Genomic DNA, 144,179 nt, shown 5'->3' with positions numbered 1-144,179 from the left:
AAAAAGAAGGAGGGAAATCTGTACTATAGTGAATGGCACAGAAATGACAGATAGACAGCATTATTTACCATTTCTGAAAGTCAAAAACTATAATGTGACAATTAAGGTGGCAAGTTCCAAAAAGATAACAGAACAAGCAGGTGAGCCTTACATCCAGCATGAAGTTGGTAATTTGATTACATGCGCATGCGTGTGTATCTATTCACATTCATGGAGAGAGAAAAGACAAAGGAGATGCATCATCAAATAGAAAATGTAAGCTGTGAGGCTCCTTGCTACAATCTGTTACAGATGTTGAAATTCTGCTTTGGTTCAAAAAGTGATTGAAAAATGCATAATAGATAAATCCCTCATTTTCCGATGAACACAGGCTCAGGAATTTGATGAGCTTCTAATTGCTGTATGCTATAGAAAAGCCTCACTGTAAGCTCGACTTGATTTGTAGTCTGAGGCATTAAATAGTAACTACTATTTTTTGTTGAAAAGGGGAGCCCAAACAGGGCAGAGTTGGGAACTGTCACATTAAAACTGTAAGTATGTAAGCTGAAATTTAACCCGACAGAGGGGAGATTGAGATGAGCTCTTAGGCAGAAGTTCTTCCCTGTGAGGATGCTGAGGCCCTGGCGCAGGTTGCCCAGAGAAGCTGTGGCTGCCCCATCCCTGGCAGTGTTCAAGGCCAGGTTGGATGGGACTTGGAGAAACCTGGTCTAGTGGAAGGTGTCACTGCCCGTGGCAGGGTTTTGGAACTGGATGAGCTTTAAGGTTCCCTTCCAACCCTAACTATGATTCTTAAGGTGTTTATTAATCTTTAATTCACACCTTTACTTTTAAGGCTGTGATGTCTCATTTCCGTCATTCTGGGCAAGCACACATTTACCTCCCAAACTGTGAATGAGCTGGAGCTCTCTGCTTGGGTGTATAGTAATGTGTGTTAATATGTGTAATATACGTTAATTAAAATAAGCTGATACAAATCCAGGCTTTTGGATAATAGCAATAATAATGTTAATAGTAATTATAATAGGAATAGGAATGGAATAGAAATAGAAATAGCAACAAATAGCAATAGTACTAAAAATAGTAATAGTAATATAGTAAAAATAATAATAGCAATAATAACAATAAACAAGAACAATAATAGAAATGCTACTAACTACTACACAACATTAACAATAATATATTGCATGTATCATATATAAAAGATACTTTATATTTATATTATGATTATTTTTATTATTATGTATTGTATAATATTATACATTAGTTGCATTGTTATATATTATGTTCATATTATTAGATAAAACATATATTTTATTATAACTTATGCTATTATGTTGTATTATACAATTTTATATTGTCATTATAATATAATGTGTTTATTCTCTTAATTTTCCCAGTACTTCATTATTTTTTTAATGAACAGTTTAAGCTGGGGACCAAGTTAATTCGTTCTTCTCGGGATAAACAGAGGAGGGGCTGCACCCTTTTTCTGGCCTCTGTGAGACCAGAGATCCCTACACGGAAGCGGTTTGCAGGGTGTCCTGCATCCCGACCTCAGTGCTGATGAGCTCAGGCAGCCGCCCGGTGCCGCTGTGGGAGCAGGAATCGGCGGACTCCAGCGAAGACATGGCCGCAATTTTAAAGGTGGAGTTGTAGTTTCCCTCGTGTAAAAGTTTTTTCCGCTGCTTGAGCAGCTGAATATAGTTTGGGATGCTGAAGAGAAGGATTTTTTTTTTTTTTAATACAACTAGTTATTAGTCTATTCACTAAAAAAAAAAAAAAAAGCAAAAGAAAAATGTGTGTCCATGCAAACACTTCCTCCTCATTAACATCCATTTATCTCTGAGCACAGCAAATGGCAAATTTCCATCCCATAGGAGATGTTTTGTCATGGCAGAGAGTATTTTTCAGGAGGAAAAAAAACAGCAGAAAAGTGTAAAGTTTAGTGCTTAAAATAACATTACAGTCTTTTGACAGTAAATCAGGACTGTGTTTGGTACCAGGAGATACTGCAGGCGTTGGACTGTTCTACAACAATGCGCACGTGTGCACATGATCAGAAAGGCACCTGAAAATTTCACTGTTAGGCACCAAATCAATTTATGTTGTTTACCTGCTCATCCAGGTGCTGGAGATCCTAAGCAAGAGAGGAACATCATGGGGATGACAAGATGCTACAGAAAGAGCATGGTGTAACACAAGAGGGACGTGGAGCTGTTAGAGTGAGTCCAGAGGAGGCCATGGAGATGCTGCGAGGGCTGGAGCAGCTCTGCTCTGGAGACAGGCTGAGAGAGCTGGGCTGGTTCAGCCTGGGGAAGAGAAGGCTCCTTTAGGGGAGACCTTAGAGCAGCTGCCAGTGTCTAAAGGGGGCCTACGAGAAAGCTCGAGAGGGGCTTTGGACAAGGGCCTGTAAGGACAGGACAAGGGGAATGGCTTTAACCTGACAGAGGGGAGATTGAGATGAGCTCTTAGGCAGAAGTTCTTCCCTGTGAGGGTGCTGAGGCGCTGGCACAGGTTGCCCAGAGAAGCTGTGGCTGCCCCATCCCTGGCAGTGTTCAAGGCCAGGTTGGATGGGGCTTGTAGCAGCCTGGTCTAGTGGAAGGTGTCTCTGCCTGTGGCAGGGGGTAGGAACTGAATGAGCTTTAAGGTCCCTTCCAACTCAAACTAGTCTAGGATTCTCTGATTCTATGATTCTTGTTATTCATAGTACCCAAAATTATTTCAGTCTAGTTTCAGTTGCAAGCCAATACAGAATACATACATAAATATGAAGGCTAAGCACATTTCTCAAATAATTATCCACTAGAAGCATTTTAGGGTTTCAGCTCAGTTTCTGAGTGCTGGCAGATTTTTTTAACACCCAAGAACTGCAAGGTTTTCCTGACAAGCACATGCTTAGAGTAATGTATGAGGTGCAGCTCTGAACTCTTAGTCCAGTTAAACTCAAAAATAAACCTGGTTTATATGTGAAACTATTTATTCAATTGTGCATTTTGCTTGACCACTACTATGCCAAATCCTAGTATTAACTGGAGTAGGGAAACACCCCATTGTTTTATGTGGTATAGATGTAGATGAGGCCTACTAAGGTCTGCTGTTACACTAAAAACTATGTGTATATTCTAAAGAAAGAAGGTAATTTCAACAAGAAAGTGCAAGATAGCAAAAATCCGAAAGTCTTGTTATTGCCTGTAGATTATACCAGGATAATGTGAGAAAGGAAGGAAATGTTCTTTTCTTTTCTTCCCCATTTATAGCAACTTTTAGCTTCTCCTTTTCTTGTCCCTGAGAAATCTGCTTACTATTGATAGTCCCTCTCACTTTCTGTCCTTGCTCGATCATGATGCTGCTCTCCTGCTTCTGGGAATCTTACATTGTTACTCTTTTCTGTTCCTACTTTTCTACCTGCAAATTCTCTGGCAAGACTTTTACTTCTGCTGAGGCTGACATTACAGGAAATCTTCCTGTGCCACAGTTTTAGCTCGTGCCCTCACAGTGGGGATGCACAGAATTTCCTGGGAGCACCACGAGGTTTGTAGTCTCTTGTCTTCAGAGTCAAGGTTTCCAGCATTTCTGTCCACACAAAAATCAGGAAGGCTGGCTGTTTTGCGACCAAAGCAAGAATGAGCCTGCTTGGTTCATTCCCAAGCAGGCAGAGTGAGATTTGTCTTTCTGGAAACTCTGGTTATGTTTCCACTTTCATCCTTGCAGTGCCCAGCTCGGTGTCTGTTTTCCAGTCACACTGTTTCCTTTCATTGCTCACTCTTCTCTGCACCACAGTATCTATTTGTTCTCATGTTCACCCCCTGATATGTCCTCCTTCCTTTGTCACTGTTCACCTCCTCTTAAATATCCTTAGAGGCCACCAGGTGCCACTAACCACACATGAAAATTTCCACTTCCAGTGATTTCTAACAGTTTTCCACACTCTGCTCTCAAGTAGCTGGAAGCAGTCAGGGAAGGATTGCTCTGTTACCCCCCAGATAGCAAGCATTAATTTCAACTCTGGTGCATCTGTATGAAAAAAGCATTTGTGTGTTTTAAAATGTGGGCCTCCAGGAGGCTTGGTTTTGTGTTAAAAAAGAGGGCACTGGTATAAAGGAAAAAATTCTGGGATTCTATGATTCCTATCCTGTCCTGTTTTGTCACTGTGTACTGTACATGCTAACATCAGGAGTGTTACAACATCTTACTCTTCTGCTGGTTGAAGCTTGTTAATTTTCAGTGAGATTATTTTCACAGCCAATTTTTCCTCTGTGATTGATGTATGTTCACATGGATAATTTGGCCCAGATTTACACCACCCCAACATTTTATATATCTTGCTTTGGTATTTAAAAGCCTCTAGTAACAGAAAAATTGAGTTTTCTCAGAGAGCTTGGGTTGACAGGAGTATCAGGACAATATGCAGTGCCAGTCACAGTACCCTACTTTGTATTTCATTGACGTGAAAAGTACTAAGTTCTGGGTGGGAACATAGCCCAGTCATGCAGTATTCACGTAATAATCAGTATTGAGAGCAAACCTCGCTGCAACTAACTAGCCTAAGTTTCATCATGTGTATATCTGCCCAGCCCATCCTCATATGTGACTAAATTTTCTGAGGCACTTATTCAAAACAGACCCTTCAGGTATCCACCTCCAAAACTCAGCTTTCTAGGAACAGACCCATAAAGTCAATCACTCTTCAATAGAATGACCCATAAGAGTCAGATAACTGATTGTTGTGGTTTAAACCGAGTCAGCCACACAGTTTCTACTCCCCCCCCCCCTTTTTCTTTCCTTCCCCTTTCCCCCCCCCTACTCCCAGAAGGATGGGGAGGAGAATCAAAAGAATGTAACTCCCATGGGTTGAGATAAGAACAGTCCAGTAACTAAGGTATAACACAAACCCACTGCTGCTACCACCAATAACAATGATAAGAGAAATAACAAGGGAAGAGAATACGATACCACCCACTTCTTTTCTCTTGCAATTGCTTTGTCAGTTCCCCCTTCTCTAACAAGTGATCCCAGGTGCTTGGCTTCTGTACCTTCTAGGCTTCTGTACCTTCTAGCTTGTGACCATCAGCCCCATTGTCCCAGCGTCTGAGCAACCAGGTGATGATGTGCTCCCCTGGTTGACAGGTAAAATCTTTTCATATGTTCTGTAGTTTGGTTGAGGCCCAAAGTCAAGAAGTCACCTCTTCTTCATCGTGTGATGATGACTCCTGATCAAATGCTGGACCAGCTGGTGAATACATTGCTTCTTCATCTTGCTTCACCTTTCTTGCCTCTTTTTTCTTTTTCTCTTGTCTATGGGGGCAACCGATACTGGTAAGAATTTGTCCCCTGGTTTAGCTGCAGTGATTATCACTGTGGTTTGAGTAGAGACTGCACTTGTCACTGGGGGTGGTGTAGCTGCTGTGGTTGGAGCTGGAGTAGCTGTGCTGACTGTTGTTTTGCCGTCAGATCCAGGGACATTTTTTTCCTTTTGAAGGTGCTAGATGGTGTTGAGCAAGTCCCTGTAAGCATAGGCGAAGCCCCAGCACGTTGCCATGATTTGTCCCTCTCTGGTATGACCAGAATGACAACACAACTCATTTAAGTGTCTTATTAATTCTTCTGGATTTTGCAGTTGTTCAGTGGTGAAATTCCAAAGTACTGGAGGGGCCCACTGACCTAGATACTTGCCCATACTATCCCACACACCCTACCACTCATGGCTGTCCGGCCTCAGGGAAAATCTCTTGGTCCTTTTATATCGTCGTTTAACCCCAGAGAAGATCCAAACCTGACTCTGCTTAACTCTTGAAATCAGATGGAATGGTCGTGGGCAAAACACACTCTGTATGTGTGCCAGCATGGTGATCCCCATCACAATCAGCAGGCAGGGCTCAAGGGTACCCAAAGGCCATTCAAAAACTTCAAAACCCTCAAATGATGCTGTAAATGGTCTGGGGCGGGGACTGGGAGTGTAAAAGAATGTCTCCCTCACAGGCGGGCCACCCAAGAAGGAGAAAAAAGATGTGTAATTGCTAAGCACTTCTATTATATATCTCGCAAAGTATAAAGGTGGTGACTACACTGGGAACATAAGCCAGATCAGTTTCATGATCAATGATTCTATTGTATTAGAAGTCATTACCATAAAGTATAATAAGACAAGAACCTTAGCCCAAGCCCCACACTTGAAAAACACTAACACAGTGAATACCAGCTGTAAGTAAGGTGCTATATACTGAAACTGTGAGATCAAGAGAAACAACTTTGAAAGCCAATAAATCAGCATTGAGATGAATGACTATTAATCTAAAACAATAAATGCTTATCACAAAAACGATTAGACACACTCCGGTCAGATCTGCTGTTATCTCAACCCCTTGTGCCCCACGTTGGGCGCCAAAAAGAATTAAACCCAGTCAGCCGCACAGTTTCTACTCCCCCCACCTCTTCCTTTCCTTTCCTTTCCTTTCCTTTCCTTTCCTTTCCTTTCCTTTCCTTTCCTTTCCTTTCCTTTCCTTTCCTTTCCTTTCCTTTCCTTTCCTTTCCTTTCCTTTCCTTTCCTTTCCTTTCCTTTCCTTTCCTTTCCTTTCCTTTCCTTTCCTTTCCTTTCCTTTCCTTTCCTTTCCTTTCCTTTCCTTTCCTTTCCTTTCCTTTCCTTTCCTTTCCTTTCCTTTCCTTTCCTTTCCTTTCCTTTCCTTTCCTTTCCTTTCCTTTCCTTTCCTTTCCTTTCCTTTCCTTTCCTTTCCTTTCCTTTCCTTTCCTTTCCTTTCCTTTCCTTTCCTTTCCTTTCCTTTCCTTTCCTTTCCTTTCCTTCCCTTCCCTTCCCTTCCCTTCCCTTCCCTTCCCTTCCCTTCCCTTCCCTTCCCTTCCCTTCCCTTCCCTGCCCTTCCCTTCCCTTCCCTTCCCTTCCCTTCCCTTCCCTTCCCTTCCCTTCCCTTCCCTTCCCTTCCCTTCCCTTCCCTTCCCTTCCCTTCCCTTCCCTTCCCTTCCCCCCCCCCCCACCCCCCCAGCTCCCAGAAGGATGGGGAGGAGAATCAAAAGGATGTAACTCCCACGGGTTGAGGTAAGAACAGTCCAGTAACTAAGGTATAACACAAATCACTGCTGCTACCACCAATGATAATAATGATAAGTGAAATAACAAGGGAAGAGAATATGATACCACCCACCAAAAGGAGCCTGACTGAGCAGCCAGTCCCTTCCAGGTAACTCCCAGTTACCTCCCTGGGCATGATGTGCTGTGGTAGGGAATACCTCTTTGGCTAGTTTGGGTCAGGTGTCCTGTCTCTGCTTCCTCCCGGCTTCCCCCCTGTCATGGTTTAAACCCAGCCAGACAACTTGTGCACTCACTCCCAGTGAGTGGTGCCAGGCTGGAAGCAATCGAGGCCCACGTTCCCCCCCCTTCCCCAGGGGCTGCCCCCCCCTTCCCCGCTCCCAGAGAGATGGGGAGGAGAATCAAAAGAATGCAACTCCCACGGGCTGAGATAAGAACAGTCCAGCAACCAATGCACAATACAAATCACCACCACTACCACCACTAACAACAATGATAAGAGATAATAGCAAGGGAAAAGAGTATAATACCACCCGCCGAACAACGAGTCTGACCCGGCAGACCCCCTGTCCTTCCGGGTAACTCCCAGTCCCCCCCCTCGGCATGACGTGCTGTGGTATGGAATACCTCTTTGGTCAGTTTGGGTCAGGTGTCCTGTCTCTGCTTCCTCCCGGCTTCCCCTCCTCCCTGGCAGAGCATGAGGCTCACAAAGTCCTTGGCCAAACCAAAACATCATTTTTATCAACTTTGTTCCCAGCCCGAAAGTCAAAACACAGCACTGCACCAGCTACCAAGAAGGAGAAAAAATGACTGCTACTCCTAAACCCAGGACACCCCCTCACTGGCAGAGCATGGGACTCACAAAGTCCTTGGTCAGAGTAAACATTACTGAGCAGCAACTAAAAACATTGCTGTTATCAGCTCTGTTCCCAGGCCGAAAGTCAAAACACAGTGCTGCACCAGCTACTAAGAAGGAGAAAAAATGACTGCTACTGTTAAACCCAGGGCACTGATACACAGCAAGTCACCATAAGCCCAGCTATAGAGTGTCTAAGTAATATATTAGATCAAAAGGCATATGAAAATTTTACTATTAGGCATCAGTAGCTGACTTTGCATTTTGAGTAAAACCTTAATCTCGATGGAGCTGAAACCTGGGATTTTTTTGATGTTCATGGGTGATTTTTTTAACCTGTTGTCAGTATGCCAATGTATGATACTTTGGGAATGGTTATGGGAAGCATTAGTTCATAAAGCAGTTTTATTTAATCACTTATTTTAAAAAAATGTTTACTAATGGAGTTATGATAAAGCTATGCAAGCCTTACTCAGAAGTGGGTAGAGCACCTACTATAGTCTACATCCCTTTCACAAGGCCTGGACAATTTACGTTTACAGTGACTGTTAGCTAGTTATAACCACAGGTTTCATCTCACTGTGGAAGAATCCAGCAGCTCCTATCAGTGCACTTGTCCTCAAAAGTGGCTAGGTACCAGTGTCCAGTCCAAAAGGACTTATAAAGTTCCTCTGCTTCAGCTAAATCCAGATTAGCAATTTCTGTTCATGCTTCTGCTGGAACTGCTTTGTTCTGACCTCACTGCCTGGTTCTGATGTCCCAGCCCTTTGGCTTTATTCACAGATTCATCTAGGAATGGAAAAGCTAACCCCATAAATAGATGTCATGGATGAAAGTCAATCTACTTAAGCACCACTGTGAACTAAGACATTTTAGCCACACCAATGAGATTTGAGAAGGGATAATTGCTGAAATGAAACATCCTTAAGGCAATATTGAAGGCAACTCTGATCAAGGGAATAATTGGCATATAATTGTTATATGTGCTTTGGACCCTGAAACTGTTGAAAACTTAGAATATTGGTTAAAAGTACAACTAATTATTTTGGAACCTAAAGTCTTTTTGCATTCAGCTAGCAAATCTTATCCAGTAGTTATAATAGCCTCATTAAGAGAAACAAATGTCCTGAAACCTCAATAACCCTTGAAAAAAAGAGTTATCAAATGATTTCTTAATTTCAATGGCAAGAAGCATAATAATACCAACAGTATAATTAGCTGAGAAGTTGATATATTGCATATTAGAAGTAATGGTTATGTCTAATCTGAATGAGTTCTTCCTCATATTTTTCCATTCCATTAGAAAGTGAAGTACCCTCAACCTAATTGTGAATGTTGATAACTTACAACAGTAAAATGAAGAATGAGATAAAATTAATTAGTCATGTTAATGAACCTTTAATTTAATTTATACCCCTTTAGTCTTTTGAGAAGAAAAGGAGATACCCTAACACTGCAAGTAATAAAATCTTCATTAGCACTTTCACCTCTTTTTTGCAGACACTAGGTTTTCAGCAGGTTTCTTTCACTCCTCTTACTTATTTACCTGTTAGTGCTATTTCTCTTACCCATTTAACAAACAGAGATGCAAGGCTAATGTCAATGCAAATGCCAACACCATTTTACTATGGTCCTCCAATATGGACCTTTAGATTTTGGAAATACACTTTCTATCCTGGAATTTGGTCACAGCTGTTCAAGTCTTTTCCTTACTGTGAGCCCTCTGTCTTGGCTGTCATGCTCTTTTCAGTGTTTAATCTAGTTGATCACTGCAGAAGAAACAATTTTGTGTTTGCTTCTTCAGACTTGCAGCTTCTTCTCTTTCTAAGCTGTATGCCAGCCTCACAGCCCTAGAGCTGCTATGCTTAAAGGATAATTTCACATGCCCTCCAAGTCCCCTTGAGTGCCTAGACAAATTTATGTCCATGCATGGTTTTGTTAAATCTTGTGCCATTTCTTGAGCTCAAGAAGTGCTGAATCAGCACACAAAGCACTGAAGTGCTGACAACTGAACATTGACATACAGGGGAGAAGAAAGCAACCAGGACTTCCGAGTCCCAGGCAGGAGCATCCCCTGATTATTCTGTTTTCCTGTGAAGGCAGTCAAATACAGAGTCTGCCCTGCTGTTTCTCAGAGGAAGGGGATTCACAGCATGGTTTCAAGGGCTTTGCACATGCTTGAATATACTTGTATTCTGTTTTTAAAAGAACCCAAGTAAGACTTGTCAGAAGCAAGCTGTGAGGATAAAAAAGGGAAGTTTAATTCTCATCCATCATGCACTGCCTGGTTGGGGTTTCTGCATGTTGTGATAAAGGGTTTGGGTCAAAATTTGTAGTGCTTATCTTTGGTCTTGAACTCACATGCAACCATTTGTCCATGACTATTGAGGGAAGGGTGAGATGTTCAAACAGGGCTCCAGGGAAGCACCTAGGTAACAGCCTAGTTGGTGTCTCAGTGGGCAAGTGTCCTGGGAGGAAAATAAGAGAGGACAGAGTTTCAAATAAGGTGTTAGATGCCCATGGAGCATGACACAGTGGTGCAGCTAGCACCTTCTCGGCAAGGCATACAAGGACACTCCTTCAGGCAAAGGAAAGGTGTCCCAGGTTTTTTTTACTCTACCTTCTAAAGAACAACTCTTCTCCATTTTACAATAGTCTGAGTTCTGAAAACTTGTGGCCAGGTAGAATGCAATTAAAAGTTGGTAAGAATTCAAACAATTTAATTCTGTCTGCAAATAAAAAAAGATTGACTGCAATATATGTGACTGTGAATTTCTATATGAGATTCAGGGAGAAAATTATATACGTGACATACAGCAAATATAAGAATATATTCCAAACTTTATTTCATAGTATTCAGCACTTGTTTTCCCTAGCACTCAGCACTGTAAAATCCTAGCTAAGGGAAAGGGGTGAGATGACACAGAGCAAAGCCGCCTTCTAACATGCCGATTTCTTCCGAGTGGGTGTTGTGTTGTGCCATTTGTCACCAAGAAATTTTGTTTCCAAAAAGGAGAGAATAAGGCTTTTCCTCAACTCTGGGACACCTTGATGCCTTATATTCAAGACTCTTTCACTTCCCTTAATCAAAATGAATTAAAAAGACAATGTTTAACTGAAAGATTCAGTCTTTCATGGTGCTCTGAATTTCAGAAGTTTACGAGCGAAAGAGCAATTCAGCACATTTTATGAGAATTTTTGAGCTAAGTAAACAAAGACTGCTTCTACTTCAGTGAGGCAAATAATTACCTTGTGATATGCAGAGGTAGGTCTGCCCCTCCTAGTGTGGGAACATGACACCATCATATTCTTCAGCAGATGTTGGCTATTTTGTGTTGAGAACATAAGCAACCGGAGATTATGAAAAATGGGAACAAAATGTCACTTTTAAGGTACAAGAGTTTATAATTTGAAATGCAATTAATTCCTAGTCCTTCCAAATCTGTTAGTACCAAACATAAAGCAGAAATGACAGAAGAAAATCATAAAACTGCTTCAAGAAATTTAGCTGTAGAGGCTGTATTAACTGTATTGTCTATTCCTTTTGCATCCCAAATTCCTCCAGATGTCAGCGGAGATTTCATTGGACCATGGAATGGTTTGGGTTGGAAGAGACCTTAAAGATTTTTTAGTTCAAACTCCCTGCCATGGGCAGGGATGCCTTCCACTAGACCAGGCTGCTCCAAGCCCCGTCCAACCTGGTCCTGAATGCTGGAGGGATGGGACATGGATTTGCTGTGTTGAAGGACACTGGAACATTGGTTATTACTTGCAAACACACAGACATGCCAATTGTAAAGCTATATGGATGAATGAAAGTTACAATAATGTTTCCATTGCTGTAATTCAAATATTTAAGTGATTTGGTAGGAAGGATAGTGCTATTTTAACATAGTCATTTGAAAGACTAGCTTTCCCTGTGCTACCATGTGCTATCATAATATTCTTGTGTAAATTTGAGTCTATAGTCACACACCAGTCGCGAAAACTGTAATGGATTGTGCCTGATCTAACATTACTCCAGCTGATTTAGGTAACTGCAGCAGCAAAGATAAAATGACATGATCTACAGATGCTCAAGGGAGAATATGAAATCCTGAGAGGTTTCTGAATCTCTTACCTTTTGTGATAGTGATACCTAAGTTGGCTTAGTTAATTAGAGCTAGATCTTCCTTGGGAGCATCATCTGATGGCGTACTACACTACTGAGGGAGAAGAAGACACATCTGAGCCAGGGCACAACGATAACACAGTGTTGTCTTTGGAACTGAGAGGTTATGTACCTGTTCAGAACATCAGCTAGCACCTTTGGACAGTTGGCACTGTTCCTGCAGCCATACCAGGAGTATGTGAGGATCACTGTACTGTTCTCCACTGAATTACAAGGATATTAGTACTTCTTCCATGTGTGCAAACCTCATATGCTACTGTGCCTTTCCTTACAGAGATGTTACAATACTAAACACATAAAAAATAAGCTATGGACAGGGAAAGGAAGGCATTTGGAGGCTGGTCTTCTTAGCAGGCACAATCTAGGAGGAGTTTGTCAAAACATGGTTTTGTTTCCAGCTTACAGCTTTTACATTGAGCCTCAGAAGAAATTTTAAAGGTACTTCTAGAAAGAAAAAGGATCAAAAACCCTTTGGTTTTCTGTTCCAGTACCCAGGAACTTCTCTTAATGTCCTGATGTTTGGGAGTGATTTTCAAATGTCCTTGGCCTGGCATAAGCATTCTGGAGGCTACCTGAGAGCACTTTGGAGTCAGGAAGGACCTTCCACAGAGCTCTGCTGAAGAGACATGAGAAGACCAAGAATGGGAGCTTCCAATGCTGCAGGGCTAATGGAGCTGTGAAGGGGCATGTAGGAGGTGCAGGATTTTTGACCTGAAGCAATGCAGACGTTGGAGCCTGAATCCAGAAAGGATGGGTCAATAACAGCTCTCCAGGGGTTATTGACATAGCAGTGCTGTCTTCTGTCAGAACTCTGTCAGAATGCTCTCCAGGCCTGCAAATGAATGCTTTTTGTTCCCATAATCACTCAAGTTCCTTGCACAAAGGAATACAGAGGCTGGAATTAAAGCAACTGCTCTGGATTGTGAAGAAAATAATGGATTTATGAGCATGCACAGGCAAAAGGTTATTGATTCAAAGACTGACACTCCCATGAAAGGCTGGGACACGAGTCAGCTGAATTACCACTTTGGGCCTTAGGGGGATATTGAAAACTATTTTTGCCTATATTTGAAATGAAATTATAGTGATTTCACACTCGGGTTTTTTGTACTTGAGCACCAGTGCTGGATTCAATGCCTTCACTTTGGGTGTCAGAACCTTTTACTGAAACGTATAGATATGTGTACATGTGTTTTGGGTTTATATGGCAAGATTCTGGTAGCTGGGGGAGGCTGCAGAGGTCACCTTGTGAAAGAGACAAGGGGCTTCCCCCAGGGTAAAATGTATTGCACAGCAGTTTTGAGAGGGTGAAAGGAGCAGAATATGAGGGAAGCAGCCCTGAGGGCTCTGGCAGGGGCTGTGACCACATAGGAGGGATCCACGCTGGAGCAGTTCTTGAAGATGAAACATTATGAAGTGATTGCAACCCCTTTTCTCCATCCCTCCTCAGGAGATAGACAAATCAGGAGACAAGGGGAGCCTAGAAAGAATGGTACTGTGGGAGAAGGTATTTTTAGCTTTGCCTGTTTTATTCACCATCTTACACTATACCTTCCCCAAGTAGAGCTTGTTTTGCCTGTGATGGTAACTGCTGAGTAACCTCCCTATGCTTATCTCAGCCCAGGAGCTTTTCCATCTTATTTGCTTACCCATCATGTTGAGGAGTGTGCTGGTTTTATCTGGGATAGAGTTAATTTTCTTTATAGAAGTTATTATGGGTTCTGGTTTGGATTTGTGCAAAACGGCATTGGTACTTCAAGGATGTTTTCATTACTGCTGATCAGTGTTCACAGACAGCCAAGGCTTTTTCTGCTCTTCACCCCATCCTATCAGCACGCAGGCTGGGGGTACACAAGGAGCTGGGTGGGGGGAAGCCATAGTCAGGACAGCTGACCCAAATGACCCCAGGGATATCCCAGACCTTAGGATAACATGCTCAGCATATAAGAGATGGGGGACGAAGGAGAAAGGGGGAACATTTGGAGTGATGGTGTTTGTCTTCCCAAGTCACTATTAAATGTGATGGAGCCCTGCTGTGCTGGGGTTGGCTGAACTGCCTAACCATGGGAAGTGGTGAATGGATTCATTGAGTGAGCTTTTTCACTTTTACTCTTCAGTTCTCTCCCCCATCCCATGGGAAGGGAGTGAATGGCTGCATGGAACTCAGTGGCTGGCTGGGGTTAAACCATAACAAAGAGGGAGAGTGAGAGAGAGGCCTGATTGGTGTATGTCTGTGTCTATGTATACGTATGCCTGAGATAATTTAGAAACAATCACAAAAGATTTTCTATTCTAAAGAACATTAGGCTTAATTTCACTGATTAATTGACAGGAAAAACAAATATTTCATTTAATAACAACATTATAAACATACTTATGTTTTAGAATTTCTAATTCTTGAGGATGGATAAGTGTACATTTTCATCTCAGTATTTAATAATTCCCACTTTACCATACTGTTTTAGGTAGTAGAAGCTTCATGTTTACAAACAAGCTCTGAAGCTGGTATGATAACATACTTTTTATCCCATCTAGCATGAATGTTTCAAACCATACAAAGCTAAACTTTATTTATTACTTTCTGACCTCTGTCAATCTTCTCTTCCACATGGTAGGAAAACTCAGGAGCCTGGTAGAGATCAGCATGACCTTTACAACAGCTAAATTTTCATAGAATCATAGATTCATAGAATGGTTTGCTTGGAAAGGACCTTGTGGATAATTTAGATCTCCCCAGAGCCACAGCAGAGGGTGAGAATCCCCTCTCCCAACCTGCTACTCACACTGTGGGGATGCAACTCAGCACATGGGGGGTTCTGGGCTGAAGCGCACAATGAAGCCGGGTCATAGGGAGCTTCTCCTCACTCAATAACCCCAAGTCCTTCTCCTAAGGGCTGCTCCATCCAGTTTCTGCATGTCTCCCCCAGCCTGTGTTTGTGCTGGGGATTGCCCTGACCCAGGTTCAGGACCTTGCACTTGGTCTTGTTGGACTTTGTGAGGTTTGCATTGGTCCACCTCTCAAGCATGTTCAGGTCCTTCTAAATCCCATCCTTTCCCTCTCTGTCTTTTGAGGAACAGCTGAGGGAACTTGGGTTGTTTATCTTATGGAAAAAGTAGACTTAGTGGAGACCTTATCATTCTCTATAACTACCTGAAAGGAGGTTGTAGTGAGGTGGGGGTTGGTCTCTTCTCCTAAGTGGCAAGTGATAGGGCAGGAGTAATCAGCTTCAAGCTGTACCAGGAGAGATTTAGATTGGACATTGGGAAAAATTTCTTCACTGAAAGGATCACCTAGCATTGGAACAGGGAACTGGCTAAGTCACTATCCCTGGAGGTATTTAAAAGAACAGTAGGCATAGTCTTAGAGACATGGATTAGAGGCGGACTTGTCAGTGTTATGTTAACAATTGGACTTGATGTTGCCTTTTATAGCCTAACAATTCTATGATTCTATGATGTAGGAAAAGTGGTTTATTCCCAGAACACATAACTTGATTTCCTAGGCAGCAACCTAAAGTGTTAACTTTCTTGAGGGTTGGTGAGCTGAAAGACTTCCTTTGGGGTCTAGTCTGACATTCAAGTTTGGCTCATAGTATTCCAGTTTGCCCTTCATGTATAAAAAAGAAAAATCACTACTTCCTTGTCTATGCCCAGCATACCAGCGAGGACAAAAACCCCCTTTGTTTTTGTGGCCTAGCATAATGAAGGCTGACAGAGTGTTGCTCTCTATAAATATTTTTGAATCATAAACAAAGATATTTAAACCACATGACAATATTGACACACATCAACATTGTGTGTGTAACATGAGTGTATAGCTAAGCTTAAGGGCCTTAAAGTTGGAAATTAAAAGGAAGTTGCCAGTCATCAGGTGGGAAGGAAGTTCTGGCCTGCTGCTATGACATGACTTGCCCGCATTCTTGTTAGTAGGATATTTTCTGACAATATATATTATGTACTACAGTACCATGAAAATGATCTTTCTTTATCATGTTCCTTCTTTAACTCTGTAATACTGCAGGCAACAAAAATTTACTTTTTTTCAGTGTTCATATAGTCATGCTTTTTTTCTATCTATGTTTTTTATTCTCAATCTTTATTTCTATAACATTAACTACAAAATGTATCAGTTGACCTTTAGGACATTCCTTGGGGTCCCACTGCATGTATAATTACGTATCAGAAAACCAGCTTCTTAAAAGTTCTTAAGTAGTTCTCTAGGCATGTCATGCAGCGCTACCTCTTTCATGTTGCTAGTATTGCTTGATTGCCTACAGCAATAAAGACAGTGAAATCTGCTATTCACCTTTTTTTCTGTTTGGCAAAGTCTTTACTGTATGCAAGACTTAAACCAGTTTAACCAACATTTTTTACTTTTATCTTTGCAGGCCTCCCACGTATTTCCTCTGTTCTTTGATTATAATAGCAGTAATATTGTTTTCCTTTCAAATATGCTGCATGGGAGTGCATTAAGGAAAACTGCCTCTCTTTTCTAAAGTATTTTAAATCAGATAATATAATTGTTTTTTCCGCTCCAGAAAAGTTTCATTTGATAAAAATAGCTACCAAAACCCAAAAAGTAATCCTTTTGTTATTGCATACCAAATAGTAGAATACCGGATAAGGCACATTTCTCTCTTGGTACACAAATTGTCCTTCTTTTGCCCAGTTGTTTGAATAAATCCAGGCCTGAGGGAACAAAATCTGGGGGGTAGTTGAACACTGTTGTTCTTGAGGGATGCAGGACAGAAAGCCCTGTGAAGCAGATCAATAATATTCACTGGTGAGTACAGTACGTTTATGCAGGCCCTCAACTCCCTGGCTAAGGTGGTTTTCTATCTAAGGTCACGTTTGCCTTAAGGTCTTAGAGGCATCTATCATTTGTCAGTTTGATGAAGGTTGTGTAATCCTCTCACTTTTGACAATGGAAAATTCTAGTTTAAAGTTAAAATCCATAGTAGCATAGTAGAGTAATTAAGACCCCTTTCTTCAGTTACAATTCCTTTGATTCCATTTCTAGGTTAAGAAAAAGAGACCATTTTCCTATTTTAGTGCTTTTTTGATCATTCTTAACAAAAGGAGACCATTTTACTCTTTTAGTGCTTTTTTGATCATTCTTTTATCTTTTAGCAGGAAAAGAAATTGAGTGGCGAATAGTGGGGTTTTTTTTGCATAAAGGTATCAGTTGTGTTATTTTTTCTTAATTAAATGAAACATAAATCATTTCTTGTTTTGTTTTTTTTTTTCTTTTTTTTTCCCCTGCCACAAAGCTACTTTTTTCAGAGTTATACTTTGTTTGCAAAATAGGACCCCTTTGTACATATAAAACTTAACTCTGTCACCTTTGTTGTATTTTTGGTATAAGTTTAATTATACTGGTTAAAAGGAAAATAGAAATTTCCAATATATGAAGAAGATATTACATTAAATTTATATATGCAATTATATACTGAAATACAAAATTATATTAGAAATACCAAGTTCTATTTAGCACGCAAGCTTTTGTGATTATGAATCTTGCAACAAGACAGTTTAGCAAATCTTCTGTTTTTGTCAGTTTTGTATATTTGTATTAGCTTTCTCATTGTCTGAACAGCCACATAAACCAGAAGTCTAGTCTTGATCCCATTGACATTGTTGAGCCCACCTTCATATTTTGTAAAAGCTATCTGTCCCTTTTGATACATTTCCAAATTAAAGGTATCAGCCAATGTGTCCCACAAAGTAGTGATTCCTGTACTGGCCATGTGAAAATATTTCTCACCTTCAATCATAGCAACAGTCAGTCTAAGACACCTGCTCACTATACCCTGGCTTCACTGTTTTCTTATTTTGAAAGAACACTGACCTTCTAAATATAATATTCAGAGTCACAGCTCCCACAGGTAAAGCATTTTGTAGATGTTAAATGAAGAGAGTGCAGCTGAAGGATGTGTTTGTGGTAGCTGTAGAGAAGGCTCAAAAGGCAGATGACAGAGGATCTGAATAGGCATTATGGGGAAGGTAGTGGTGTGCCATGGTTTAACTCTGGTAGGCAGCTAAGCACCACAGCCACTCATTTACTCTGCCCCAGTGAGGGAATGGATGACAGGGGAGAATCAGAAAGGAAGAAGTGTAAAAACTAGTGTGTTGGAAGAATTAATCATTTAAAAAAGGAGGAGAAGACCCACAAATGTGAGAGAGACAAAACCAAACCCAAGAAAATCAGTGATGCAAAATGAAACAGTTGCCTGCCACTAACCACCTGGTGCCTAGCCAGTCCACAGGCAATGGCAGCCTCCACCAGTCTTCATTGCTCCAAGTTTTATTGTTGAGCATGACGGGGGTTTTTAAGGGTTTTTTTGGTTGAGTATGGAACACCCCTTTAGTCAGCTGGGGAAAGCTGTCCCATTCTCTTGTGCATCCCAACCTACTTGCTGCCAGGGCACCATGAGAAACAGAAAAGGATTTGATGTTATGTAAGTGCTGCTCAGCAATAACGAAAACATCTGTGTGTTATCACTCTTTGCAGCACAGGTCCAAAATACATCTCCATACAAGATACTATGAAGAAATTTAACTTTACCCCAGGTAAAACCATTATGTGGTGTTCTGCAGAACTTTGGAAGTGGTCCAGTGACCCCTATGGGTAGATTAAGTCAGTCTTCGGGGCCCAGTGGAGCTGTCTCTTTCCCTCTCCCCTCTGCAAGCTCATCCAGATTCTCCAAATAACACTCATCCATATCTCCAGTTTCATTCAAAGCAAGTGCATTTTTCAAAGCAGAAGGGATTGTTCCTGTATTCCTAAAAATTAATTCAATGCATCTCTTCAGCTTATGGTGCAAGACTGGATAGATCACTGAGACCTGGATATCTTCTTTCAATTGTAAAACTGGATTCAATTGTAAAAATGGTCCCTATTGTAAAAAAAAATAATCCAAATAGAAGAAATGTGATAGGGGTTTTAGCATGTGGTACTGGTGCCTGTCTGTCAAACAAGATAATGTAAAACAAGAGAACAGCAACAGAAATGATTATTATACATCTTTTTCACATTTTAGAAGAATGAGGAGTGGGAAAACTAAAGCATAGTGAAGTGTAGGTTTGCACAATTCTATTTTTCTGTGGTTTGCATGATTCTTGGTTTTCTTATTTGTCTTTATTTACTTCAAAATTTTGACAAAATCTCCTTCTGCACATCATTTGCTTTTCTGGGGCATTCAAATAGAATTAAAAAAATAATTTACTTATATAACAGTGGAAATTCTATTCCAGAACATTTTGTTTTTCTTATATTTTATCTTAAAAACTGCTTTAATAAAGATTAATGGAAATCTCAGGTTCTTCTATTATAGGCAGAATTACAACGCAAAATGGCTCATTCATTCAAACATTTCTTGATACAAATCTGTAAAGAGATAACAGTATATTAAAATCAGAGACAATATCTATTGTGCTAGGAAGTTAGATGAGACATTAAACAGAAATGGGCTGTGTCAGCATCTTTTTTTTTTATTAGTTTCCAAAAAAAAAAAAGTAGTAGATTGTGTTACCGTAGCACAGACTGGTTGATCTCAGGGAGACTCTGCACCTTTCATTCAAAAGAGATTTTTTTATGTAGAGAGCACTACAAGGATAGGAACATCACAGAATAAAGTCTTTGCTAGTAAATTAATTGATTTTTTGTCCACTGAGAGCCAGGCCCATGGATTCTCTAAAGTACCAAACACTAAACATCTGAAAGGACAAAGGAAACTATCACTACTTTAATAATAGTCCTCCAGCTATTCTGGTTCAGAAAATCTACATTGATGCACACAGAATATGCCCTTCCATCCTTGAAAGAGGTTGTCATAGCCGGAGGAGTCAAGATTTGAAAGTCTTGAACCCAAAAGTCACTATTTGCCATCATAGTGGGTATGGTCTGGTTTCTCCACTTGAGAAAAAAACCCTTTAACCATGGTACAGAAGGTAACACGATGAAATTGCTGATTTATCACTTATTTTTTTCCTATTTCATCTTTGTCTGAAATAGATTTTATTTTAAGAATAAAAACATTTTTCATTATTGTTCACTTTTTTCCCTTAAACTGCCTATATGGTTTTCTGTATTATACTCCATTGAAATTTTACATTCAGTTAGCCACAATATTACCTTAATTTCTGCTGATTTTATAACAGCCTTTTACCCATTTGAATGTGTCACAATTTATGCATGGCAATGAATGCAGTTCATAGTCCCTGTTACTGTTCTCACCATCCAGGTTCAACTTAGTCCAGTAATGCCCATAACCTTAAAGGAAATCTTCATCACAGTAATGCCTCAGTCAATTGCAGTTCTGTAAACTGTCTGATCTAATCAAACTGAAAACGTTACACTTCATGTCCATCACTACTGGATGAGGATGAAAAGCTGCTGAAAAACACCACTTGAAGTTGCAGGGAGGTTGATTAATTTCCTTCTTCAAAACAATGAAACAGCTTAAAAATGTCACTCTCTTCTGCTCCATAATTCAGTCATCGCACCTATTTGCTGTAGGCTTCTAATCAATCTTAATTGTTCACTGTGGTTTTGACCTATTTTGGGTCACCTTTAGAAAATCTGAGAGCAGTAGCACATATTTTGAGACATTTTGCACAGCAGGTCGCTGTGGCAGCTCTGTGAATAGCAGAGACTGAACACACAGACCTCTTACAGTTTCTGAGAACGACTATGTTTTTGTGCCTTAACGAGACCCAAGCCCCTCTGAAAAACTGCTTTTCTTGTGACAGGTTGAGACCAACAAGGTTTAAAGAATCTTTTATCATCATTTCTCTATCCATTTCTGAAAACCCCGTTAGCCTCCCTTGCTTTATGCTGTAACACAGCCAGGCAAGGCTAAGTTGAGATGCTGTGCTGGCTGTCAGCCCTAGGAAGGCATCTGAGAAAGCTGCCCATCGACCTTGACTTTCTTCTTCTCTAAACCAGTGATCTGCGGGAGGGCAAGGATTACCAGGCAAAATCTGAAAAAATACAGAGTTAAACACAAAAAAAAACCCAGAGAGGCTGTGTCCAAACAGTAAATAGATCAGTTTTACTACCTTTTGTTTCAAAGTTCCAGGACCTGAAGACTTCTCATATCATAAATTGATGGCTGTGTGAGGCATCTGTGATGCAGTGATCCTTATTTACAAAGAATATACTGAATCCCCTTTGTCTGAAGAAAGAAAAATCAAATGACAGCAGCTAATCCCCTTGCTTACAGTCCCAAGATGTTCTCATCCCTTAGTGGGCTAGAAATGTCTGTCTCCAGGCTGATGCTCTCCTGTCTTTTGTCTCTGATCCAGCTTTGCTCCTGTCTCTATGTGTTACGTCTGTATAATTCTGTAGTGTTTTTTCTTTTGAAGATGTTTTATCTCCACATTCATACACAGCTTGTGTACAAATGTGCTAGCATATCAGTGTGGCAATGCCAGAAAATGGTATTTGAGGCCATTTGTGGTAATGCTGAAATACTCAGGCTGAATCTGAAGGCTCTTATCCTATTGTATGTTTTTTTTAAGATTAAGTAAAAGTCTTAATTAAAGAGAGTCTAGTTTATTTTTTCAGACCTTGTGTTGCTATATGGCCTCATGTGCTCCCTTATGCCTCAACAGAAGTGTTTTCACACATCTGAAACCATCTGTGTGCTCTAGGGCTCAGTGTTATCAGCAGTGGTGCACTGCTGCATGAAGTCTGTGAATGCTAGTACTAGGCAAGACATAATTTTCCTTTTCTACTTACAGTAGTCCTTAAAAACTTCTGTGCATCTTATTACATGAGGAATGTGGTGCTAGACTACACTTTATCCAAATCTGGTACTCTTTGTGAAAGGAAACAAAAAATGAAAATATACACATAATCTAACTGGACTTGTTCAAGGTGACACTGTCCCACATGACATTCTTGTCTGTAAACTGGAGAGGCATTGATTTGACAGAGTGGACAAGGAATTGGCTGAATGGTTCCACACATAGAGTTCTGGTCAATGGCTCAATGTACAAGTGGAGATTAGTGATGAGTGGTGGTGTCAGTGGTTGGTGTTGGAACTGATCCTTTTTAACATCTTTGTTGCAACACGGGCAGTGGGATCAAGCACCTTCAGCAAGTTTGTTGATGACACCAATCAGTGTGACATAGTTGACATGCAGGAGGAAAGGGATGGGTTTCAGAGGGACCTGGACAGGCTGGAGAGGTGGGACCATGTGAACCTCATGGATTTCAAGGAAGGCGTCCTTGTCCATGGCAGGGGAGCTGGAACCAGATGACATTTAAGGTCCCTTCCAACACAAACATTTAAATTATCTTATTATTCTTATTATGTATAAAGTGAGAAGAAAGAGAAGTCTAAGAAAGATGGGCTTCTCCCTCTAGTCTAGGAAAATTTATTTAAGAAACTGAAGAGAGCTCAGACTGCATTTTTTAAGGTGTCATTCTTACAGGCTCCCTATTCATAAAGCATTGTTGGAGTAATACTGCCAACGGTCCAGGGAGAGTGGGACACAGAATAGCATCCAAGGTTTTTGTTAAGGCAAGCCACAATGCTGAATGACTTTCCCACTCTGCTCTGGTACCTTTGTGGTCAGAACCACTGATCCATGAAGTTATTATCACTATTACTGCTGAAACTTAGAAAGAACTATTGCAGAACTAGATAATATCCTTTCCAACCCTAACTATTCTATGATTCTATGATTCTATGATTCTATGATTTATGCACAAACTACCTTGCTTCTTTTTCCATATACATCTTTGTGAAAGTCAGATGAAAATCTGTCTTTAAACATCATTGTTTGAGATTTCTCAGTGTCACTATAATAAAAACTTCTTGTTTCTCCATTCTGTCTTTGTCTACCCCCATTTTTCCAGTCAATACATGTAAATCAGGGAAGTACAATAAAACCGAAAAAGACAGCATACACTATGCAATTATTAAACAATCCTCTCCACACAGCAAGAACCTCTCTTTAATGGGGTGCATTTAGTAAGCTTTTTTAGATTCTTCCCAAATACTCCTCATCACTGTTATATAGCTCAGCAGGGAGATAAAATAAAAAGCTAAGGGGGAGGAGGGTAGCTATAGTGGGAAAAATTCACATAATCATAACAGCTTGAAAAAAGTTTTTCGAAAGCTAATATGCACTTTTTTTTTTTTAAATTAGAAAATTTAAAGTAATATACTTTAGGAACAGGGCAAAGCTGAGTCTTGCTGCCAGCCACGTATAGCTATGTTAATTACAATTAATTACAAGTACTTTTCATGCAAGTTTCCTAAACTCTTTTTTTCCCCATTGTAGATCATAAATGTAAATATTCCTTTATTTGCTTTTTCAAAATATATTACCAAGATATTTACTTAAATCTAAGTGCAAGGATGTAAACAGTAGTGCTGAGAATGCAAAGTTTCTACTGGTAGACTGTTTACATTAACTTTGCATGGGACTGTTTTGGATTAAGTCACGTTACTGATTTGACTAGAAATAGAAGTAGTTACCTCTGGGTATGAAAATTTGGGAAGTTTGATCCCTTTCTGTTATAAATTGCACTTGGTATTACACTTGTATGTGAACATCTAATTCCAAAAATGCCCAGAACATCGCACAGGACAAAAGAAGAGAGACCTAAACCTGCTGAAATCAGTGATGTCTATTTATTGCAGTTACTGGCATTACGGTGTCCCTTTGGTAGTTGTTTATTTAACATTAGACCAAAAATGAGACATAATCAACCAGCAACTTTATCTCTTCTAATTAATTCAAACTTCTGTGACTGAACTGCTGCTGGAATACACTAAGTGAGTTCATTTGCTTACTGTTACCCATTTATCTAGTCTTACACATCATAGCAGAGCTCAAACTCATTACAAGCTCTGGATTATTGTTATGTCCTCTGTGCACTAAAGAACTATGTGAGAACTTCATTGCCATGACCGCTTGCAGGGGATGGGTAAATAGCTAGGAAATAACTGGGCAGAGGAAATATTTCTTAATTAATTTATTTATTTATTTTTAATGTTATCTGCTAAGAATCACAGAATCACAGGCTGCTTTGGGTTGGAAGGGATCTTAACGCTCATCCAGTTCCAGCCACTGCCATGGGCTGAGGCACCTTCCACTAGACCATGTTGCCCCAGGCCCCATCCACCCTGGCCTTGAGCACTGCCAGGGATGGGGTGACCGCAGCTTCTCTGGGCAACCTGTGCCAGGGCCTCACCACCCTCACAGGGAAGAATTTCTGCCTCAGATCTCATCTCATCACCCTTTTGTCAGGTTAATGCCATTCCCCTCTTGTCCTGTCACTACATGCCCATGCAAAAAGTCCCTTTAAGTGTCGAAAAGACATGATAAAACATTGAAAAACGACATTGATTTCTTTACCTCTTGATTTGATCTCTATTTCCCAGTGTCCTGGGTTTAGCAGCGGCAGTCATTTTTTTCTCCTTCTTGGTAGCTGGTGAAGTGCTGTGTTTTGACTTTCGGGCTGGGAACAAAGCTGATGAAAATGATGTTTTGGTTTGGCCAGGGACTTTGTGAGCCTCATGCTCTGCCAGGGAGGAGGGGAAGCCGGGAGAAGGCAGAGACAGGACACCTGACCCAAACTGACCAAAGAGGTATTCCATACCACAGCACGTCATGCCCCGGGGGCAACTGGGAGTGGCTGGAAGGAGGGGGGGGTCTGCCAGGTCGGTGGTTCGGCGCGTGGTATTGTACTCCTTTCCCTTGCTATTTTCTCTTATCACTGTTGTCGTTGGTGGTAGTGGTGGTGATTCGTATTGTACATTAGTTGCTAGACTGTTCTTATCTCAGCCCATGGGAGTTGCATTCTTTCGATTCTCCTCCCCATCCCTCTGGGAGCGAAGAAGGGGGGGCAGCCCCTGGGGAAGGGGGGGGACTAATGTGGGCCTTGATTGCTTCCAGCCTGGCACCACTCACTGGGAGTAAGTGCACAAGTTGTCTGGCTGGGGTTAAACCACGACAGCCAGCCTGATGGAAAGTTAGCTACAGATAGTCTGTAGCTAATTTTTTGATTACACATGGTTCACTGAAAAGTGTTACATTTTTAGGTAACCATATTTGGACTGCTTTTTTCAGGCAGCTTCCAAACAAATAGGATTGATGAGAACTGTAGTTTCCAAGTTGTTTGTCTTTATAACAAGGCAAGGTTTATTCCCTGGGCATTTTACTGCTTAGATCTCAGCCTCTCTGTGCTTATGTGGAGCCATGGGAAGGTAAATAGCAAGGTGGAGATTTCTGGCTTCTTGTATCAATCCCACTCCTTTCCTCAAGGTCAGGAATCTATTAATTGAGCATCTTTGCTGCAAATCAGAACATCAGTAAAGCATGGCTTTGAACTGTTGAAGAGAATTCCTTATTCATTTTCCTGCAAAGATTTCATCAGCTCTGTTACCTCCAAGGACAGTTTTGAAACAAAAGTTCTCTTTTAAAGTATCAACATAGAGATGTTAACAAATTCACTATCAGTGGGTTTTTTTTTCTTATTCCTCTCCCTTCTTTTGTTTTGTTCTGTTATAGCTAAAAAGGGATGTAACACTTGTAATGCTGTGTAATGGAAGTCATTGGGTGCTTGTCTGAGGGTTACCCTGAGAGGCATATACGGTTTCGAAACACAGTTACTTTTAAAAATTTTCCAAGGTTAAATATTACCATTTTCACTGCAGCTGATGCAATTCTTCCAAAATTAATACCTTATTATCAAAAGCTCTGCAGCAGACTGTGCATATGAAAGAATGCAATGTACTGCATGATCAAGATGTGACCCACAGCCTGAGGAAGTTTTCATGTGTGCCCAGAAGCGTGTTTATTTGCTTTTCAGAACCAGAAAATTAGGCTAGACACTTTTCAGCTCTATCCTCAGAGAACTTCTGCAATATTTCTGTATTTAGAGCAGGCCTAGGAAGACAGTAGCCCATACTTTCAATGGAATTACTCATCCCAGTGTGAGTAGAGAAACACAACCAAATTTTATAGCAGCTTCAAAAGCTTGTCAGTGCTTAGTGATATTCTTTCCATATGTATTTGCATTCTCTAGAAATGAAGTACAGCACAAAAGTGGAAAAAATCATGTGAGCAAACTGTTAAGACTTTATAGCATAGTTTAAAATTTTATGTACTGATTTATTTTATGATGCTCAAGTGTAACATGCTAGCATTGTTGAGTTAAAAAAAACCATTTATTGTTATGGCTATCTGAGATGCCCTACTTCAAGACAAGGCATATGAGTTCACTTCAAGTGTATCCTGTCTGTACTCAGACAGGATAAACATAATGTTTTAATAAACAAATAAACCACTTCAAGGGGTAACCTAAATAAATCAGTAATAAATAAACCACTTCAGAAAGCAACATCTGGTGCTTTGAGAGAAGGATATTTTTGTTAATGTAAATGCAATTCTAACCGTGGGTAATGGTGTGTACATTCATAAATGACCTCTTTGTGACACTGAACAAAGCAGAATAGTTTTAGCAATTAAGGCTAAGCAGTATTTGAGAGTTATCTCTGGCTATACTGCTAAGAGATCTTAGGAATGATTATACTAAACACCTGGCTCATGAGTTACACATTATTAGTTTTCAATGCTGTTTATCCAGTGAAGCTGGATAGCATCTGGGATTCAGTTATGTTCTGCTTTTCCTCCAGATTTCCCTCTGAGTTAATGAAGACATGGGGCTTGATGTGAATAGGGGAAGAGGAAGACCCAGAATAGCCAAGTAAGCCTGCAGGCTGATACCTCTAAGTTTTGAGTTATTAATTAATCTGTTTTAACTGTGACATGTAACTGTGACCTCTGACAAAGTTTCTTTCTTGTGAACCTCTTCAAGTACTCCACACCTGTATCTCCCACTCTGTGATAAACCATCTACACAAAGACTTATTTTGTGCCTTGCAGACATTTTGCAACAGATTTTACATGCTATGGATGCTTTTTACTTATTAAAAATGGTTTCAGGCATTAAAAAGCAGGTTTACAAACAAGCTGAGTGCATTGTAATTGTAGATCTTAATGCATATTTTTCCTGAAGATTTTTGCCTATTTCGTATTTTAAAAGGATGACCTTAATTAGAGATAAAAGGTACACTGGAGTCCTGACTCAGTGCACATTGCAGTGAAAGAAGGGTCTCACGATGATTTTAGTGTGCCTTGGATTATTATAATAAAATTTCTTTTCTTTCAAAGAAACACTAGTATTTCCAGAATGAGGAAATGGTACCAGTCTGACGCAAAACATAGATTTTATTTAGATTGCAAGAGTCATCTCAGCCCAGGTTTTCTCCCCTACTCCCCTTGTAAATATTGAACATCTCTTAAAAACAGTGCTATCAGCAACACCTGACAAAAACCTTCATTTATTAAAAAAAATTAATAAATAAATAACCCAAACGAGCAAGCCAACAAAATGTTCTTTTTGCTCATTTGATAATTATCCCCTGATGCTTTTTGTCTCTGAGTGACTCCACTTCTGAGACTCCTTGCTGACCAAACGAAGTCATTTACATATTCCATACTTTCAAATAAATAAAGAAAATAATAAGAGAAGTGTTTGCAGGGAATAATAATAGGGACAATCTATATAGAAACTGCTACGAGGAATAAAACTATCTATTTTAGAGATGTCCAGGAAAGTGTTATGGGGATACTTGGTTTCTGAATATATTTCACTTTATTCTTAAAGGCAGGAACATTGTAAACAGTGATACATTAAAGTAAACCACAGGAGCTGGGAAACACTGGGATTAGAATGACAATGACTACCTGCATTAAAAATTTGCATACATTAATGAACAGAAATAAAAAGCATCGTCAGAAATTGATGAAAATACAGAAATCTTTTCTTTTCAGGGTTGTTTAATCACTAGAGGAACCCTTATCTTCCCCTCTGTATGTTTGTACCAGAGATGTTTACCAGATGTGAGAAATGAGATTAAGAATTCTGTATTTAAACCGTAAGCCTTAACTTCTTGAACAAAATACCTGATTTAGTTGAGCCTTTAGGACAACCTTTGTTGACTGAAGGGTATGTACTGTCAGGCAGGGGCATAAGCTAGTCCTGGATCAACTTTCAGGGTAGTAAGCCTTCTCCATTTAACCATACATATCTTCCTAGATCCTTGCTCTGTTTGAAAGTAATGCTGAGACGTAATGACATATCTAGGATATGTACACTACAACCTCATAAAAAAAATTAAAAAATTGCATATTTATCCCAGGTAATTATAGAATCACAGAATCCCAGACTGGTTTGGGTTGGAAGACACCTTAAATCTCATTCAGTTCCAATAACCTGCCACAGGCAGGGACATCTTCCACTAGACCAGGTTGCTCCAAGCCCCGTTCAACCTGGCCTTCAATAAATACAAATATTAATTTCCTTTCTTGAGGGTGTTTCAGTTCTGTTCTTCCATGCTAGCACTCCTTTTTCTATTTTGTTTAATTTAATTTGCTCATTATGGTTTGTGTCCTGGTTTCTCTTATGAGTTTCTTTTGAAGTCTGTTTCTTTTGAATTTGTGATTCTGTGAGGTGAATTTAAGGTTACTGGCACAGGTGGTTCTCTACTGGTGTTTTTGCGAATGGTGACTTTTGGAACTACTAGAAAGCTCTTCAAAATAAAACAAAAATATGTTGGAAAACTTCTTCCAGCCCACATAGTGTGCTGAAAAGTTATTTTATTATTCAGGATGCTCAAAATCATAGAATTATAGAATAATATGGGTTGGAAGAGACCTTAAAGCTCATTCAGTTCCAGTCCCCTTCCACAGGCAGGGACACCTTCCAGTAGACCAGGTTGCTCCAACCCCCATCCAGCCTGGCCTTGAACACTTCCAGGGGTGTGCACCCACAGCTTCTTTGGGAAAATATGTGTCTTTCTCACTAAACTCATATTTTAAATTACATTCTTGTTATTTGAATGACACAAATATGAAATTTGCCTTTTTAAAAAAAAAAACAAAACAACCCAACCAATAACCACAAACCCTACACCCAAACATCCTTATTCACAGTAGACGAATCCTAAAATACATTTTTGTGTTATTACATTATTTCATTGTATATTACTATTGGACTGACATTTTGCTTGAAGGTGGCAGTAACAAGGGATTATCTCAGTGACAAAAATGTTTTAGACTTTGCCCTTATTTTCATGTTTTGTGATTTGCAAGGAATTGCAAATTAATTGAGTCCATGCATCCTCCAAGACCACTCCTGTCACTGTTGAACAACTCTTTTTCTGTTTTATATGTGCAAATACTTTGAATTTGGTGCAAAGGATTTGTAGGAGCTGCAGATGAATGAATTCCTGATGGATGTCTGAACAGTCTGAAATGGTGTGGATGAGTGAAAAGTTCTCTAGATCCTCATCTGAAAAAATCAGACAAACTTTAGCAAAGATAACAGGTAGGTGGGTTTTTTTTTTTGTGAATTCATCATGAGCTTATAGAAAAGTTCTCAGGTACTAAATCTTGTTTTTAAAGTAACCAATCTAATTTAAATACCAAACCCAACAAAACATCTAGGCATGTGCTAAAGTTAGATGTAGAAGCAACCATGATTCACTGGATTTCGGGTTTTCATACAAACATTCATATTTCTGACACGTGCCAATTTCATTGTGCAGCTTGTACCTGCTACCTTCTGAGAATGGACAGGTACTTTGACAACCATTAGCATTACCTTTTTCTGACAGGGTGCATGGTTTTCTTCTGTCCTGGGAGCTATTTCTAGGATTCTATGACAAAGTAGCAGTGCAAAAATGTTAAAGCACATGCCTTTAATGGCAAAGGCTGCATCTGCCTCAGATAAACATGTTTGTAAAAGGCTTTGGCGTGCAGCTGTAGCTGGAATAGCAGATGTTTACTTCACTGTCTGTGGTATCTACCTGCTGCAGTGCATTTGATATTTAGGATTCTTTTGCTGTAGTGCCAGAATATCTCAAATGAAATATTGAAAGCTTTAATTGTCTTTTGCCTATAGCTAGCAGTTAGAGAATAATTGTGCTGCATCTGAAGACTCATAATCAAAATACAATAGGCAGAGAAGTATTTACTACAGATAGCTGTCCAATTCTTCTTGTGTTGTGGAATTTTTGGCTGGGTTAACTTTTTTGATAGACTGCAAAAGATTATCAAAATACTTTGTTGACCAAATTCATGTGCTTTAGCTCTGCTCTGATAAGAGCATTGTTGTGGTATATAAAGATACTGAATGTAGTTCCACTTGAGTCAACAGAGCACAGGTACATATGTTGGGTAAATTCCTAGACTGGAGGCAAACAAGAGCAGACCAGAATGTCACACTACAGTTTTGAAATCTTCAGATATGTGTCATGTCTATGGGAGCCTTCCCTGAAAACCTGGGAGGGAAAAATTTTCAAAGTATTTATGTATGAAATTGCACAGCCTCTCCAATAGGGATACAAGTTAGTAAATTAGATTAGTGTCAACCCTTTCTGACCTAAGGCTGCCCTTTTCGCATTTGAGTTGGGCAAGTACTTGCAAGCTTTCATGGCATTTACATTTTTTGGTGGTGACAGAAAGATGCTGACTGGAGTAAAAGCCTAGGTCAGTTTCCAGAGAAGCAATTAATGCATGCACTTGTGGTAGGTGTAGGGGAATCCTTCCAAATGCAGTCAGTAGCACTGTGTGAATGGTTCTTAGCTGGAAAAATCGTTATGGCAGGGGGGTTGGAACTAGATGATCTTCAGGTTCTTTCCATCTCTAACTGCTCTATGAGTCTATGATTATGTGTTGCCGATAGAAAGAGGGTTTTCAAGCCAAAGGTGACAACAGAGTATTTCTTGTAGCCCAGCCTGTCCTTTCTGAAATAAACACAGGATCTAAACCTGCAAAAACTGTTATCTGAACATATTTCACTGAACTCCAGACCAAGAACACTTGTTTGCAAAAGAATCACGTTTCACAACTGTTTGCAAATAAATCTTAGAATGACTTTTATATTCACAGGCATCTGCAAAAACCGTTGAAAGATTAATTTTCATTCAGTTAATTATTTGTTGCTACAGCTTAATTATTTTTTTAGTTTTGTGGCTCAGAATATGGTCAGGTTGTTCTCTGATTGGATTATTGAATTAATTTAATGTGAATGAAAGTAAGTTAGTATTCCTAAAAAAAACATAGCAAAAAATCTAGTTTATTCCAAAACTCACTAATCCTTCCATATTAATGAACAGTTTTATAATTGTTGGTAACTGTCTGAATAATGATTTTATGTTTATTAATGAAATAAAGTAACTTTAAGAAGATATGCTTCATTACTCAGGAAGACATAAAAAATCCATTTGATATGAGCTGCAGGATCTTATACTATGGTGGAATCAAGAAAAAGCTTAAGAAGAATTTCTTTTTTACTTTGTATATGACTTCTAAGTTCTCTAAGTCTAGAGACACTAGGCTTTAGGGAAATGCAAGAGATGGTTTTGGGGCATTTGAGAAAAAAATGATTTTAGAAATACTAATTTTGTAAGGTACTGGTGTGGCTAGTTATTGTATAGAAAAGTATTTTGAAAAGAATCACAGAATCCTGGACTGGTTTGAGTTGGAATGGACCTTAAAGCTCATCCTGTTCCAACCCCTGCCACAGGCAGGGACACCTTCCACTAGACCAGGTTCCTCCAAGCCCCATCCAACCTAGCCTTGAACACTGCCAGGGATGGGGCAGCCACAGCTTCGCTGGGCATCCTGTGCCAGCGCCTCACCACCCTCACAGGGGAGAACTTTTGCTTCAGATCTTATCTCAATCTCCCCTCTGTCAGGTTAAAACCATTCCCCCTTGTGCTGTCCCTACAGACCCTTGTCCAAAGTCCCTCTCCAGCTTTCTTGTATGCCCCCTTTAGACACTGGCAGCTGCTCTAAGGTCTCCCCTTAAGGAGCCTTCTCTTCTCCAGGCTGAACCAGTCCAGCTCTCTCAGCCTGTCTCCAGAGCAGAGCTGCTCCAGCCCTCACAGCATCTCCATGGCCTCCTTTGGACTCACTCCAACAGCTCCACATCCCTCTTGTGTTGTTGCCTCAGAGCTGGACACAGCACTGCAGGTGGAGTCTCCCCAGAGCACAGCAGAAGGGCTGAAACCCCTCCCTTGACATGCTGTTTATGCTCTGGGGATGCAGCCCAGCACATGCGGTGGTTCTGGCCTCCACCACACTCTGAAGCTGGGTCATGGGGATTTTATTCTCACCCCCAAGTCCTTCTCCTCAGGGCTGCTCCATCCATTCTCCCCATTTCTGTGTTTGTGCTGGGGACTGCTCCATCCCAGGTGCAGGACCTTGCACTTGGTCTTGTTGAACTGCATGCGGTTCACATTGTCCTACCTCTCCAGCCTGTTCCGGTCCCTTTGGATCCCACCCTTGTCCCCCAGCATCTGGACTGCAACACGTAGCTTGGTGTCATTAGCAGTCCTGTTGAGGGTGCTTGATCCCATTTTCCATGTCACCAACAAAGATGCTGGACAGGACCAGTCCCAACATGGGCCCTTGAAGAACACCACTTGTCACCAGTCTCCACATGGACATTGAGCCATTGACCACAACTCTCTGAGTGCAACCATCATGCCTGTTGTCTAGTTCATGAAGCTGGAGCAGAGGTTACCACTGGAGGCAACTCTTCCTGCTAAGCGTTATTACATTGTAAGTCAGAAAGAGGAGAGAGAACCTGCTGGGAAATTTTGACAGCTATCTGGACCCTGAAGAGACAAATTTTGGCTCTGTAAAAGCAACAACTTGTTCCTCCTATCCATCTTTGTGAATCTGAAGATTTAGTATTAGGTCTGTACTTTGCATGAAGTAGATGACAGAATTCCTCTCCAGCAGTTTTCAGCGCATAGTACCTCATCTGAATCAGATTTTTCACAGTGCTCTTGTGGAAAAAGGGTCACATAGAAATGCTAATGCAAAATTACATTTTCTTTTTGTTTTATTAATTTTGTATGTGCTTACATACAGCACTTTTTGAAATACACTCCTGTGTACCTAGGGAGCACTTAATCCACAGAGAAGTGGTTTACACAATTTCGCTGTCTTGCTTATCAAACCATCTTGAAGAGGAAGTTATGTTCTGTTATGACTAATTATGCTGCAGAGGCTTGGTGTAGTTTTACATACAGAATTATCTATTCTGCATTTCTTTGCGCTAGGCTTTATCTAGAATATTAAAAAGCTTGCACCTTCAGTAACTAACATATTAAATGTCAGAAATGTACATTGTGATATTTCAGGTATCAAGCCAGAATGGAGAATTAAATTAGAGTTTTTAGGTGTTACAGTAATAGATATGATGGGAACATGATCACATTGTTAATTTCTGATACAGTGGCAATTCAGTTTCTTCACTTGTTCTTTAATTGATAAATCATTTCAGTCATGAGATATCTAGGATGAACAGGATACTGACTGGCTCACTCTTTATTTGAATTGGTTTTTAATAATAGTTAAAAATAAAATTTCTTAATGTTTCTATGTCAGTGGAAGAATATATCCATAGCATATCATCTTGGTTTCACTAATATATAAGCATAAAGAATTTAAATCATTGCCTTTTATTTCAGACCTTATTATTTCAGTTGGTGTGTTGCTGGTAAGATATGTAATACTGGACTTCAATCTAACCCAGCTTCCAGTAAGTCTTTCTGACTTAAGATGCCAACATAAAGAATATGGTGTTAATTCACAGTGCTAGTCTATTTTTGCACGTGATGCTGTTTCAGTGACCAGCAGTTTTGCTGGGCATAAATACAAAGTAGAAATAAAAAGTTTTGTACAACATTTACTGCTTTAGTTGGCTGTAGCAATCAGAGCTGTCATGCTAATAACAAAATTGAGGACAGCAGCCATATCTAGCACAACATTTTGTGTAGTTTTTACTGTCCAATATAGAGAAAAGATAGCAATGCAGACTTGGTATATTTACCAGAAGACTTCATCTATGGGATATGCTGATTTTGAACCTCATAATCTTTTCAGAAATTTTTAAATTTGGGGGTTTTTTTAATCAGTGTAGAGCATGCAACCTTTGTTTACCTGTTAGATTTATGCGGGTGAACATAGGTTTGCTTTTTTTTTTTTTTTTTTTACAGTATAGAACACTGTGCTTGCTACTTTATGGCGATCATTATTTGAGTGTTCATTTGTGATAAAAGAGTTTAAAGGGAACTTCAACAAACAGTTGCTATTTCTTTCTTTCGTCTCATGCCTGGTTGTACCTCAACCAAACTATTTTGTTCTTGCTCTCAGTGCATAATCAACCTACATTCTGATTGAGAAGAGCAAGTTTAATCCTCAGTGTAAATCAAGGTCTCAGGAGCTCATGTTAAACCAGATTGAGGCTTTCAGTATGGCTATGGAGGGCTGTAATTGAAAGTGGCAATGTGTTCTTCTGGGATTTCTGCCATTCTAAGTATGACTTTGATCTCCCTAGGAAGTTTCTCCAGAAAGCCTCTTAGGGCACAATTTTTGCAAGAGCTGCTAGGTTGACATGACTTTACTATCTTCAGTTCAGAAAGCAGGAAATCATTCTGACTTTGCGTCCTTCCTTCAGGCAAAATGCAAGAAATTTAGATACACGTCACTCTCCTTTTTCCTCTAGAGAGATTTACAGATACCACTTCCAGCTTCATGGGCTGATTATCCTTTATTTCATCTTTCATATCTGTCACTACCATAACAACTACCTTATAATGGCACCTAGAAAAACCTTAAATTGGGATCTCACTAAACTGTTCACACACAGAGAAATGTGCAGATCCACTGCAGATGTGTCAGTCTTTTACCTGAAAAATGTTGGAAGGATGATTCAGTTTCAGGACTGAGCTAAATAGCCCATTACCATCTTATTATGAACTATAGGGGGACTGGTAGTTTGGAAACCATTTTAACCTCTTCTAATTGTTTTTCTCACTGACCCACATATTTTCTTCTGGCCCCTTGGTCTGTGTGTAATTGAAGCTTAGTCTTAATGGTTGAGATAGTTGCGTTTCAGAGTGCTACAAGATTTTTAACCAACACAGACTAGAGCAAATATCACACAAGTAAGGCACTTATCTGAAACAGAGAATAGCAACTAATGAGCTAGAATAATACTTCTGTGTTCCAGTATTTCCTGAGCCAAATTCTATTTTGGGGAGCCCAGCTGAGGCAGGCAGTGATTACGATTAATCATCTTTTCAGAGTGGACTAATTCACTGCCATTCATTTTCTTCCCACCATGTTACGCACCTATTTTCAAACTGTGCAAAACAATGGTTCTTAATCATTATCACTGATTTCCATGGAAATGGAGAGAGGCTTGGCCAAGATAGCCTAAACCACACTTTCCTTTCCACAGTTCAGAAGCTCTTTGTTCCCAGTACTGATTTCTTTCTGCACACAATCTAAAGGGTATTTGTGTGAACTAATGAAAAAAAGCTTGTTGTTTGAAGGAAAGTGGGGGTGGCATTGAATAAGAGCATCAGTGTTAGGAAATGTATCACAACATCTTTCACCACTTCTGCATGGGCATAACACTGAAGCATTATCCATGTTCATTCTTACCTTGACTGTGGGTTTCAAGAAAACAAAAGGCAAATAGGCACTGGATAATAATAATGATTTTAGCAGTGAAATTTACCAATAATATATTTTTTATTTCACATTTTTAGTTTTTTTTCCATATTCTAGAGCCATGTATTTGTGACAAATGAATTCTTATACAGCAATGAATTGTTACACTAGTCACATCATCAGCTTTGTCCCTGCATTGTGGTTTCAATATACTTTTGTTTGTGTACTGCCAATAGAAAAATCGGTATTTGTAGTATATGGTATTCTGTAGCTGGCGAGTCATATCCGTTATCAATATCATCATTGTAAAACCTTCATGCACAATATAAAGCACTTTTCAGCCGTAAAGCAATTTGAAATTAAAGTGGAAATCAATAAAGAGTTCATCAGAAGATAAGGTTTAGTGCATTTGCACACACATGCACACACAGAAAGCCAAGTATATCGGCGTATTAGCCAATTAAGTATGTAATAGGATAGAAGCTCAGCAGGAAATATGATGTACACTTTTGAAAACAGGCTATAATGAAAGTGCTGCAAAAGGCATAAAAGTAAAGCTGAATGGTTATGTTTAGGATATATCAGGTTAGAATGAGCCCGGTCTTGCAGGCTGACTTCAGTGCCCTCTGTTCTCATGTCAGTGAGAGTCATTGGCACGCATTTTAAATTTTAATATTGGGTAATCTTTGAAACAATTGAATATTCTGCTCATCTTCAAAAAATAAACACATTTTTTATTCTCCTAATGATTCTTTGGATATTTTAAAACAGTGAAGGAAATAATAATGAAGAAATGCAAACAAAAACTTTATGCTTCCAAATTCTTCTTTAGCATAGTGAACTTCTGTATTTTTTAAGGTATGTGTATATGTATGCATATATATATACATATATATATGTGGCTATGTACAGAAAAAAAACCCACATATTTAAGTTGATGTGACTACCTCGTCATAAAAACTGGAACCTTGAAATATCTGTTTCCAACTTAATGGGTAACTTTCATATTAAAGTATCGTAATTCTTACCCAAAGAATGACTGAAGGAAAGTGAGATTTCAATGGTTCTTCCACTCCTTTTTGTGTTTCTCTTTTGCACTGTCTCCTACCTTACCATCAGTAACAGCCACCTACGTTCCTCATGTCCCTGTTTTCCAATTCAAAGGAACAGTTTTATTTCTTATGTTTTCTAATATACAATCCTTTCATTTCCCCTGTTAGAAGGGAGGCTGTACATTTATTAGAGGTCAGCTAAATACCACGGTGAGCACTTCTTACATTCTACAGTTTTCCAAATGAGATTATACTTTTGTTACCTGTTCATTCAGATTATCCTGTCACATAAGAAATGAAATCTTCCTTTTTTTTGTTGAATGTTTTATGTTTTTCAATATGTCAGCAGCAGCTTATTATTCTAAATACCAACAATAGCTCATACCGTGGACCTTCTTGAGCAAAGGTGTTTTTATGGGTGTTTTATGGTGTTTTATGCATTGTTTAACAATGCCATAGACGAAAAATATTTGTTGCCTTCAAGGAAGATCTATTCATTTATCAGAATTTGTATTCTGCTTACTGACTGAAAATACAGTCATCTTTAAAATGCAGTATGGATATAAACATATTTTTGTTTGTATTATTCCATGATTCAACAGAAACTCAAACAGCAAGGTTATTAAAAAGTGTAGGTTTTGATCCAATCCACTTGTGAGCTACATATGTCACCTTCTCTGAATATAGCCTCTTAAATTAATATTCTATCATTGCTCAACCCAAAGGTACTTGAGTTCTCAATAGGTGAGTCAGTAAGGGAGTGGCAGCAACAGAGATAAGCAAAACCAACACTTTCATAGGTTCTCAGACCTAAAATGCTGATCTTCTTTGGCCTTTGATCCGTGAAAAAAAAAAAAAGTTTATGTCAGGCTAACCTGCTGTAGTTTAGTGCAAAGGACATACTAAATCACAGAGGGAAAAAGCCCTCCCAGATGACCTCTGAACTCGTTTCAGAATTCCTTTTAGTTGAAGCCCTATGGGTTTGATGAATTTATTTTTCATCAGTGCCCAAAATAGGATAGGCCCATTTCAAATACTAAAGATGCAAAGCTCATAACTGGTAGAGAAAACATGACTGATTGACATGAACCAGCTCCTGTCCAACAAATTCATGAAAAAAGTCATTCTGCAGCTAGCCCAGATTGCGAAAATGAATCCAAGGTTAACAATAGTAATATGGATCACTTGCCTATTAATCAGCTCAGTCTTATGGACCACCAACCATGTAAGTGTATTTTTAATAGTCTTAATATAAGTTTATATAATTATAACTTCTGGGATTTTGACTACATAGCCAGGACATGTAACTAATATTTAAAGGACCTTTTGAAAACCTCTGTATAGAGTATTTCAGAACTTCAGCTGAAACTTTGAAACTGAAAGTCTGAAAAACAGCACAAGTACTTCTCAATTTCAAAGCAACATAATATTTTATTTTAAATTCCCACACATTAATTATTTAACCAACCTTATACCTTTTAAAATGCCAAATTTGTACTTTATAAGGAAACAAAATGTAATTGTTCAGTTAGTCTAACTGGTGAAGTTCCTTTTTCTTCCAAGAAAATACTGGGGAAAAAAAAAAAGGATAAGCGAGTCTAGGAAAGAGAAGGTTGTAGGAAGAACAGCGCTTGAGTGTTGACTAGATATAGAAGACGTTAGGACAGAGGAAGATAATACTTTTTTGTGAATTTCCCACCTGGAAATGACTAGAAAGTTTAAGTTCAACAAGGAAAACATAAGCTATATGTATGAAAAATAGCAAGTGTAGATTAATTAATGGCATGAGAGTTTAGCAGAGAAATATGTTATACTCCATAACTTAGGAATCTTGAGGTTTCAAGAGTTTAGCCATTTGTCAACACAGCAGATGAATGGACACTTGTACTTTTCCATGGTTTAGCAAGGAAGTGGTGACAGGAACGCTACATCCTCAAGTGAAAGGTAAGTTTTATGTGGAACTGGCTATCTCAGTGTCAACCTCATGCAGATTTTATTTCCTCATAACTGAAATAATTTAGTTCAACCATGACTGGCTTCTTCAAAATCAGACTCAGTGCCTTGTCTCCCTAAGTACTGAGCTGACTTCACATAACACCTGTACCTTTCCAGTAGTAAAAAGTGTGGCTGAGGTCTTTAGGAAAAGACATATAGAGAACATAGGCAGAGCCATAGAATGACATGGGCAGAAAATTCAAATGCTGTTTCTGCTTAAAGTGGGCTTTCAAGATGTTTGGCACAACTTTCTAGTCCTACTTGTAACAGAGATCTCCTTGTGTCCTAATCAGTGCTTCTGGGTTGGAAATCAGTTAAGGGTCTTACCAGGAGATACATTACCCAAACAAGTTCCAGTCTACTTAACTACTTTAACACACCTATATTAAATGTTTCATTTTAAATTTGTGAGGTTTATTTTGAAGCCAAGGACTTCAAAAGGTGTCAGCTTTATCTAGTGTTGAGGTTGAGATATGTAAAGGCATGAATGGCTGTTGGTATACCTGTTTATCTTAAAAGGCATGGGACAATATAGGAAGGTGATGGGTCTGCTTCAGCATTTATCACTTTAAGAACTCCTCCTCCTCAGATACTGGAAATCAAAAAGATTTAGTTTGCCAGGACAAAATGGAGATGACTGCGTGTGTGTAGTCAATATTGTTTGCAAATTAATGACCTCAGCTGTGTACTGTATTTTTAGCTATTCATGAAAACTGCCAAATGGTGACACACTCATCTGATTAGTCCTGGCTCACTCTGCATGAGACTGGGTATGGCTTTGCAAGCCTGGACAGCTGTCTCAAGAATGACATATTATTTAATGTGATACCCAGAGATTAATAATTAATCTCATTAATAAAATATCCTGAAAGATAATGGAGTTTATGGAACAGATCTTCAGATCTCGTCTCAAGAAAACTGTACTCATTAATTTCTTCTGTTTTTTTTTTTTATTTTACTCAGTAATATTGACAATTTTTAAAAATACAGTTGTTTACTGTTGATGAAAAATATGACGTTGTAATTCAGTTAAGAGCTTGGCCTTACCAGTAGGTAGGTTATCAGCCACAGACATGTTTGTCTTCAACTCTTCTGTCTTCTTAAATAGCTGGTATGTTACTGTTGCATAGAGGGCTGATGATCATGTAACATGGTTGTTGCTCTGTGCTGTTACTCTTCTTCTTCCTGTGCTGGATGCCTGAGAACTTCAGCGCTGGTGAGGAAAGGAGTAAGTGGGCTGGCACTCAGGAACCTTGAGGGATGGGAAGAAGAAATCTGGCTTGTTTGTGTGGTGCACAGAACCCTCGCTCTAACCAGAATATTAGTTGTTGGAGATTTTGTGTCCCACTCCCTCTAGTTTTTCTATTAGTTACTGTTAGCTCAGCATTTGATCCCAGGAAAGATAAATACATAGGAAGGATTAGTATACTACAGTCTAAGGGTTCATATCTATTTTTTGTATGCATATTTGTATGCATGTATTAATGTATATACAAGCCAAATGAAAGGAATGAGGAAGCTTACTTACAAAACTCCCAATTAGATATTAGAATTAGATGTCTTCTCTTCAGCTATGACACAGACTGCTTGGTCCTATCACATTTTTGCATACTGTAAGGTACTGATCTGAAATCCAATAGTTCATGAAGATTGATTTGATGACTGCAGTCACCAAGTTGCCATCAGTTAGCACAGACACGAATAGAGCAGAAAAGGTAATGAGCAATGCCCTTCCTGAGCTGGAACTCAGCTGGGAGTTTTATTGGACATAGAGAGGTTCAATTCAGGAGTGGGAGATGGGGTTTCCAGCATACGGCCCTGCAGGGATCCGAAAATCTCTTTGCCCTAGCTCTCATGTCGTCATGCTTCTCAATGTTACCTCTTTTTTATTCATTTCAGCTGGACATGATGATGAAGTTGGAGAGCATCATTTATTTTAATTAGGTCTTTGCATGGCACCTCCACATCAGTAGATTGCAAAATGAGGTGTATACTTTTCTGTGAGCTAGGAGCAATCTGATTAAAGCTTGGAAAACTGAAAAATGCTCAGAGCCATAGGACAAGAGTTGGTTTCTTTTGTTGATTTACCATGTAATTTATCGAAAGTTATTACCAGATGTGTTTTCTCAGCTGTGTACTTTATTTTTAGCTATTCATGAAAATTACCAAATGGTGACACACTCATCTGTTTAGTCCTGGCTCAATTGGGCATGGCTTTGCAAGCCTGGGCAGCTGTCTCAAGAATGAAGACTGGCACTCAGCTGAATAACCATTTTCATGGAAGCTTTGTCAGTGGATTTAAATGTTGATTTCTTGAGTTTTTCACTCACACGTGTACCCTAATAGGAATAGTGTATAATATTTTATTTTAGTGTAGAAATATTTTATGCATTTTATTTTCTAAAGAATCACAGTTTCTTGCTCAAATATAGGTTGTCAGAGTAGAATTTTATGTGTAACCTTCAATAATCTTAGTTAACATCTTTCTATTCTTCTCCAAAATCTCTCTGCTGAAGTGAGTCTTATTGATTTTATTTACTTTATAGCCAATTTACTTTAAAACTAAGCTTGGACACTAAAAGTGTCCAGACCTACATAACCTCCTTTTGCTTTTTTTTTTTTTTCCAGGAAACTTTAAAAAGGGAAAAATCCAGTTGAAGATAAATGTGGTTTATTTTAGCAAATACCTACAGAAGATCTGTTACAGGTCACCTGAGCAAGAAGAACCGGTGGATGAAACACTCTATAGACAGATAGGAAAAGCCTCACGCTCACAGGCCCTTGTTCTCATGGGAGACTTCAACAACCCTGACATCTGCTGGAATGACAGTACGGTCCAGCACAAGCAATCCAGGAGGTTACTCAATTGTGTGGAAGACAACTTCCTTCTGCAAGTAATAGAGGAGCCGACAAGGAGAGGTGCCATGCTTGACCTCGTGCTTACCAACAGGGAAGGGCTCGTTGGAAATGTGACGCTCTAGGGCAGCCTTGGATGCAGTGATCACGAGATGGTCGAACTCAAGATCCTCAGGACAGTGAGAAGAGCGTGCAGCAAGCTCACTGCCTTAGACTTCAAGAGAGCAGACTTTGGCCTCTTCAGCAACCTGCTTAGGAAGGTTCCATGGGCTATACCCCTAGAGGGCAGGGGGGCCCAAGACTGTTGGTTGATATTCAAGGATCACCTGCTACAAGCTCAGGAGTGTTGCGTCCCGACTAGAAGGCAGTGCAGCAGGAGGGCCAGGAGACCTCCTTGGATGGATAAGGAGCTGCTGAGGAAAATTCAAATGAAAAAAAAAAGGCTTATAAAAGGTGGAAGCAAGGACAGGCTGCCTGGGAAGAGTACAGGGATGTTGTCCGGGAAGCTAGGGACCAGGTTACGAAAGCTAAGGCCCAGTTAGAGTTAAACTTGGCTAGGGATGTTAAGGATAACAGGAAGGGACTCTATAGGTATGTAGCGAATAAAAAACAGGCTAGGGAGAATGTAGGCCCCCTCAGGAAGGTCTCGGGTAGCTAGCTACACAGGATTTGGAGAAGGCTGAGGTTCTGAATGACTTCTTTGCCTCAGTCTTCACTGGCAAAGGCTCTGACCGCACCACCCAAGTCTTGAAAGACAGATGCAGGGACTGTGAGAATGAAGACCTTGGGCCCACTGTAGAAGAGGATCTGGTTCGAGACCATTTTAAGAACCTGAACATACACAAATCCATGGGACCTGATGAAATCCATCCATGGGTCCTGAAGGAGCTGGTGAATGAAATTGCTAAGCCACTTTCCCTCATATTAGAAAGCCTTGGGTGATATGGTTTAGTGTGAGGTGTCCCTGTCCATGGCAGGGGGGGTGGAACTAGATGATCTTCAGGTCCTTTCCAACCCTAACTATTCTATGATTCTATGATTCTGAAGACAGTGATTGGTCTGATTGCTAGTTAACATCCTTTAATAATACTAACGTTATTACAGAAGACATTCTAGGTAATGTTCATGAACATCCATGGGCAGGGACACCTCGCTCTAAACCATATCACCCAAAGCCTCATCCAACCTGGCCTTGGACACTGCCAGGGATGGAGCATTCACAACCTCCCTGGGCAACCCATTCCAGTGTCTCGCCACCCTCACAGGAAAGAATTTCCTCCTTATATCCAATCTAAATTTCCCCTGTTTAAGTTTTAACCCATTACCCCTTGTCCTATCACTACAGTCCCTAATGAAGAGTCCATCCCCAGCATCCCTATAGGCCCCCTTCAGATACTGGAAGGCTGCTATGTGGTCTCCATGCAGCCTTCTCTTCTCCAGGCTGAACAGTCCCAACTTTCTCAGCCAGTCTTCATTTGGGAGGTGCTCCAGTGCCCTGATCATCCTTGTGGCTCTCCTCTGGACTTGTTCCAACAGTTCCATGTCCTTTTTATGTTGAGGACACCAGAACTGCACACAATAGTCCAAGTGAGGTCTCATGAGAGCAGAATAAAGGGGCAGGATCACCTCCTTCAACCTGCTGGTCATGCTCCTTTTGATGCAGCCCAGGATACAGTTGGCTTTCTGGGCTGCAAGCACACACTGCTGGCTCATGTTCATCAAACTGAAGTATTTTGATTTTCAGCTGGATTGGACTCTAATGTGAGCTTCATAAAAACATCTATGTAAAGATATATAGCATTACCTCATTAAGACAGAATGGATAACTTTGGAGTAAATTCCTTCTCAGAGGGTTAGATAAATATAGCCACAGTCGATTTCTCTGGCTAAAAATCTGTGCAGTGATAATCTCAAAACGCTTCCTTGGTCCACTTCTTTTCTCAACATCAATAGCAGAAATGCTCTCTATCACTCACCATCATGACAAATGCTGGCAAAAATGACTGAAAGAGAATGGGAAGATTTTTGGTGTGTGAAATTTTATCCACCCTATGTATACATAGATGTCATTCAAGTGCCAAATTCTTCATATGTATGTCTACTTTAAACTTCCCATCATTCAAATTGCCAGCATTAGCCAAACCCCAACTCACTTATCTGTGTAGCTGTAGTAGTCCCGTGCCAGTCAACTTAAAAATGCATGATTTTAAAGGAATTGAAAGGAAGTCACTGAACAGTATGTGTGCAAATTCCTCTCCTTTCCTAAAACACTTACACAGATCTTCAGTGAAGAAAGTGTTTGAACACACCAGAAATGTATTCACAAAACAATGAAAAAACTGCGTTAGGGAAAAAAAAAAAACAAAGGGAAAAAAAAAAAAAAAAGGAAGAAAAAGAGTTTTCACACCGCAAGAAATATAACACAGACTGCCCAGTGTATCTCAGGGTCTGTTTTCACTTACTTGTACAAGTCCCCCAGGCCAGGTCCAAAAAAGCATTTATGTATTTAATCCCCACTGAAAACTCTTCATTGAGAGCAAGTCTTGAGAGTTTTAAAAACTTCAACCTTAAAGTATGCATAACTGCATAAAAATCATTTTATATGAAGCTACGGTCAAAGTCTTATTTTCAAGATACATTTTACCTTCCCCATCCACTCAGTTTACGACCAGTAGATGCCGCTGTGCCCTAAGGAAGAAAATGAAGGACAGCCTCACAGCTGCCTTTAAATCCTCGCATAAACAATTTTAGAAAGCCTGTGTTGACTGAAACACTGTAATTTCTTTAAGTGTTTTTTTTTTTTTTTGTAACCAGACACAGCTAGACTATTAATAAGAACAATTCCCTGAAGCATGGAGTTTAGCTCAAGAGGGTTAAAACACTTTGAGGTGTCACAGCTGTTTGCAGAACTGGTGCTAAAAGCTGATTGAGTTTTCAGCCAGGCAGAATCTCCCCTGCACAGCAGGAGCATCCCTTGGCAGCATCCCTGCTCCATGTAAGATGGCAGCTTCTGCTTTCGCACTCTTTCTTTCTTGCAAAAGATCAGGCAATGTGTTCATTGTAATGCTGCCTATTGCTTTCTTAACTAGCCTGTTAACATGATTGGTTAAGGCACTGTGTTACTTTTCCATATAAATGACGTAGGAGGCACAAAGACATCATAAAGTTAAGATGCCTTCTTGCAGCTGGCAGGTTCAGGCTTCTGCAGAGCTGAGTTTGTTGGGAATGCCTGCTTTTCTGGAGGAAGTAAGACTTGAGTTGAAAATACCAGGAAAAAAATGTATTTCTTACAACCTAGGCTGAATAGTAAAAACACACTTTCAGCAATGAACTGCTTTAAGTGCTGAAATTCTAATTTCCTAGCACCATTCATAATGATGGGTAACTGAATGCTCATGAGGAGAAAAACAATCTTCTGGTATTCCCAGGAGGAAGAAGAGGAGGGGCTGGATAACCTAATGGTGCTTTTGTGGCTGCAGCTGGTAATATTCAGCAAAGAATAACAAAACCTAGTTAAAATAGCTCAGAGCATTGAACACGATTTCATTATCACAAAATGACAGTCATTAACAGGAAAAGGGACATATTTTTGGGGTTTGTTTTTTTTTCCTTCTTAAAATCACTCATTTTGCATTTTCTTGGTCACCTGGGCCTACAGGAGAAAATACTTTGTCCAACAGCACAGAACAGCCAGAATTTTATCTCAAATGTCATCAGATGATTTACCTTGAAAAGGAGATGTCCCTCAAATTCACTGGCATTTTAATGAAACCTATAGGCACAGTATTACCTCCCCACCAATACCTGTATCACCAAACCACTAGCCAGCTTCTATTAAAAACAAACAAAAAAATAAAAAAAAAATCCAACCACTCCATTATTTGAATAACTGCAATTTTCTAAGAGTAAAAATAGAAGATATGGTATATGAACAGGGAGGTCTACATAAAGAGCAAAATATTCTCTACAGTGAAGTAAAACCACCTATTCCCATGCTGAATATTTTGTTTACAGCAAAGATTTTCTTCTTCCACAACCACATAACATCATATAACTATTTCTGTCAAAATGCTCCAAAGAACATTAATAATAAATGACTAATTTATTGATGCTGTTCAGAAGCTGTCAAATGAAAAGGAAAAGTTCTCAAATGAAATAAGGAAAGAAAAATGCTGTACCAACTATTGCATTATTGTAAGGACTATTGGTATTTTTCAGTGATGGATAGGACAGAAGAAATGGTGTAACAGCCAGATAAGATGAATCCGCAGGGGAAACACTGAAGGTCTAGGATGGGTTAAACTGAAAGGGATTCTGCTAAATGCCTGTGCCTGAAGGTTTTTTTATCCTGTGAGACACAGCTCTGGCAGAAATGGCAGCAGAAGAATTCAGAGAAGGAGGTGGGTTCTATGACCCCTTACTTCCCCTGTAGTGATGCTAAGATTCTGTGTATATGAACAAGAAGAAAACCTAGAAACACAGAATCACAGGCTGGTTTGCGTTGGACAGGACCTTAAAGCTCAAAGAGTTCCAACCCCCTGCCATGGGCAAGGACACCTTCCTCTAGACCAGGCTGCTCCAAGTCCCGTCCAACGTAGACTTGAGCACTGCCAGGGATGGGGCAGCCACAGCTTCTCTGGGCAACCTGTGCCAGGGCCTCAGCACCATCACAGGGAAGAACTTCTGCCTAAGAGCTCATCTCAGTCTCCCCTTTGTCAGATTAAAGCCATTCCCCCTTGTCCTGTCCCACGGGCCTTTGTTCAAAGCCCCTCTCCATGTTTCTTGTAGCCCCTTTAAGCACTGCAGCTGCTCTAAGGTCTCCCTGGAGCTTCATTTCTGCAGGCTGAACATACCCAAACACTTGCCATTTTAAAAGAAGGGAGAGTAAGCTCAAAGGATTTGTACCTTTAGGCTATCTTATGGAGTATGTAGTATTTAACTTTCCTGCAGAAGGTTCATGTGGCTGCACGCTGATGCATTAAATGCAAATCACAGGTAAGTTTTTTCAAATAGAGTTTGTAGCAGCATGGCAGAGTGAATATTTATTTTCTGTTTGCATTACTAGGTACTACTGGAATGAAATTCGGCTAGAGAGATAAACCAAAGCAGAGGTACACAAATAGCAGCATTCTGACCTGAAACTCAGAATGCCAGACTTTAATTATTTCCTACTTTTTTTTGATGCAGGGGTGAGTGGCATACGGTACTGAGCGTACGCTGGTCATATGCAGGCTGAGGAGGACTACACTCCCTCTTCTCTTCATTATTACTACTGTTTGTAAGTGCATGGCCCCACATCCCCCGTTTCTTCCTGTGTGTATATCAGTTCTACAGCTGCCCCTGAGCTTGTTTGCATCTTTTCATTTTTGGCTAGAACACCTTGACACAGCTGTATGAATATGTAACACATTTCAAAATTGCACTTACTTTACACACTGCAGAATGCCAGAAAAAAATAAAAAATCATTGTTACTGAAGCATCTTTTCACTTCAAATTTCCTCAAAGGTGAGTATATTTTTTCCCTGTCAGGCTGCTGGAATATTTTGATGCAAAATTCTGTGATCTGTTTATCACATCAGGTTCCCACTGAACTGAATTTAAATAGTGCATAATATGATTCTTTTTTTTTTCACCAAGATTACAAGGAATTCAGTAAAGAATATACTGAGACTCCTCTACTGTATACCAGAGGTACGTGAAGTCTGAATTTCACCACTGTCGGTATGCAATTGACATGCTGTCTCTCCCTGCCCATCACCAAGGGAGGAAGGGAGGGAGGGAGGGAGGGAGGGAGGGAGGGAGGGAGGGAGGAAGGAAGGAAGGAGGGAAGGAAGGAAGGAAGGAAGGAAGGAAGGAAGGAAGGAAGGAAGGAAGGAAGGAAGGAAGGAAGGAAGGAAGGAAGGAAGGAAGGAAGGAAGGAAGGAAGGAAGGAAGGAAGGAAGGAAGGAAGGAAGGAAGGAAGGAAGGAAGGAAGGAAGGAAGGAAGGAAGGAAGGAAGGAAGGAAGGAAGGAAGGAAGGAAGGAAGGAAGGAAGGAAGGAAGGAAGGAAGGAAGGAAGGAAGGAAGGAAGGAAGGAAGGAAGGAAGGAAGGAAGGAAGGAAGGAAGGAAGGAAGGAAGGAAGGAAGGAAGGAAGGAAGGAAGGAAGGAAGGAAGGAAGGAAGGAAGGAAGGAAGGAAGGAAGGAAGGAAGGAAGGAAGGAAGGAAGGAAGGAAGGAAGGGTTCTAATATTTATCTGTACCAGTGATAAATATCCACTCTTGTATGTCCTTATCCAAACCAGGCTATGAGCATTCTCCATGTCTCATCACTATTCTGCAATGAATTTGCTAGTATAGTGAAGCTGTCTTACTGTGTGCCTTTAGTTGTTGATCTGATTTAGTAGGGCTCTGCCTTTATTCACCTTGCTGATATTTTTTAATGACAGACTCTTTACTGGAACCCCTGTGGAGCTGTTTGGGAGGGAGGCTTCATGGATATCATTACAGAACATACCAACACACATAAAGCTAAATCTCAGAATGTGAGTGCCCTAGAAGTATCTAATGCTTGTTGTATGCTGAGATTCCAGAGAAAAAGTCCTCCTTAAAATGGCAACATCTGCCATAAGATGAAATCTGTACCTAGGTACTTGAACATTCAAGCACGCACTTTTCTTCTGTTCTTTGATTGTTTCTCTATCAATTTGCAGTTAAGAGGTTTTGCTGTCAAACACCATAATGAAAGTAAAACCTATGACACTGGTGTTATTCAGCCACAGAACACTCACCCTGCTCCTAGACACTATGGATATTTTAAGTTAAAAATACTTATTTGGGCTTTTTTCCTTTTTGTTCAGCTAAAGATATGAACAACATTCCTCCTGTAGATACATAATGAGAAAAAAATGAAATACCTTTCCAAGCTCTGGATGCTCAGTTTACTACAGGCACATAAAGTATTAAATAAATAGACTCAGATGTCTTCTGTTTCTCATTGTCTTTTTTATAAGTAATGTCTAACACAATTATAAAGTCTGGTGGGCTTCTGAAAATATTGTAGAATATCTTAAGTAGTCCTTGGAAAGAACTGCACTTGGAAAGCACACTGAAGAGTGCTGCACTGCAACATTATAGAACTTAGTTGTAACTATGATATCCAATCACCCCAAAGTCTCAGCCTCACTACATACTAAGAAAAAAAGCTTCACAAATCTTGACTTTGTTTATAAGGACCATTGACCTGGCACCTGGTAAGGTAGCTAACTAAAGAAACAGAAGTATTTATTGTAGTAATTAAATTCTAAACACTGGTAAAAAACAACCAACCAACCAAAAGACCCCACGAAAACCAACGACAACAACAAAAAAAATCAATTTATTTTTTTTAGACATTTAAATTGGTTCCATGTGCTGAGGGCTTTTTTGTGTTTGATGGCATTTTGTCCATTTGCTGATCAATTTTTCTCTGAAGATCCAACTAGGTTATTAACATAATATATTGACCAATTAAATAGTACTTTCTTTTCAGACACTGGAAACTGTGATGAAATATCTTAGGACAAAATAAGGATGTGGAGCTGTTGGAGATGCTGTGTGGACTGGAGCAGCTCTGCTCTGGAGACAGGCTGAGAGAGCTGGGCTTGGTTCAGCCTGGGGAAGACAAGGGTCCAGGAGACCTTGGTGCAGCTTCAGTGCCTGAAGGGGCTACAGGAAACCTGGAGAGGGGCTTTGAACAAAGGCCCATGGGACAGGAAAAGGGGGAATGGCTTTAACCTGACAGAGGGGAGATTGAGATGAGCTCTTAGGCAGAAGTTCTTCCCTGTGAGGGGGGTGAGGCCCTGGCACAGATTGCCCAGAGAAGCTGTGGCTGACCCATCCCTGGCAGTGGTCAAGACCAGGTTGGATGGGGCTTGGAGCAGCCTGGTCTAGTGAAATGTGTCCCTGCCCATTGAAGGCGGCTGGAAGAGGATGAGCTTTAAGGTCCATTCCCACTCAAACCATTCTATAAGTCTATGATTCTTAAGATACTTTTACATTTTTATTTCACACCTTTACTTTCGAGACTATGGGGTCTCATTTGCATCATTCCAGTCAAGAAGACCTATGCCTCTCAAACTGTGGATGAACTGAAACTTTCTGCTTGCATGTGAGGTTTTCGTTTTAGCACAGAGGTGTGTTTGTCAAGATATATGCCTGTAAGAGGAGCTAGTAAGTGCCTTTGAGGCCCTCGATTTAAGCATACACATCAAAACCCATGAATACTATCACTGCTTCCAGGTGCAATATTTGAAAAATATTTATTTAAGGTATGATAATTTAGCTTTTGAAAAGAAATTAAATTTATCTTGAATTTTATTATTTTTTTTAAGTACAGCTACTAATTACATAGGATTGAAATTACTATGATTAGCCATTTGGGTGTGCATTTATTTACTCCAGGTAATGCAGTTGCAATTACTAACCCTAGAAACTCACAAAGTTGTTGTTGTAAGTATATATACTGGTACAGTTATAGATATAGGTATAGATATAAATAATAAGGGTAACCATAATAATATGTGGATTGAAGGTGGTAAATCAGGAACTTCTGCTCTCGTAAACCACAAAAATGATAGGAGGAATGTGATGAGGAAAGGATCACACAGGATGCTGTGCCAAAACATCACAGGTCCACAAAGTTACTTCATAGAGAGCAGAATATATACTAAAGTTTTCATTCTTTTAACATGTATTTAGTGGAAGGCATATTATGCATTTTGTCCGAGTTAAAGCCAGTGTCTTTTAGAGAGAAGAAGGAATTATTTATGGTTAGCAGATTGTTCCTCTTTTCATGAAAAATGTCACTTTTAGAGACAGAATACCAGATTAGATTGTCTTGCATCTGGTCCAACTGGGAAATCCCAATATTTCCCATTAGACATGCAGCTTAAATACTGAACAAATGTCTTGTCACATTATTGAAAAAGGGAAAAGGCATGTGAGGTTTACAGAGTGGAGACTATGCACAGATAGATAGAAATTAAAATGTCCTACAGGTTGTCTGCCACAGCAGCTTAATTTTAAAAGTGCAGTTTTTAATCAAACAGGATAGCAGCTAGATTTATCAACGGTGTGAACTGTTCTCAGTCTTAAGATTTGAAAGACATTTAAAGTTCATGGGGACAATCCCCTACAGGTTTTTCTCACCCAAAATTACAATTGACTTGAAATGAACGTTTTGGCAGAGAAAATAATTCTTGTTCAGATTTTATGTTTAGCAGTAAAGGAGAAACAGCTTTAGGCAGATCATTTGGCAATGACAAACAAATATATTACAATGCTAAAAAAATTGTTTTAGAAATATCTGAGAGATGAGATAAGATATTTTGATTGATATCCAAAACTTATGTGAAAACTTCATCAAAAAATTACATAAAAGCAAGCAGTGGTAGGAATCCCAAAGCAAGAATTAGATTTCTGATATTGCCCATATCTGATTCTCCAATAGCTGACTGACCCAGGTGGAGATACTAAACTTGGTAAATGAGGTGGGCATCTGGTGGCAACCACTGCTGTGTCAATGCCACTGCTCATCACAAACTCTACAGGATTTTTCATTTTGAATTAAAGCCAGTGGAAAACTTTGTCAAAAAGCATGGAGAATCCAAGGAAATGTGATGGAGAGAGATGTTGTCATTAAAATCATTACAAGCTTTGGGTTTTGTTAGCAGTTTGGTTTCAAACTTGATGAAAGAAACCAAATTCTTGTCTCCTAATCCATGCCCCTAAATAAAAATTGCACTTTCTTAGCTGTTTTACAAAGGGATGAGAGACATTTCATTCTCAGGTGGATTAACAAATGTTTTGAGGTGTTTGAAAGTCACAATTAGATTTGAAAGGGTCATTACAATTCCTGACTTTTGGTACTTATAAGTGAAGTTTTAGAGACAGATGCATCTAAGTTAATCACACAGTAACAGAAGGGATGAAAAAGAAATAAAAAGAAAGGTTTTCCCAGATAGGCATAGGAAAATAGTTACTTCTTATTTTGCAGCATCCCCCTTCCCAAATTTCTAACAAAGACATGAAATGTAGAACTCACTTTAGAAACATTTGCAACAAACTTTAATAAGTTCATGATACGTTTGGAAAAAATTCTGCTCAATATTTCTGTCTCAGTTTATACCATTGTTTATATAGTTCTATTATTAGACAAGGGAATATATTTGAATTCAGCAACACATAATACATAGAATCTTTCATTCTGAATCAAACTGTGTGCTACAATGAATTAACAGAGGTTGTTTTTTCTTTTTTTATTGAAAAGCCTTTTATGAAAGCTTTTTTGAAAGGAAGCTTTTTGCTTCCTTTCACTTCATTTTCTTCCTTCATAAATATATTCTAAGTTTCCTTGTGTTCTTCCAAACTATTATTCTGGTATCAACTTAAGAGTGTCTTCAAGACCTTCCCAGGACACTGTCAAAGCAAAACTAAACTATGCAGATGATGCTTCCTGACATTGAGTTGAAAGGATTGCCATTTATCCTTCCTCGCTTTAATAGTCACTTCCCCATTTTCTTTGCTACCGCATTAAAACCAAAGAAAGCCAACTGTATCCTGGGCTGCATCAAAAGCAGTGTGACCAGCAGGTTGAAGGAGGTGATCCTGCCCCTTTATTCTGCCCTCATGAGACCTCACTTGGACTATTGTGTGCAGTTCTGGTGTCCTCAACATAAAAAGGACATGGAACTGTTGGAACAAGTCCAGAGGAGGGCCACGAGAATGATCAGGGCACTGGAGCACCTCCCAAATGAAGATTGGCTGAGAAAGTTGGGACTGTTCAGCCTGGAGAAGAGAAGGCTGCATGGAGACGTCATAGCAGCCTTCCATTATCTGAAGGGGGCCTATAGGGATGCTGGGGATGGACTCTTCATTAGGGACTGTAGTGATAGGGCAAGGGGTAATGGGTTAAAACTTAAACAAGGGAAGTTTAGATTAGATATAAGGAGGAAATTCTTTCCTGTTAGGGTGGTGAGGCACTGGAATAGGTTGCCCAGGGAGGTTGTGAATGCTCCATCCCTGGCAGTGTTCAAGGCCAGGTTGGATGAGGCCTTGGTTGATATGGTTTAGAGTGAGATGTCCGGGCCCATGGCAGGGGGGCTGGAACTTGATGATGTTAAGGTCCTTTCCAACCCTAGCTATTCTATGATTCTATGACTCTACAAGGAACTGTGCAGGAAAAAGCTGTTTGATAATTTATTTTTACATAAATACACACACAAACCCACATATACACTGTCTCCTTTGTTTTCAGTGCCACATTGATCCTATGAGCAAAAAGTGTATCTGAAGTGCTTTCCAAACTCTAAAAGCTGCATTATCCTTAAACAACACATTTCATATAATTAAGAGAAAGACTATTTTGCACCAAAGGTGTTATAGTTACAGAATACATTGCAACTAAATAGAAGCCACAAGAGCAAGGATTGCAAAGTCACTTTCCCAGGCATAGACCTGTAGACAGTCAATTCATAGAGCTATCAGTCTGCAGAGCATACACGGAAGCCTGCCTCCCTTGAGAAAGTTTTCTGCACAAACTTTCCTGCTCCTTCTTCCTCCCAGGTTGTAGTACATGGGATAAAATAACACACAGAGCTTTGAGAACGTGCTTACATCTGATTAAATTTTGCAAAGCCATTAATTACTAGACAATGTGTATTACCAAATAGATCTGATCCATTTTATTGTATGGGTTTTGTTTTTCAGATTTTGTGTGTTCTGCTAGGCAGACTAGTATGGTATATGACATAAATTGTCTAGTGTTTGGAACTGGCTAGAAAATGCCAGGGAGTGGAGAGAGACACAAACACAAAATCGTGTTGAAGTTGAGAGAACAAATAAATCAGTATGAGGAAGTGTCTTTGGACTAGACACCAAGTGTGGTGTTGCAGCAGCCTGGTGTGTTACCATCTGGAAGAGTTCAAACAATCTATAAATCCCAGGCCCTCCAGGCTGTGGGAAGCTGGCCTGGAGAATTTCTTGGTTTTTTTCTTGGGTGGTAAAGCAGAAGCTGGCTAGCCAATGCTATAAGCATTCCCTGCTGGCTGATCAACATCAGACAGAACAATTTTCTTAACCTCTAACCAAAGATAAGGCCAAAATAACAAGACTGTTTCAAAGGGAGACAAAGAGCTTTCTGAAATAAAGGAGAGAGGTGATAGAAAAAAATTAATGTTATTTAGAGAGTACAGTGCCAATGGGCAGAAGGAGTAAGATTTTTAATCTTAATTGGTTGTGTTATGCTGAAAACTGGAAGTCCTAAGGACCAGATTTTTAGAGGGACCTAGGTATTTAAGGCACACCAGACACCTTCATGGAAAGAAATCTAGCACCTAGCCCAGGAGGGCAACTCCATGAAAAAGCTGGGCATAAAAAATTACCTCAGTGGGGAACCATAGGCAGTCTGAAGGGTAACTCATAGTGAATGCTTCTAATGACTGAACATTCAATGTAGACCCATGGCAATGTATTTATGTGAGAACTACGTAGGGCAGCCAGCAGAAAGTACTAAGTATGGGAATGTATCTGAACTCACCAGAATCTCAGGCTCTGTGGTCATTGTCTGCCCAAAATACAGGACAGACCACTAGTTTTGATAGTAGATACCTATATACACTGGGTACCTCTCGTTATAGTGTATCTACAGGTCATGGACATAGTGATGGTGAAGTGCTCTCATACAACTGCTATTGTTTAGAACATTTGGAATTGGGAGATGTAGGATAGAAGCTTTTGTTTCTAGAGGAATTGAAAGGCTTCTTAACAAGAGATAGCCTTAACTACCAAGCTCCAAGAAGCCTTGTGCCTGGCTTACCTTGCTTTTGAAGTCTGACCACTGACAATTCAGGAATGGAAGAGCCACCAGGCTCGGAAAAGAGTAAGCAAAAGATGATGAGTTAGGCATGATATGAGCATCTTCATCAGGCTGGGTCTTTGACGAACTGATCTACGTTTGAGTGTCTTTCTAACTCATAAATGGATAACCTTTGACAGTAGGTACTTAGTTCCTCAAATGAGAAAATGCCAAAGAACATGCAGAAGCCTTAACTTTGGCTGTATGAAATAGTGCTGTTCAAAGTCAAAACACTGTATTTTTGCAGGCAGATAGCAGGCTTTGCAGCTACAAACAAAGGGAATCTCTGGACTGCATTTAAATTTGGGAGGTGCCAATTGGGAGGGTGCCAGTTTGGAGGTGCCAATTGGGAGGGTGCCAATATGCATTGTAAGGTCTTCTTTTAGCTCTAGATCTCACTGAGTGTGTATTTCCTAAATTAATTTAATTTCTCATCTCTGTCTTTTAACTCATGCTAATTTCTTCCTGCTTCCACCAACAATCAAAACGTATATTCTGAAGCAGTTCTAATCCTGATACTGTGACCCACAGCTCATTTTCTTTCCACTGACAGCTTCAACTTTTCACTGGGGTAGGAAAATTAACCTCATATGTAGATAAAAGTATGCGGAAAGCAAGCATCAAGTTTCTCCCTTGGTTCTCAAATCTAACAGGAATGTAGTGATCATCTCAAGATGAATCATTTTTCTCCACAGGAGAGAAACTCAAGCAGTGCTGTGTGAAGCAGAGTCCTTCTCAATTCACTGAAAGTCCTCACTCAGGTATAACTTCCTTTTGAGTGCTTTTTTCTATCAACTCATTTCCCACTGTGTGAACTGCTTATCAGAGGGAGTTGAGGCAAAGCAGAAGTATCAGAAGACATTCAGACAGGCAGAGATGAAGCTGGCTCTGTGTGACAGTGAGCATCCTGCATTAGGGTGGTGGGCATTAGTTGCTGCGAGACCAGAAAAGCCATACAGCACTAGTAGACAACTGACTTTGGTCTAAAGAACCAATAAAGGGCAGAATGTGAGCATATAAACTGCCTTCTGGAAATCTGCTTCCAGACTCACAGCAACTCTGCTTGTCTTGCACCTATAGCACCCCACTGGAACAAATGACTTAATGAGAAGAACTGCACAAATGGCACCAAATGAAGTAAAAACACTGCAAAGCAGAACTGATGTGGTGACCCACAGTGGCACACCTGTGTGTTTCAGGATTGGAATTTTTCTGCAAGGCTTAGGTTGCTTACTGGGAAGTGTTGAAATGAAATTAGATGTCAAGTAAACACCCCAGCCTCCCTTACTCTGATTTGGATTTTCAGATAAAAACAGCTTATGAAAATGAATCAAAAATACTATGAGAGATTCTGGCATACGCAGCTTGAAAGTGAGGGTGCTTTTTGTGAGCAGTATAGTTTGGTGCTAATACAGTAATGTCAACTACAGAAACATACCAGATCTGTGATCTCAGGAAAAATGTGGAGTGCACAAACAGTCTTTAGTACTGACCACTTTACAGATTAGATCAAATTAGCAGTACCATGTCCAACACCATCATACCTAATCTGCAGCATAGGTGGGGTTTTTTATCTCAGCCTGTAAAACGGAGATCTTTGGAATTATTGTTTATTTTATGAGCAGACCTAAAACCAGCAAAGATCTCTGTCTGCCTGATGCTGACAGATCTTCTGACAGATAATAATCTATTTCTAGAGGTATCTTGGAGTATTTCTCCTATGACAGCACTGAGCAATTCCCTTCCTAAATGTCTCCAGGATCAACACATTCAACATTGCTACACCTAAGGGGCAACATGTGGAAGGCAGTTTGCAGGGCATCTGCACAAGACACAACAGCCGTGGTAGCTTTTATTCATCGTGAATAAAGCTGGCTATTCTGCTCCAGATTGATCGCTCAGTATCACCAACACATCCCAAGCACACTGAATTTCTTCTCTCTTTGAGGCAGAAGGAGGATGCTCACATGCATTTTATCAGACAGAGCTTTTGGAGGTCAGATATTACAGACTTGCACCCCACCAAAATAGTGTGACAGTATCCATTGGTAGGCAGACAGTGGAAATCTGTTAAAAGCAACAGCATGTGTTGATAAGGTACAGATTCTATTCATGCTCTGCTCTCCAGCTGCAGATGATCCTGGGAGCAGGAGCTGGTGCTTGGACCTCCCCCTCCAGCAGTGCATGTCTGGCTTTGCACAGAGAGCAAGCAAGCATCATTTTTTGCAATGACTTTGGGGTATCAGGTGAGGAGAAGTTCCCCATGACCGAGGTGCAGTGTGCTCTTGAGTCCAGAACTCCCTGTGTGCTGGGCTGCATCCCCAGAGCATGAGCAGCTGGTTGAGGAGTGGATTCTCTCCCTCCGCTGTGCTCTGGGGAGACCCCTCTGCAGTCCTGCATCCAGCTCTGAGGCAGCAACACAAGAGGGACGTGGAGCTGTTGGAGAAGGTCCAGAGGAGGCCATGGAGATGCTAAGAGGGCTGGAGCAGCTCTGCTCTGGAGACAGGCTGAGAGCTGGGCTGGTTCAGCCTGGGGATGAGAAGGCCCTTCAGGGAAGACCTTGGAGCAGCTTCCAGAGTCTAAAGGGAGCCTAAAGGGATGCTGGAGAAGGACTCTTCATCAGGGACTGTAGTGATAGGGCTACAAACTGAAACAAGGGAGATTTAGGTTAGATACAAGGAAGAAATTCTTTACTGTGTGAGTGGTGAGGCACTGGAATCATATGCTCAAGGACATTGTGAATGCCCCATCCCTGGCAGTGGTCAAGGCCAGTTTGGACGGTAGCAACCTGTTTTAGTGGAAGGTGTCCTTGTCCATGGCAGGGGGCTGGAACTGAATGATCGTTAAGGTCCCTTCTGATCCAAATCATTTTATTATTCTATGACTTGAAGTAGTGGATTATTTTGCTTACATGTGCTGCCTGAAATGCACTGCAGTATCTGCTTCAATACATCAGCTCTAAATTTAAAAATGTCTGTTTTCTCACATAAAGCAAATGCATTCTTTGTGTTGGGAAGAAAAAGGTTAGGGCTGAGGAAATTAAATTAGGAAAGCAGGTAGCAGAGCAGAAAGAGTTCACTGATTGAATCAGCAAACCTACAACTAATTCACCATTACAGGCAAACTACCCATTGCTTGAATGCCCAAACTTCCTGCCACCTCCTAGGATTTGAAGGATGTTTAAAGCAGGGTGGGTTTTCTAAATAAATGTGGAAAGAGAAACATGCTGAAATTCTTGGCAAATTCCAGGACTCAGCGGTTTGACACTGGATCTAGGAGCAGCAGAGCCCTGGTCTCATTCTCATCTCACTAGACAAGCTTTCCCCTGGTGTATTCTGGCACAGTGACAGTGAAAGCTGATGTGCCCCAGCTGGGAGCCTCTTTTCCTGAGTAAGTTCCCCCTGTGCATTTTATAACACTGCTCAGACTGATCCCCAGCACCATTGCCTCTAGTGTCTAACTGATTTTCAAGTCTAAGTCCTGGTATGACAAGTACTGAAAAGTAAATGTCTTTTTTTACTCTGTCTTTTTTATCAGGGTTCATGTTACAGGCTAAAAGGGAACACAACACAGACGTAAAGTCAATAATGCTAGCACAAATACTAATTATCATTATTTTATCATTAATTATTGCTATTAAAACTTTATTGTCTTAATATTAAACCTAAAAGATCATGATTAGCCTAGAATAAAACATCCTAGAAATATAAAGAACAATAAAATAAAGATGATTATTATGCATTTCTTTAACTAATTGTAAGCATACTGTTCATAGCCATGAGGTCTCCAATGCCAGTCTTTGCCTTGTCTCATTCCACCCCAATATAGCTCCTCTATGTTGCGTCCTCTGTCCACTGCTTTCTTACCATGCCTGTATTCCTCTGCACCAAACCACACAGTCATAAATTTGCACATTACACTAGATAAACTCCTCATTTTTCACAAAATAACTACCTCTCACTCCCATCTCACATAGAAACTGTGGTTATACTATACAAAGATAAGCAGAAGTAAGACAGATTGGCCATAGCTACCTGGTCATTAGAAAAACCACTGTTGTAGCTAAACCAAGAAAAAACAAAGCTCCAGGCAGGTCAAGACAAAATGAAGCAAAGAAAACTTAATGTGTCTCAGTTCTGTGGCCTCACATGTGAAGTATAAAGCCCATGGACTCTTATGATAGCTGTGCTATAGATATTTGCTGTGCTACAGGGCTACAATAAATATAATTTCAGAAATCGAGAGCACTGTCAATAGTAATGGCTACATTTGCAGACGGAAACATGAATCTCAATCTAATAATAAATCTTTAATATTAGGCCTTTTCCTCATTGCAAGCTTCAAGGTTTGTCTGTTAAAAGATATGGCAAACAATTCCCTGTTTCATTATTAACTTGAAAGTGTTTATAGCCTGTGATCAGGGATCTGACATGGATGTGCTGTTTCTTCAATAAGCAAATTTAAGCTCTTAATCTCTGCTCAGACATTCTATTTGTGTCATTTTCGTTTTCCCTGTTCTGAATAATTTGGGTACTCATTGTGAAGAGAACATAACTGCATCATTTTGATTTTGTTTTTTTCAACAGCTTTACAACCCCAGAAATATTTGTAATTTAGCTGCTTGCTAGTAGAAATCCATTTATACGAACCAATTGACAATAGCCTCTTCATCGCCCTTGCTCTTGGGGAATAACCTTACAATATGTTCCTTTCTGCCAGCAGGCATCTAGATATGCCAAGATTTCATGTTGTGCCTGTATATTTCAATTATTTTTTCTCTTATAATGTCCTTTTCTTTTTCAGCATCATTTCCACTATATCTTCCTGACAGTCCTTATTACACTTACTGTTTTACAAGGTAGGATCCAAGCACACTGCTGCTCTGATGAGAAAGTGGTCCATGAGGAGTGAAGTTGGGCATTAGTTCCTAAACACTTCACTACTCCCAGTTTTTGTCATGTCTGATAACCAATGTGAAAATCTTCCACCTCTCAGAATGGCCTGTTGCTTTCTGCCAAAAGAAATGGGCAATGAGCTCTCCAAGGCATTGGTGAGAAACCCATCATTTCTGACCTGTTTTGGGTTAAAATCCATTGGAAAAGCATTTCCATAAATGTTTACTTCAAATGTCATGTTTATAGTCAGTTCATAAATTTCTAATTAAAAATGGCACCTGAATAAATTTTAAATTACACAACCCCATCAAATTATTGAGCTAATTAAAGTGTGGCATTGAGGTTTAAAAGTTTTGTTGTTGTTGTTGTTTTTAAGGAGAGTACATTAACTGGTTCCTGAGTTGACATGAGATAATTTTCTATGTTTATCTTCTGTCACTTTACTACCTTATGAAGTGCTCCTCTGGTAATAAGCTCAGGATGAGTATTTTGTGCAGTTATCATAACAACATTTGCACAGATGATGATAACTCTGTCAAAATACTGAATTAATATCTGATTACCTTGCATTAAATAACTTCTGTGTATTGAAAACATGCATGGATGCTAAATTTGGCACTGATTTGAACAGAATTTGAACAGAAGATGACACCGTGTAGGTTAAAAGATTGGCATATGCCTTAATATAACAAAGATGTCCTATGTGACTAGCTGAATTCCCCTCTCCCTAAATTTATGTTGACATATTTGACATAGATACTTAATGGCTGAACAGATGAATTAAAGTATTGCAATGAATTTATAACCCCCCCCCTTTCCTGCCTGATAAGCCCAGATCCTTCAGTTACTTTTATGCAGATGGGTCCCTAAACTTAACATACCCATTGGGAAAGTCAAATAGCATAAAACAGAGAAACTAAATACTCTGTTGGAAAGACTGCATATTTTAGCATAGCACAAGAGATTTAGAATTTTAATTGCTCTGAAATAACAGAATTTATATTTCCCTGAATAAAAAAAAAAAAAAAGGATGACATTGGATATTTTTGCTCATTCTTTTAAGGCTACATTCATTACACACTAGGCTCACATTCTAGGGAAGCCAGCAGAGTTCATAGTAAAGCCTGCACAGTGTTTATGTGGCATCAAATTTACAGACTTAAAAGGGGTAATGGAGTGGCATGATTTTTGTTGAGTTCAGTAGAAGTTTGATGGAGTGCAGGCACAAAGATAAGGCCAGAAAGAAGTGATAATTTACTAACTCTACCCTGCCAACCACTCCTGTCAGTAAACAAGATCTCACTTCCCTTTAAACTTGAAGATGAGGATAGTCTTGAGTTTGTTCCTGTCTGCACATTGCATATGACACGGTTGTGTTGATTTTCAGTTGTCCTTGGCGAAGAGAAAAAAAGCCCTTCAGGGATCTTTTCTGGCCTTGAAGAGATGACTACAACTCAGTGGAGAGGGAAAGTTATTTTTTACTTTTTTGGCTGCAAAAAGCATCAAACGCCACTAACAGTTTTAGCCATAAAGGCTTATAGAAGAAAATAAAACAATCTTCAGCATAGCTTGCAAGAACTTCTCCTGCCCCTGTTTTGCTGTAGTGAATCCAAAGTGAAGAGTAACATGAAGTACATGTCTTATGTTTTTCCATTAGAAAAATTCACGTGTCAGGAAATGTTTGCACATTAGACCTGTCAATAATCTCAGACAAACAAAGAACAATACTATAAAAGCAGAGATCTATTGCTTTTTGTTCCTCCCTACACACTTTCCCATAAGCATACTTTTTCACCAACTTACTTTGCCTTGCTTGCCCCTGAAAACACATCAACACTTTAGCCTGTAGTGTAATTCTTGGAAAACATCAGATTTTGTGCAAACCGTAAGCCCTCCACAGCTTGAGCCTCAAAAATCATCCCATTACTTAGGAAGCAGCAAGTATTTCAAATCACAGATCAAACTCCCACTTAAAAAGTAAGCACATAAGCAAAACTACTGCAAACATGAGAACAGAAAACACATTTCATTCAGAAATGATAAACCAGCAGCAGCACTTAGTGGGAGTAATGGGTTAATTAATCAGCTGGGTAAAGCAGTTGGTGTGTGGGACAGGCAGCTGAAAACTGTTTACAAGAATATAATGAACCCAACAATCAGCTGCTCATCAGTAAAGGGCACCAACCACATGTTAAAGCAGTCAGTCACAAATTTCTTGTCCAATGTTGAATAGTGAAACGAAAATTTGTCTTTAAAACTATTTTCCTTTATTTAGAGGGAAGAATTAATGATATAAAGACCTCTCAGCCATCAGGATGTCACCTGTTTAAAAGTCAAAAAATGGGAAAACAAAGTTTCTGATATGAAAAAAAGTTCTCTAAAATCCAGTAAAATATAAGAATAAAAATCTACTTAAATTGAGCTCTCTGATCTATATAAAAGATATCTTATTCTTCAATTAATGTGAATTCCGTGCATATATTGGGCTTTTCTGGAACCCACTCAAGCATATGTCTTTGCTACTCAGAATAGAGTTTGTCCCAAAATTATGCTTTAAAGGTGATTCCTGCAACAATTTGTAAATCTGAAGAGGTTTTGACTGCAGGAGGCCTACGATTTAACTCAAGTCATTATTTCTTGGGTGTTCTCATCTTGATTCTTCTTTCTCTTTTTTTTTTTTTTTTTCCACTCTGGTCTGCTTGGCAATCTCCTATCTGTCCTGCTCCGTCCCATTTCTTCATCTTTTATCTATTTAGTAAAGGTTTCTTACCAATGTGTCCAAGTAAAATCCATGTAAAGCAGGTTAGCAGTGGTGAAGTCCTTAGAGGACCTGACAGAAAATACTACATTCTCTTTCTGTCGAGTTAAAGAAAGTTGCATCAGTAGGAATTCTTTCCTATTATGAACACTGTTCTTTTTTATGGTGCATAAGTTTATTATGGAAAAAAAAAAAAGTTTCCCACCATTGTCCAAAGGTCATTCAGGCTGAGTTAATTTAATAATCACCTTTGGGAAATTAATTTTCTAACCAGATTCTTTAAATGAAAAAAATTTGTCCTTGTCTATCCTGGGCTGAATTCTAAGTCTTACGGGGATAATCCTGAAAAAAAAAAAAAAAAATCTACAATAAAACCCACACAGTATATGCTGACAGGTCATACATGGAGAAAAAATACCATTGAATTCTAATATCCTTCCTGAACTGAAGAAGTCTTATTTTATCATGAGGCAAAAGACTCTTCAATTCCAATGTAAGAGAACCTGTTTAGAGCAAATATGTGTTCCATCTACAGTGGTTCTTTATCAACCTGTCCGAAGCCAAGCTATATAACCCAGTATGGACATGCAAATTCAGTTTGAATTATTAACTGCAGCAGATGACCCTGTGCTACAATGAATAAGCCACTAAGTGCAAAATTTCATAATAATAATTGAGGCAATTTAGAGAAATTTGATTCCCTGCCAGGGCTGCACACAAGGAGGAGAGGATGCTCTCTCAAGTCTCTGAGTCAGAAGCAGATCTGCAGAAATTGGGTTAATAAAGTACTTAGAACAACGCTCTGATGCAGGACCTGCTGTTCTTGAAATCGCAGCTTTCACAGACCTTACAAGTAAACATCACTAATTTCACTATAAAAGTAGACTTTTGAAGGAGCCAGTGAGGGCAGGTTTTATAGTTCTCTCTAAGCAAACTCTGTTCTTTCTCTGATCTGACTTCTATCCTAAGGGATAAACACAAATCTGTAAGGTTCAAACAGGAATCAGTAGTAAGATTAAGCTTCCTCCATTCCACTCAAGTAATTTAATCACTAGAGAACCTGGCATTCTCAGACAATTAGGATAAGGAATGACACACTGATGAAATCAAGGGGAAAAAAAATACAATTGCCATAAGTAATTTTATATCAGTAAAGTCCAAACCAGCTACTAAAACCTCTATGATCATAATGATAAAACCCAGGTGTTTAGCGAGTATTAATACATGGGAGTCATGATCAAAGCTATGCAAAGCTGTACCCTATGTAATACATTTAATGCTACGAGCTTATTTACAAATAATTTTTTTTAACAGTAACAATAATTACTCTGTACAATAGGTTTTGCTGTATGGGCTTTTATAACTTAGTATGCCCCAGAACTGAAAAGTTCTGGGATGAGAATGTGAAAACTGAAATGGTAAAGAGTTGTTGAAATAGTAAAGAGTTGTGCCATATGCATTGAGAGCAGCAGCTTAGTGCCAGCAAGAAAAGAGGTAGGTCTCATCTCTGTTATTACTACCAGCTAATGACTACGGTGCTCAAAAGGTTAAGCCATGTGTCTATCAGTCTTTGGTGTTATAATGTTAATACTATGTACATAAAATCAGGTAAGATATAGTTAACACTGTTATTGTTGTACCATCAGTGAAATTAAGCATACCATCGTGGAAATTAAGAATGACTTTCCAATGATAGATAAATCCAATAATTTATGCAGGGGGAAAGAAACAATTAAAAATGAAATAATTTTCTTGCTTTTCAAGTCTTTTAAATTATTTCTGCACACATAAATACACAAACTGGGCTAAGTATAATTTATTGACTTTTTTCAGTTTCTACATAACAGACCTACTATATACTATCATTGAAGACATCACCAATGCACAGGTTATAGCCTTGTGCGAGAAGTTATTTAGACCTAGATAAACTAAGTCCCTAGTATTGGACAAAAAGACAATTTTTTCCAAAATTCAATTGCATACACAAATGTAATATTTGTTATGAGAATGTATTACTATTCTTACTGAACTTTCAATTGCTAAAATATTTTTAAAATAATGCTATAAACACAGATATGCAATGAGAAAAATTGTGTGAATGTATTTTGATCCATAAGTTTTGCTAATTATTGGCTATTATTGCATCTTGGATGATTTTCTATTCATTTGTTGTTTGGTTTGTATGACTGGTCACCAAAATTAGCTGTTGCCATAGCTACTTGTCAATCTCTAACTATTCGTCTTTCATGTACAGAACTTGAAGATGTGAGCATTGATCCGCACTTTTAAAGGGGTTGACTTCCTGACAACCCAATTCACTTTTTACAGTTATGGATGGAATTCCATTGATTTTTGATGACATTGCCAACACATGGATGTATGGAAATTGACTCCAGTGCTGAACTTTCTGCTTTAGAGTGAGGAAGCACCAGTAGGGTATTGCTACTTGTACTAAATTTCTTTCTAAAGTGACTTTTAGAGTGTATCACACTAAGCTATGAAATACTCCCTGCCATAATTCTTTATTTATGAGCTGAGGAAGGGTTTCATTGACTAACCCCTAACTTGAACACTTTTTACACTGACTGCTATAATTTGACCTCATACATGATATTCCTTTATTAACTCAGAGATTCTGCTGTGACAGAAATTGGCAAAGGTAATGGCTAGGAAATGAGGATAAATAGAGAAAATACTGTGTAAATTATTAAAGAGACCTGAAGTAGATAAAAGAAGAGGATGGAAATTTTACTTATTTACATAGCTCTTTTTTTAAATGCAACTTTCAGTCATCAGATTTATTTTAGTTTTCATAATTAAGAAAGGAATAATTAAAAGATGTAAAATGTTTCTGATAAACAGCTGCCAGATGGGCTAAAAATTGTTGCAGAGGATAATTTTTCAAAAATCTGTCTCAGTCTTGACCCTTACAAGAGGAGAGAACACACTGATGGTTAGGAGTGAAAGTGTTATGCTGCATCAGTAGATTAAGCAGAATAATTGGACACATTTGCAAATCATAGAGAAGAGTGAAGTCTTGTGATGAGTATGTGTTATTGTCAGGGTTATTTTCCTAGAATCCCAGACTGGTTTGGATTGGAAGGGACCTCAAAGCTCATCCACTTCCAAACCTCTGCCACAGGCAGGGACACCTTACACTAGATCAGGTTGCTCCAAGCCCCATCCAAGGCCCAGTCTGGCCTTGACAACTGCCAGGGATGGGGCAGCCACAACTTCTCTAGGCAGCTTGTACCAGGGCCTTACCACCTTCATTTATTTTCAAAAGAACTTAATTAAAAAGTTGTTTTATGAATTAGAAGCCTGATAATTATTAATAAAGCTTTACAACTCCAGTTCAAACCATGAAGGTTCAAAATGCTGGTAACAATGCTCATTTCAGCTTTTTATGGCTGAACGTTTCAGTTTTTTTAATATGCAGCAAAAAGAAATTGGTGTTCTGTCCTACCTCATGCTTTTTATGTTTCTTCACAAGAGCTGAAAAGGAGAAAATTAAGTGTCCCTGTAGGCCCTGCACTTCACCACATACAGCTGTGTGTTAAATAAAAATTTATTAAATCCCTATATGAGTGGCCTCAATAAAGATACATGTGGGGTTAGATCTGTGTAGCGCAATCTCTTTTGTGTCTCTGTTGGATTTTCTCTAACTTTCCCGCTATATTATCTATTAAAATGACCTAATTTTCCTTTCCTTTCTCATCACGTAACATCTTTGCAATGATCCAGCTGTTCACCAGAAGTAAAGGAGCTAATGATCTCCTGCTAATAGGTTATGTATATCCCCTGTATATTGTAGACATACTTCCTACAAAGGCACCATCTGTGGTGGGGCAGAGGCTTGGAGATGACCAGCTGATCTTTGACTATTCAAGTATTGTGTTTGCTGGTTTCTCTCTCTCGTCTTCATATTTCAGATAAACTACGAAGGCCTGAGATGCGTTCAAAAGAATAATTCCATATGAAAAGTTAAGAAAGGTATGTCAGGTGTGACAGTTTCTTTGCCTTTATCTCTAAATGTTTTACTGAAATATATGACACCAGGTGCAAGAGTACCATCTCAAATTCTGAGGAAGTTTCTGATTTGGATATACATATTCCTTTGTTCTTCTCCAGCAAGTGTCACATCTTTCTGATAAGGCTAGTGGAGTGAGAAATTAGTCTGCATAGTTTACATTCAACTATTTTAAAAGACATTTCTTCTTTGGAAGAAATTCACAGCAGCCTGAAAACCTGCTTTCATAAAGGTGCATAAAAGTTCATAGAATCTCTACAAGCCTTTGTTTGATAAGTTACTACAAGGCTTAATTCAAAGCTCACTGATCCTAATCACAGCTCTTCTGTGGACTTTAATGCATGCTGGATTGACTTAATGGTCTTAATTACACCGCACGAAAAAATTTTAAGTTGTTCACATGAATGATTATTTTTAACGATTCAAATCATGGTATGCAGTAATGCAAAGCATAAATTGCTTAACACATTCCTCTTTTCTATGGTCAGTCCTAAGGTATTTTATAGGAGAATGGACACCATTCATAGACTTGGAGATATATGGAAACATGTCATATCTCCCTCTTCAGACTGGTGATAAAAACGAGACTGTAACAATCACATGCATATTGAAATTACTTGCTACGTATTCAGAATATTGTCACTGGAAGAACTTACAGGAATTAGGTTTGTGTGTTTTCTTTCTCATTCAATAGCTTCTCCTAGGATCTATTACAAGCTGATGTATAGGAATATTGATCCAAACATATTTTATTGTTAGGAATTTTTGATGTACTTAACCACCTAATTCTCAGCACACTTTTATCCCAGTTATTTTTTCCACTACTTCAGATCTGCCTGCAAATTCTTTTATTTTTAAGTATTTGGGGCTTCGATCTACATTATTTTTTGGTTAGATGACATTAGATGGTCAGGTCCAGATAGATAGTCTTAAAGGCAGTACAACATTCCTCTGGACTTCACCACATACTGTATTTGGCTTGAGTATCAGTGTCCTCTTTCTTGGTTTATTTTAATTCTAAATCTGACTGTGAGCAGGAGGTAACTTGCAAATTTGGTATGAAATTAGATTGTACCTTTGGAACAGTGTGAAGATATTTTTCAGTTTAAGGCAACATTTTTCCTGGTACCTCGTAAAATAAAATGACGTTATGTAAAAGTAAGTATAAGCAGAAATAAACAACCATAGCTGAAAATATCCCTAAAATTTCTCATAGCTATTATTAAAGCCTCCAATTACAGTACTGTGTGTACTGTTTAATGCATAGCACCATAACAAAAAACAAGTCTAATTTAGACATAGCTAGTGAAGTTACTGAACAATTTGGTTTTTTGCTTTGTCTATTCTCACCTTAAATGGCCTCTAACTGGCTTCTCTAAACTTGTTGCTCTTTTTGAAATAAAGCAGCAGTCTGCCCATTAATCCCTTTTTCTTTTGGCTATGTTTCTAACATATGTTATCCTTGACATTTTGACATTGTTCTGTCTCTATCCAGCTTACTGATGTGTAATCGGTACATTTCTTAGCAACTGTCTGAAAACACTCTTAATTTTATTAACATTAGTGTATGGGGCTGTAGACATCCTCATATATGGGACTTCAGTGGTCTAATTTTGAAACATTCAGTATCAGTGAGTTGGATTTTCCTCTTGTAAGTGACTAGAGAAGCAGCAGAACTATGGGTGCCAGTTTACGGTCCTGTGACTAGAATAAGTATCTTCGCATTGTGACCCATTTAAATCTCAGAAGTGAAGTTTTATTCCTCCAAAACAATTCAGAGAGACACAAGTGTTGGAAAAAAGTGCATACTTTAGCTAATAATGTTCTAGACCTTCTACTATTTTTGTGAGTGAAACTGCTGGTGGAAATCTGCCAGATTTTAAAATATCAGATTGGTGGCTAGTGTGGTGCTGCAATGCGGTTACGGGAGTTCATTAGAAGTGGAACACATTGGTCATAAAAGTATCTTTTTTTTTTTTCTGAAATGAACAAAGTCATGATCAAGAGGTAATTTATAAGTCGTATTTTGAAACACAAAAGCCTATCCAAGTGTAACATTCTTTTCCCCACAGTGCTAACATTCTCATTTCTTTTGATGCTATTCCTTCATCTTTAGCAAATGAAAGGCTGCTTTTCAGGAAAGGACAGGCAGTGTCTTTAGTAAGGAGGATGCGAGAAGAAATAAAATGATGTCATAGATTTTGATGTGTTTTATCTTAATGGATGACCAAAGAGCAGTTTGAAGTTTTGTATGAACAAAAATGCAAAGACTGGTTTTCAAAGGTTTAGAGAAGTTTTAGCATTTTAAAAATCAGACTACTTTATTTAGGGGTTTAATTAACATTTCACTGCCTTTGGCAGTCCGACACAGAGGTGCTGGTGACATGTTGGAATATCAAGCCAGTTGTAAACACTTTCTTATCCTCACCTTGTTTAAGCTGTGTGACAGTGATCAGTTATTGCAATGACTGCTGCAAGACTGGCTTTTTGAAAATCGATTGCTGCATGTGAAAGCAATTACCACAAACAGATGTAGTCAATTAGCACAAAAGGACTAGAAAAGTTAGAAGTTCCTAGATGATGCAGTTGCCTGACATATTTTCTCACTCTGCACCTGCAGTTACCCAAAGACATGTAATTACCACCTATGCCATATGGGAGCTATCACTATCTAAAACAGGGTGATGAAAAAGGCATCCCTATCCTGATGCTGCTATCTGCTTCTGGTATTTCGTGGAATCATAGAACCACAGACTGGTTTGGGTGGGAAGAGACCTTAAAGCTCACCCAGTTCCAAACCCCTGCCATGGGCAGGGAGACCTTCCACTATACAAGGCTGTTCAAAGTTGTTTTGAAAGGGACGCTATGTTCTGTTGTTATTTCAATTGTGCTTACAGCTGAACAGAGGACAAAAAGATGTTGTTGTAACGTGTTTCATTAGAAATTATTAAAGCAGGCTCAAGAACCTGTAGGATAACACAAATCCTTACTAGCAAATTAAATAGCACACCTACTGTAGATGTGGTAAAATATATTCCAATATGCTCTAGGATTTCATAAGGTATATGGTTTACATTATGTGTGAGAAAAAGGTTGTTTATTACTCAATCCCACAGAATTTTGTCTTTACTGCTGCCATGAGTACAACTGGTCTGTGAGCAATTTCTTAACCAAGCATTAAAGAAATTAGAGGGCCATTAGTGTGTGCTTAAAAGAACAATTTGGAATAAAATCTACTGCAATTTAATTGTCCTACTGTTCTTATGTCTAATTTGCTGCCTAGTGGTACAATCTGTTTCTTAAATTAATGAGTTTTAACATAGAATATTAGGTTAATCCTGACAGGTAACTAGCACTTGTTTGTTAGGCTAATGTGGTTCACAGCCTGAACAGCTGTTTTGGATTGAGTTGTGCTGTTGCATATTATTTTCATAAAACACAGAATGCTTGTTTGTTTTGTTTTGTCTGAGTTAAATCTTCTGACTCCATTAATTTTACCCTCAGTGGCCAGTAGTTTCCAGCAAGAACTGAACTGACACTCTAATAGATACCACTGTGACACTGCAACACTCACAGCACAGATTTGTTTTAGGATAATTGCCACCTTTCCAACAATTATTTAAACAGAATGAATATTAATGCTATCACTCTTCCATCAAATTCCGGTTGGGAACTGCAAACACAGTAAAATGATCTGCACTCTGGTTGTTGGTACAGTTTGGACCTACGCATCTACAGAGTTCTCCAGAACAAAAGTACAATTATTGTATTATTTGGGCTGATGCCAACATCATGAAGTTTAACCATGCCAAGTGCAAGGTCCTACACCTGGGTCGGACAAATCCCAGGCACAGCTACAGGTTGGGCAGAGAAGAGATTCAGAGCAGCCCTGCGGAGAAGGACTTGGGGGTGCTGGTCGATGAGAAAATGAACATGAGCCAGCTTCAGTGTGCACTTGCAGCCCAGAAAGCCAACCACATCCTGGGCTGCATCAAAAGGAGCATGACCAGCAGGTACAAGGAGGTAATCCTGCCCCTTTACTCTGCTCTCATGAGACCTCACATGGAGTATTGTGTGCAGTTCTGGTGTCCCCAGCATAAACAGGACATGGATCTGTTGGAACAAGTCCAGAGGAGGGCCACGAGGATGATCAGGGGACTGGAGCACCTCCCATATGAAGATAGGCTGAGAAAGTTGGGGCTGTTCAGTCTGGAGAAGAGAAGGCTGCATGGAGACGTCATAGCAGCCTTCCATTATCTGAAGGGGGCCTATAGGGATGCTGGGGATGGACTCTTCATTAGGGACTGTAGTGATAGGGCAAGGGGTAATGGGTTAAAACTTAAACAGGGGAAGTTTAGACTGGATATAAGGAGAAAATTCTTTCCTGTTAGGGTGGTGAGGCACTGGAATAGGTTGCTCAGGGAGGTTGTGAATACTCCATTCCTGGCAGTGTTCAAGGCCAGGTTGGACAAAGCCTTGGGTGATATGGTTTAGTGTGAGGTGTCCCTGCCCATGGCAGGGGGGTTGGAACTTGATGATCTTAAGGTCCTTTCCAACCCTAACTATTCTATGATTCTGATTCTGTTAAGTTTATAAAGAACAGTGAAGTATGGCTAATAACATCTATTAGCAAGCCAAATGTTGAAGCTAAAAGAGATGCTAATGATATATTTATACAGGACATATATATTCTTACATATATTTGTATATACATATTTATATTACTTTAGGAACTGCTGGAGTTGGATGATTTGAAACTTCTGAAAGGGATGAACTCTTCAACAAAACTTACTCAAATCTGATCTGTCACTGCAACTGCATTTCCATAGTTCATGGATTGTTTGTTTGTTTTCTTGTTTTTTTTAAATGAGATTTTGATAATCTATAGAAATTATATTTGGTAGTCAGATCTTAATTCCTGCTGGTTACAGTTCACAACTGATGTAAGAAGTCAAACTGTTCAAGAACATGAGTCATAATATTTCTTCAGGTATGTCAAGATACCAAAACACATTACAGCTTTTTTAAACAGCTGTGGGTTGAATTTTATGAATGAGACTGAAAGCTATGCCCTCTAACCCTCTGGTGGGATCACTTTGCAAAGTGCTGGATCCACTCATTCCCCATGCATCAGCATATTAACCATCAGATCCAAAATTTGAGCACATAACTGAGTTTACCTGATTTCTGCATATTGGGCCAAGAGCTGCCCTACTTCATAGGGATTAATAGAGCTATTAGAGATCTGCCTGACTCCACGGGGACAGGAGAGATGTCTGGCTGCTACTCACCTGCCTCCCAGGACTGCAAGTAATGCTAGCAGTATTTTCATATATTGATCAAGAAGAAAGGAAGCTGCCCCAAATTTACTGATGGCATTAACCGTAGTAACACCTATACAGATAGATTAAAGCATTGTAAAAATTTCTCTTATATTTTCATCTGACTCCGTGGGACTATATCCCTGTTTTATTCATTCTCCAGTTACCAGCCAGTCTGTTGGTAGACTTAAAAAATTAGGTAAGTGATGAGGATGCAGAAATAACATTTTGATTTATTTTTTCTTTTGCATTTTCTGAGGACCCCATTTCTCTGTACATGTTTTCTCTTTCCTTTGCTGGTCTCCTTTACAAAATATCAGTTCTGTAGCTTCATGACCAATGGGTTTTCTCTTCTGAAATATTTTATTTTTACCTGCATTCTAAACTGGGAAAAGTGAGTTAATTTAAGGAAGTATTTAAATGAAGACTAGCTTCTTTGAAGTTTAGCAAGCTTCATAAAACATGAAATTGCTGTCAATGAAAAGCTTTTTGTGTGATATGTCCTCATTATGATGATACATCCTAAAGCAGCTTTAGTGTCCTATCACAGGAAGGAAATTATTACAATATGTCTTTAGAAGATTAAACACAGTACTTTTCAGTATACAATTCTACAAGGAGTTACCTTTTGCATCTTAATCTCTAAATATCTGAATATCTTAATAGCTAAAACTTTTTAAATATCTAAGACATTTTTTCAATATCCAAAACTTTCTTCTTTATTCTGCCATCATGTGATAAGTATCAACTGGAAGAGCAGAGGCAGAGACACTATTTCTCCTTTGACATCTGTAATTTGGCAAAGTCGCTGCTCAGCCACCAAAGCTATATAGGCCTTAAAGCAGGTGTGTAAAAGGTATTTTTCCTTCAGTTTTTTCCAGCAAGTGTCCTCTATACTGGTTATAGTGGATTCCATACCTTCATAACTTGGGAGGACAAGGTGGTTAACTTCCCATACCCATTTTACTGTAAGAAGAAATTCAGGAGTCGTGCCACTGCAAGAGCATACCTATAACATATGTGATGGAAAGACCTGTAGACCAGTGTGCTGCCCCTGTCAGTGCAAGGTCTTTCATCTTATAAGCTTTCTGTGTGGAGATCATGATACCCTACTGCGAACTGAAGAGTCTCCTTTGTTTGGACCTAGGGAGAGACCTGAATGTAGTGAATACCTGCCTCTCTTCCTCTCTTATCTTTCCTCTTCAGAACACTTAGGAATCTTATCACTGGTGTGAATGAGTGAAGGGGAAAGTAGGAAATACACAGTTGAGCAGATCAGAAGATTGCAGTCCCGTACAGCTCACCTGTTTCATTAGTCCCGAAAGAAAGATGTCTGATTCCTAGACAGGGGTAAATCCCTTGGGATGGATGGCAAATACCTGAGCTCTTGTTAGATTGAGGGTTTTATGTTAGGTATCTTCTCTCTGCAATAAGTCAGTGTTGTGATTTGACCCCAGCTGGCAACTGAGTAGCATGAAACCATTCGGTCAGTCACCTTCTCCCCCCTCAGTGGGATGAGAACGAGAATCAAGAAGATAAAGTAAAACCCCCAAGTTGATAAAAGAACAGTTTAATAATTAAAATAAAGTACAATATAATACTAATACTTTAACAGTAGTAAAAATGAAAAGGGAAATCACAAGGAGAGAGATATAAAACTAAAAGGGGGAAAACCCCCAAACCAAACCAACCAACAGTGATGCCCAATGCAACTGTTCACCACCTGCTGGCTGATACCCAGCCCAAATCAAGCAGCAATCTGGGCCTTCCAGGTAACTCTCCCCAGTTTTTATACTGTGCATGACATGCTGTGGTATAAAATACACCTTTGGCTACTTTGAGCCATCTGTCCTGTGCCTGCCCCTTCCCAGCTTCTTGTGCCCCTCCTCAGTGGCAGAGCATGAGAGATTGAACAGTCCTTGACTGGGGTAAGCCTACTGAATAGCGACCAAAACATGGGTGTGTTATCAATACTGTTACCAGGCTAAAGTAGAAAAAGACAGCACTGCACCACCTACTGGGAAGAAAATTAACCCTATTCTAGCTGAAACCAGGACAGTCAGTGTGACTGTTTCAGGTAGGACCAGGACAAAACACTGATCAGGCTACTCAGTTAGTTTTGACTGAAGTCTAATAGCTCATCATCATCATCATCATGGCTTGACTTCACGAACGAAGATTTGGGAAGGGCATTTACCCACGCTTACTACAAGCGCGCTGATGACTAAGAAGGCCAATGTGGGATAGGCAAATCTGGCTACAAAAAGCACAGCAGAAGGTCTCCTTGGGTGGAACAGGTGGGACACGATTCTTCCTGCGTTGTCTTTTCTCCTCGAGACTAGTTCTTCGTGAACTCTCAAAGGAGTCAGCGGCATTATGTATGGTGTGCCTCCAAGTCTCCCGATTGGAGGCCAAGGTGGACCACTGATGGTAGTCAATATGGCCAAGGCTAAGGTATTGTTTCAGGGAGTCCTTGTATCTCTTCTTTGGGGCACCTCTCTTGCGGCTACCAGTGGCAAGTTCACCGTAAAACACGATCTTGGGGAGGCGGTGATCCTTCATTCTAGAGATGTGCCCTGCCCAGCGCAGCTGCAGTTTCAGCAATGTGGCCTCGATGCTGGTGACCCCTGCCTGTTCGAGGACAGTGACATTAGACACATAGTCAGTCCAATGGATGTTTAGAATTGTACGAAGGCAGCGCTGATGAAAGCGTTCCAGGAGTCGCAGGTGATGACGATAGATGACCCATGATTCAGACCCATATAAAAGAGTAGACAATACAATGGCTCTGTAGACACTGATCTTTGTACTTTTCTTCAGGTGTTTATTACACCAGACTCTTTTATGGAGTTTTCCAAAGGCTCTATATGCCTTTGCTATTCTGTTGTCTATCTCTCTGTCGATCGTGGCATCCGAGGAAATGATGCTTCCCAGATAGCTGAACTGCTGAACTGTCTTAAGCTCTGACTCGCCGATGGTAATATGGGGATGGTGATAATCTTCTTGCGGTGCAGGTTGGTAGAGGACTACTGTCTTCTTCAAGCTGACTTCCAGCCCAAAAACCTCAGCCGCCTCCGCAAAGCAAGATGTTAAACGCTGCAGAGCTGCTTCTGTGTGGGCAACAAGGGCGGCATCATCAGCAAAGAGCAGTTCACGGACAAGATGGTTTAGGGTCTTAGTGTGGGCCTTCAGTCGCCTTAGATTGAATAGGCTACCATCGGTACGACATCGAATATAAATGCCGTCCCTTTCATCGAGGTCTGCTGTAGCCCTTTGGAGCATCATGCTGAAGAAGATTGTGAATAAGGTCGGTGCGAGAACGCAACCTTGTTTCTCACCATTGGTTATTGGGAAAGGCTCAGAGAGTGCATCCCCATACCTGACTTGGCCTTGCTAATCCTCATGTAACAGAATAATCATTTTCAGGAACTTGGGGGGACAACCTAATCGTTCTAAGATCAGCCACAAGCCTTTCCTGCTCACAGTGTCAAAAGCTTTGGTGAGGTCAACGAAAGTTACGTATAACCCCTTATTCTGTTCTCTACACTTTTCTTGCAATTGTCTGAGAACAAATACCATGTCTGTGGTACTTCTATTAGCCCTGAAACCACACTGACTTTCAGGTAGAAGTTCTTCTGCGATGGCAGGTACTAGTCTGTTCAATAGTATTCTTGCAAGAATTTTACCAGCAATGGAGAGCAGAGTTATACCACGGTAGTTTGAGCAGTCTGACTTGACACCTTTTTTCTTATACAGAGTGACGATGATTGCGTCACGGAAGTCTGACGGTATTTTGCCTTGTTCCCAACAGCACACAACTAGCTCATGAAATTTAGCGTGAAGTGCTTGGCCTCCATGCTTCCATATTTCAGGTGGGACTCCGTCAACCCCAGCTGCCTTGCCAGTTTTCACCTGCTGTATGGCCTTAAGAGTCTCTCCCATGGTAGGGGCTAAATCCAATTCGTTTTTCACCGGATGTTGCAGAATGTGCTGGATCCCTTCGCCTTGAACTACACGATTAGCACTAAAGAGGGTTTGAAAATGTTCAGACCAACGATTCAGGATGGAGATTTTATCTGTAAGAAGCGTTTGGCCATCTGCACCAAGTAAGGGGCTTTGAACCTGGAATGTGGGTCCATACACTGCCTTCAGAGCCTCATAGAATCCTCTGTGGTCACCCAAATCTGCACATAGTTGAGTCTTTTCTGCTAGGTTGACCCACCACTTGTTCTGGATGTCTCTAAGTTTCTGTTGGAGTTTGCTACATGCAAGACGAAAGGCTGCTTTTCTTAGTCTAATAGCTAATTGCTTGGAAACAGCATACTAGATGTATGCTGCCTTTATGTGTGTGGAGGCAGGACACAGCTATTTTCAGAGAAACCTGATTTTACCCTCCTTCAGCCTTCTCCCACCTTGGTGCTTCAGACATGTTGATGTGACCCCAGAGAAAGGTACTTCTAGCCTGTGTAAAAGATACGTCTAGTCTGTCTGTGCTAAAGCTGCTCAAGTGTCAGAGTCAATCTTAAATATTGGTAACAATTTCATTATTTCATTATTTCAGATGTATTCCTAGGTAAGACACGCTGTTCTTGATGTGTCATAACAGGACCAGACCACTGACTCAAAGCAAAAAGTGTACCCAATAGCCAGTTGAGGCAACCATGGGTTTTCCTGATGCTCTCAGTGTGGGGCATTCTTGGGAGAAGGGCTCCATTATCCACTTGCTATTGCCACCCATGGCAAGTTTTCACAGACAGTTGGTGACTTTGTTCACCCACATTTCTTCTCAATCCTTAAAATCTCCATTTTGCGGATGTATGTAATTACTCCTTGTGGAAGGAGTAATATTTCTCTGGATCTTATGCATTATCAAACAATATTCACATTTTCTCTGCCTGCTTGTATTTGAGGTCCCCTCTTGTGAAGGACCCTAAGAAGACCCTGGTCTTCCTAGCATGGCAAGCACTCTACAGCTATGGCATGTGGCTGAAACACATCCAAGCTCTTCAACTGAGTAATTTCAGGTGCTGTGTCTGGGACATATTCTGTGCCATGAGCCTCCTGCATAACTCTGGACCAAGAGTTCCTCAGTTTTGAGCTCAGTGCTTTGTCCTTGACTATGTTCTGTGTTGGTTTTAGGTTGAAGGGCTCAGTCAGTGCCTGCTCTTCTTCTTCTTAAATTTGCAGACACTGCTATGTAGATGGACTCACTGTGCTGAGCATGGCTGGCCTCAGCTTCTCCTTGTCAGCACCTTATCTCCTGCCTCTGCTCCCAGAGCAGCCTGCAGCTTGCCCCCACATCTGCCCTCCAGCTCAAGACTTGAGCTACACTACTGGTGATGTCCTGCACAGAGGACCACTCTTAGGTCTGATGAAGGCTCTGTTCCCTCCCTGTGCTTGTTCCCTCCCTGTGCTGAATAGGAAGAGAAAAATTTATTGCTTTTCTGCTCTGGAGGACTGTGTCCAGGTAGGGATTCCTTCCACAGCAGACCCATCACTACTCCTTGTCTACATTCTTGCAAAAAGGTCATAGACTTAACAGACTTCTTATCTGTGCATGAAACAAACATGGGAATGTGAAAGTGGTTTGATGGTCTGAAGCTGGGACTTGGGTGAAATGTCCCCAGAAAACAAGAAAAGTTTGAATACTTAGCTCCCCTCTTCTATGACATATACAGAAGCATTCTGGGTAAAGATGACCTCCAGGCACTTCCAAACTTGCTGCTGTAGCAGAGGGATATCTAGAGTAGACATAGTGGATGGTCAGCCTGTAGATTTGATGTCTTAACTACAGTTGGTACCTGAATGTATAAATGTCCAAGCCATATTTCAATGACTGGAAGCAGTTAAGGGTTGCAGCATGCAGTTCAATGTCTTCCAATCTGTTTTGCTTTTTAGATTAAGTCCATATCGTAGGACTGTGAAGTAATCAACTTGTAATCCCTTTTCATGTACATATAATGACAGATCTTCAGTACAAACACTCATGTTGATCTTTGTTGTAGCAGAGTGACACAGTATAAAAGAGGTGTTCTCAAGCAAAGGTTTGCATGGAATAATAATAAATGGGACTGGAAACAAAGATGACCTCATGAGGTCACCTAGTCAATATTCTGCCCCAGTTATACCTAAATGATTCCTGACAGGTGTTTGTCTAGCTCTTATTTTTCTTATCCCAGCATGCTTTTATTCTCTGGCTGAACTTATTCTGTTATGAATCAGGCACTATCAAGTCCCATAAAAGATTAAAAGTTCTCTTTGAATAAAAGGCAGTACATTGTAAGACAAATAATGTACAGCAGAAAAGGGAGAACTTCAGAAGAGAAAATATCTGAACTAGAAACTGCTGTCATGACTAAAAGGTCTTTAAAATTAAGCAGATAAACATTATACCATATACTGAGGTTTTTAAATTCCTTAATAAAATAAAAACAAAAGTAAAAAAAAATTATACTCTACATGGTGTTAATAATGTGTACCATGTCCTATATAAATTTCAGAGGAATTATTAAATTAAAACCTTGGCTGAAAGACACTATACAAATGCACAGTATTACTACTAGAAAGAACTATACAGAAAAGTTTTCCAAATTATGTTGTTATAAGTGTTTTAATGAGCACGCTTATTTCTTCACATCTGACTAGCTTTTTCATTGCTCACAGACACTATGTCTCTCACAGATCCAGAAATCCTTTTCTTGGTGCTGACTGAAGCCTGGGAAACATTTAGATCTACAGCATCCACTGCAAAGCAACACGAGAGCTGTGCAGGTTCTCTGGAATTATGTATTTTTAGCACAATGCCCCTTGAATGTGGTGCATTAAGGGTCGGCCAGAAAGTGCATCGTACTTGCAGAAATTGCAGGCATGCTGCAGAGGGCACTATTTACTAAGAAAAAAAAATGAAGTAGATCTCCAATTTTTTATCCCCCAGGTCCATAGATCTGGGAATGTCTGCTCTACGAGTTTTCTCAGGATAATGTATGCCCACTATTTTTTTTCGTTTTTTTTTTTTTTTTCTTTCACGAAAAACAATATTTACTAAGATGATACTATCTGACACAATACTACATCTGAGACAGACAGTTTTTATACTTTGAATTTATTCTGGTCTGCAATAAATTGCTGTGAAATGAAAGTCAAGATGTAATCTCACAGAGACTAACATTATACTGTATTTTTCCACAAAAAAAAAACCTAACAATAATAAAATGACTGAAGAAGATGGTCAAGTTCACTGTTTTAATGTTCTCAGAAAGGATGAACATATCACTCTCTGCCTGTACACAAGGTAATTTGCATGTTAATTTAAATGCAGCCATCCTTCTGGTAACAAGCTACATATTGTAAACTCCATGATGGGTGCTACACAATAAACAAATTCAGTAATTTCATGGGAATTAGGGTGGAGGTGGAAAGATATCAGGTAAGAGAATGAAAATGTGTTGTAAAACATGGAATTCCCAATATCAGTATATCACAGTATTCTAGTCAGACACCCGCTGCATATTTTACCACAGTAGGTAGCTTTAAAAGTTATTTATGAGACTTGCAGAACACTTAGTATACCAAAGAAAGGACAAATCATTTCTACTCAGTATATACTTATGCTAAATTCTCACTGGTATGTAGCAAGTTTAAGGTAAAACTTCTTTTTTCTGTCTGAGGAAAGCAATACTAATGTGATAGCAACAAGAGCTGGACGTTTGGTGGCTCAGCACCAATGCACTTGCTCAGGGCTGGGAAAGTTTCCTCTTTTGGCTCTGCAGCTATGCAACATGATGAAAGCTACCCCATTTTGTCAGCAGGAATTTTCCAGTAGCCTTTTGGTGGGTTCTTTTTTGATTGAATGAAAACTGGGGAAACATGCAAACAGATCAGTTTTATGAGTGTTAGTTTGAAAGGAACTTTTATCTCCAAATCAGGTTACATTGGTCAGATCTTTAGCTGTTGTTAATAAACTCTGAGAATGAAATTCTAATGTAGCCTGGAGACTGTAGCAGACTCTGTGTCTTGGTACTCCTGTGTCCAGCTCTGAGGCAACAACACGAGAGGGACATGGAGCTGTTGGAGCGAGTCCAGAGGAGGCCACAGAATGCTGCGAGGGCTGGAGCAGCTCTGCTCTGGAGACAGGCTGAGAGAGCTGGGCTGGTTCAGCCTGGAGAAGAGAAGGCTCTGGGGAGACCTTGTTGTGGCCTTTGACTATATAAAAGTGGGTTATATGAAAGATAGAGACTTTTAGCAAGGCCTGTAGGGACAGGACAGGGGGGAATGGCTTTAACGACAGAGGGGAGATTGAGATGAGCTCTTAGACAGAAGTTTTTCCTTGTGAGGGTGGTGAGGCCCTGTCAGTGCCCAGAGAGGCTGTGGCTGCCCCATTCCTGGCAGTGTTCAAGGCCATGTTGGAAGGGGCCTGGAGCAACCTGGTCTGGTGGAAGGTGTCCTGCTGGTTGCAGGGGGTTGGAACTGGATGAGCTTTAAGGTCCCTTGGAACACAAACCAGCCTGTGATTCTGTGATTATATAAATCAGGAAAATCTAAATGTTCACCCAGTCACAAGACATAACCTCCACAACTAATTGCCATGCTTGCTACAAGTCCTGTAAAGCAGCCAAAACCAAACGTAGTAGATAATCCTCACCTTGCAGGAGACCATGCCACTTGCTTTAGCTGCTGGCAGTGTGATTGGTTTAACCACCACAGCTCGTGAGATCTCTGGAGCTGAAGATGGAGCATGCATTTCTTCAAGAAATGCAGTAAGAAGTGCCAGCTATGTAACTTGTGTCATTTGTTGTATTCTGTTAACAGGAGTAATTCAGCAGCTGAGGAAGAGGAGCCAGCACAAAATCATATCAATTTGTTACTGGAGAACAATATTAAGTTCCTTGTGCCTCACAAAAATTTACTACTTCTTGTTCATCCTTACTCCATCAAACATCTATTACACGTTCACCATTTTTTCCTCACTTTGTGCTGCATGAAGGTAATAAAGTGTTATATAGTTTTCCTCATATGAAGATTTCTGATGATATTAGCAGCATTAAAACAAGCAAACAAATAAAAAGTCAAACTGTCTGGGAACTGTGTTGGTTGTTATAAAGGCAAAAGGTGATTTGCCTCAGATGAGGAAAGGGTTTGCTTTTTGGATGTTGCAGGAAGCAATAAAAACTTTTGATGTACCTACTTGTTAGAGGGAAACATGTCTACATTTAAAAGAATGTTTTCAGCAGATATTTATAAGGTCATTCTGACAGTAACAATGGCATAACTATGCAAACGGTACAACAGTAACCTAACTTATTTTTAAGCAGTGGAATAAAAGATACGTAAATGCGTAAGAGTGATAAGTAAATCTGTGCACACATGAAAAATACTTTTTTTAGATACTTTAGAGGGAAGGCTGCTGTGCAGCTTCCTCCAGGACGAAACCTTTCATGTGTGTTGTCTCATTCTGCCAGAATGAAGGGCATTGTAAGAACAACAGACAGAAAAATGCTTGAGAGATTTCCCTTTGTAACAATGCAGCTTCAGTTTTAATAATGGAGTGCTAACATCTTGTTTTTATTTCTGCTTTAACCTCTGACTCTCTCTAACAATAGGCTGACTTTCTGAGCACTGTAGATGCTCAGAAATGAGGGTAGGAAGGTTTCATCCTGTATAACCACAGCCTAAGCTGACAGTCAACAATATCTACGATACCTCCTGTGCTATAGGCAGCTGAGATAATTTGGTCAGGGATTTATAACTGACAATGTGTATATACTATTTCTTTCTGAGGAAATGAACCCATATTTAAGCAGCAGAAGTAAACCATTGTTGCAGTATAGGTCAGGAACTGAAAGAGGCCTTCAGAAGTCATCTAGTCACTACTGCTAAAGCAGGAATCAAGAACTTGGTCAAGAGCTGTTAAGAGTGGAGATAGCAGGTCTGCCAGCTCCTGACCAGTGGACAATAAATGTCCCATGCTAAGTTAGCTGAGGGAATCTTTGCAGAGATTGAACAGTTCTGTTTGTCAAACATGAGCTGGCTTTGTACCCTCTTAGTTTTGTTTTGGCAATCTTTGTAAATAAAGGGTCATGACGATTCTAAATCTTATAAACTTTTATTTAAGCAGTGCTAGATCTGTGGTATAATCAGAGACAGTGATAACTTATTTCCATTCCTTTTGCTAAAGTGAGGGAAGAACAGACTTGCACAGCTCCAGCTGAGCAGCAAAAAAAACACAGAGGTCCCTGGTTTTGCAAAGGAAGACATCCAGGCCATTTTATTGTCTCATTCCAGAAGGGTGGCTGGACATGCTCCCAGCATTTCCAGGCTGCTTATTGCCTGGAAGAGAAATTCTGTGGGTAAATTTTACATGCAATGACAATTGATCAAGTCTGGCAGTGATATTGTTGACACATTCTGACATCTAAAGTACATGCTTCATGCTCAGTCTTTTACCAGCATTTCTGCCTTTACTTTTAAAAAGTGCATTTGCTAATAGCTGACTACTGACACACTCCACTAGCTGCTATTGCCTGTGAGGCAGATCTCCTTGTTCTCTAACATGATGAAAACCAGTGAACACTCATGTGTGAGGCAGAACTTCTAACAGTTCTGTTGTGTGCTTTCCATGCAACATGTGCTGCTACAAGCTTTAAGCAGTCTCCTAGCTAAGAACAACCCATTTCTTCATGTAAGATGGAAGACCAGCCCTGATGAAACATATACAATCGAGGAAAAAGAGCAAAACTCAGTAGATCAGTGAACTGCACATAGCATGACAGAGTCTTTAGAAAGATGGAGAAGGAAATTTTATCCATTAATACAGCTTTACAGGGAGCCAAGGATAAGATTAGATACTCTAAAAGCATAGAATCATAGAAGAGTTAGGGTTGGAAAGGACCTGAAGATCATCTAGTTCCAAACCCCCTGCCACACACAGGGACACCTCACACTAAACTGTGCCACTCAAGGCTCTGCCCAACCTGGCCTTGAACACTGACAGGGATGGAGCATTCACAACCTCCCTGGGCAACCCATTCCAGTGCCTCACCACCCTCACAGTAAAGAATTTCTTTTGTATATCCAATCTAAACTTCCCCTGTTTAAGTTTGAACCCGTTACCCCTTTTCCTGTCACTACAGCCCCTAATGAACAGTTCCTCCCCAGTACCCGGATAGGCCCCCTTCAGATACCGGTAGGCTGGTATGATGTCTCCACAGAGCCTTCTCCAGGCTGAACAGCCCCAACTGTCTCAGCCTGTCTTCATACGGGAGGTGCTCCAGTCCCCTGATCATCTCTGTGGCCCTCCTCTGGACTTCTTCTAACAGTTACATGGCCTTTTCATGTTGAGGACACCAGAACTGCACACAATACTCCATGTGAGGTCTTACAAGAGCAGAGGAGCAGGATCACCTCCTTCGACCTGCTGGTCACGCTCCTTTTGATGCAGCTCAGGATACGGTTGGTTTTCTGGGCTGGAAGTGCACGCTGAAGCTGGCTCATGTTCATTTTGTCATCGACCAGCACCCCCAAGTCCTTCTCCGCAGGGCTGCTCTGAATCTCTTCTCTGCTCAGCCTGTAGCTGTGCCTGGGATTGCTCCAACCCAGGTGTAGGACCTTGCACTTGGCATGGTTAAACTTCATAAGGTTGACATCAGCCCACCTCACAAGCGTGTCAAGGTCCCTCTGGATGGCATTCCTTCCCTCCAGCGTATCAACCGAACCACACAGCTTGGTGTCATCAGCAAACTTGCTGAGGTCACACTCAATCCCACTGTCCATGTCAGCGACAAAGATGTTGAATAAGACCAGTCTCCACACCGATCCCTGAGGGACACCACTCGTTCCTCGTCTCCAGCTAGACACTGAGCCATTGACCATAACTCTTCGTGTGTGGTCATCCAGCCAGTTCTTTATCCACTGCATGGTCTGCCTATCAAATTGATGTCTCTCCAATTTAGAGACAAGGATATCGTGTGGGACAGTGTCGAACGCTTTTCACAAGTCCAGGTAGATGACATCAACTGCTCTGCCCCTCTCCATCAGTTCTGTAGCCCCACTGTAGAAGGCCACCAAATATGTCAGGCAGGATTTCCCCTCAGTGAAGCCATGCTGCCTGTCACCAGGCACCTTGTTGTTTCTCATGTGCCTTAGCATGCCTTCCAGGAGAATCTGCTCCAAGATTTTGCCAGGCACAGAGGTAAGACTGACGGGTCTGCAATTCCCCAGATCGTCCATTTTCCCCTTTTTGAAAATGTGGGTGATATTTCCCTTTTTCCAGTCCTCAGGAACTTCACCTGACTGCCATGACTTTTCAAATATGATGGACAATGGCTTAGCAACTTCATTTGCCAGCTCCTTCAGGACCCGCGGATGGATTTCATGAGGTCCCATGGACTTTTATACGGTCAGGTTTTTAAGATGGTCTTGAACCAGGTCGTCTCCTACAGTGGGCCCAAGGTCTTCATTGTCACGGTACCTGCATCTGTCTTCCAAGACTTGGGTGTTGTGGTCAGAGCCTTTGCCAGTGAAGACCGAGGCAAAGAAGACATTAAGAACCTATTGTTTGCTATTATTTATTTATTATTTATAAGATTGTTTCCTATTATTTTATTAAGGTAAACCTAACTATGGTTGCAGTCTCAAGAGAGATGAGAGAGAATTTAGCCATAAATATTTTCTTATAGACATTAATCTTAGCTCCCTTAGGTCTTTTACTGCAATCAGGTTTGCTATAGCAAAACAGCAAAACAAACCTTCTGTAAAAGCAGCATTAGCATATTCACAGGTTGCTGAATTGGTTTTCCCTCTTGGATTTAAAAGAATTCATTTTGTTAATTTCAGTGAGTAATGAAGCATGATCTTAAAGGGGGATCAGTGTGATTCTTGGTGAATTTTATAAAGATATGTTTTTATTAAACAGTTTTTAGCATCTTGAATCCATAAATAGATTTTCTTTATGGAATCTCTTGAATCATACCTTCAGCATATCTGCTCCTACAGTTTAAAAAATAATCTTATGAATATATTTTATTTTAACTTAGTCATATCTACACTGCTCTTTGAGTAGTGAACTAATGCTGCTTTAGCTATTCAGCATGGCATATTGGTTGGATGAGCAAACCGAGCTCTTGGCACTATCCAGCGGTTCCTTCCCTCCCAGATCTGGACCAGATATATGCAGGCTGCAGTTTGTGAAATAGAGTTGCATCCTCTAAGATCTTTGAAATGTTTCCAATTACTCCATTTCCATTCTTGCCTGAGATTGCTCCCCACCTTGTATCCCTGTTCCTCAGCATATTTTAACTGCACTTAAGGCCAAAAATAATACAGGGGACAGTGTCATTTAACACTAATGTGTTTTTTTTTCTAAATAATAAGTGATAACGTGATAAGAGCTTATGAAAAAGAAATGTTTATGTATTATGTGACTCTTTTGATGTACTAACCACATATCCCATTAGGTAAGTCCTGTACTTTACATGCATAAGTACTGCCAGAAGATATTGCATCAGATGCTATCATTACAGTATCAGGAACAAAAATTTCATCAATAGCCTTGCCTTCTGAGAAAACAATTGTAACTGGAAATTAGTTAATCCTTTACCTGCATACAAGAAGAGTGTTGGCATGTTTCTGACACTTGCATACTCTAGACACCCCAAAAAATTGAAGAATTGGAAACCTGTAATTTTAATTTCTGCTCAGGATAATAGTAGAATTCTTCTTGAATGATTTGAGAAGCATCCTTCCTGGTCCTGTTGGCACTGTGTCTGCAAACAAAACTAATTGGTTCTACATGTGTTGTTAAAGTGCATTAGGTCTTGGTTTTCTAGGATTGTGATAATAGATCTGGTCTGGTATTCCACTGTCATATTTTCAGGTAAGAGACAGTGTAAAATGAAAGAGGAATATGCATCATCAGGACTGTTCAGAGAAATAACAGCAGAACTCCTCACTGCTTGTTTCATGAGAGATTGGGCTGTATACTGATGTGGTACCAGGCATTATATCTCTTAGATTGCCTAGAAAAGTTGGGCCAGGTGATCCTTAGGATCCCTTCCAACCCAAAATTCTATGATTCTATGGCTCTCCATAAGCTATACCACTGTGCCAACACTGAAGGCTGTATGTTAAAGAAATGTTGGTAGCACTTGTCTTTATGCCCTTGCAAATCATGGCATCTCAAATCTGTGCTGTTTATACAGCTACACAGGCGTAACTACAGAGAATCTCACCTATAGGGTGATTAAAGATTATTTTAAGACATAGTAGTTTTTAAAATTGTACCTCTTCTTCTCGTTAGAGGTTAGGACATCCAAAGGTGTCTCATGAGCTGCAGCTAAAATGATGTGTACTCCTGCCATCCTCATCTAAATTACATAGGCAGACTGACAAGAAACGATGCTTTTCTCACAGGTTTGCACATTGTTAGTTAAATTCCTCACAAAAGCTTTGCAATAAGCTCCTTACTACTCTTCAGATTCCCTGTCTCCTTCATGTGAGTCTGCTGCCACATTTCTGAAACTCAGGTGACTCTATAGTCTCAATTTCAGTACTTCATCTTCAGGTAAGCACTTGATGGTGGACTTTTTGTTTTGTGGGTTGGGATTTTGTCAGGCAACAGGGAAAGATTTTGAACTCTAGACTAGCAAATAACATAGGCATTTATGGGGGCATAAACCAAATGAATAATCCAGTGAAAGAGATGTAAATCTCAACCATTGGCAGCTAAGACAAAGAGAAAAACTAGTGGAAACAGATGAAGTTTTCTCTCTCTGTGGAGATGTGTGGTGTCCTGGATTCAGCAATAGCAGTCATTTTTCTCCATCTTAGTAGCCAGTACATTACTGTGGTTTTGACTTTCACCCTGAGAACAACACTAATAACACTGATGTTTTTAGTTACTGCTCAGTAATGTTTACTCTGATGAAGGACTTTGTGAGCCTCCTGCTCTGCCAGGAAGGAGGGAAAGCCGGGAGGAAGCAGAGAGAGGACACCTGACCCAAACTAGCCAAAGAGGTATTCTATATCACAGCACGTCATGCCTGGTATATAAACTGGGGGCAGCTACCTGGAAAGGTTAGATCACTGCTCGGGTTGGGCTGGGTATCGGTCTGCATATGGTGAGCGGTTGTATTCTCTCCTCTTGTTATTTCCCTTATCATCATTATTGGTGGTAGCAGTAGTGGTTTTGTATTATACCTTAGTTACTGGACTGTTCTTATCTCAACCTATGGGAGTTACATTCTTCATTCTTTTGATCCTCCTACCCGTCCCTCTGGGAGCAGGGGGGGGGGGGGGAAGGGGGGGGAGTGAGAGAGTGGCTACGTGGTTCTGAGTTACTGGCTGGGCTTAAACCACGACATGTGGTAAAGTGATAATTATTTTTAAAAACAGAAAAAAAAAAAAAAAGAAAAGGTAAAATGTGTTGTTGGTTTTTTTTTTTTCTCTTCTCACTCATTAATATATTTCCAGCTAAGCTTAAATGTGGACAGTGTTGTTTCAAATTAGAATGTCTGAAAACCCTGACTGACAAAAAACCCATGGACTTGCAATGGAAAGAGGTGTGGGATCTTAGCTGCTTGCTTTGTGACCAATATCAGCTCTTCCACTGAAGTTATATGGAATATTCCTGAGTAGCAATTTTCAAACACCAGTTCCTTTAACTTTCTGTCATCCACGGAGTTGAGCTAAATGTTATTCCCACAGAATGGGTATAAGTTAATCCACAAAGACTAAAAACCATAGAAACAGTACCTAAATTCCTGTAAGTTTGAGTGTGGTAAACTTGACTACATTATTCAGTGCCTGTAAAAAAAAAACAATTTCCTAGCTCCCCCTTTTTTTTTAAATTTCCAGGTCTGTCTCAGTTGCCAGGTACATATATATATAATTTTGTTTGTAGACAGCATGTGCTGTTAAGAAAAATGTTAACCTATTTCAGACAAAGAAAAGAAACAAGTCTTAATTTACACAGAAATACTTATAGGAAGTTAGGAACTGGTCAACTTTGTAGTTACAACTGGCCTTATTTTGACGTCCAGGCACCTTTTCCTTACGTGGGTTTTGAAGTTGTGTTTTAGTACATTGCCAATATGACAACCTGTGCATTGTAGCTTTAAATTACCTTGTAGACTGAAGTCTACTGAATGAAAATAGAAAATCAATGAAAGAAATGTTTGGGCTTTTTCTATTATTTTTTTTTTTTTTTTTTTTTGCCAGGTGATTGCAAACTAATGTGTTTCCCTGAAGGCTAGAAATAAAAAGCATCTTATTTAATCACATCATAAATGACCCATGTAGCACAGCTTATTTTACATTACTTAGGTAAAAAGGCACTGAGCCAAATAAATCAAAGTGAACAAAGCAATAATTGTTCCTCTTTTTATATCACCTAAAATATGGGAATAATGAAGGAAACATGATTAACTTGAGACTACTTCATTAGTAATAGGTTTTTCTTTTTCTTTTTCTCTTTTTTTTTTTTTTTTTTGGAGGAATCACATTCACTGTGGATATAAAAGCTCCTTTGCCTGTGTTTTCAAGCAGACATTTCATATATTTGAAAATGATAATACTGTACCTGTAAAATAAGATCAAACATAAAATGTAGGTGGCTTTTTTTAGAGTACAGATTTTATGAGCTGGATTTGTTTTTCAATTTTTTTTCATGACTCTTGCTGTGAGAAATCATATGTTCAGGAAGAGGTCAAAACATCTCTTCAGTGCTTGTGCTAAAAATTCTATGATCATCTGGAGACTAAAGATGACCACAGTTTCTTTCATGTGCCAGCTAGTTTTATTGAAATGAATAGAGTTACTTAATGGAGGTTACGTGGTGAATATTTCTTAACTGGGCTGTGTACTATACCTATTAGTCTTCAGTAGGCTTAAGATCTCACAGAGTAGCAAATTAGATTTAATCATCACAGCCAAAGTAAATGAAATAGCGATATGGTGCAGAGTAGAAAAATGGCCTTAATTACGATTAAAAATATAAACAAAAAATAAATGCATCTTTATGATCAAGATTAATTGTGCACTTGCCTAGTCTGAAACATGATTAAGGTTTTAAGGGTACATCTTAAAGGACTGTTTAAGACAATATACCAAACTGCTTACATCCTTAACAGCTTAGACCAAGGGTCCTCTTAATGCAGTGACCTTTATCTGAGGTTAGCCAACACCAGACACAGAACATAAGAAATAGGAAATTATAGAATTATATAGAGGTATTAAATACATAATTATATACAAGTCTTTTCCTGGGATACTTTCCACATCTTTCTGTCATATGGTTAAGAATTCAGGATGCATTTGTGCCACCACATTTATTTCATACTAATGGACATGTCCTCTTTGAATTTGTCTGATCTTTTTCTAGCTCTTCCACACATTTAATTCCTTTGTAGCAATGTGTTCTGCAATGGAATTACACAACCTGAAAAAAAAAATATTTCTGTTTGTTTAGGGTACTCTGCCCTGGATTTGGCTGGGATAGGTTTAATTTTCTTGGTGCGTTAAACCATGACATACCCTTAATCTTTAATCCAGAAATAAAAAATGCTGGCTATTTAGTTCCTGATCAACAGGAAGTTGCTGGCAATGCTGATCTGACTGTTTAAGTTAAATATCTAAGTCAGGTTTAGCTTTCAAGTCATCCAGCTGTTGGAGAAGGGCAGAATGCCGCATCATAAAATCATAGAACCATATTATAGTTAGGGTTAGAAAGGACCTTAAGATCGTCTAGTTCCAATCTCCCTGCCACGCACAGGGACACCTCACACTAAAACGTGTCACCCAAGGCTTTGTCCAACCTGGCCTTGAGCACCTCCAGATATGGAGCATTCACAACTTCCTTGGGCAACCCATTCCAGTGCCTCACCCCCCTCATAGTAAAGAATTTCTTCCATATATCCAATCTAAACTTCCCCTGTTTAAGTTTGAATCCATTACCCCTTGTCCTGTCACTACAGTCCCTAATGAACAGTCCCTCCCCAGTACCCTGACAGGCCCTCTTCAGATACTGGAAGGCTGGTATGAGGTCTCCATACAGCCTTCTCTTCTCCAGGATGAACAGCCCCAACTTTCTCAGCTTGTCTTCATACGGGAGGTGCTCCAGTCCCCTGATCATCTTTGTGGCCCTCCTCTGGACTTGTTCCAACAGTTCCATGGCCTTTTTATATTGACACCAGAACTGCACACAGTACTCCACATGCGGTCTCACGAGAGCAGAGTAGAGGGGCAGGATCACCTCCTTCGACCTGCTGGTCACACTCCTTTTGATGCAGCTCAGGATATGGTTGGTTTTCTGGGCTGGAAGTGCACACTGTCGGCTCATGTTCATTTTCTCATTGACCAGCACCACCAGGTCCTTCTCCACAGGGCTGCTCTGAATCTCTTCTCTGCCCAGCCTGTAGCTGTGCCTGGGATTGCTCCGACCCAGGTGTAGGACCTTGCACTTGGCATGGTTAAACTTCATGAGGTTGGCATCAGCCCACCTCACAAGCGTGTCAAGGTCCCTCTGGATGGCATTCCTTCTCTCCCGCGTATCAACCAAACCACACAGCTTGGTGTCATCCGCAAACTTGCTGAGGGCACACTACTGCAGGAACCTCCTGAACCAATGGAAAACAAGCCTTACAAGTAGCAGTGAAAGAGCAGGAGGTCTCCGAGCCAGCTCTGGTGCCCAATAACAGCATGCAACAGAGCACTGCTTCTGTCCTAAGGGACCCGATGGACTCAAAGTCATGGACTAAATGAACTCAATGGACATTTTGTGGACATTTAGACAATTTACAGTTACTTCATGGGGTTGGTTCATAGACTAAGGGAATAATATCTGTGTATTGTATCAATGATTAGGAAGGGTGGGTAGTGACAGTGTGTTGGATAGTGAGGGACCTGAGAATGATGCAAATATTATGAAATAAGGCATAGAGAATATGCTGGTTTTGGCTGGGGTAGAGTTAATATTCTTTATAGTAGCTAGCATGAGCTACATTGTGGATTTGAACTAGAAACAGTGCTGTGTGGAAACACAGGGATGTTTTCATTACTGCTGATCAGTGCTCATACAGAGCCATAGTCAGGAGAGATGACCTCAACTGACCCCAGATATCCCAGACCATAGGACATCATGCTCAGCATATAGAGCTGGGGAAGAAGGAGGAAGAGAGGATGTTTGGAGTGATGGTGATGGTCTTCCAAAGTTATGATTATGTGTGATGGAGTCCTGCTATGCTGGGGATGGCTGAACTGCCTGACCATGGGAAGTGGTGAATGGATTCTTTTTTTTTCTCTGGTTGTGGGTATGGATTTTTCTTTACCTATTAAGTTGTCTTTATCTTAACACATGAGTTTTCTCCTTCTCATAATATTCTGCCTTGTTCTGTCATGGTGGGAAGTAAGTGGCTGTGTAGTGCTTAGTTGCTGGCTGGGGTTAAACCATGACACATGCATATGAGATAGTCAGGAAATCCTAAACACTGTGGGCCACCACCTCACAGTGATGCCGGGTTTTGCCATGAAAGTTAACTTCTGCTTGCATGTCCATCATCATCATGGCTTGATTTCATGAACGAAGATTTGGGAAGGGCTTTACCCATGCTTACTACAGGCGCGCTGGTGACTAAAAACGCCAATGTGAGATAGGTAAATCCGGCTGCAAAAAGCACAGCGAAAGGTCTCCTTGGGTGGTATAGGCTGGGCACGATTCTTTCTATGTTGTCTTTTCTCCTTAAGACTAGTTCTGCGTGAACTCTCAAAGGAGTCAGCGGCATTATGTATGGTGTGTCTCTATGTCTCCCAGTTGGAGGCCAAGGTGGACCACTGATGGTAGTCAATATGGCCAAGGCTAAGGTATTGTTTCAGCGAGTCCTTATATCTCTTCTTTGGGGCACTTCTCTTGCGGCAACCGGTGGCAAGAAAACACAGTCTTAGGGAGGTGATGATCCCTAGATCATCCTAGGGATGTGCCTAGGAGCACATCATCCTAGAAATGTGCCCTGCCCAGTGCAGCTGCAATTTCAGCAATATGGCCTTGATACTGGTGACCCCTGCCTGTTCGAGGACAGTGACATTTGACACATAGTCAGTCCAATGGATGTTTAATATTGTACGGAGGCAGTGCTGATGAAAGCGTTCGAGGATTCGCGGGTGGTGACGGTAGATGACCCATGATTCTGACCCATATAAAAGAGTAGACAATACAATGGCTCTATAGACACTGATCTTTGTACTTTTCTTCAGGTGTTTATTGCACCAGACTCTTTTATGGAGTTTTCCGAATGCTCCATGTGCCTTTGCTATCTATCTCTTTGTTGATTGTGGCATCTGAGGAAATGATGCTTCCCAGATAGCTGAACTGCTGAACTGACTAAGCTTTGACTCGCCAATGGTAATGTGGGGATGATGGTAATCTTCTTGTGGTGCAGGTTGGTAGAGAACTACTGTCTTCTTCAAGCTGACTTCCAGCCCAAAAACCTCAGCTGCCTCCACAAAGTAAGATGTTAAGCACTGCAGATCTGCTTCTGTGTCAGCAAAAAAAGCAGTTCATGGACAAGATGATATAGGGTCTTAGTGTGGGCCTTCAGTCGCCTTGGATTGAATAGGCTACCGTCAGTACAATATCGAATATAAATGCCATCTTGTTCGTCGAGGTCTTGCTGTAGCCCTTTGGAGCATCATGCTGAAGAAGATTGTGAATAAGGTTGGTGCGAGAACGCAACCTTGTTTCACACCATTGGTTATTGGGAAAGGCTCAGAGAGTGCATCGCCATACCTGACTTGGCCTTGCTGATCCTCATGTAACAGAATAATCATTTGGAGGAACTTGGGGAGATAACCTAATAGTTCGAAGATCAGCCACAGGCCTTTTCTGCTCACAGTGTCAAAAGCTTTGGTGAGGTCAACGGAAGTTACATAGAGCCCCTTATTCTGTTTTCTACGCTTTTCTTGCGGTTGTCTGAGAACAAAAACCGTGTCTGTGGTACCATGTATTTGCAGTAGAAAAGGTCAGGCCAACCCAAACTCTAAAACAGGCAGAGTAGAGAATGAGAGAGACTAGTATCAACTCAGTGCAATGCCTGGTTATTAGATTATCTGAAATTCAACCTCATTTTCCCAAGGAATGAACTGGATGCACAGACCAGCTTGTCCTCTCTCAAGGGATCAGTGATAAACCTTGGCACAGAGGGCTGCAATCCACATTTCCCATTACTGGCAGGTGTGAAACAAACTGCCACTTCATGAAGTGTTTTGTAATCCTTCTGGGATGAAAAAAACATTTTGTAAATAGGATAATCCTCACTGGGCCCTGTGACTCTCTTGTGTGCCAGAAATGAATGGAAAGGAAGAACAGCCCATGTCCTTTCTTGCTTTGTAAAAGGTCTTCCATAATTTAGGCATGTAGAGCACATCAAGTTTACCTTTACTCAAAGCACATAGCTTCTGAGAATACTGTTTTCTCATCCCAAATCACCCCCATAGATTATACATTAAATCCTGGAGCCAGCTCACAGGATTGGCTCAGGAGTCAAATACTTGGGAGGAGAACAGAGGAAGAGAGAGTTGGGCCAGCTTCCACCAGCTGCCCAGGGACCTGATTTGTGCATCTGTGCTAACTCTAACCTGCCAATCGGTCTGTGAAATATGGTCATTATTTTGATATCCCATACAATAGCAGCTTTCAGGATTAGTTTTCTTATTTTAAGGAGGAACAGAACAAGCCCATCAATAAGAGGAATATTAGCATTTTGTCAGGGTTTTCATGGTCAAATGAGAACCAATGCACTACATTCTTGTGCTAGGTTACAATAGCCAGCAAGGAAAAAATTGAATAACCAAGGGGTTGTATCCATGCCTTAGCACCATCTGGTGAAGCAGGCACAATCCTCTCTCCCATACTGTGTCTGTATTCACCCCTGAATGTCTCTCTCTTAGAAATTAGCAGCTATTTTGAGTGCAAGCCAAGAGAAGAATAATGAAGGATATTGAGGACAGCTTCAAAATATCAGTTTTCAGCTAAATAGCTCTGTGCAAAATGAGGCATTCCTGAGCTGTCCTAACCAGCCTTCAGTGTAGGTCAGTGGTAATAACAAGCAGCACTTGGAATGAGTCATTTCTGACAGGATTCAGGGCTGGATTAAGGGGCTTGATGCAGGAAGCCAAAATATAATCAAAAGGGTGTTTAGTCCTTGTGGTCTTGGCAGATGAGCAACATCTATGTGTTGCTGATGGCTTCAGTCCACAACTGAACTGTGTATGGATTCTGTTTATTGCCTCTGAAGATGGTGGAAGAGCAAATGATGCCTTTGTAGGTTTTTTGTTGTCTTATACCAGTGGCTTTCGTGGTGATCTGACTTCTTCTGCTTCTTTTGGTGGGATGGGACAGGTGTTATGAGCATTTTTATCTTGGCAAAAATGATTTTATGTCAAAATCAGTCATAATTGAAAGGGTTAAAGTATATCCAAAAGCGACATTAAACAGATTGTGCTAAGTATGTGTTATCTTAATCAAATATATTGTTCGAAGGGTAACTAAATATGGCCACAGTTTTGTTTTCACTACATGGTCATTTACTGGAAACCAGTGAAATACACACTGCTTGTTAAAATCTAAGTGACCTTTCCGAGGCTGAATAGAATGCTAAGTATAAGTGCTAAGTATATTAACTGAGTCACATTTTCTTACCTGGCATGACAGATGTTTGATTTTGTTGACATTTGCAGGAATGTACAAACAATTATGGTTGCAATTGTTTATTCATCACAGAATGTGAAGTTACCTGATGGTGCATATGTACTGGGGAGTTTTTGTGTGATAAATCTTGGCCTTGTTGCTGGTGTCACATATGTTTATCAGCATTTAAAAAGACCTAAGCAGTGTTTGTTTTCTTCATGGAAAGGTCATTGCTTTCTGACAGATGATGCCTCAGAGATGTAACAAATTATTTCCGGACTTTACAGAGAAATCAAGTATTTGCATAAAACTACATGAAAATCATCTAATTTAGGGACTCCTGAATTGTATGAGCCTGTCATGGTTTAAGCCCATCCAGTAACTCAGAACCATGCAGCCACTTACTCACTCCCTCCCCTTCCTCCACCTCGCTCCCAGAGAAATGGGTAGGAGAATCAAAAGCATGTAACTTCCACGGGCTGAGATAAGAACAGTCCAGTAACTAAGGTATAGCACAAACCACTACTGCTGCCACCAATAATAAGAATGATACGGGAAATAACAAGGGAAGAGAATACAACCACTCACCACCTGCGAACTGATATCCAGACCGACCCGAGCAGTGATCTAACCCCTTCCGGGTAACTGCTCCTAGTTTATATAGTGGGCATGACGTGCTGCGGTATGGAATACCTCTTTGGTTAATTTGGGTCAGGTGTCCTCTCTCTGCTTCCTCCCGGCTTTTCCTCCTCCCTGGCAGAGCATGAGACTGAGAGAGTCCTTGGTCAGAGTAAACATTACTGAGCAGTAACTAAAAAGATCAGTGTTATCAGCACTGTTCCCAGGCCCAAAGTAAAAAACAAAGCACTGCACCAGCTACTAAGAAGGAGAAAAATGACTGCTGCTGCTGAACCCAGGACAGAGACTCACCAAATGAAGGACCATTTTGCTCTTTTGGATGCTTTTTAATAGATGGGTAGTACCTGATAGATGATTTACTGGGATTTTTTTCCCCTTTTTGCCCTATTCCCTGGCAGGAGTTCAGAATGTCTAATCTTTTTGGCAAATGTTTAAGCATGTATTTCTAATTTCTTCCATTTCTAATACTTACTCTAGCAACACAGCAATGTAAAAACACTTCCTGTTGAGAAAATGAGGTATGGGATTGATTGCAGTCTTTTGCACCTTTATAAAAGACCACTTGAAGTAAGCAAAGAAATTAAGTAAGAATTAGACAATATTTATTTAGATACTGCAGTGCTATGTAAGTAATCATTCTGTGCAAAGAATGAAGTTTTAGGAAAGTTCGGTTTTCTGGAAAGCACTACAGAATATGGGGAAGGTTTATGAATGGTTTTAATTTCTTTGTGCTCTGCATATTCATTCCCAAGTAACAAAATACTATTTTTCAGTGTAATAGAAAGCAGCTCTAAGCATTTAGATACTTCTGTAAATTTTTCTTCCCTGTATACCACCATACGCACATATAAAAAGGAATAAAATCAGTAACTAGGAAAAAGATGCATCAAATAGCACTAAATAAAGTAGTGGCACAAATAAAACCCCATGATTTTTCACATAATTTTGGGGTTTTACCACTTCTACAAAACTTTTATAGCCCATCTGAAATTTGAAGGAATTTCTTAATTAGCTGGACTTTGAATATATCCAACTGCTATTTTATAGCTTCCCTTGCAAAACTAAACCTACAGCACTTTTTTGCTAAGACTTCTGTGTTGTAGGAGTTTTTTATTAGTTCATTTTTTGGGTGGGTTTGGGGGCTTTCTTTTGGGGGGGCCCCCCCCCCAGGTGGTATTGATTTTTCTTTTTCTTTTTTTTTTTAAATATGACTGTATTTATAGAAATGGAAATATCTTCTCAAAGGTTTGAAAACACTCAACATAAAACCTGAAGTTTCCAAAGTCACTGGAATACTTCTGTTCCAAAGGTATGCTTTATGTGACACTAACAGTGTCATCCTGGCTAGCTTGAAACCACATTTGCATTACAGCATGACAATGTTACAGAGTTTTGGCTCTTCTTTGGGTTTTGAATGATTTCTAAATTTACCATCTTGTCAAGATAAAAAGAAGCTAAACGTGACAGAAGAACCTGCAGAAGATTATGGTGCAGAGGGAGGAAAGAGTGAATTTTTTATATCCTGCAAGAGCAACAGAGATATGATGAAGTCAGGTGGTGCATGGCCTCCTGAAGTACTTCTGCATTTTAGAAGAAGACTGGCAAATCTTAAAATACCAGCAGTTGAATGGGATTGTCAAATAGGCATCCCATCATCAGCACCAAGTTGTGTGTTGATCTTTCATAGGATGCTTACCGTTAGAAACAGAGAACGTGTAGCTTTCAATGGTGAGTCAGATGATCCTAATTTTTGAGACGGAAAACCTTTGGGGTTAAGGATATGCAACAAAAGGTAGCTTTTTTAATACATAGGCTGAAATATTTCTGAATTATTTTTAATTTAATGACTTCTAATTTTTGGAAGTATGGCTTCCTGACCTCTGCATTGTTCTGGTGTTCACAAAGAGGGTTGGCAGACTTTCTCTGAAAAATTGGCCTGTCTGAGTCACTTGAGAGTGGTTATTCAGAACTGAGTATCTTGGATCACAAACGCTGTAGAAAATAGGAGCCAGAATAAGGAGACCCACTGCTGCTGCTTTATTTTTAAAGTCCTCCTGTAATTATAGATGGCTTAATTCAGGAACAGTTAACAGTACTGTAGATAAGGATCCCAACTTCTATTTCTCTAGGAAAATAAAGCCCCTCTTATTCTTTGGCACACAGCTACCAAAACCCGTTTTCCCATCCATGTATGTGTTCTGTGTGTCTTGATGCTAAAGACATGACCCTGGGTGTATTTTGCACACACACTGTTCAGTACACCCACCACCCCCAAAATCAGACCAATCCACATTGCTCGTGGACACCCTGGCTGTGCCAGAGCAAACTCACCACTGGCTATTCATGTGAAGGTAGTAAGGAGCAAAACCTGGAAAAATTGAAGTTCCAGTTTTTCTCTGTTTTTCTCAGCTAGCGGGTGGATAAACACCCTTTGATGGGCAGGTTTTCTTAATTTGTTGCAGTCGTGATCTGTTTTAATCTTGAATTAGTATCTCTCATCCAGCAGCATCCTCCACTAGTTCATCTTTAGTGACATGGTCTGCACTGTTGCTTTTTTCTCCTTCTGTCAATAGACTTACCTTAAATTGTCTTCTATTTCTGTTTGGTCACCAGTTTTTCAAAGGTCATTGATTTCTCAGGAAGACCAAAGGTTTCATTTAGTAATCTTGCTGGAAAATTGCTAGGGGTGTTTAAGAAATGAATGTTTTCAGTCTCTGATGACATACTGTATTTTCCCCTTCCTATTTCTGAAAAACTTTTTTCAAGTGTGCATCTGATAGCAGTGCTGTTTTCAAAAGCAGAAGCTGTGGTTATTTTCTCTCCTGCATGACCTGATTTAGTAGGTATCCGCATGGCTGCTGGAAAGGTATCTAAATTTAGCTGGAAAAGAAGCAATACATGGTCACCTACCAAACAGGCGAGCTTTTGCACAGAATATGAGACTCAGGTTCAGTTTTAAGAGATCTCCCATGGCTGCCCAGGGGTGTGTTTTAATCCACACAGTTTCAGGTACCTCAAGGAGGGCGTGATCTCAATACCATTCGACAGAGTTACCCAAGTTTTAAAGGATTATTTAAGGATCTGTTGCATAGGAGGGGCATTTTACTAGGAGAGGAGACCTGGTTTTGTGTTTTAACAAAAAAAAGTATTAACTACATACAACCTTATTTAAACAGTCACTGGAGCAAGCGCTGAAAGTTGCTGAAAGTTAAGTCTTCTATCACATAAAATTAGGTTGATTACCAATTTATGGGCTTTCTACAATGACTTAAAAACTGAACCACTGGAAACCTTTGGACATGGTCCCTACCTTAGGCACAGTTTGCCCCTTGAGACCACAAGGGAGGAACTTAAAGACCCAAAGAAATGGGAATGTCTGAGTCCTATCCTTGTGCTTGGCACTGTATCTATGCTGATGCTCTACTTGGCTTTCTGGGGTTTGCATACCCCATACTTAGGGTTGCCTACATAGCAAACCTCAGGAAAATTAACTTTAATTAACTTTTCTTAAAAAATTTACTATCTAAAGTGCTATTAGTTAAGTTTTTGCTGACTGGTTTAGAATTAGAATAACTGGCAAACTGTTTTATACAAATTGATAGAAGCAGAGAGTCACAGAACAATTTGGGTTGGAAGGGACTTTAAAGCTCGTGTAGTTCCAAACTAGATTGCACCTTCTACTAGGGACACCTTCCACTAGACCAGGTTGCTCCAAGCCCTGTCCAACCTGTCTTTGAACACTGCCAGATTTCAGATGTAAATCAGACATTTCAGATCTAAATCTCAGTTGAACTGATATAGGGCTACTGTAACTTGAAAGCATGTCAAACAAAGAATTAAATAAAGTTTAATTAATTTTGCAGTCACACCTTCAGCTTGTTAATTGTCCTGTAGATAAGCTGTCAGGTACCTTATGCTTCTTTTGCCTTATGTACTGGACAGAGGTGCTTAAAGAGTTGCCAGATTGATGTGGCTCGGTGCAACCTGGTCTAGTGGAACATGTCCGTGCCTGTGGCAGGGGGCTGGAACTTGATGAACTTTAAGGGCCCTTCCAACCCATACCATCCTGTGATCCTGTGAAACTGCTCTTAACAAGTTAAATGATGCAGTATCTATATCTTTGTGCTGAATACCTCCCCCATTTGTGCTGCCACTTCAGAATATGGAGATTGCCAGCCTTTCCCCTCCCCACTCTAAAAAACCCCCAGAGCCTCCACACCTAACTTTGTAAAACCAGCACTAGAATACTCTCAGCTGAGCTATAAAAGAGCATTTATAGCTCCTGACAGTGGGTTCAGATAATATTGAGTTAACAACAACTGCTGTTGTTTGACTGGAAACAATTTTCTGCAGTATTGGATTCAGAGGAGAGCAGCATGTCTGGAAAGAAACAAACAGGGAAGAGAAGTGACAGGAATGGGTTGAGGGGAGCTGATGCGTGGTTTTGGGGAACAGTGATGTGCACATTTCCAGAAAAATTTCCAATTAGCTGTCCCTAAACCTGAAATGGCAGTGCTTCAGGCTGTCAGGAAAAAAACCTCCGTGAGACAAGGTCTTCAAGAGATGGATCTTCTTCAGAGAGGCACATCATTTTTAGTTTTCACTTTCAATTACCTGTATGGCTCATTAATGCATGCAAAAAGAATTGCTTATTCATATTAATGACGTGTATATATGTGTTTACATATTTATTCCACCCTGCCAGTTTCAGGCAACAGGCAATGGCTTTGGTTAACTGCAAAGCCCTATTTAGTCAAATGTCCATGCTGACTTATGCAGCAGGCTAGTGGCTGCCAGGATTTCCTTTCCTCAAGGATGAGATCTTACTTCTACTCTTTACAAAACTACCCTTAGTCCAGAATTATGGAGCGCTTCTTTCTGCTCCAGTTAATCTAAATAACCCTCAAGCAACTCTGGATTCTCATGATGCAATCAAAATTTTAGAAGGAAGTAACAAAACCTCAGACCACGCTTTTCCCCCTCAGCTCTCTCCTTCTACCAAGTGCCATAATATTCACATGCACCATTTTTTTACCAGCAAAGTACATTTCCACTTTTTTTTTTTTTTTGCTTGCTATGGCTTAGTTAGGTTCTCTGCAACACTATTTATACACTGACATTTTTCGAAGAGCTGCATGCTCTACATAGTTAATGGAAAAAGTGGCACAACCACAGAAAAGACCTTAATATTATTCATGGAATACTGAAAGAGGAAATGGAACACTGGATAACATTAATTCCAGAAAATACTGTTATTTTAAACTAATTTAAATGCAAGTCAAATTTAGTAAGCATATCATCCTAGAGAGCAACTAACATTTATCTTCTTGCTATAATCAGATCAAACAGAAGCTGGTTAGGGAGTAAGTCAGAGGTTGTTGGCACTCCCAGTTTGCAGGAACAGGCCATTAGCACAGCTGCCTCTGATAAAACCTAAGGACACAGCAGACCAGGGGAAATTCTACCTTTATGTTTTATTTAATTTGAATGACGTGCAAATGATTAATTGCATGCATTCTCATCTGTACAAAAGGTCATACCGTCACTATCTTTCCATCTGGATCTGCCATAAACCAGTCACTGCTATCCCAAAGCATGTGTTTCCAGTGCCATATACCCTAAACTTACTGAATTCTTGGTATTTTTCTATGTCTTTTTTATATAATTAAAGATATAATTACAATACCTGTAACAATAAATTAATGTTTTTATGTCCCTCTTATACCCATTCCAATTTCTAGTTAATCCAGAAACTGAATCTATTTTGCCATACACTATGTATTTTCATGCATGAAAATAATGATTACACATAGTTCTTATGGCTTTTTAACATACCTTATTGAGGTGGGAACAGGCAGGAATATTTTTATAGCGCTGGACAGCCAGATTGTATACCAGCTCCGCTATGACTTACTGGGTGTATTGTTCAACCTTTCTGTAATTTTATTTTCTTGCTTGTGAAATTAAGAGCAATAGATTTCTTTTACATGCAGGCAGTGAGCCCTTTCCTTTTCTCCATTTTCTGGTTTCCGTTTCCCTTTTTCCCTTTTCCTCTTTTTTCCTTCCCTTCTTCTTCCCCTTTCCTTTCCCCTTTTCTCCTTTCTTTCCCTACTTTCCCTTCTTTCCCTTCCTCTTCCCTTTCTTTCCCTTCTACTTTCTTTCCCTTCATCCCCTTCCTCTTCCCCTTCTCCTCCTTGTTCCCCTTCCCCTTCCACTTTCCCTTGTTTCCTCTTTCCTTTTCCCCTTTCCCTTTCCCTTTCCTTTTTCCTTTCCCCTTTTTCCCTTTCCATTTTTTCCCTTTTTGTCTCTTCCCCTTTCTTTTTCCATTTCTGCCTCCCTTCCCTTTCCCTTTTTTCCCATTGTCTTTACCTTTCTTTTTCCCTTTCTCCCTCCCCTTCCCTTTCCCCCTTAACAGTTCTATTTTATTTTTAATGCAATACCCACTGATATCACTACACTGAGATTCTGGAAACCATCCAAGGTAATGTATTGCAATGTATACATCATGCTTTTCTTGAAAGAATAAAAATAATTTGCATGTATTGGCCTGTGCAATATTACCCAAGTTCTTATCCACTGCTCATGTTTAACAAGAGTGGCTGCTAATTTGGCTGCCATGACAACTATAGCTCTACTTTCTTATTTTCTTCCTCAAGCCAAATTTGTTTATAAACCTCTAAATTGTTTCACATTTTGATGCTAACTTCAAATAGAAATAAAAACCTCAGACCAGCAAAAGAAAAACAACCAACAAAACAAAATACCACAGAAAGGAAAAGATTAGCTGAAAACCTGAACTGAAAAATACTTCTGAGTCTTTACTCTCCTATTTAATTAGTTGTAAAAAGATTTTAACATAATTTTCAGAAGTAACTCATATTCTAATTGTTGTACAGGGCAACATATAGTTTTACTTCCTCTTCATGTTGAAATCTTTCCATATTTTTTTTTTTGCTTGTCCTTCAGTAATGTGGTTAGAATAAGAAAATTCCATGCGGTGTTCAAGGACTGGCATACTGTATTTAAACAATGGCAATGTGATAGCTGAAATTATGATTTCCATCCCTTTCTGTCGAAGAGGTTAACATCTTCCTTGCCTTTTTGATTGCCACTGTACACTGAGTAGATGTTTTCATTCAGCTGTCTACAATGGCATTTTCTGCTAGAGTGATCATGATTCATTCATGAGATACATCACCTCTGTGAGAGTTTAAACTGCCCTCCTATCACCTTGCAGATGTCAGCACTGAATGTCCTCTATAGGGTTATTAAAAATTAGCTAACTCTATACATCCCTGAAATTTAGAATATAAATATGTAAAGGAAGCACCTGAAGCGTTGCTTTGACATCCTGTTTGTGTCAAACGTTCACCATAAGTTATTTCGAACCTTCCTCTTCCTCTCTTCATCAAAATACTCTGATAGCCTCAGAGTGCTTTGTAAAGATTTTGGGAATGTTCAGCCGTATTTCTGAAATGAGACAAAGTAATGTTCCAAAGTAAGACTGAAAGAGCCCCAAATGAATCATTCCAAATATTAAAACGTAAGGACATCACATCCACTTAGATTTAATTGAGAAACTGCTTGAAAATGGCTGATATCCAACATAATTAAAATGCTGAAGTGTGAACCTCTCTGGAAACAAAGTGAAACTATTTTGAGTTTGAGCCAAAGTATAACTTGTGAATGGAAAAGTTATAACAAGGAAACTGGAAAAAAAATCAGGGACTATAAAAGATTTTCCTTAGAATTGGCATCTGGCAAGCAAAAATTATTATTTTTCAAAGAGATGTGTTATTTCCCAGATGTCCTTTAACCACCAACTTGTTCTCTTCATACAATTGTAATGATAAAGCAGCTCTACTTATATATTGCTTTTTACCTATAATGTCAAGCCTGTTTTATTTTTATATCCCTTGTTTTTTCAAATGATTTATCTTCTACCAAGTCAAGGTGCCCTAAAGCGAACCCAAAAGGCTATTTTAAATATAAATATTTCATTGGGTACTCAGATGATTGTGTAGCTGAGTGTGATGGAGCACTGCTCTTACGTTTTGAACAACTTATTCTGCAACTCTTAGTTTTTAATGAATCTGATCCCACTTGTTACATGAAAATATCAGTTTGTTCTTATATATGTACAATGGCACCTCCATCTCTGGAATTACTTAGGGCTGGGTATATCCACGTTAATATCTGTCATGGGAGTGTGCTTAGAGAAGTTAATTCCTGGGTGTGATTCTGGTTTCTCTGAGGTCAACAAACACTTGGTATTTAATAATAGCTAACCTATTCCCTAATTTTTGCTGGGAGAGGACAGGGTAAGACTTGCCAGTCTGTAAAGGTTAGTCCCATTTATGTGAAGTAAATAGAAGACTCAGCACTTCTTAAGGTCATGCGTTAGTATTTCAAATTGGACATTTTTTAAAAGATATTTTATCCAAAGCACTGCTCCCTGAGACCAACATAAGGCTTCCCATCATAAATAGTTTGGTCTGCCCTAGCATTTTGCTGGCATGCATTTTACCCCCTGTGGAGCTAGGCAGGGAAGAAAATTGTTGAGAGCTGCCATGACCACTGGCTAGTAATAGGTGTACTTCAGAAAACTACCCCAATTTCTCTGCCTTACCTATTCAGCAGTCAATAAGCAAATAGAAGAGTAGGAGGACTTAAACAGAAAACCCCAAAATGGGTAAAACAGAAAATATTTAGACCAATATGATATTTGGAATAGCAGTAAAATAAGTAAATAAGCAAACAAGTAAATAAATAAAAATGAGGGAAGGTGCCCTAGGTTCTGACATATGGTCCTAAAATCAAGCATGGCTATAAGCACTGATGTTATCAAAACAGCAAAGAAACAAATACAATCTGGAGTTGTACAGCTCTAAAATGAAACACTGTCAAACATCTAATAATAATGATGGAAGCCACATACCTCTCAGTGACAACCGGTATTTTCCACCCAAACAACCTAAGGAAGAATTTTGGACTTTGCTGTATTGAACAGTTATGAGATTATGGGTAATCTGGTAGTGAAAAACACCTTTGGGTAGAATGCAGACTGTCCCAGTTTGCATCGATAGCAAGATAGCTCAAAACAGATCTGTTAATGTGCTTTTATTACAGACATGAAAGGTCTGAAAACCTAAGGGAACCAGTTACTTAAGTCAAACAGATTACTTATGGACTTGATAATTGATGGGGCTTGAAAATTACTGACAAATGCCCAAACACATCATGTAGACAAGAAGTCCAATTCCAAAGGGACTAATTACAGCTCTGGTAGCACTTAAGAGTAACACAGTTTGCAGTGAACAGAAAATATGGCAACTCATTTTAAAAATCACAGTGTTCAGGTGCTATATTAAAATATAAGCTAAAAACTGGAGCTGCACAGATCAAAATCAGTAAGTCTACTTAACCTAGAGTCCTGTGTTCAGCAGTAGCAGTCATTTTTCTCCTTTCTAGTAGCTGGTGTAGTGCTGTGTTTTTGACTTTAGCCTGGGAACAGCACTGGTAACACACTGATGTTTCTAATTGCTGCTCAGTAGTGCTTACCTTCATCAAGACTCTTCAGTCTCTCATGCTCTGCCACTGAAGAGGGGCACAAGAAGTCAGGACGAGGCAGAGACAGGACACCTGACCCAAACTAACCAAAGGAATATTCTATACCACAGCACACCATGCCCAGTATATAAACTGGGGAGAGTTACCCAGAAGGCTTGGTCCAGGCTGGGTATTGGTTGGTGGGTGGTGAGCAACTGTATTCTCTCTCCTTGCTATTTCCCTTTTCATTATTATTATTGGTGATAGCAGTAGTGGTTTGTGCTATACCTTGGTTACTGGACTGTACTTATCTCAACCCATGGGAATTACATTATTTTGATTCTTTTCCCCATCCCTCCGGTAGCAGGGGTATGGAGAAGTAGGGAGTGAGCAAGTGGCTGTGTGGTTTTGGGTTACCAGCTGGGCTGAAACCACAATACTTAAGACTTAAGTCTAGGCAGAACTAGGCAAATTAGATTAAAAAGGCTATGAAATTATACTAAACTTGCTTTATAAAAGAAATATTAATAGTAGGACACCATGAACATAGGTTTATCAAATGGTAGTTTATGAACACTAATTTAGCCATCTAACTTAACCAAAGCAAGGCTGACATGGTTTAATTTTTGCATGACTTACCGGCACACAGAGTGGGAGCCTACAGTAGGAAACAGCTAGAAGACAACCATCAAGGGCTTTTTTTACTGTTTGCTGTGTAAGACACTCTTACAATGGCTTTAACCTGACAGAGGGGACATTGCGATAAGAACTTAGGCAGAAGTTCTTCTCTGTGAGGGTGGTGAGACCCTGGCACAGGTTGCCCAAAGAAACTTCAGCTGCCCCATCCCTGGCAGCACTCAGGGCCAAACTGGACTGGGCTTGGAGCAATCTGGTGTAGTGGAAGGTGTCCCTAGCCACGGCAGCGGGCTGGAACTGGATGGGCTTTAAGGTCCCTTCTAACACAATCCACTTCCTAACTCCATGAAAAAAGTAATTCCAAACACCAGATGAAGAAACCTAATAACTCATCACTTAACAGCATTATTTGCGAGGGTAAAGTAATCATCAGAGGCTTATGACAGCGTTTTTCATACCTTGCCTTTAGCCAACAAGGTGGTTGCAACAGCAGATGTGAAAACTACTTTCCACTCATGCTGTCAACAGGGTCATTAATTTAAACAACTGTCATATTCAAGTTGGTAGAAGTATGACAGCATACTTGACATTTCCTAGATTACTTCTAATTACAATGTTAGAACAGGTTCCAAGACTACAGCTATAAATGGAAAGCAAGCAATTCTTTCCAAACACCTACATATTTGCAGCACTATCAATTTTAATAAGCTATAGAGTATTGCCAATGCATTTTCTCATCAGTTAGTTATTGCTGCTGTACTGTTTTCTAGGCTACCTCATCATCTGAGCCTGAAGCCTAACGAATACTGCAGGTCAATGACTATGTTTCAGCTCATAGCAACAGTAAGGCACCACACTACACAGACCTGGCCACAGCAGCTGTTTAGTGTGTCAGCAAAGGGAAGTAACACGTCCTCAACCCAGAAAACCAAAGATAAAAATTCCATACCATGGATCACGGTGACAGTATACCCACTCTGAGGCTCGCCAGTTATAACCTATTCTAGATCATTATTCTGTGACTAGTCTGAAGAGCATTTGAGATGTTTACACAGCTATTTGAATATCTGTCGTGGTTTGGTCCATTTGGGTCATGTGTCCTATCTCTGCTTCCTCCTGGCTTCCCCTCCTCCCTGGCAGAGCATGAGGCTCACAAAGTCCTTGGCCAAACCAAAACATCATTTTTATCAGCTCTGTTCCCAGCCCGAAAGTCAAAACACAGCACTGCACCAGTTACCAAGAAAGAGAAAAATGACTGCTACTGCTAAACCCAGGACAGTATCTACCCAGCTAAAAATGTTAAGCTCAACTTCAGTTTTGAAATGCAGTTTTCCCAAACCTCTATTTTCATACGTAAAGACAATTTAATATGAAGGTGTTCTCAGTACACATCCATTGTCAAAAGCAGTCAAGAGTTCCACAAAATACACAGCCCAAGAACTTCAGATTCAAGATTTTATTTAGTCATATCCGGCATGGTATGCAACTGCAGCTGTCCTTCCACTGAAAGAGGCTGTGTAGAAGACATCAGCTCTGCAAGAAAAAAAAAACACAAAGAATTAATAAATTTAAAGTCTCTGAATCTAGGAAAGCTGTAAACCTATGCTTTAACTAGAATTTTGATGGGCTTTGCTTTATCTGTAACATGCTTTTGTGGCAGAGGCCCTGACTTACATGAAATCATACAGTTGTCATCGCTCAAGTTCAACATAAGTCTACCGATTTTTTTCTCCTTAGAGAACTAAAAACATCAGATCAGCAGATGAATTACACAGACTCAGTTTGTTCCAATTATGAGATTCCAATTAGGAATCCTCAGGAATTTTAAATTCCAATTAGTAAATCCTCAGGAGGATTTACTGTTTCTCAGATTACAGAACTGGCAGTAGCATTTATTTCCAAATATGAGCAAGATTAAGATAAAGTGGACTTTCAACTGGGAATGGTATGTTTTGACAGTCTGAACTATGTTTGAGGCTTGTTTTGTTACCACCACCAGCAAGCATCAGTTAAAATGGCTGCTGCTTTTAACGACCTAATTTTAAGTGGAATTTACCCTGTAAATGGTTAGGAATGTTCTATGTAGATGGTGTGATTGTTTTGACATTGGTTGAACTGAAGTTCAATAAAACCTGTTTTCCACTGCATTTTAACTGGCACATCAGAAAGCGTTTACAGTATCAGTTTCTCATACTGTTTTGCTCACATCACACACACCAATTACTCCTCCAGATGACATGAACTGTAGCTTTATGTTTATTCAAAGGCACCAGACATGGTTTTGGTTTTCATTATTATCCAAATAAAATCGGTACCACTTGCTTGTCAGTTACGCCAGATGCAGTCAGAGGTGTGGCCTCTGGGGATTCAAAGTTAAGACAATGAGAGTGCAGCAGCCGATGAAGCAAACTTAAACCCATTCATTGCTTGAGTTTAGATACCATTGCAGACTACAACTCTAAGCACGTGGACTGCAAACAGATGAAAATTATAATAACGGTTTTAGATTAGACTCCTTAAAGCTCAGTTTCAACCACAGATTCCACTATGCTACAAAATGTAACACATCAGTTACCCAGTTAATGCAATTACGGTCTTCATTTCTTAAGAAGCTGGTGCCTGACAATAACAAAAGGGGCAACAAATCCACTTCCAAGGAATCCGCACATTAGTGCAAGTAGTCGCCATTTGTTGTCCACAGAAAATGGAAGGTTCTAGAAGAGAAAAATTTATTTTAGTTTTGTAATCAATAATTACTTCCTCCATGACTTGAAAAATGTGAGAAGTTCAGAAGAGTTACAGATGGAGTCAAACAGACAAAATTAATGTTCAGCCTGATGATAATTTCCCCTCCTTGAGAGGGAAATTACCACAGTAATTAGAACAGCTTGGATGTGACCTCTGGAGGTCATTTTGTCCACTCTTCTCCTCTACCCCTAATTTAAAGCAGGGCCAGTTTGCTGACAGCCTTGTCCAGCCAAGTATAAATGTCCCTGAAGATACATACCCCACAGCCTCTTTAGACAACCTGTTCCAGCATTTAGTTATCTTTATTGTAAGGGAGTTTCTCGTGCTCATCACATATGCAGAATTAGGTTTTGGATGCAGGACTTACAAGCACTTGTTAAGCGGAGGGTACATCAGAAAGCGTTTACAGTATCACTGTTGCCCCTCATACTGCAATGCTCATCATCTGTACCAGTGAAGGCTGCAAAAACAAACACTGAAGTCATCCGCACCACAACTTGCTTCGCTGTGGCCTCAACAGTGGTGCCATGAGACCCCGCAGCCCACCCGCTTCATCAGCTGAGAAGTGGCAACAGGGCAGCATTGCTCTGCATCCACTTGCCTGGAAGCTTAGAACCCGATCGTGTGCAGAACCCCTGCCGGGGGTACGTCCAGCGGGAAGCTCACCTTGAGCACGCCCGCGGCAGGACAGGCCTGCGTCTCATGCCGGAACCAGGCCAGGCCCGCAATGCGGCTTCAGCAGCGTTCTTACAGGTCCTAATTCCCAGCCCCGGCCCCTCACCCGGACTCACCCCGGAGCTAAGCCTGCCGCAGGATGGTCCGAGCGGCCATCCTTCCCCCTCTAGGCCGAAGCGGGACCCGACTCCCCCCCTTCCCCCCCCCGCTCCTCCCCCGACGCCATCTCCTCACCGAACCTGACTGCAGGCCCTTTCCTGCGACCTTCAGGCCACGCCGCAGCGGCCCGCGATCTTCTTCCCACCTTACCTTCCCCGGGCCTTCCTCATAGTGGCTTCTGCGGAGGGCGGAGGTGGTGAAACGGCGAACAGTGGTGGCCAGCATCATAGCGACCGACGGGACAACACGTACCCTGCCTCCTGCGACCTTCTCTCAGCGACACCGGCACCCTCAGAGAACAGGAAGCGGTGCCGGAAGAGAAAGAGGGAAAACCGTTCGTGCCGGGAGGCATGACGGGAGTTGTAGTGCGGCTCCGAGCTGCGCGGTCACGTGGTGCCGAGCCGCGGCATGCGATTGGACTAGCTCACCGCCTCAGGGGCGGGAGAGTCGCTGTGGGTCGCGCCCCTCGCCCCCATTTTGTGGGCTGCTCTAGGAGCTGGGTTACAGTGGTGGGGTGGAGAAGGTCAGATGTGGGGAACGGGGGCGAAAAACCAAATAACTGCGCTTGTTACCTCAAGCTAATCTTCACTGAAAGCTGAGGAAATTTGGACTGTTGAGCCTGGAAGAAAGAAGGCTGTGTGAAGACCTCTAGCAGACTTTCAGTGTCTGAAATGGGTCTGCAAAGATGGCTGGGAGGGACTTGTCATCAGGGACTGTAGCAACAGGACCAGCGGGAATGGGTTTAACCTGACAGAGGGAAGGCTGAGATGAGCTCTTAGGCAGAAGTGCTTCCCTGTGAGGGTGGTGAGGCCCTGGCACAGGTTGCCCAGAGCAGCTGTTTCTGCCCTGTCCCTGGCAGTGTCCAAGGCCAGGTTGGATGGGGCTTGGAACAACCTGGTCTAGTGGGAGGTGTCCCTGGTTGCAACATGGGGTGGGAGCTGGATGATCTTAAAGTCTTTCTGATGCTAACCATTCTATGATTCAGAATAGCACAGTTTTTAACCTGGAGATCCTGAACCTTTACTCCTTTGGAATGTCACAGGGTAGTGGAGGTGTGAGTCAAAATCTGAGCTTAATCAGCATTGCAGTAGGAACAGATGCTGCCTGTGTTGTCCTGAAATTAAGTATTTTTCATCTTGTGTGCAGAGAGTTTTTCAAACTTCCCCCCCCCCCCCCCATCTAATTATATTTCTGTGTGTCAGAGTTTATGGTTCTTTCTTCATTTCCTGATTCTCAAGTCTTGTTAGGGGATGCTCTCCTGCTTCTGCTAGCTCCCTTGCTGTTTATGCAGCCAGGCCTCCTTTGCCCGTCTTTCTCAAGCCTCTCCTAATTGGAATTAATAGCGCAGTGGTGCTCTGTGTCATGTGTGGCAGTCTGTTTGTCATAATTTTGCTGTATGTAGCTCTTCCCTATAGTGGGTTTTAAATTGCTTGTTGCTGATGAAGAGATGATGGATACAGGATAAAGTTCCATGTTAAACAGTGGCACTTCACTAGTGAAATTTTTGTACCAAATTACGATCTTCCATGTTAGTCAGCACCAGGTAAACCATTTGTTTTCTTCCTATGGTCTCCTAGTCAGCTGATTCACAAAATCAGTGGTAGGACTCAAAAATCTCTTTTCTGCTTAACATCGTAAGGTAATTTTTGCTCAGTTTACTAGAGTATAAGTTTAGTCACTCAGAGGAATTGTAGTTCTTGTCCTTATGCTGTTGTAGGTATTTTTTGGCATACTACAGCTGCTGTTGCTCTCCTGGTGGGGAGTGTGGTGTCACAGTACTACATTTCTACTACTGGGCTTGAGCCTGCCACCCGTATAAATTTTGTGTTAGGCAATAAGACTGTTAATTTTGAAAGCAGATAGTAAGCATCACATAGTAGAGAAAATTGCCCTACCAGTGTGAGAGTTTACTCACTGGCTTTCCTATGTATCCTGGTACTACAGTGTTACATTGATTGAGTACATTTTGGTATGTTTTTGATAGGCTGAAATGTCGTCATTTCATTTTAGGGCTATGTTGTGTTTAGTGTTTAGTCGTTTCTCATTTTAGGGCTATGTTGTGTTTAGTTTGCATAGATTAGTGTTAGAAAGGACAAAACCAGTAGAACCAGTATCTTCACTTCCAGATAATCCATGAATCCTCTAAACTGACAGTTACAGTGATGCAGTTACGGGCTTCCGTTAGCAGTAACAGTTTACTTCTTGAACTGGTGTTCTGCAGATGTTTTCTATGTAGACAGAAATAGCTATCTGTAGGTAGATAAGAGCGTGGTAGATCCTCAGGAGGACGAATTACTTGGATTGTAGCTGGTGGAGAATTTTGTATGAACACTCATATCTCTTTGCCTTCTAAGTGTAATATGGGAAATTAAATATGCTAGTCCAGGTGCTTAAGAAACCATGCAGAAAGAGTGTAGAAAACCAGTTGAAATTTTGGCAAAGAAATAAAAGATAATATTTTCAAAGTTATTAAAAATATGATACACAGTAATCATAGTGAGGATAAGCAGGTAGAAGGGCAGATTATTAGAGGATACGGTGAATGCTCTGCTGAGTACCTTTGGGAAAAGTCTGTCTAACTTACACACAAATTTGGGGCCTTACATAGGGAATTACTGGGTGAAATTCTGTTATGCAGAATGTTATGCAGTCCTGTTATGCAGAGGTGCAGAACACATTATTGTAATGGTACCTTCTGGCTTTTAAATCTATAAATCTTTGAATCTTGGCTTTTAATTCACACAACTCTTTTTTTCCTTTAAAAAAAAAAAACCCAAAAAACTGTTGCTATAATTCCTTAGATTTGCCTGGTTGTCGTCTTCATTTTCAGTAACATACTACATTTTGCTGCTTGTGAATATGACTAGGTGATGAATTGTTTCAGGTACTGCTTCCTTACTGCTACTCACTTTTCCCGACAAAGAATCTTCCCCTACTTGAATGGTAAGGCAAAAATATAAATAAGAAAAAAAAGGTAATTAAAGAAAGCAATGCTTGATACCTATGTTGTGATCTAGATGAAGCAAGCATAAGAAGATTACTGGACCATTTAGCAAGCTTCTCAGGGCCATAGGGAGGACTATTGAGTTTCCTAGATGATCATGCCAGTCACTGAAATGGAGTGACAAAACCAAGATGCAAATCATACTGGCTTTTTCAGTCCTGTTTTATGAGTGGATGAAATACCTATTTTTAAATACTAAAATTACATGTGGTAAGGTCAGATGTATATACTACATGAAAACTTTCTAATACCGTAAACACCCTAAATATCATGGGTGGAGGTCTTGGGAGACAATATAGCTGTCACATACAGCACAAAAATACTGCTTTTCTGCAGAAATTATCCTGTGTATTTGTTTGCATGATAAGTTACTTTTTTGGATCAGTTAACAATGAGAGGTTAACATCTTTATAGTCATAAGGTCAGGTATTAGCCACAAGATTAAGCAGTTGTGAAATGAAGTGGAAAGGCTGAATAGAAGTGTTAAGAGGCATTATAGAATGGATATTAGTTGCATATTTTTAGCAAAACTATAGACATATCACTTAATATGTTCCTTAGTGGCTTACTCTAATTGCACAATTGTAGAAGCATGTATTTCATAAAAGTAATTTAGCTTGCCTTATATATGAGAGTTGTTTTTTGTTACTGTTGTTCCACGAGATAAATATTCTAAATGTGAAAATATGTTAGAAATATAAAACAAAATGAGAGGAGCATTAAAAATAACATGGGGATCATCAACCAAAGGAAGTATCAGAATGTGAAGCATTTGTATTTAACACAAGGAATGGCTGTGTTATATATATACCCCTTTTAAATAAAGGGATATAGAGAGTGCTAGTTTAAAAGAATTCTTCCTCTAAGTAGACTCTTTCTTTGCTTCCAGAGAGCTCACACAAGTTTCTGGAAAGTGAAATAGAGCAATTGTGCTGTGGAAAGAGTTACAGCACTGTTGTGGGTGTGGATAGTATAAGGAGATGGGGGAGAAGATTGTTAGAAGAAGTAGTATCTTTTATTATTATATCATGGACATAATTCTTAAAACTAGCCAAGCTTCCAAATGGGCAAGCCCTCCTTAAAGTCTAAAATGGATGGAGTTAACTTTCAAAGATAATTACAGACTGAAAATAATTTTTGTCAGGCATAGTTGTAAGGACACTTCATTGTTTTTCCCCCAGGTGTTTTATTGAGTGGATCATTCCACAGATCCAGTTTACTGTGTAGTTGTGCAAGAACTTACACTGGCCAACAGAAGGGTGTGGAGCAGTTGTAGCAGTAAAAAGGTGAAAATGGAAGTATAGAATTAGTGCGTTTCTTGGCAGCAGTATTAGTTTAGGTTGGCAAAAATAGCTTGTCCAGCTACAGCTTTAGCCCGGAATGCGTATATTTTATTTGGGATTAGAGTATGAGAAAATTATTACATAAGACAGAATCAAGTTCTTTCCCAGGTCTCAGACTTCTAATGTTCAGTGCATTTGTGAGTTTCATTTCCCAGGATCATCCTTGATGATATTTAAGATACATAAATACTCTGGTGGGTGTTACATTGGTGTGCAAACTCATAAGCGGATTTCAGTTTATTACAGTGCCTTGTAAACAAGAGAATAAAATCGGTGAGATTTCTTATTGTACTGTAATATTTTTATGTGCAAAGAGCTTCCTGGCACTCCACTGTAAGCTAGCATTTTTGTCTTTGTCAACCACATGCAACTTACCTTTCCTTTAAAACCATGTTAATTAGCATTTTTAATGTTTTACACTTAACATGGTAACATATTAACAGTAAACATATGCAGTTAGGCTTATTGGTCTCAACCTGAGTTGAAGTACTGTGACTTTAGGGTCTCTTTGAAATCTGTGCATCCAAATATGGCTTGTTAGCTTGGGTTGGTTTTGTTTTACTATTAGGGTTGTAGGGGGGATGTAACACAGTATCTACATATTTCATACTTTTAAATCACCATGACTGTGAAAGTGCCATAGGAATTTCTTTGGAGTGTTCCTGCTTATTAGGGTAGTCACTTGTAACTACTGCAGTGTCAATTTTCTGTGAAAAACACAGGTAATATGAAAATTTGGGCATGTATTTCTAGATGGAATGCTACTCATGAAAGCAGGTTGAGCATAGCTGTAGGTGGATGTGCATAATGGTAAAATGACAGTTTCGGATGTACCTATGTAAAATATTTTCACCTTACATGAAATATTTTTAAAATTGCTCCTTCATATAAATGCTTCCTTACAGATGTGAAGTCTCATTTGTATGCACAAAAACACATTTCACAAGCAAAATGAGTGTCTGAAAAGAATATTTTACCCTGACAGGGTGTTTTTTTCTAATCTCAAAGCACTTTGCAGCATTAATTAAGTATCACAAAAGCCCATACAAAATATTTGATGAAAGGTTTATTATATGGGGTCTCTTGTAGAGGTTTCACAAGAATAAAACACTTGTGTAGTGTAAAAGCTACTTTGCATTGTCTTGATATCTTTCTAAAATGGAGTATGTAAAGCTGCTTATTTTTGTCATAGATATCAAGACACATTTGATTTTAATTACAGTGAGCAGCATTAAAATTACCGCATTTTGAACTGTCTTATTGTAACAGTCATTGCTTGGTTGCTAGAACTTGTGTTTGAAGGAGCTTTTTTATGTATAGGATTATCTAGGAGCCCTGGAATAACCATATTTACCTTAAACTTACTTGCAGGTGCAGTACTCAATTTACATAGGTAGTAAAAGCCAAAAATGCCCTCAAGTTTTCTGACTTTTTTATTTAAATAAAATGCATTTTTTTAAACTACATTCTTTCTTAATAAAATTACTTTTTTTTTTTTTTAATTTTTCATTAGAGGGGTTTGAATACTTCTTTCTGTTTACCCCAGTATCAGGACAGAAAATATACAAGGAAGCAAAAAAGACCTCTTAAAATACAGTTGTATCTGTGGCATACATGATTTGCAGACTTCTCAGATTTCATGCCAGTTTCCTGAGCAGATACTGACTGTCACCTTGTCTGAGAAAAGGACTTAATAAAAAACCCACATGAATATGTTAGCACTGTGAAAATACTTAATAGTAAATAGAGGTGTAACTTCATTGGTCCAGTAAGTAACAGAGAACTGCAATACGACCTTTAATAGTTAATTCTTTTCATAAAAAGTACAAAACAAAAAATCTTCCTGATTCAACATTCATTTTCTCTTGACTGCTGTATTTCTTTTGAAATGCAGCCTTCTCACAGAACAGCAAGTGGAAATGAACTTGTGAGCAACTGAGGTTTTCAGATTTCCCACTCAAATTAACTTCAGCCCTTTTTTCCCCTATTCCCTTAAACATTACACAGTAGTGTCAGGCTAGATTTAGAGGTGAACTGAGCTGTAAGCAAATGGCACTTAAGCTGGCATGTCACTCCCCAGATATCCCACCTCTAGGTTGTGTCTACACTGCAGTTCCCTGTATGACGAGGAACAACTGTAATGCCTTCTCTCTACACCATTACCTTATCTATGTATTACAGTGCCAGAGCTCTATCTGCCTCCCAGCATGAAAACAAGCTGGGTGGACTTACTGTCATATTTAATCCTTTGTGGCTCCAAACTTTTATCAAATGCCTGATTTATTTATCACATACAATGAACATTTTCTGTTGCTCAAAAGCTATCATTTTTTCGTGTCTGTGCTTTATTCTGTGTCTTGGAAGAGATGTGCATAAAGCTGAAGAATTTGATAGCTTCAGCAGCTTCTCACTCTCTACTTTAAAATGGTTCATTTCATAAATGGCAGTTCAGTACATTTTATAGACGGGAATTATTACCAACTAGAGACGGGGATAGCAGTGGATGTTTTTTCCTACTGCACATACTCAGTTGCTTCACAGAGTTTCATTTCACAGTTGGAAACTTGACTTCTGACTAGAGCTGTATGATACTGCCAGTTTTCTGCTTTGACTATTCAAGTGTAAAAATGGCTTTGTGAGAATACAGCATATTTAATCCAGCTCAAGGGTTTCTCATTACTGGAAAGCAAGTGGTTCTTCTCTATGAAAGTAACTAGACTGAAACACTGGAAATCTGAAATAGAAAAAAATTCATAAAAATTATTTATTGCCTGTCTTGATCAGGATGTGAGATTATGAATATTTCATTTAAAATTAACACAAAACTGATCAGATTGATGGTCCATTATACTTTCCTGTTTCCTACTATTCAGGTAGCACATAGCATAGTTAAATCTAGCTAAATAGGTTCTCTTACGGTTCCTCAGAACGAGGAGCAGGCCCTGGACAGCTGAGGCATAAATGTTGTTTTGCTGGCTTTTGCTTTGGTCAGGCAAGCACATGTCTGACTCTCTCTTGCTGAATCTAGCTTGAATACTGCTGTTGAGCTTTTCAGATAAATATGATGCATGATTGGAAATGTGCTGGAAGCTGCAGTTCTGTGGGTAAGAATTGAAGGGCAGATAGTTATGCTTGTAGGAAGGAGTATGGGGCAGTGGTACAAGATTTCTGTAAGAAAAAGGTTATTTTCACAGTTATTTTTACTTATGTGCATAATGTCATACATCAACTTAACATACACAAATCATTTTTATCAGCAGTAACACTTTCTTCTAGATTATTCCCTAAAGCATGACAATTGTACATGTAGAATAAGTATGTAGAAACCTCTTGTCTCTTGAGATTGAGGGCTTGTGCCACTTCAGCCCAGTTTTTGCCTCTGCTCTGTAGTTCTGTGATTTCTTTTGTCTGGAAGCCCCTTGCAAGTCATATGACCAGAGTCAAAAGATGTTACAGTGTTCTTTTTCCCCCAAATGAAGTCTCTTTCTAGCCCTGACTTGGCAGACCCCTTGGGGCCATTTTTTCTTCTGCTGTTTTCCAGGAGTGCCTTAAAACTGAGTTTCCTCAGTACTCGATCCATGGACTGATGCTTCAGTCTCACAAGGCTCTTTGGTGTGTAAATGCCTGGTACTACATGGCACTCCAGTATATGCTGAAATGCATCTGAAACTGGGATTGTCATTACAAGTGAATCTGTGTTTGCATCTGATGCATCTGATTTGGTGTCTAAATAGAAGGAAGACAGTAATACATCGTTCTGTCATCATAGTCTCCAAAGGGCATGTGGGTGTTTTAAGGGTGTATCTATTAAATCTAGAATTAGAAGTGACAATATAATAAACACTTCATTTTCCATTTACTATGCTTGATGTGGTGTTTATTCTTTTTCCTCCCACTGAGACTGATATATTTGTTAAGATCATAAATATTTTTTCCCATCTGCCACTCTGTTTTAGTAAAGCATTTAGGTGGTAACCTTATGTCCTGCAGCACAGTTTGGGTAGCTTCTAGTTCCTATTTTATTTTTTTTTCACAGAATATTTCTGTGCAAGTCTTTGTCCTCTTGAAATCTTGCTCTGCTAACTGTTCTTAACAGTCCTGCTGTTCTCTGCAGTTCTGCATTCTTCATTTTTCATGGCTTTAGTTGATGGACTTTCTCATAGCATTTTCTGACAATTTAGCTTTTTTTTTTTTTTTTTTTTTCTTCATTGCACAGATCTTCTCTCAGAAGTAGGTCTGGGTTCGAGTCATCTGATCACGGGAAAAGGTTACTTAGCCCTGTATTTTAAAGGGAATTTTAAGTCCCTTGCTCAGAAGTCCCATAGTGGCCTCAGTCATAGAAGACTTTCTTAGAAATGCACATTCTTAAAGCATAAATGTGGGACAGTTCAGTTTATGTTTGAATTTATGGCAAGCAAAGGAAGATGAGTTCAAGACAAAGTCTGGATATAAAGTTGATCTGTGATTTGGATTTGAAGGAGTCAGCAGTGGCTGCTGTCTGTGTGAGTTTATACTCTGATCAACATGACAGGTGATCCCCCCCCCCCTCTTTTTTTTAGTCTTATGCTTGTAGCTGTATGATCTTTGTAGTGAGACTTGTCAAGTCTCAGACTGAGTGGTGCAGAGATTATTCCGTACTTGGCCACAGACTGCTACAGAATATACAAGTGCAGACAGGGTTCTGCTGGTGTTTATTACCTTTCTGTGTCATTTCCACTATGTATAATTTTTTCTTGTAAAAACTGCCCTCAGCAATGTATTCTAATGATTCTCGTTTTCAGGTAAATTATTTAAATGGTAGTGCATAGAAGATAATGATTTGTTCTTGTTTCTAGTCACTGGATCTCATTCTATAGGAGCAGGAAAAGCCAATCTTTGGGGTGTGTGCATGTAAATCAAAATACAGAACCTATACATGCTATTTGGTATGGTGGTGCAAGGGTTCTATTACCATGCTTTTGATGATCATGGTACTCTGGTAGCAAAACTACGTCCTGGTTATTTAGTGTATGCACCTTACCATCAGGACTTCCAAAGGATCAGGTGCTTCATGAGAAATGCCATGTGTGATAATGTTGACCTGAGACTGTAGTTACCACAAGTTCTGCTGTGTAGGACTTGGGTTGTCACTATTGCGGCACACAAAATGAATGAAGCAATACATGACAAATAGTTTTGTTTTCTTAACACAGAATATTTTGGTTTTATGGTCTTGTCTCAGAACTTTGCTACCGTAAGATGTGATGAGTACAGGGTGGTGTAAAGTCTTTAGGCAACGCTGTATAGATAATTAAAGCTCACAGAACTAGTTAACTTCAGTTAACTAAAATTAACTAAAGTTTAATTTTTAAAGCTTAAAAATACCACAAACTTTCAAAATACCAATTTTGCATTGTTTTCGGTAGAACCAGAAGTGTTCTGAACTTTGACTTGTCCCTCAGTCCAGGACTCTGTAGATTCTTCTTAATAGTTAGCTGACAATCTCTGAGACTGCTTCAGTTGCACCTCTGCAACTGACCATCTTTTATTGAGAAACTAATATATTGGAGTGAGTCTGAGCAGATGAGGAATAACCTGTAAACCTTTTTTCTCAATTTTGCAGTGTGTGAGGAAGCTTTACCTGGTGTCAGTCTTGCTGCACTGCTTGGCTGTAATTGCAGTTTTAAATTTGTTACTGCTCTTTCTGTGAGTTTGCTCCAAGCTTATGGTTTTCTGCATAGGTCAATAATCTGCTTCCCCACTATGGAGTGCCTTTTTCTTTTACCCTGTATCAAAATGAATGGTTTGGTTTCCTGCTTAAATGATACTGATGTTGAGTCTATCTCACTTGATTTCAGCCTCAAGTTTTGTGCTTGTCCACATCTGTCTGAAATGGTTAGGGACATGGAAATGTTATGAATAAATCCAGAAGATGGGTCAGGCAGTACGAGGAGACGGAAAGAACATCTTATATTCATATGTGAGGGAATGATAAATTAAGTATGCTGGTGGTGTGTTTATAAGTCTGTACGTCTACTGTATGATTGGATATGGCTATAAAAACCATAACCAGCTAGGAAAGCAACTTGGATATTTCCTGTGGGACGCTTTCTTTGTAAAACAGTATTCCTTTGCTGAAACTGGAGCTAGAGAAATTTCCTGGGAAGCTGTTTGAAATATCTCACTAATACTTTCCTACTGGTAAGGTTATTTTAATTGTTTGAAATGAAATCGTGTGTCAATATTTTAGATATCAGAGAATCTCAAAATGAGGACTTTGTGCCCTCTCTGCATTTCTAGGGAAGAAATGAAAAATGAATGTTACATGAGAGGAACTCGTTTAGTTTGGCTTAGTTCCATTTGAATTAAAGATTACTTAAGTTTTAAGGTGTGTAAAAAATGTCTTTGCTTTACAGCCATGTTAACCAGAAGAGAAAAGAGTTCCATCCAGACCTGTAAAAATTGCAGATATGCATGTAGAAAGATCCATGTGGTTATCACCTCAGAGCTACAGTAATGATCTGTGAAAATTCATAGAATACTTCATAGCAAACTCAGACATTCTAGAGCTTGTAAGATGAGGAGCCTATTTGACAGTTTTATCCAAGGAAAGCAAATACAAAACACTGACCTGCACTCATTGTAGGTGACTATAAATGAATAATAAATGTGAGAAGCAGTGTATGTTTATCTAAAATTTTGCGTACTTAAGACGGAAGAAAAATTCAGGGGGAATTTTCATAGCCCTCCAGTGTTTTTTTTTTTTGTCTTAATATCTGACTCTGAGTTATGATAATTACAAATAAATACAGAGCATATGTTGTCTCTCAAAAAAAAAAGGTTTTTTTTCTTCTTCCTCCCACAAAAGGTGGGCAATGTAGTGGTTGTTTTCTGTCTGTAAAGTGATTATATCTTCTTGCAGCTGAAGAGATGTGAGGAGTTAATTTCATCTGTCCTCGGGAGATTAATTTCAAATGCTACCCGTACTAAAAATGGACAGTCGTTACTTGAGTTTAGACAGCACTGTTTTCTGTCGGTTTTGCTCCTTAAACCAGTTGCAAATTCGATCAGGGTTAAGAACCACAGATTAACACACATTAATGATTTTATTTACACCAGGGGAAATTCTGTTAGTTTCTTCTCTTTTGTAGGCTATATGTTTGTGGGGAGTGAAGGTGATAGGATTTGCATGAAAAAGAGTTTGGGAATGAGCTCTGAGGCCTTGGTACTTGACAAGCCCTGGGGCTATGAGTTGGAACGTTGAAGTACAGGGAAGGTAAACAAGCAAGCCTTGGGAGGATGGGCCTGGATGTACTTGTGGCGAATCTCAGTTGGAGGCCAGAGGATGTGGGGGTTGTGAGAGGGTCTACAGCATTGTGATTGGACTATTTGCCTGGAGAGTTTTAGAGGGGCCAGTGAGATTGAACGTTGTATGTATGTGCAGATTGGGAAGGCACCGAGCAGGTGGATAAAAAGAACTTGGTTGTAATAAAGTTGGATTTGAGTCTCTGCACCAACTTGAGTCCGTGTCGTGAAACGCCATGTGTATTTATTTGGATAAAACCTCAAAAAAGGTTAGGCCTGTATGTGCAGTCACCTTCTCATAGGGGAGGAGTGTGTGAGGTTGGTCTGTATGTACTAATGTCTTATAACATATGAAAGAATTGGTATATGGTCTCTTGTACGGAAAAGCCTGCCAGAATCCCCTGTTTAGGGGGGGAGTTTATAATAGATGCCAAGTGACATGATGGGGTGGATAATGTTCAGAGCTGCTCCAGTTTGCGTGTTCCCGGTGTTCACCCAGCCTGAGAAGCTGTTGAATTGCTACGGTGCAGAGCCAGAGATAATGCTGCAGTGTAAGCAGAAAGCCTTTTGTGAGGTATATAGGAATGATTCGTGTCAGCAACTTAGGAGTCCTTGTCATCATTGTACTTTGGGTGGAATCGAAAATCATGTGTAGAATGTATACGAATGATCAGATTAAGATAGATGTTCCTGTCAATACAATGATGAGAAGAAAAAACAAAGGAATAATCCTTCCTAATCAAACACTTTGTTACTTTAAGGGGTATTTTAACTACTTGAATGTCTCAAACGCTTTGCTAATTACAGGGGTACTTTGTTTAACTGCTTGAATGCCTTGAGGGGGTTAGGTAATCAAGAGATACCTTCTGTTCCAGGGTGAGGTGAAACTTGTGTATTGAATAAGTAACTATATAAGAAATGGAATTTAAGGGGGCTAAGACGGTGGTTAAGCTTGTGACAGGCATCCCCTGTTAATGTATTGCCAAGGAATTCAGTAACTTTTTAAGAAGTTTCTTCACCCAAAGATAAGACCCCAGCAACAGGACGAGAACAATGAAAAGGAACCACATCGATATTCGGGCGAAGGAGATGACAGCATTGGTTGAAACTCAAGACCGAGGAGTATAAGAGACTGTAGCCCAGAAATCTCGGTGTGCGTCTTGGGTGGAGCGGAGACTCCCCAGCGCACCCAGCGCTGCTTGCTTATTGCCTCTCGATATTAATCCATTGTAATAAAAAAATAATTAAATCAGATCATGGCCAAGATGGAATTTTCATAACAAAATTGGTCACCCCAACGTGATCTCTGTGTGGCTGCTTGGGACTATAGCTTTTACGAGGAGGCGCCCTACAATTTGTGGCTCGGGAGTTGTAGTCCCGGGTAGTCCCATGAGATCAATGAACAGAGAGGCAGTAACCAAGGAATACGAGCTCCCGTAAAAACTGCAGTATAAGGTACCCGTAATTCTTGTGCACGAAGACCCGGACGAGAACAACGGACTGTGAGTATCATTCAGTTGGGTGGGAGGGCTGGTGTGTGAGTGTGACTGTGATGTTTTCCTCTAACCGTGGTTCCAATCTCCCCTGAGGGAATTGGCCGGTGCACAGAAGGAGTGCTTGGTGATTTGTGTTTGTGCACCATTGAGACACGGACTGGGTATCCTGGACCTGTGGAAATATATGGGCCAGGGCATCGGGATCTGTGAAGCAAGTGTGGACCTCTTCTAGGTGCGTTTCCAAGACTTGGCCGCTGAAGGAGGGAAGTGATAGTGATTGATTGAGTAGGAGTCGTAACTCTAACCCAGGGAGGGGCCCACGGAGAGGTCCCAGGGGCCCACAGAGAGGTCCCAGGAATAAGACAGGGAGCGAATTACTAGATATACCCCCAGACAGTCCATGGGGTTAACACTTAAGTACTGGGGCTTTTGGCTGTCCCAGGAGGGTAAAGAAAAAAATGGTCCATTACTGTATGGAAGTGTGGATCAAAGAGGAATTTCGACCTGACCATTTATATTGGCCAATATTCGGGTATTTTAATGATTGGATTTGTCAGGCTTTAAATCTATATGTAAATGGCAAGGAACCTTTCAATCAAGAGGAGAGTGATTATGCTGCAGTATGGAAAGGGTCATCTATAAAGGTTTTGTTATTTCCCTTAAAAGAAAAGAAAGGGAAGGTGAATAAACCAAATAAATCATCATGGGAGCTTTTAGATAATTTACCACCCCCTTATCAAGGGCGGGACTCAAGAGGTGATCGGGAAGGGACTCACCGATACCACCTGATCCTTCTCCATTGCTCCCCCATCCTCCCCTCCCTCCAGTCACACCAGGAGTAAAATAAAAATACAGGATGATTGCTATGTTTGGTGTTAATAAAGCCATTAAGCTGGTGTAAACATCTACCTGGGAGTATCCCAGACTAGCTGATGTCCAGGATGGGAGCAGTTAAACTAACTGATAAGTAAAAGGGCAGGATGATTGCTATGTCTGTAATGTTAATTAAGCTTGTTGGGAAAAGTAAATGACCCTTAAAGACCACCACATTTTTGTATGTATGCCGGAAACTTTCTGTAAAATGATGTAATATGAGGATGGCCTGCCTGGCAATACAGAGACACACTTGGAGGAGCTATCCCCATGTCTCCTGGCACTGCAATAAAGAATACCTGCTTGTCAACTTAAAACTTTGTTGACGAGTTCCTGGAGTTTTCTCCGAATCAGTTTGGCACCCCAGATGGGACCCTCTCTGCTCGGCTGCAGGACCTGCTGAGGACAGGGCTCCCCTAGGGCCCTCGGGAATTTTTTCCCAGAGGGACCGCTTGACTCATTCAGATCCCTGCGGGAGCAGACAAAGACCATCTCATAAAAGGTATTCTTTTCATTTATATAGTCTGTAAGATGCAGGAGGCATCTCTGTTTGGTAAACTGCTTTGGCGAAAGCAGTTTACCAAAGGTTTGGAAGCCTTCCATAAATCGATATAGGAAATCTCGTGGATAAATGTGTATACCCGGCTGTTAGCGTCCGTTTGGCATACACCCACAAGAAGCAGGGGGCTTCTTGTGGTTTAGGTCCTGCAAGACGCAGTGGGTGTCTTGTAGAAAAAGTTTGGGATTTTTACTGGTATTTGACTTACGTTGTGAGTTGGTACAGTTTTGATTTGGTCTTGTGATGTTGGTATTGGTGACAGATTGTTATAACTGTGTTATTAATTGTTGTCTCTGTTTCAATTGTAACTGTGTGGAGTGTGTCTGTGGGATCCTCTATGTGTGTATGTATGTGAATGCGAGATTAATAATGGGAAATCGGCAAAGTGGAGAGATCTTGAAGAAGAGTCCTTTAGGGTACCTTTTGGCACATTGGAAAGAACTGAGAGGGTTTCCTGGGGACTCAGTAAATAAGAAAATGGTGGTGAAATACCGTAACCAATGCTGGCCTTTGTATACTCTGGGGGATCAGGAGAAATGGCCTAAAAATGGAACTCTGAATTATAATACATTGTTACAATGAATGTTGTTTTTGAGGTGGCAGGGAAAATGGGATGAAGTGATGTATGCAGATAAATTTTTCACTTTAAGAAACCACCCGGAGTGGCAGACAGAATGTTAAATTAATATAGCTCTGCCAGATCCCTAATTTTGGCTTTGGAAAAGGAAAGGGAAAACCAGAAAGCTAAGCTGGAGAGATGTTTCCCAGCCTGTGATATTGGGAGCAGAAGGACTTGGGAATGTTAAAGAAGTGTGGAGAGTGTATCGGAATCGGAAACATGTAGAGAAGAAAGAGCTGAGTTGTGCTATAGGCACGACGGCTACAGTGGCTGCTTTGGGACAAGCATGTGAGAGGATGAGGCAGAGGTAGAGGAGGAATGACAGGCAGAGATGAGAAATCAAATTCTCCTGTGGGATGGGATCAGTGTGCGTACTGTAAGGAGTTTGGATGTTGGAAGTGAGACTGCCCTGGGGGGAGTGCCATGGGGTGGCTCCGGTGACTGAATTAGAACTAGACTGACAGAGACCTGGGGAATCTACCCTAGCAGATCCACTGATTAACTTAAAACGAGGAACTAGAGGAAATAAAGTGGAATTTTAAGTGGATACAGGAACAACTTATTCGATCTTAAATCAGAGGAAGAGAATTTGTGAAACCCTTACAGTATAAATTGGTAAAACAAATAGGAATGCATAAATTTTTATACATGCCAAATCCTCCAGAAATCTTTATTAGGGTGAGAAGCAACATTTAAAGAAGGCAAAATGGAATTAGGAGTCAAAAATGATCAATTAATTGAAGTTTTGAGTTTATCTTTATTTCAGCAGAAAAGCAAACAGGAGGACCTCCCTGAAATAGAAGAAATCCTTAATCAGGTATATCTGAGAGTATGGGCATCTGAAGTTCCAGGTAAGGTGAAAAAAAAAAAAAAGCTTTGCCTGTTAAGGTAGAAATAAAAGGGGGGCCTGCCCAATTAGAACAAAACAATATCCCTTAAAATTGGAGGACCAAAAGGGAAACAAAGAAATAATTAAAAAATATGGATTATTAATTGAATGTGAATTGGAATATAACACTCTTATCTTGCCATTAAAGAAATCCGATGTGAAAATTTACAGATTAGCTCAAAATCTCAGAGCTATCAAATTGTGGAAGTCATTCATTCAGTAGTAGCTAATCTGTATACCTTATTGACTAAATTGAATACTAATCAGGGGTGATGTACCATTCTGGACTTAAAGGATACATTTTTCTGTCTGCCCCTGGCCAAAGAAAGTAAAAATTTCTTTGCTTTCGAATGGGAAAGCCCTGAAGCAGGAAGGACACAGCTCACATGGACGGTGTTACCTCAGGGGTTTAAAAACAGACTGACCACGTTTGGAAATCAGTTGGCACTAGAATTAGAATTCTAGGAAACACCCACCCAGACAGGAACTTTACTACAGTATGTGGACGACCTGATAATTGCTACCAAAACTGAGAAAGAATGTGTTCAATGGACTGTAGAATTGTCAAACTTTCTGGGGCTAAATGGGTACCCGGTATCTAAACTGAAGGCTCAACTAATTCAAACTCGAGTATCTTATTTAGGATTCAAAATAACAGGACAGCTGGAACTTGGAGCAGCTAAGAAGGAAGCAATCTGCCAAACACCTTGACCATCCACAGTTAATGATATCCGGACATTTCTGGGAATGGCTGGATGGTGTCAACTCTGGATCCATGATTATGGTGTTCTGAAATGGTGATAAGAACTGCTGAAAAAGGGTGGACACCCATGTCACGAGTAAAAGGACTGGTAAAATAATGGAGGGTCGTGACTGAACCTGGAGACACCAAGCTGACCCTCAAAAGGACTTAATGAGTAACTGAGGGAATTCATATTGACTCTTGTAAAATGATAAGGGAAATACAGGTATAACTGGGCCCAGAGTTTCAATTGTTAAAAGTATATTATGGCTTGTAGGGAGGACCAAGAATAATTTTTGAGAAATTGGTTACAGTACTTTTGCATTCGGTGTAAAATTATCACCTTATTGGAACAGTTGTTTCGAGGCAAATGTTATTGCCATAATAACCGACGGAAAATATATCTCTGACCTATCAGACAGGGCAAGACCGGAGGGAATAAGGTGCTGCAGCTGAAAAGGTCTGCCGAGGGCTGCAACCCCTGGGGCTGTGACCGCTGAGCACTATGATCCTGACCGGACCTCTTTTGGTGTTGGTCCTGATAAGACCCATATGGGAAACTGCCGCGGCTGCTAGGAACAACACCTTGACACTTGCGACCATCTGCTGGAGCAGAGAATACAAATGAGTTTTAAGGGAGCAAAGGGGGAGGTGTGGAACAAATGAGGTGGATGTTAAAAATTTAAATAAGAGGTGTCAACTAAGTTGGACTTGAAGAAGTTAGATGCTGACACAAAAGGAATGCAGGAAAGTAGATGGCCACAGTGACAAAATGGGGGAGCTAATCTCTCCAGCTACTGCAGCAGTAGCCAGAAAAATAACCAAATGAAAGATACTGAAGGGCTGCTGAAGGTCACTAATCTGTCAAGAGCTGACTAGTTTATAAATGGTGCTAACATTTCTATTGTATGTGCAAATGTTGAAAATGTCAATTACTACAATGAGCAGTACAATCTACTTGTGAAAACTGATAAAACACAATAGGGAATATCCAGTTAATATAATGATTTCATTCAGCCATCTAATGAAAAGAAATTTTTCTGCTCAAGATCAGGAGCTGGATTAGGTGCTTTCTGATACAGCAAGGAAACAATAATGCTAAGGGATATAAAAAAGGTTTTCTTAGGTGAAATGTAATTTGTAGTAGTTGTAGGTTTCCTTTAAATATTTTAGTACCTAATAAATATTCCAACAACAATGTAGATTAATTTTAAGAGAGTGTCTTGCTGGTACTACTCATGCTAATTTGTAAGATTTACAGCAGTTACCATTCCTGAAAGTTAAAAAATAGTTATTTCATGAACACATAAAACAAGGCCTTTGAAAAGATGTTACAGGACTCTTAAAGTGAAATATTTGGCTCTCATATAGTTTGAGTTGGATACAAAATTAAAGTGCACTCTCATTCCTGACATTCATAAAAATAAATTATTGTGTATTGTTTCCTTCTCTTTATTTCTGAATACAGATCAGTTTGCAAAAACCGAGATGTCATTTTCTTGTTTCTGAGGGTGTTGGAAGGTTGCTGTGTACATGTCCAAATAGCCAGTTAACCCCGGAACCAGAGAAGCGTGTCTCATAAGCTTGTATATTCTGAAATACGAAGATTAGCCTTTTATGTAACTGGAACTTTTTGTAGCCCCCCCCCCAATCTTCATAAATGGGATTCAGTTTTTAATGTTATTTCTGCATGTTCCCAAGGATGTCTAATCTGCTGCCACTTCAGCAGGTGTAATATCTCAGAATCACAAAAGGGTTGAGGCTAGAAGGGACCACTGGGGTTCATCTAATCCAACCTCCCTGCTGAAGCATGGTCACCTACACATTACTTTTGTTGTGTTCAGACGGGTCTTGAATATTCATCTCCAGGGGAGTAGACTCTACAACCTCTCTGGGCAACCTATTCCAAGGCATGTAAAAAAAATCTTCCTCATATTCAGGTGGAACTTCTATGGTTTAGTTATGTATGTCATCATAGCAATTTTTCCTTTTACAGGGAAGCCAAAGAGAAAGCACTTGAGAAGGAATTCACATGTCTTCTGTTCAGAGGTGTAGTCTTGATTGTAGTGAGATCAGTGAGAAAAACATGGGTTGATTAGTGAGGCAGGATTTATTTGATCAGTGAAATTTGGCTAGAAATTCCCTTTGAGTGTTTGAACAGAATTATTTGCATGTGCTCTTCCCTCTAACCGATGTTTATTCTCCTGTTAAGTTTTCATGTACATATATATATATATATATGTACACTGTGTGGTACCTGATAAATATAACTTAATTTTTCATCTTGATTTAGGGATCCTGTACTGGCCACTGTAAAATGTGAAATTCATATTTTTTTTTTTATAATCAGCAGAAAGTAAAGCACTGTAAGTCTATGTTTCATATTTTTTTATCAGGCCTCTGATAAAAATTCTGCACCAGAATAAAAATTGTTCTCTCAAAATGATGTGATTTTGCATAATGCTGTATATAAATGGTATAATGTCATATATAAACTGTATGAAGTTCAATGGGGAAAAATCTTCAATGGTTTTATAAGCCGACACTTTATAATTAAATGAATTTGTATTTTAGAGGATAAGAGCTGTATAAAGTGTTCTCAGTTTAAATCTATAAAAGTTAAATGCTCTAGCAATGTCATAGTCTTTTGCTGAAATTAGGTAGATCAAAAAAACAACCACTGTCACATGGTTACTCCACACACATACAAAATGTTCTTCAATCATTTCAAGTTCATGTAGAGAATTAAAGCTTTAAAAAGAAGTAAACTAGTTCACCTTGACTCCAAGGGAGGAAACAAGCAGAAGATGACAGTGTGGATTAAGCCAACCAGGCATACATGATAAAGCATGTAATACGTAGCTGTAATTATGCAAGTGTAAGAATGAAAATGACAAAACTTCTCTCAGCCTCTGACAGTAGCCATGGGAATAATGTAGTTGTAAGCTTTAGCCATTCTTCTCTTTAGGTGTTCAGGAAGCATGCTTTGTGCTGCAAAGCAGCTATTCCACAACATGTCAGAAAATAAAACTGGATAGTTTTGCTGCAAATAATGTGTTCTTCACAGGAATATACTGCAAACACAACACACACCTAAGTAAAGATTCTGAAATTGATGATACTCTTCAGAATTATGCTTTCAGTTAGACAATAGTACATGTCCCCTGAAATGTGGTTGATAATAACATGGTAATAATTCTTCAGTTTCACTTGAAAATTCAGGTTACTTTTTCTAAGAAAGAATGGAAGCCTGGGGACTATTTCCATGTGTGTGCTTCAGCTGCTCTGCTTGCAAACAGTCTTGCTGTTCCGAATGTTGCCCCATGAGCATGTACTGCCATAGTCCCAAGGAGCTCCAGAATTTGTGCTGCACGTGCGACACTGAGATTTTGAAGTGGCTTTTGTACAATTTAATTAGACAGTTCTTTCTCTTCTCATTGTGATGCCTGTATATATGCCACAGCATTCTTGCTCTTCTGAGGTGGTGAGAAGAACATGCTGCTTACCAGACTGTATATCCTGTTATTTGCAAGTGATACAAAATACGCATCCCAGAAGCAAATTTATGTAGCGGAATGAAAGGAAAATCATACTGTTAACTTTTCAAGTGGTAGAGAGACAGCTAGTGGGCAGGCTGGCTGTAAGCCATGCTTATGAATCCTTCTGGTCTTCAGCTCCTGCTTGACTGACCCATAAAACTACAAAATTTTCTAATTATATCAACAACTTAGTCCAGTTACACCAGTTGCCTGGTATTCACTTGCTTCAAACATTGTCAAGATCCTACTTTTTTGTAATTGTCACAAGCAAGCTTGAGATCAGAAGGTAATTTCTGATGGTGTTCTGAAAGAGCAGACAGCTTCAGGGTAGGAAGTGGTGTTCTTGCTCTTCTGAGGAGATGAGAACATGCTACGTACCAGACTGTATATCTAGAATCCCAGATGTAAAGGAGAAAGGAAATATGGGATGCTTAATTTGCAGTAGTAGCTCCATTTGCAAGAAGTTTCTGAGGAGGTTCACCAAGTGTAGCTCACTGACATGCTGTCATTGAATTTTGCTTGTGGAATCTCCAATCAGTGCAGTATTTAAGGATATATTCAGTGCACATCTGTAAGCCCGACTTAAGTCTTCATCTTTAGCATGGTTGTCAAAATAAGGAAGACCAACTTGAGAGTCTGCCTAGCTGTGGAAGGTAATTCTTCCTCAAAATTCAGTGCTCAATATGTGTGGATGCTCTTTCCTGTACAAAGCAAGATGTGCCTTGGTCAGCATGAGATGCATTTTGCCATCTATGTGCACATCAGTTGTTACTTTCTTTAATCACTCTGAACAGGCAGACAAAGCATTACTGGAAAAAAAGCTGAGTTAAATTTTGTGGTTTAGTATAGATATAGTCACCTTATATGTGAAGTTTTAAAAAATAATTCAATCAAAATTCTTCCTTGATTACTAAATTATTTTTAGAAATTTTGAAGTAAATCTGATAAGTCATTCATAGGTTATAAGTATTCCTGAAGATGTGTGTTTTAAAAATTTGATACTGTGAAAAACGGTATTTTTAAAGTCAGCTTGAAATAATGTGATACTTTCCCCCAGTGCTGTAACAATAGACGTATACATATCCTCAGTACAAGAGAGATCATAGAGTCACGGGATGGTTTGGGTGGAAGGGACCTTAAAGTCCATCTAGTTCCAAACCCCTGCCATGGGCAGGGCCACCTTCCACTAGACCAGGTGGCTCCAAGTCTCATCCAGGCTGGACTTGAACACTGCCAGGGATGGGACAGCCACAGCTTCTCTGGGCAACTTGTGCCAGGGCCTCACCAGCCTCACCAGGAGGAACTTCTGCCTAAGTTCTCATCTCAATCTCCCCTCTGTCAGGTTAAAGCCATTCCACCTTGTGCTGTCCCTACAGGCCGTTGTCCAAAGCCCCTCTCCAGGTTTCTTGTTGCCCCTTCAGGCACTGGGAGCTGCTCTAAAGCTTCCCTGGAGCTTTCTCTTCTCCAGGCTGAATCAGCCCAGTTCTCTCAGCCTGTCTCCAGAGCAGAGCTGCTCCAGCCCTCGCAGCATCTCCATGGCCTCCTCTTGAGTTGCTCCAACAGTTCCACGTCACTGTTTGTGGTGTTGCCCCAGAGCTGGACACAGGACTGCAGGGGGGGTTCTCCCCAGAGGGCAGTAGAGACATGTAGTGATGCTGAAGTGAGTCCAGCAACGGGTCATGATGATGATGATGAAGGGATTGGAGCATCTGTCTTGAGGAAAGGCTGAGACAGCTGGGATTGCTTAGCCTGAAGATGAGAAGGTTTTGGGGGGAAACACATTAATATATATGGATGCCTGAAGGTAGGGTGCAAAGAGGACAGATCTAGGTTCTTTTCAGTGCCCAGTGGTAGAACGGAATAATATACATTAATTGTAAAATCATTCACAGCATTACCATAAAGCCATGGATGTGTGTTACTTAGGTACCTTAATGATTTTTTTGTTACATTTCTGCATGCTTGTCCTTCTCTAGTTTCATTTGATATTAGAATACCCTGGGTTTTCTATTGTAGTATTTTTTAGCTTGAATTAAAATCTCAAAAGGTGCACTCAGTGTTACTTGTTTGTTTTGGGATTAGTCACGGTTTAAAAATAAAAGACTAAGAAATGGTTCAGACCGATTGAGTGATGAATGTACAGAAAGAGATGTGTTTGGGACAAAAATGCTCATGCATCTGAATGTTGCCCAGCCAGGTACAAAATGGTAAAACTTGGAAGAAATAGTTTCTCAGTCATTTTAACCTATTTTAATTAAGCTGTGGATTTAGCTTTTGTATTGGGAGGGAGGGGAAGTAAAAGAACTGTCAGGGTGTGAGAGCTAATACAAATAAAATTCTTATAATGAAAAACAATGTTTACTGTGACAGAGAAGGTATCACCAACTATCCTTAAATGATTAAAATCCTTTGTAGCTTGAATTTTTAAAATGTTTGTTTTGCATTTGTATTTCACAGTTCTCAACAAAATTAAGTGTGACTGAATTGGTATTTCCAGCTTGTTTTCCTTAGCCAGAAGAAATACTGTTAACATCAAAGACAGAGATAAAAGATAACAAATAATCGTTATCCTTCTTTTACCTTTGTTTTTCTACCAAAACTAGATTTCAAAGAAGAATGTTGGACACTTAAGGAGCTTGTAAATAACATCTCAGCTGGTTTTACTCTTTGTGTGTTAAAACAAGTTGTGCTTTCCAATTTTATAACTGTAATGGGTCCTTTTTTGCTAATTTATGGAACGATGCTCCACTTTTGCTTTATGCATTTTTAAAGCTGTTATTCATGGTTTAAATGTTTTCAGCATCCTGAGTATGTTTAATTTCTTGATTTTCATAGACTAGCTTTGGTGTCTTAGCATAACATTGATAATACGTATTTCACTAGCATTTTGCTTCTGGAAACGAAGTTTGAATGACTTAAAAATACGACCTGTTAGAGAGCAGTGTAGGGGAGAGGGACCTGGGAGTCCTAGTGGACGACAGGGTGACTATGAGCCGACACTGTGCCCTTGTGGCCAAGAAGGCCAATGGCATCCTGGGGTGTATTAGAAGGGGGGTGGTTAGTAGGTTGAGAGAGGTCCTCCTTCCCCTCTACTCTGCCTGGTGAGACCGCATCTGGAATATTGTGTCCAGTTCTGGGCCCCTCAGTTTAAGAAGGACAGGGACCTGCTGGAGAGAGTCCAGCGCAGGGCAACTAAGATGATTAAGGGAGTGGAACATCTCCCTTATGAGGAAAGACTGAGGGAGCTGGGTCTCTATAGTTTGGAGAAGAGGAGATTGAGGGGTGACCTTATTAGGTAATATAAATATATAAAGGGGGAGTGTCACGAGAATGGAGCCAGGCTCTTCTCAGTGGCAAACAATGATAGGACAAGGGGCAATGGGTACAAACTGGAACACAAGAGGTTCCACTTAAACTTGAGAAGAAACTTCTTCTCAGTGAGGGTGACAGAACACTGGAACAGGCTGCCCATGGGGGTTGTGGAGTCTCCTTCTCTGGAGACATTCAAAACCTGCCTGGACACATTCCTGTGTAACCTTATCTAGGTGTTCCTGCTCCGGCAGGGGGATTGGACTAGATGATCTTTTGAGGTCCCTTCCAATCTCTAACATACTGTGATACTGTGAAAATGAGATCAGGCACAGCATGAAAAAGGAGAAAGCATTTTTTGAAGAAGGCAAGATGCAGAAAAATGAGAAAATAACAAAAGCCAGATTCCTTGGGCTAAAGGAAAGACATCAAAACCATTTGTAGATAAGTGTTAATTGCCCTGTGACACAGATAATCTGTTTTTAAAGATGAAAAAAAAAAAAGAAAAAAAAAAAGACTAGCCTGAGGAATTATTACCGTGTTTCATCATATCCTTTTGAACGTTTTCTTTCTCAAGAATGTGTGCTACTGATATTTTTACACGTAACATTAAGTATGGAATTGTTCATGTCATAAACACCTTAAAATTGTGGACTAAAGTAATGGCAGATCTGTGTGATCATTAAGGGTTTCAGTCCTTTACAAAAGGAAAAACTGCAACCATATTCTTGTCAGTTTGAGTGCTGGGAAGCAGTATGACTGCCATTTTGATTACAGTGGCTGTGATATGAGTCTTAAATACTATAGATCAGTGTGCTGACAGGCAGTCTGCTTTATGCTAGCTGGGACTCTTGCTCACAGTCTTCATGGTGTGATCTAAATTCATAAAGTTTCATAATACAGGCATTACCTTATTCTCAAGAAATGTCTGAAAAGGACAAATTGACAAAGTGATTGCTGTGATTGATAAATGGGTCTATAATGTACACACTCTAGGACAAGGGAGGGACAAAATAACACGTCAGGCAGAAATAAAGGGAATTGCACCCAATATTTGCAGTTCTGGTCCCGTTGAAAGCAGTGACCTTAATAGCTACTAGTGGGTTTTGAAGCTTGCCCATATGACAGAAGCTGACCTGTTAACATTTTGGAAGGAGACCTCTGTGTATGTCTGTCTCCTCTTTTTCCCTTTTCCTTATATCCTATGTTCTGTAGAGAGAGGGTCTGAGTACACATGCTGGGAGTGAGGTCGTGGTGTACTTTGGTTTAGTCTGCCATGTCTTCAGTCTGAGTGAGCTTCTTAGAGGCTATCTGCTCCCCAGCTGCAGCAAAGGCTTTTGTTGTTTGGTTTGTTGGGCTTTTTTTTGTTTGTTTTAAGCGTGGAAAGAAATCTTGTCAAGTTGCCTGCAAAATGTTCATAGGCATTTGGGAGTCGATTGGTAACTCATCTAAGATATGTAGGGCAAAATTCTGGGGATTTCTTAGTTTAGGAACCTGAACTTCTGAAAGAAGACCAAGTGAATTTTGCCAGATTAGGGGATGAAAATTGGTTGCAAGTGACTGCCTTGTAACATTATATTAGTAGTAAGTGTAGGAGAACATACTGGAAAAAAGTATTAATCCTGGATCTTTTTGAATTTATGAGAATTTTGCCATTACTGCCAAAGTCTTACCCAAAACATTGTATTTTGGAGGTCATTATTAGCTAATGAAGGAAATTATGCGCCTTTTAGATCAACTTGTTTTTGCAGAATACTGAGAGTTTAATTTGAAGAGATACATTTTAATGGTGGGTATAATATAGGCATACATCCACTTCTTTTTCTTTCAAAGGCTGTTCCAGTTTAGAATTAATGCCACATAAGGTCTAGAAATTTTTAACGTTATGCAAGACCTTGTTCTAGAGATAATTCCTTGGAATTAACAGTATTAATTACAGATTATCTGAATGGCATTTTTTTGGTCTTCATTTCTATCAGTAAGTTCCAGCAGGCAAGCATAATATAATGCTATCGGCATGCTACTACTTGCCAGAGAAATTAAGACTAGTAAACTAGCCTTAAAAATGTATCTCATGTGTTACAGAGGTTAAAGCTTTGAAGTGAAATCCTTGTTCCAATGTGAAACAGGCAGCCAGTGAGCCTGTAGGGTTTTTGATCAGTTATTTTCTGATCCTTTTAAAGGTCTGGGTTTGAGGCATACTTATTTACTTACATGCCTGAGGAAGTGATAGTGATGCTAAATAGCTTAGGCAGTATCTTGGAAATATGTTTCTTTAGTGTGGCTGGTAGTATCTGCTGGAGCAACATCACTTAAGTAAGATTAGCTATGTGCATGCCATCTACATTGTATTTTGTTACGTGATATGAGGAAGTTTTTTTTTATTTTATTTAGTTTTTTATTTAGTGAGACATGGCAAGGAATAATGATTTTGTTAGCTGCATTGAGAGAAAAGGAGGAAGGATGGGAAAGCAATGGGTGTAAATATGTTATCCCCCCTTTCTTCCCCTCTGCCAAAGGAAGACATGCATACACATTTTATGGAGACTAAATGTGTTTGCAGGGAAATAAGTGAATGTTGTCTCACAGAGGGCTCTTCCTAGGCATAAATGTAAGTAAGCCACGCACTGAATCAAAGGGACTTGTCACTGTTCTGGCAATGACTTTCAGAGAGGGGGAATATCACAACTAGGACAATTACAGTTATGTGGAGTGATTACATCCCCACCCCGAGATTAGTTTCTTTTCAAATAGGTGTTCTGTGTCTGCCTAAAACAATGACAATTCATCCTTGTCCTAAATGTTGTAACCTAGTTTCACTCTTCTTCACTCATGCACAGAGAACCTACATCTACACAGATTCATTTCTCTGTAGGCATTTGTTCACTTTCTTCTTCTTTTCTGCTGAAGATGGACCAAAATACCTAGGACCAAAAATATCAAAATACTTACGACCGGAATCTGGGACTGATTCTGTTCCGTGCTGCAACACTATTGGGATGATTGTGGGGCATCACTGGGTGGAGGAAGGTGAACGTGAGAAATTTCTGGTTGCAGTGATGGCAGCTGTTTAGTTGGAGAGTCTGAGTGCTAAAAGCATACAGGATTTGCACCACAGATATGACACAACTAAAACAATATGGACCTCCATGTATATTTGGTGTGTCAAGAAACAGTTTGGTTCACAGTATTTAAGCAAGGAACTAAGTTGTTCACTCAATATCAGGATTTAGAATCTTAAAATACCCAACCAATGATTAAATATAAATCGTTTGAATACTTTTCAGTTCTTTGCAGCACTGGTTGCCATGGTTTGACCAAGTACTGTCCCTTGACATCCCACCATAGGGCCTCCCAAAAAACAAATGTAAGAGAAAAATCAGAGCTGGAAAGCATTTAGAAATACAACCCAAGAAACTTAAAATTGTTCTGGCTTCATTCCTTCGCAGTGATATACTTTCTTTTCCTCAATCCTTCTTTCGTAATCTTTTCTTTTGTCCCTATGTTGGAATTAACCAGATTTCCAAAAGAGCGGTCATCCAGAGTGTCGTCTAGTTGCAAGCCTCCAGACATGATGATTGTAGATTTTAAGAACAGGCTAAATAAGTTTTGTGTGAGAATGCATATCATTTTCCCTGCTCTTCGGCAAGGAGATGCCCTAGGTGACCTCTGAAACTCTGTCTGTTTTCCATGGTTATATGATTTATGGAGTAGTGGCTCACTTCTTTGTCCCTCCTGACTAGATATTAAGTTCCTGATCCTTTTCAGTTTGCTGTGATGACTACAACAAATACAACCTCACCTTAGATCTTGCAGGTCTGTGTTTCTCAAGAGCTGTAGTAGAGCTGACCGTTGAGTGTTAGGCTTTTGCAGAGAGCACAGTGTTGATTTGAGAGAAAAACAAAGGAAAGAAAAATACAGACAATTTAAAAGCAACTATCTTACTAGAAGTTACGCATTGGCTACTTCAGTTTTTTCACTAGTAAAGACAGATTTTGCATCAGTTTTTTATTTATATAGTGGAGCATTTTGAGCTGTTCTAGAGTAGCATCAACCAAGTTGTTGTGTCTGCTAGTAAGATCTGTGTGAAGATACAAATTAGGTCCGACAGTTGCCTGTGTTAGCCTGGTGTAGCACTTGAGCTAATAAGCCTTCCTCTCATTTGGATAGAGGTTTTTTTATTGCTGCATAGTGACAGATCTATACAGAATTGTGCATTTAAACTCTGAATCTTACGTTGCCTTCATATTTTTGGTTTTCAGACTTACTGTTCCTAAACAACAGCATATATCATTTTGCAGTGGTGCAAAAGGAAACTTCCAGATTGATTTATTTGCCCTGTAATGTATGTCAGTTACCTTGTGCTGTTTCCAGGCTCCCAAACACCATGGTGATTCATCATGTTTAGGCAACAGATCTATTTCAAAAGACCACAACATCAAACATCCTCATATTTAAAGGTTCATGCATCCAACAGCTTGTAATTGCCCCTATGATGGTTTTCAATGATAAAAGTTGTTTTGATGAGAACATAAGTTAACTTTGGGAATAAGATCAAAGTATTTTTTTTGGAAGACACAACACAGTTTAATTCCTTTTTGAAGAAAGGGACAGCTATAGGTCTGGAAGTATTTGTGTAGTCACACTGAGAGCAGATAAATCTTTTTCTGGTTTAAGCAGATCAACACATGAAAGTCTGGTGGAGTTTGATTTGTAAATGAACCATTTTTGTTTTGTTTTTCCCTGTAACAAGCCTCCTGAATCACAATGAGGTCAAAAAAAAAAAAAAAAAAAGCAAAACCAAACCAATCATTACTAACCATGGAGCCAAATGAAATTACCAGTTTGGAATAATTTCCAATTGCTGTTTCTGTAGGGAAATTAGACCCAAATGATTAGAACATACTATCTCCATAATTCTGAGAAGTATTTCCAGTTCCTTGAATCTGTATATAGCACAATCAGTCCATTTTCAGAAGAAGTGACCTTGTACCACTGTGAAAACAGATTTGAATCCGAAATATTACATTGCAGAAGTGGAATTGTGACAGTCCTCATGCAAAAAGAATGGGTCTCCACAGGTTGTATTGATGGCCTTCTTGATGCTTTTTGAGATTTGTAATTGGCTATTAACAGCAGATCATTGCCGTGATCTTTTTTTGCCAGAATGAACATCTGCTGTTGTGTGAGTTCCATGAAAAGCAGCTCTGTACACAAGACCTCTGGTATCATTCCCATTTTAATATACAGTGCATTCAGTCCTTGCCTTGCACCACGCATTCGGTGAAGATCAGTTTACACTTCAGTCCACAAATTCTTTACTCATATCTCTTAAGTGCAGCTTACTAAGTTGGGTATATTTCTAATAACAGAAGCAACCTTGCTCCTTTCCCCTCTGTGGCTGCAAAGCTTACCCAGGAATTGGTAAATGCTCCGGCTGTTGGCCCAGCTACAGTTCCTTGTGTCAAAACTTGTGTAAAATTTAGGTAGTTTAAAAATACCTTGAAAATGTCTGTATCCACTGTAGGCATACCTACCTGTCCTAATGTTTCCTGGTTATGACTGTCAGGCAGTTGAGAATCAACCTGCTGGTGCTTTTGTTAGGGAGCAAGGACAACATCCTATACTGTCATGGATCTTGTCAGTATTGGAAATGTAGACTAATGAATCTAAACAGTTCCTTTAAAAGCTGGTTATGTAATTCAAGGCCTGTTGTAGATGCTCACAAATTTGGAGGTCAATTCTTGCTACACCAGATCAGGAGCTGTGTCCCAGCTACATAGAGTCTGGTTTTTTGTGAGTTCTTTTGCTGCTTTTACTGGTGATGCCAGAAATGCTAAATAGACCTTACATTTCTACTTATTTTTGCTGTAGAGTATAACACTCTGTAATTCTGCTGCTTTGCATGTTGCTGTCTGTTGCTTCTGCTTTTAGGTTTCTGAGACAGCAGATGTGCAGAAATCCCAGAAAAAGGTCCCTAGTCATGCTCTGAGTAACTCAGCCCTTTATGTGATGTACAGGTGGTCTGCTTGTACATGATCCATTATTTGCAGCCATTTTATGCAGGCAGTGTATCATGTCTGTAGTTTGATGTGGGCCTCGTACTCTTAAACCTTCCGATGTTAAGAGACCTGCATGTAAGCAGAACTTGCATTTAACTTGCAGTGTTCTTCACTGATATGTATGCTAACATTTGTACCAGACATGGGTGTTGCTTACGCTGCCCATTTCAGAAGTGTCCCTTTCGATGTCCTTCTACATTCCTTTCAAAACAGCATGGTTCTCATGTTGCAATATAGAATATCCATATCCTTTACTGTTAGCATCTCCTAATTTTAAGACCTATTGTTATGAATGGATGTAAGACAGACCATGAAGGTAATAGCCTCTGGCAGAGGTGCAAGGGCTTGTAGCTAGACATGAATTTAGGGTGCTAAGCTAGGTACTGCAGGAGATTTACATGTTTTGCTGCTACCTCTGAAACATTTCAGGACAGGAGCAATATGAAACTGAGCTCTAACACTGGTATTTTGCACTTTTGCGGGCCAAAAATGTGATTTATGTTTACCTTCATATTGTGTTAGGAGGAGTGCAGACACCAGCATCAGCCAGCCGTAAGCATCTCTTTTAATCCCACCCTGCTAACCTTCAGCCTGCCCTATTATTCTTTTTCACTCAGTGAAGGAGCCAATGAACCCTCAGCGGAGCCAGATTTTCAACTACTGACTTTCTCTTTTCCCAAGACAAACCTGGGGTAGGTGGTTCATTCACAAAATGCTTTGTTCTGCCAGGAAGAATATTCTGATGCTGTTGTTAAAAGTTTTCACATTTCATATAGTTTCCCTCCTGAGCAGAAGTCTTGCTCTTCACTTTAACCTTTCCCTGTCTTCACATTCCTTATTTTTGAGGACACAAAGGTAAGCATGTGTCTGTTTTTTGGTGGTTTGTTTTTTTTTTTGTTTCTTTTTTGTTTGGTTGTTTTTTTTGTTTGTTTTTTCTTTTTTTTCTTTTTGCTTAAAGGAAGGGTCAGTTCTTTGCTGTCAAGGTAGTTCTGATGCTGCCAGCAGGAAACAGGAAGGTGCAGTGAAAGGTACCTTTTGAGTTTGGTTGATTATTATGAGTTGATTTCCAAGCTGAAATTTCCTGACAGTATTTCATGTTAAAGATTTTTCTCTGGGTGTGTGTTACAGTCAGACTTCTAGAGGCAGCATTTGTTAAGACCTGTTGTTAACCTGTCTTCCTGTCCTGTCTGCAGAAAGCATCCATGGTTAAAAGTTGCATTACAGGTTTTAAAACAACATTAACACTTCCTTGTCTACCACCGATACTTTCCTCTTACCTCCACCCTTGCTGTTAGTGCTGTAGGTACTTGTAGTTCATTGTGTAGTCGTTTCAAAATCCAGTGTCATTGGTCAATTGGTGGCTACTTAAAAAAGTCACATTTCTTAAACTGCTTCTGGCTTTTCATAAATGCATTCTTAGAGACACCTGATTTGTGTGCCCTAGTGTCAAGGAATAACATAAATAGGACCCCTAGAATCTTTGTTCTGATACTGATTTTGAAAAAAAAAAATAATCAAAAGGGAAAATAAAAAGATTAAATAAAAAGGAGTTTTGTTTGGGGGTTTGTTTTTTTTTTTTTATTTTTTTTTTCATAGTATGTGTGTACATATCCTCAGATCCAGTCAATGAGGAAAAGCTGCTGTCATTTCTGGTCACAGGTATGTAATTGTGTTGGTATGGGAACATGTCACATACGTGTGTGCACTTGGAGGAATAAATTTGCTTTTCATTTCACTGCTGGAAAAACAGGGATCACAGAGAGAGACTTTAATCATAGAGTGACACATTAGATGATAATAGAAATCTATAATATTGAAAGATAAGGATAAGCCAGAAAGATGTGAGATAAAGAATAGTTTTTTGAAAAAGCATTGAATTATTTTTTCTTGCTAATTTCAAACACTATCTAGATATGTTTGATAATCCTGTTAGGCACACATTTGAATCATCTTCTTGTCTGAAGCTAAAATCAAATAGATTTGTTAAAGCATGAGGGTTTCCTAATTCTCCTTAGCAATGAAGAAATGTCTACCACTAAGGCAATTTGCAAACAGTGAAAACAGTCCTTGCCTTCCCTTTCCTGCTAATTTTAGCAATTCTGGCTTTCGGGATAAGTGAAGAAGACACTGGTGTGAAGTTTAAGTCTGAGAGGGGTGGCAAGCTCATGACAGCAGGTGAGAGTGAGAAAAATCCTGTGGAAAGTAGCTGACAGTTATTTCTGGTCCTCAGGGAAGCTCTGTGACAGTCTGGTGATGCAAAGAGCATAGAGACTGAGCTCCTTCCCTGCCAGCCCTGGCCTTGCTGCTTGCACTGTCACTGTCCACCAAGCTCTCCTGTGCTGTCTAGGAAGAAACTGCTGCAGCTATTAGGCAATCCAGCAGTTAGAGAGGGGAGATCAAAGGAAATGGTGAAGATTGTCTGTGTCAACTTGTATGGAAGAAATAACAGAGAAGCAAATATGGAGGCAGATGCAGGGTGCAGTCAGATACGCCGGCAGTAATGTTGTGGAGAGGAATGCTTCCTCAGTCTGAACAGGGAGAGAACTAGACTGCCATAAAATTACATTTTTAGCCTCAAGAATGAGGGCAAATCATTTTTCTAGTACAGGGGCTGTGGATTTCTGTGGAGCGAAGGGGATTTCTGCTGGAGAGTGATTATAGATTGTGAGTTAGGCTTGTGTTTGCTCTCTAAATGGACATCCTTTTCTGCCGCTATTGAAAACAAAAGAAATGATGCAGTATTATCCATTGGTCTGACCTTGCCAGTCATTTCCTGTGGTCAGGTGTAGAGCTGTGCATTGCCAAGTAAACATGAGCAATATCTTCCATGCATTTTTTTTTTTTCAGTGAAAAAGAGGAAACTAATCTAAAGATAAGCTATTGTTTGAAATTCAAACTAGATCAACTTTATTGATCTAGGTCAAATGTGATGATTAGGAGCACAATTCACTTAGCCCTCTTTCAGATTCTTACTGAGTGACTTGAAGCAGTTCTGACTTTATTGCTGGTTTCTAGAATGTTGGTAGAGACAGAATAATAGCAAAAAAAGCTTTTCTCATCTGTTCTCTTTTTAAAAAATGAATTACAGAATTCTGCAGATTCAGACTTAAGGATAGGTTCAGGGCTGTTATGTTGTTTTGGAAAGGTTTTCTGGGAATATTTTCTTAAATATTTTTACCAGTCAGTATACTGTGATGTACCACAAAGGCAAAAGGATACTGGTACTATTGTTTCCTTTAAAAAAAAAATAAATAAAAATTGTAGTTCTGTTTTTTGTTTTATTTTTTACAAAGTTGTTTGTATCATGCAAAGCCCATCTGAACTGTACAGCTACAAGTGCACAAAATAGAAGGCCTGCTTCAGGGTCTGGAGAGTTATTTGCAATGGAGTGCAAATGTACATGTCTTTTACGCTTTAAAATGGTAACTCGAGATATGCTTTATTTTCTGAAGCTATTAATTTTCTATTACAAAAATCACAAATGGATATTCAGTTGTTATTTTCTTTTTCTACCATCTTATGTCAGCTCTATGTTGACTGTGTTGGGATCATATCCTAATTGATCTTTTTCATTGTCCTACCCATTGTTTTCTGTATAAAAAATGGTGGGAGTGAGTGTGCAGAGAGAAATGTGTTCAGTGAGTAGTCAGAACTGTGGAATAAGTCACTGGAAAGAAGAGCGGGAGAAAGGGAGATAAATGAACTAGACAGATGCAATTTAAGAATCTATTAAATACAGATGCAGATGTGATAAAACCCAAAGTATTTCTCTCACATGGGCATTATCTTAACATTAATTAGCTACTTGCTTGTTGCCTGATAGTCCTGACAGATGGTGTTGTGGTTTAACCCCATCCAGCAACTGAGCCCCACTCCTCCCTTATGTGGTGGGGGAGAAAATTGGAAGGGTAAAAGTGACAAAACTCTTGGGTTTAGATAAAGACAGTTTAATAGCAAAGCAAAAGCCACATAAACAAAGAAAAAAAAGGAATCCATTCACAGTGTCCCATGGTCAGGCAGTTCAGCCATCCCCAGGACAGCAGGGTTCCATTATGTGTAATAGTGACTTGGGAAGACCATCACCATCACACCATCATCCCCTTCCTCCTTCTTCTAGCTCTACATGATGAGCATGATGTTTTATGGTCTGGGATATCTCTTGGGTCAGTTGGGGTCAGCTGTCCTGGCTATGCCGCCCCAACTCCTTGTGCACCCCGAGCCTCCTCACTTGTAGGATAGTGTGAGGAGCAGAAAAGGCCTTGGCTCTGTGTCAGCACTGATCAGCAGTAATGAAAACATCCCTGTGTGATCAGCAGTGTTTCCAAGCACAAACCCAAACCAGAGCCCCACACCAGCTACTGTGGAGAAAATTAAATCTATCCCAGCCAAAACCAGCACAGATGGAAAAAATGTGCCTGCAGTGCATCTTAATGAAGCAAGCATATAAAAGAAAGCTGCCAAACAGATGCCATACTGAAAAAAGGGAGAGACTCAGGGCTAAAAGGGTTAGAAGTTCAGAGTCAACTTGTGTTTTCATTATTTGCACCAGACTGTAACTGAAGTTTTTGTGCATCCGACTAGAAGCAGGAAAGGTTGAGAAATGGTCACCAGTTCCCTTCATTGGTATGCATGCTGAAACTGCTTCAGTAGACTACATGACAGCTCATTTTTTGACTCTAGATACAAAAAATTATACTTCATCTGCAGTTCTGGAGTCAGTCAGTGCCTCTGTGAGTTGTTTCCCTTAGGGTCTGAATGACTTCATGGCTTGAGAGCCTTGTGCCACATGCTCACCTAAGTTCAATCAGCTTGGATTTGCTGTGTTCATCCAGTGCTGTGCAAAAGATAAGACCCTTACAATAGCCATGAGGTTCCTGGAGGGCTTCCTCTAGGGGTAGCTGAATCCTACAGGACTTGAGTATGAAATTGTGCTGCTGAATCTGACCTGTTGTTGAGCTTGTCTAAGGTTGCCTGAGTGATAATTGTACTCTGAGGTACCTGAGCTTGTCGTTTGCTGTAAAGAGATTAGTAAAATTTGCAGTTATCACAGACAAAATACCTCTGTGTTGCTTCTAGGTCCAAGCTAAGATTAATGGCATGTAACATATTTTTAAACCTTTATTCAAACATACTCAATTTTAAGCATGCAAGGTTGACTGTTGTGCTTCCTAAAGCCTGGTGCATTTAAGTGTACTGCTTCTGTAATTCCTGCAGCTCTGAAATAGGATCTGATATAGCTAGAACCTATTGACCTTTGTGCCAAGCATGATCATAGAATCATAGAATAGTTAGGGTTGGAAAGGACCTTAAGATCATCAAGTTCCAACCCTCCTGCCATGGGCATGGACACCTCGCACTAAACCATATCACCCAAGGCTTCATCCAGCCTGGCCTTGAACACTGCCAGGGATGGAGCATTCACAACCTCCCTGGGCAACCTATTCCAGTGCCTCACCACCCTAACAGGAAAGAATTTCTTCCTTATATCCAATCTAAACTTTCCCTGTTTAAGTTTTAACCCGTTACCCCTTGTCCTCTCACTACAGTCCCTAATGAACAGTCCCTCCCCAGCATCCCTATATGCCCCCTTCAAATACTGGAAGGCTGCTATGAGGTCTCCACGGAGCCTTCTCTTCTCCAGCCTGAACAGCCCCAACTTTCTCAGCCTATCTTCATACAGGAGGTGCTCCAGTCCCCTGATCATTCTCATGGCCCTCCTCTGGACTTGTTCCAACAGTTCCATGTCCTTTTTATGTTGAGGACATCAGAACTGCACACAATACTCCAAGTGAGGTCTCATCAGATCAGAATAAAGGGGCAGGACCACCTCCTTCGACCTGCTGGTCACAGCCCAGGATACGGTTGGCTTTCTGGGCTGCAAGCGCACACTGAAGCTGCCTCATGTTCACTTTCTTATCGACCAGCACCCCCAAGTCCTTCTCTGCAGGGCTGCTCTGAATCTCTTCTCTGACCAA

At 39.9% G+C, this 144,179-nt stretch overlaps 1 protein-coding gene, 1 long non-coding RNA gene and 2 other non-coding genes across 5 annotated transcripts; all 4 read right to left on the bottom strand.

Moving 5' to 3' along the window:
• Positions 1 to 34,001: 34,001 nt before the first annotated feature.
• On the bottom strand, positions 34,002 to 108,776 carry LOC133216505 (cytochrome c oxidase subunit 7C, mitochondrial). Of its 2 annotated transcripts, none has more exons than XM_061361268.1 (3): positions 108,636 to 108,776; positions 107,499 to 107,617; positions 34,002 to 34,015 (listed from the first exon to the last, which is right to left on the bottom strand). In XM_061361268.1, the coding sequence occupies exons 1-2, from the start codon at positions 108,711 to 108,713 to the stop codon at positions 107,501 to 107,503; spliced, it is 195 nt and encodes a 64-aa protein (XP_061217252.1). In that variant the 5' UTR covers positions 108,714 to 108,776; the 3' UTR covers positions 34,002 to 34,015; positions 107,499 to 107,500. The 2 variants fall into 2 exon arrangements, with proteins under 2 accessions (XP_061217252.1, XP_061217250.1); XM_061361266.1 differs by lacking the exon at positions 34,002 to 34,015 and adding an exon at positions 106,345 to 106,436 and having other exon boundaries at positions 107,479 to 107,617.
• Positions 40,885 to 45,370, bottom strand: LOC133216507 (uncharacterized). Its single transcript, XR_009726660.1, has 3 exons — positions 45,258 to 45,370; positions 43,336 to 43,534; positions 40,885 to 41,014 (listed from the first exon to the last, which is right to left on the bottom strand). It is a non-coding gene; the product is annotated as an uncharacterized LOC133216507 (long non-coding RNA).
• LOC133216508 (small nucleolar RNA Z39) lies at positions 107,061 to 107,120 on the bottom strand. Its single transcript, XR_009726661.1, has one exon. It is a non-coding gene; the product is annotated as a small nucleolar RNA Z39 (small nucleolar RNA).
• On the bottom strand, positions 108,040 to 108,102 carry LOC133216509 (small nucleolar RNA Z39). The gene has a single exon (XR_009726662.1). It is a non-coding gene; the product is annotated as a small nucleolar RNA Z39 (small nucleolar RNA).
• Positions 108,777 to 144,179: the final 35,403 nt, after the last annotated feature.

The sequence above is a fragment of the Neopsephotus bourkii genome, unplaced genomic scaffold (genome assembly GCF_033783945.1).
Source record: "Neopsephotus bourkii isolate Nb327-2 ecotype Australia unplaced genomic scaffold, CSIRO-AGI_Nbou_v1 NB_1059, whole genome shotgun sequence".
NCBI classification, from domain to species: domain Eukaryota; kingdom Metazoa; phylum Chordata; class Aves; order Psittaciformes; family Psittacidae; genus Neopsephotus; species Neopsephotus bourkii.
Note: the sequence above shows the minus strand (reverse complement) of the source record. Positions and strands in the feature narration are given on the sequence as shown.

What these genes read in the sequence shown, in the direction of transcription:
- LOC133216505 (XM_061361268.1), bottom strand. Translation starts at nt 108,713, where the DNA reads ATGATGCTGGCCACCACTGTTCGCCGTTTCACCACCTCCGCCCTCCGC. An exon ending in ATGAGGAAGGCCCGGGGAAG is followed by an intron (nt 107,618 to 108,635) that starts GTAAGGTGGGAA and finishes TTTCTCTTCTAG; the next exon opens with AACCTTCCATTTTCTGTGGA.